Source organism: Globicephala melas, chromosome 15, assembly GCF_963455315.2.
Source record: "Globicephala melas chromosome 15, mGloMel1.2, whole genome shotgun sequence".
Classification (NCBI taxonomy): domain Eukaryota; kingdom Metazoa; phylum Chordata; class Mammalia; order Artiodactyla; family Delphinidae; genus Globicephala; species Globicephala melas.
In genome coordinates, this window is record NC_083328.1 from 50,004,553 (window position 1) to 50,148,731 (window position 144,179).

The window sequence follows — 144,179 nt, forward strand, 5'->3', positions numbered from 1 at the left end:
AGGAAACCTGGGCTGATCTAGCTTAAGATCTGTTATGGCTAAAGGGTGACCTTGAACAACACAAGGAGTTTTCTTTCAAGTCAGTTTTCCTCATCTGTAAAATTATGGGGTTGGCCTAAATCAGGTCCCTGGGAACATGTATCAGGAGTAGTTGAGTGATCTTTTAGCTTTAACATTTATGAATTAATGAAATCCACAGTAGATATTTATTAAAGATTCTACAAGTATCCAATTTCTATTGCATTCCAATAATAATTTTGTTTTTGGACTCATTTCAGTTCCTCTATGTATTAGGCACTTAGAAGCCTAAACATTACACAGAGGTTTCTAGCATGGTCATGACTCAAGCAGCAGAGTATATAAGAAGATGGAACAAAATACATACTCTATACCTCTGTCACAGGCTGCTGGCTGTTGTCAAGCCGCTAGTGATTCATTTAGTATTCTGGTTGCAAAGAAGCAGAGCTAAGTCATTCACATTATTCTTATGGTTTCTTTTAAATGTAATTAATCCTAATTAAGACAATATTCACCAAGGGTCCTGAAAGCAAAACACAATGATAAAACCACCTGTCTATTAATTTAATAGATTTCTTAAAGGTAGCTGAGAAAATTTTGTTATTTATGTCGTGTGTTTTCCCAGTGTTTTGCCAACATGACTCAAATGCCAGTGAACTTCTCCCACTTTGTCTCTTAAAGAAATGGAGCCAGTGAGAACAGAAGAACCATGGTGGTGTTGAAAATGTGGTCTTTGAAGTTCATGTATGTAACTGTAGTAGATTATTGTTTAGCGTGTCTCCACTCCTTCCCCCCCATCACCCCCAACCTCCAAGGAAAGTGTGGACTTTCTTGCATAACTGATATTGGCCTTGACCATGTGTCCTGCTTAGGCCAATGGCATATGGGTGGAAGTGACAGGGTCACTGCTGCTTGATGTCTTTCTGACATCAGACACTGTTGGCTTCTCCCTCTTTGAAATGACATCTTAGACAGAAGGAGACAGTGCATGTTTCTACTAGTGCTTCTGGAAACTTCTTCTCCATCACAAGAAGGGTTTCTCCCTGGTAGCTGCTCCATTTTCAGCCTAAGTCTCAAAATGAGATTTATGAAGCAAAATTGCCCCAGTGGACGTACAGATTCCGAGTGACCCCAGCTGACTTGTGGACCCTGACACACTATCTCCTTCAGATAATGCTTTTTTCTGTACCCAGCCACAGAAAGAGTAGAAGGCAGCTAGCAGCAAAATGATCTGACACTTAAGAAGAAAATCAGTGGCAGATGTCTGCCTTTATGCTTTCTCATCTAATCTTTACAAAAAACATGTGAGATGACTTAGTTCCTATTTTTCAGTTAGGAAAACTGAGGTTTGCAGAGGGTAACTAACTCAAATTCTAATTCCAGTTCATCTGACTTTCAAGATTGTATTATTTTTCAACTACAAAAACCAATGTCAACTCCCTTTTATGGCCTGTTAATATTTAAATAAAAATGATTTTATCATGGAAAAAACCTGGATGGAGGAAGCAGGGAACATATATTCAGCCCCTTTGATGGAAGAGTGACATAGCATATGGTTTCAAATCACTCGGAGAGGCAAGGAAACTTCCCTGAGTTTGCAAATTTGCCTTTGAGGACTCCAGGCATGGGAGGTGTGTCAGAGTCAATATATCTGCCCAGGGGTAGATTAGGACCAGGTGACTGCCGAGCTGTTCACTGTCTCCTTCTGAGCCACCTGCTGCACTCACCAAATCACTGTGCAGCCTGAAGATAGGTGAGGCAAAAGGTAACCTCGTGCCCTCTGACTTTTGCCTCTCTCTCTCGGGGCTTTTGAAACCATGTTGGTGGCAACCAGTGGCCACCAGCTTACAGGCACAAGTCATTTGGAGTAATAAAACAAGAGGTAACTCTGGCCAGAGCCAGCCATTGGATTTTCAAGGGTTTTAGTTTTCCTTCAAGGAAACATGGTTGTATAACTGAATCAATTTGCTGTACATCTGAAACTAACACAGCATTGTTAATCATATATGCTCCAATATAAAATAAAAATTAAAAATGCTTAATAAGAATATAGATTCAAATTTATTTCTGATAATGATAATTGACCTAAAATTGAAAATAAAATCTTAAATTTTGCTCCCCTCACCACCAAAAAAGAAAACACATTTTCTTCAAAGGGTCAAATGGTGTATGTCAGTTACCTGTGTGGACACTAGAGCCAAGTTGCTCGAATCCCAGCTCTTCTAATTACTCGTTGTGTAACCGTTGGGATGTTATTTCCTCTCTTTGATGCCTCAGTCTCTCATCTGTAAAACAGACTCATTTATTAATTGCACGCACATGTCCTGCCATGGGCCGCAACCTTGATTCCATGTGCTGCGGATGGAGCAGTGAGTAAAACCAACCAATGTCCTTCTGTTCTCCTAGAGGAGACAGATGATAAACAGGTCTATTTGTAACACAATTTTAGAGAGTGCTAAATGCTATAAAGACAAATAAAGCAGGGTAAGGGATGGAGAGAGGAGGAAGAAATGGCCATATTACAAAGGGCAGAAGAGAGAAGGCTCTTGGAGGAGATAAAACACTGAGAAGGCCAGAATATTGTGAAGGGAGAGAGCCACACAGTATCTAAGGCAAGAGTATTCTAAGCAGAGGGAGCAGGAATAGTAAACAAAATACAGCAACTGTACCTACTTGACTGGAGTGCTGCAGGAGTGACAGGGGATAATACGTGTAAAATGAGGCCATAGAATCTACCCTGTGAAGGCAAGCCCTGCAGACATCACAGGATCTCAGAGATGAAAGAATCATAAAGTTCGGTTCCACCCTTTCCCTTATAATGCACGTGTCTCCTACAATAGTCACGAAGCTTCAGTTTAAGTGCCTGTCAAGATGGGGAGCTCCTACCTCAGCAGGCAGGGTCTGGCCTCCGTGGTTGGGGGCTTTTCTTTGTGAGGAAGCACCTTGTCCCCTGAGCTTACATCCTACATCCGACGCACAGGAATCACAGAAACCTACCTGCTGCCTCTTTCACATGCCGCCGCCTCCAACGTTTGAAATACTTTCATCTCAGCTCCATCAGTTCCTTCAACCATTCCTTATCTGTGTGGCTTCCGGATTCCTCACTGTTCCATTTGATCATTTCAAACGCACTGCACAGTACGCTCAGTCTCTGATAGATGGGGGAGGGGATGTGTGTGTGCAGCAAATGGGGAGATCAGTGCTGGAGGCTGGAACCTTCCCACTCAAAAGCTCCTTCCTATAAGCAGAGTCCCGAGATAAAGAGGAATATGTCTCCTCTTCTCCGTGGGTGCCTGCTCCTGCCTGGCATAACCCCAGCCTGCACCAATCTGAAATCACACCTAGGGTGATGCTTAAGAGAATTAGTTGACTGACTAGTGCTTCCAGTTTCCTGGGGAAGAGAGAAGAGAGGGCAGGAGGTGTTGGGGGACACGGTGAGTGGTGGTGGGTTCAGGACAGATGTGATTGCCATGTTATTAATTAAACATCAGATTAAGGGGATTAGAGTAGAGCTGATGAGTCAGAAATCCTAACTTCCATTTCCTGTGAGCCAGTCAGCTGGGTCCTTCTCCCCAGCCTCAGCTCAGCTCTCACCTCTGCCAGCTGCCTCCTAAAACAAGCCATGGCTGCAAGGGTGAGAGGGTGTAGATGACTCAGCACGAGCCCATCCCAGTTGCTAGAAGATAATTCCGAGGAGAAATCTGCCTGCTGATAGATGACTGGGGCCATGTTGTCTTTAGAGCTTACCTGCTTTGGAGCGGATTCTCCTTGGCATGACTTCTGAAAGGATGGGCAGGTTTCATCACTGTGGAGCACAGGCCTGAATTTTAAGCAAAGCATTCAATGGTTTTGTGAAGTTCTGTATCATCTTTTTCTGGTTAAATTATTGGACAAACATAGACATTTGGGACGGTAGGCAGAAACAGGAGATAACAGTAAACACAGTCATGTTTTGATCTGTTTTATCCCTTTGTTTCAGTTTTTATACTTAAAACAAAAATCTTAATTCTTAAATTGAATGTAGGAAGGGACAGTGCAAGTAAAATTGAGGCAGCCCCTCAGGCTGGTCCAGTATTAAGCGATAGTCACAGCACAAAGAGCCTCTAATCGCAACTTCACAGTTATTTATCTGCTCTCCCGGGCCGGCTTGATAAAGCAGCCGCACCACGGACGTTCAGATGATGCCACTCCAGGACTCAGTCTGCTGGAAGCTGCCAATTGGCTGAGTAACTGCTGGAAAATAATGAACCAGTTTCTCATTGGTTGATCTGTTTGACTGCCAGGCAGGGTGGGCAGGGCCAGGAATTGGATGGGGGCCGGTCCATTCCAGGGCACCAGGCGATCGGAGCTTGAAGCTGTCCAAACCGGGCAATCTCCCACTTGGGGATCCTGACACCGTCAGCCACAAGAATTTGCAGACTCATCCTACCTGACTCAAAGCTTTTGCTGTTGTGGAAAACGTGATTGCAGAATTTTACTGCCTTCTGCTGTTTGCAGACATGTTTTCGGTTTTTGGTTTTTGTTTTTAACACCGTGGAAGTGGGAAATTACTGTCCCCCGAGCCCTCTGTATCCAACCAAAGCTCAGTGATTCGTCAGAGGCAAACTCCTGCGTGGATGTTTTCTTGACTATTATCATGAAGTGCGCGATAATCTGTCTCCCCTAAACTCCTAGAACTTCAACTGTTAGATCAGTGGGTCTCAAAGATCGTTGTGCTTGGAATTTCCTGGGCATTCACTTAAAATGCAGGTTCTTATTAAGCAGGTCTGGGGTGGGGCCTTGCATCTCTCACAAGCTTTCAGAGGATCCACACTTCTGTAGCAAGGGTCCATTTTCTTGACAACAGAATTGGGCTGTGTGTGACCTTGCACATTTCTCCTGATATAGCCAAAGCTTCCCCAGGGCTTGTATGCTCTCTGCCTTTTTACCCTCCCTAGCACCTCACCCAAAGCTGTGTGAACAGATAGTGCTAACAAATATTTGTGGAATAAAGAAACTCCTATATGGGAGAAACAACGTCTCTGCCTCATCAGCACAATGACTCATGCAGGAAAGGTGCTCAATAGTTATTCATTGAATGAATCAATGAATGAATGAATGATCTGCCGGTATCTAGGAGGCTGGTGAGAGAATAACAAAAAAGAGAAGATTAAATCTAAGAGATTTTTAAGCTCTGCTTGCTTGAATCAAGCAGGTGGGAAAAGCATGGAAGCAAATTCAGGAAACGTGGCATCTGGAATTAACACACTAGCCACGTGGCATCTAACACGTACGTTGCTAGACCATTTCTGTTGTGAAGATTTTTAAACGCATTTCCACTGTCACAGTAGACTTTTGAGTGAATCTGCTGATCTGCCCTGTTTGGGGTACTGTGGAGAGGTACACAACAAGGAGTAGGAAACGGCACCATTTACTCTGGCAAAGCTCGGTAGGAAGTAAGTCTTGGGCTGCCTGAGAAACAGTGAACCCTCAAGCAGTGATTTTGAAGCGATTCTTTTCAGTGACCTTCACCTCCTTCTTTCCTCACTTCTGACCACCCACCAACACTCACTCCAACACACAGACCACTTTTTGACCTTGGCCTGGAAACCTGACCCTCATTCTTGCCTAGTTTTATCAGCTGAGAGGTTGTATCCATGTCCTGGCCATACACCTGGACCCTGACTGCGTAAAGAGGCCACAGCTATTCATAGAGGGGGGTAGCCATCTCCCAACATTGGGGAAGGAGAACCATTGATGGCAGCAAGGTGAAAGCAAACTGGGCAGCCAGGAGAAACAGGGAGGCCACAGGTCAAGGCAGCAGCAGGAGTTCTACTCTTCGGACTTAGGGAGATGACTAAGTATACACTGTGGTTTTATAGCCCGCAAACTTTGTCACCTGCCCTAAGTAGCTCTCTGACCAGCCTGTGGTACCCCTTTCCCTTTGCCTGTTTCAGAACATCTGCCATTAGAGCCAACCTTTTGGGTTTGGAAATAAATCAGACAATAGCTTTGGAAGGCCACTGTTAACTGTACCTTTGACATCTGGCATCTGTAGGGGTGGTGAGGGGGGAGCTGCAGGCTTCCTTGGAGTCTTCCTATGTCAGCACCAGGCAGGCAGAGCCCTGGGTATTTTCCAGCCACCTCCAGCTGGATTTGGGGGGGGCATAGAGACTAGATAAGTGTCACTGATTTGAACCCTGAGCTTTGCTGATCCGGAATCATCCTGGCTGTTGGACTGGCACAGGGCTCAGGGTCAAGGGAGAGTATCCAGATGTCTCCAAGCCACGTGAGCAGGTCTGCAGCCTGGAGCTGCTTTCTGGAGGGGCAGAAAGGGACGGTAAAGCCCTAGGGTCCTCAGCCCCTGCAGGTGTAGCCAGGCATGCCCTGAGCTGTACCTGTCTCACATTACTGCACCCAGCTTTCCAGCCAGCTCTACAGTCTGGCTGGCTTGTTTGCTGCAGTGCCGTGTCCCCTCTGGCACAGGTGGTGCGGATGCTCTGCAGGGCCCAGCAGAGGTGCACCAGGCAGCCTCCAGTGTCCCTGCGTAGCTGAGAGCACCGCAGTGAGGGCTCCGGCCAGCTCTGGGCTTGCTGCCAACAGCCTCTTGCAGACTGCGTCACAGCACAGATCTCTTGCTTGCAGGCAAGGGAGGAGTATGGAAAGCTTGGGACTTGAAATGTCTCTGGTGCTGCTTCATCCCCCTTTCCACATCCCTCTGCTGTTTCACGTGGTTCCTCATTCCTTTTCCTTTCCTCCACCTTGCCCCCTCCCCCGCCCCCGCCCTTATCACGCTGACACATTTGTGTCCTTCTGACGGCTTTTCATGTCAACCTCCAAACAAAATGACTCACACCATAGTACATCCCATCAGGACAGCGCTTTCTAGGGAGAAACAGGCTGGCTGACCTTATTATGCGTTAAGCATGTCAATGGGTTTCAGCGTGAAGTAATGAAAATTAGCAGTTTCCATCTAGAGGCCTTTCCTGCATGGAACCAACAGGGTTCCCTTGCTACTCAAGTTCACCTTTCTGTATCTTGATTTCCCCATCTGTAAAATGAGAACAGTTACTCCTCCCTTCTCTGTTTTATCAGGCCTTTGAGTATCATGGGGAATATTAGAAGGTTTCATAAACTTTAGTGTACAGGAAATTACCTGGGGAGCTTGTTAAGATGCAGATCCTGATTCCATAAGTCTAGGGTGAGGCCTGAGATTCTGCATTTCTAACGGACTCCTGGGCTAATGGATGCTGCCGATCTGTGTATCACTCTGAGTAGTGAGGGGCTAGTAAATAAGAGGACAATTTGAACATCATGTAGCACCAGGAAACTGTAACATTTTAATTATTCTATGTGCTTGTCCTTCTAAAAAGCACATTTGCATCTTTAAAAAAGTCTTCACATCTTTAATTCAGATGAATGTCATTATTTTTGGCATCTTAGAGAGCTACTAGAGAGAAGATGTAAAGCTAAGAGGGACTGACTATCATTTCTGTTGTCACTGAAGCTGCCTCTTCCTTTTTTCTCCCCTTTCCTCCTCTCAGAGCTGGGATTGAATATGGATTCAAATGCAATTTCTTACCTAAGCAACCGATTGTCAGCAGGTGAGCAAGGGTGTTGGGTCATTCCCCAGGCCAGATGAGGGACAAAAGAGGGGTTGATTGAAAGCCATTGTTTTCTCAAGAGAAAGAGTATATATGGGCATCAAAAGGCATGCAGAGTTGGCCCTCCATATCCAAGGGTTCCACATGCTCAGACTCCACCAACTGTGGACTGGTAATACTCAGAAAAAAAAAAATACAGAAAGTTCCAAAAAGCAGAACTTGAATTTGCTGTGCATGGGAAATATTATTTACATAGCATTTACATTGTATTAGATATTATAAGTAATCTAAGGATGATTTAAAGTATATGAGAGGGAGGATGTGTGTTGGTTATATGCAAACGCTGTGTGCCATTTTATATAAGGGACTTGAGCAACTGTGGATTTTGGTATCCAGATTGGGTCCTGGAACCAATCCCCTGAAGATACTGAGGGAGGACTGTATAAGAATGTTTATAGCACCACTATTTATAAAGTCAAAGCCGGAAAGAACCCAAATGTCTAATAGTAATAGAATAGAATAAATAAATTGAGCTGTATTCATACAATGGAATACTACAGAACAATAAAAAATGAATCAACTACTATAACATGTACCCTCATATATAGATCCTATAGGTGAAATTTGTTATCAAACTCAAATTTGGCTGTCCAAGAATCCAATACTGAGAGACAAGAGTTGGGCAAAGGGAAAGGTAGCTTTATTGAGGAAGCTGGCCATCCTGGGGAGAAGGTAGACTCATGTCCCAAAGAACCAACTCCCAACTCCCCAGGTTTTGCTTGGAGATTATATAGGGAAAGGGGGAAGGGGGCTACATGCTGGGGAGGGGGCAATATTCTATTTTCAGAGATAATTGTCTCAACCTTGCAATTCTAAGTAGCCATCAGGTCTTGCTTGCATTTGGAACATTAGCTGAGCCATACGTTTCTGGTCAGCTGGGGGGGCCCCTGCACAGTCCTGCTCAGTTTCAAAATGATGAGCAGGGCTTCCCTGGTGGCTCAGTGGTTGAGAGTCCGCCTGCCGATGCAGGGGACACGGGTTTGTGACCCGGTCTGGGAGGATCCCACATGCCGTGGAGCGGCTGGGCCCGTGAGCCATGGCTGCTGAACCTGCGCGTCCAGAGCCTGTGCTCCACAACAGAAGAGGCCACAGCAGTGAGAGGCCCGTGTAAGGCAAAAAAAAAAAAAAAAAACATAAAAAATGATGAGCAGACATAAGACATGCTGTATGATTCCATTTACATGAAGTTCAAAAACAAGCAAAACTAACTAACAGGGTTACTTCTGTATGAGGTAGCAGTGTTGACAGGGAATGGACATAAGGGAGTTTCTAGGGGCTAGAAAATGCCTTCATATTGGTCTGAGTTGAACTCTTAAGATTTGTACAAATTACTGGATGCTTATTACATCATAAAAAAGAAAATTTAAAGCTACAAAAGAGAAAGGCTAGTTCTAATTTTACCCCCACATTTCACATTTTTGGGTCCTGCTCTCCTTCTCTCCTTTATGACACATATTTTATTAAATGGAAACCCCTATAGGCCATACTAGTCAACTTCCCTGATTTGCTCTCTGCTGGCTTCCCAGGTACCTCTGCTGGACCATGTAACAGAAGTAGAACCTGCCTTCTCATCACTTCCCCTGTGACTGCACAGAAGGCTTTAGGCTGTGTTGTTTGTTGCTCACAGGTTCTCCTCTGAGCTTGAAGCCTGCCCCTGCCTCCGGTGCTGTGTCCTCTGGTCACCAGAGCCCTTGCTCTCTCTAGGGCTCTGAGCTGCAAACCTGCCTGCCCAAGTCCAAAATCAGATATGCAGAGCTCTTTGTACTTGGAAGTTTAATGCTTCCCTCCCACATTTGGGTTTATCCAAGAAGGGTCTGAAAACTGTGGGGCATCTGTTGTGAAAGTATCTGTTGCCACAATAATGCTGCCTAACAAGCCACTCCAAAACCCAGCGTCTTCAAACAACAATCACTATTAGTTCTCAAGGTTATGGTTCAGGTGGGCGGTCCTTCTGCTTGGGGCTCTGCTGACCTCTGCTGTGCTTGCTTGTGAGTCGGTGGTCAGCTGGAGGATGACTGCTCAAGAATGGCCTCACCCGCATGCTTGTTCGTCAGCTGGCTGCTGGCTGGGGGGATGGCACGGCTGTCCCTCATCCTCCAGCAGACTAGTCTGGATATTGTCACATGATGATAGCTAAGGGTCTGAGAGAGAAGGGTGCTCAAGGGCACTGGAGGTGAGGCTTGGAGCTGGAAAAACATTCCTTCTGCTCTATTTTACCCATCAAAACAAATCACAGACCAGCCCAGGTTCCAGGGGTGGGAAACACAATCTGCATCTAGCTTAGAGAAACTGCAAAATCACATTGCAATGAGTGTGCAAGGGGTGGAAAATCAGGGCCATTTTTTTTTTTTTTTTTTGTATTCAATCTACTACATGTGGCTGGGGTATGAAAACAGAGGCATTGGAAATCAGGTCTTTTCCCTTCTGCAAAGCATCTGTGGGGTAGCAGCTGCTCTCCAGGCCTCCTGTAGCCTTGACTCTGACCCCACAAAACCAGTCAAACCTGTTCTCCAGCCTTCTTTTATGCTTTATTCCTTTGGGGCTCAGCAGACTTTTAATCCTGCTGGTCAAATAAATGTGTGGAAACCTGAGTGAGCACATAAAAAGGAAATGTTTTAGGTCAAGTTTCCCAGAAGAGCCCAGAATGGGGATTTTCGTCAAGTGATTTGTTGTGGAAAGAATCTCAGGAAAGGGGAGGGGACTAAGGTGTGGGTGTGTTCTCCCACTCTGAGACAAGGAAGCTGGGCTTGTTTGCCCCATATCTGTCAGTCATTGGCTATGGCTGCCCCTGGGTGAGGGGAGACACACATCTCCATTGCTGTGGCTTCCATCAGCCTTGGGAAATTTTCTAGAAGATGTAGTCATGAGCTCTTAATAGCAACACTCAGAGCAGCTGGGGAATGGGAATGTGATCCAGGAAAGGGGGTTCTGGGCTGGACCCCAAGAGCATTTGCTAACAGAGGCACTATTTAGAAACTGAATTCTGAACTCAAAGAAGATCTAGGGAAAATTTAGCAGAGACCTGATAACTGTTTCCCAATTTTGATGAGTTGTAATGACACATAGAGGAACCCATTCTGTACATTCTGTAGGCAGATCTAAGATCCATAATTGGACTCTCAATAGAGGCAGATTTGGGCTTAACAGAAGGGGAGAACATTGCATAATTTGAGAATTCTGAAAATGAAAAGGAAGGCCCTGGGAGTGGTGAATTTTTGAAAAAGAGATTGGGCAACATTCGGTGGGAAGATAGTATAGGATATTAGTTAGGTTCTCAAAGAAAGAAACCGAGGGATGATGACTAAAATCCCACATCCTTGAGTTCTTGATGTTCTGGTCAGAGATTCAAGAGGGAAGAGTATAAAGGGGACATTCATTCAGGGCAAATACACTTCTTCTATTAATACAGAGCTTTGGCCTCAATCCGTTGTTTATCACCCCCAGCTCTGCCTGGCTGGGCCACATGCCAGCTGAGAGGTAGATTGAAGGGAACTTCATGAAGTCAGAGTGAGCCCTGGTGAACATGCAACATCAGCTAAAAAGGAGAAGAGAAAGGTGGACGTTTAAAGAAATGTCAAAATAGACCCCAAGAAGAACGGTCACCCAAAACAACATTGCCCAGCCCTGCCTTTGAGTCTTATTGGAGGTAGACCCTCACATATTTGGGTGTTTGGCTTAGCACAGAGTCCAGTGGAATTTTCTCATGCCTCTAGTCTGGCTGCACAATAAAATCACTTGGAGACCTTTTAAAAACCTTATTGTTCAGCTTCTCTCCAGAACAATAAAATCAGAACTTCTGGGGATGGGAGACATATCGGTAATTTTTAGTTAGAGCAGTAATCCTCAGACTTTAGCATGCGCCAGAGTTATCTGGTGGGCTTGTTGAAATATAGATTTCTGAGCCCCAACCTCAGAGATTCTGATTCAGCAAATCTGGGAAAGGCCTAAAAATTTGCCTTTTTAACAAGTACCCAGGTGATGCCAACGCTGCTGGTCTGGGAACCACATTTTAAGAACCCACCGATAGAGACAGACAGAAAGAAGGAGGAAATCCTGTCTGTGATGGTTTCAGTGTAAGCCTGCCTCAAGTGAGGGCTTGATGTGGGTGACTCTTCCATGTCCTTTCTTGAATTCCCTAGTTCTGTGGCTGTTCACACTGGCCCCAAAAGCTGGATATTATTTGTATTCAGCTGTGGGGTGCCATATAGTCAGACTCTCAAAATGGTTGGGTAAACATTTTCAAGATATCCTAGGTATTCAACAGTGGGTAGAAACAAACCCATGTTGGGCCAAATAGGTGTTTGAAACCTTATCTTCCCCTGAAGATACCAGGGTATTTCTTGGGAGTCATCTCACATTTGTATTGAGTTTCAGGCCCCAACGACTTCCTTTGGCTGCATCTGCTTGCTAAGAGCTCCCCGCCCCATCCCCACAAAGCTTACTTGAGGGAAAATCTTTTCTCCAATATCAATAAGTTTGGAAGATACTTAGGTGACATTGTCACATATGCCTCTTTTGAAGACTCTCTCTCACTGTCTACTAATAATTGCTAACTTCCCAAAGAAGCCAGGAGAGATTAATTTTCTGTATGAGCTGATTTATGACTGGCCACCTCTGAGAAGATAGCCTGAGTCACTCTCCTTGACCCGTGCTCACTGCAGAATATTCAGGGATAAAAATCTTCTCTTTAAACACAGAAAATGTATGGGCAAACTTCAAGTTCCTCCATCTAAATTCGCAATTAATCTAGAGACTAGATAGGAAAAGCAAATAAAGACCATTTACAGGGCAGCAAAAAGGGATGCCCCAAATATGGGTTTTCTGGCCCTGTTCCCAGGTTGTGACCATGAAGCCTTTGCTTGTCACGTTCCCTTGTTTCCCCAAATAAGGATGAGGCTGACTCTGCTCCAATTATAAGGCCTAAGTAGTTTAAAATTTAAGATGTTTTTGAGAATCCATACAACAGGAGGATAACTATAATATTACTACTACTACTATCATTTATTGAGCATAAGTCACTGTTTTAATGACTGAATCCTGAATTCTTAGAAGTCATTTAGTCCTCCTGATGCCCTTGGGTGATGAATTCAATTACTCCTCCACGTTTTAGGTGGGTGATCTGGGCAAAGAGAGGGAGCTGACTTGAACTCAATCACAGCTGTTAAAGGGGTGAAGCCAGGATTAGAAGCTCAGCAGGCTGACTTTAGGGCTCTTGACCTCATGATGTACTGAACAAAACAAAACAAATCAAAAACAACCTGACACAGGGATGAACTAGTCTCAGGGAAAGTTTTTTTGTTTTGTTTTGTGTTTTGTTTGTTTGTTTGTTTTACTGTCAGGCCTGTGGAGAAAGTCGGGGTGGCATATTTATGAAAGGAGGAAGTTTTGTGGGGGTCAAAAGAATTTAGGTGTCTTCAGCTTTGAAACCAGAGCAGGGGAGGTAAAGGGCTCATTAACAATTACAAGTGACCCTTGAACAACATGGATTTTAACTGTGTGGGTACACTTAAACTTGGATCTTTTTTTCACTGAATAATACTACAGTATTACAAGATTCAAGGTTGGGAATTCTCTGGCGATCCAGTGGTTAGGACTCTGCACTTTCACTGCTGAGGGCTGGGATCAATCCCTGGTCACGGAATTAAGATCCTGCAAGCTGTGTGGCCAAAAAAAAAAAAAAAAAAAAAGAGATCCGAGGTTGGTTGAATTCACAGATACAGAACTGCGAATACAGGAGAAATGTGCACATAGAGGGCTGACTATAAGTTATACTTGGATTTTCAACTGCACAGAGGGTCAGTGTCCCTAACCTTGCTTGTACAAGGGTCAACTTTATAGCTTGCCCAATTATTTGTTATAATATTTTTTTTTACCATCTGAACAAAGGCAATGATTTATTGGTAATGGCAATGAATGAAATATTGAAAGTCTTATACACACTACTATATATAAAGTAAATAATCAATAAGGATCTACTGTATAGCACAGGGAACTCTACTCAATACTTTGTAATGGCCTATATGAGAAAATAATCTAAAAGAGTGTATATATATATATATATATATGTATAACTGATTCACTGTGCTGTATACCTGAAATTAACACAACATTGTAAATCAATTACATATTTTTTTAATTAAATTAAAAAAAAAAAGAAGGTCTCTGGCGAGAATCAAGCAATTATCCAAGAGCTGTAGATCTGATTGCAATATGGTCTTCCAGTGTCTTTTGTACCTTAGTGACTTTCTCCTTTTTTGCAAACTACTCATTTGAAATCATTCATGTTTGCTGCCTGGACTGGAGTTCCAATAAAAGTAAAATATGAAATTCTAGTTGTTTCTTCTTCACTTGATTGGACTAAATAAATATAGTTATGCTGTTAACATTCTGAAACTTAACATATGAAGTGGGACAATACCATCTTCTTTAATACCATCCTCTGAGAGTTCCAGAGCTGGAATTGGTTCACTTCTTTCTGCCTCTTCAAAATCCATAGATAGGGGTAAATTGATAGAAATTTTTACGTATTTCGGACCCTGACCATTATCTGGACCTTGAAATTTCATTGAATAAAGCTTAACAGGCTGATTGAAGACTACAGTAATAAGCAGCTGTCCATCCCAATCAGATTCCAAGAAGGTCATGTCTTTTCATAAACAGTTGTCAAATCCATGCTCCTCACTTTCATTAAGACATTCACAGCCAGATTTGTTAATAAAAAAGCATAAAATCCATATAGCCTTTTGGAATATCTGTGTCCTCATTGCTTCCAGGGCTGTTTTCTAAGTGCTGCTTGGTTTTTTCTTCTAGTCCCACAGCATCTGCTCCTTGATACTGATCAACTCTCACTTTGTTTCAAAAAAACAAAAAGGTAGGTATTGCTGACATATTGTTGGTGGCAGCTGTTCCCTGACACTGATGTACACCTACTTCCAAGGAAACTGCTTGTGGATACTTATTACACATAGAGCTGAATGCTGGGGCAATCCTTAAACACGGTCCACACCCTCGCATGGTGAATTTGACCATGGTGAGTCTGGAAATCCAGGTCACTCCTGACCCGTTTCACACCCACCACTCTCAGAGAGCCTGGCAGGGTGGCCACAACACCACTGGCTTCAAAACTGAAGGAGAAGAAGGCCCTGGAGAGGAAGGGGGGAGGCTCAGGAAGACCTAGGCCTGGACAAAGGAGGTGGTGACCCTGGCGTCTTCTCCAGGGTCCTCCAGTGCCGAGTCAGGCCAGAGAGCGGAGCAGCAGAGGGGGCGGGATGGGAGGGGGAGAGGAAAGATGAGGGAAGAGAAGGCCTATAATTTTATATGATGTAATCATAGATGCATTTATACAATATATAATGTAAGATACAACTAACAACACATTATACGTATGAGATATATAATACACACTATATTGATTATAATGTGTTATACATTTAAAATTATATATAGTTTTTTATATATATTTTATAACATTATAGTGTGTATATATATATGTATATATATAAACATACATATATATTAATTTTTGGAATAGGTTTTGGGATAGTTTTATTAGGCTATTATTCACCTACCACAAAATTCAGTAAAGTCCACAAATCCAAAAAGGGAGTAAATAAAATGGGGCTGATAGAAAACTCTCCTTCTTGGGGTGTCTGCAGATGGCCCATCTGATCAGGAATTTGATTACATGGGTTGATCAACATATGTAACAGAGGACAGGCTATTGAAATGTTTTCTTTCCCAGCTTCTAGCCTATAGGCTAGGTGAGAACGATCATTTTTATTTTTCAAAAGATAAAATTTTAGTTATCAATATTTCTCAATGCCAACTATAATAATTGCATCCAATTTGTTTATTAAATCATTTCAAATTTAGGGCAATATCTCTTTTAATTTTGTGGTTTTAACGTTTTTCTTATAAGCAAAATAAGACAGGATTTAAAAATTCCTGGGCTTGTTTTCTTTGACCACGTCTGACCACATCTGAGTCTGGTTTCTAAGTTCCTAATTGTTTCAGTCAGGTTCTCATTCTCCTTAAATTGTCGTTGAGCTGTTGAAGAGGGTTACAATTTCCTCCATATTTATTTGAAATTGAATGATCAATTAAAATATACACTAACTAACCCCTAAACTGACTGGACTTCTAAGAGATTTTTCAAAATGTATTTAAGGGAAAAGTAAAATAAATGATGCTTGAATGGTTAAAAGCTCTACAATTCTTTAAAAAGCCCATTTTAATTTAGGCTGAAACCCATGCAATGTGAAAAGTGCTACAAAGAACAGAGTGGGGGCAGTGAGGGTGCTTGTGTTCTTCATCCAAGGGAAGGTAGAAATAGTAAAAGCAGAGAGATGAAGATTAGCGGAGACAAAGAAAGGGATGGTGGCTTCCGATCTGGCACCCTAGCATCTCCTTAGAATTAAATGGATGTGAGGCCCATGAGGGAAGCTTGGCCCCAGCCTCTGGGAAACCAGTCTCACAAAGTACCCTGCACCCAAGAGTAACAGACAATGAGGTGTCTGTCAGAGCCACCTTCCCTCCAAGGACTATGCACATCTGAACAAGGAGCATACAGGGTCCAAACACCATGGGGGGGAGCCCCTCAAATTCTATGCTGCACACAACTTCTTGGACCCTTCTGGGAACTGGGGGCGTGGGAGCAAAGACTCTTCATACTCACTGAGACTGAATCTTCCTCAACCCAAGTGAAAAGAGGACTGAGAGTCAGGTACAATTTAATTTTTTTAGATTGAAGAATAAAGTATTGTGCCATACTTTTAAACATGAGAATTTTTGGCAGCAGAAACAAGCTGACAACTTACGTTAAAAGTTTTCTCTTTGATCTCTGCATTTTCTCACCTCTGGGAAATGTGTCAGACCCAAGCTGACATGGGTAAGGCAGGTACTTTGTTGCTGGAATAAGAAGAGATGATGGAGGCAAATCCACAGTGATGGAAACTCTCCCACTTATATTTAACATGGGCCTTCTGGGTTCCATGCTTTAAGAATGGAGGCACTGTGAAAAGACAAAGGACCCAGAACCCAGGGGTTGTTCAAAAATCACTTTACCTTGTCAGAGACAGCACCAGGGTACAGCTAAGAGAATGAGCTGGGTTCAATCTGAGCTTCACCACTACTGCTGTGTGATCTGAGGAATGTTACTTATCTTCTCTGTGTTTCAAGTCCATTATTTGTATATGGGCATAATCATGGAGTATCCTATAATATTATTGAGATGATTAAATGAGCTAATATATCCATAGCATTTAGAACATTGTCTTGCCCAGGATTAGGGCTCAGTGAATGTTAGTATCATCATCATCATCTTTATCATCATTATTATTACATGGGATTATGTCAGGTGACCAGGGTACTAATTTGACTTTATTCCTTTCCTTTTGCAAAACAAAAAGGACTAAATCAAATGGACTAATATCAGCTATTTCTAAACACATTTTCAGCAGCAGAAATAACTTTTCCTAGACATAAACTTCTAAAGAAGCTAAGCATATATGTATTCATTGATATTCTTTTGATTCTAGTTGCTTAAGTCAACAAGCAAAATAAATTTATGGGCTCAAATTACAAAATAACCTAGGAAGGTCCAGCTTCAAGCATAGCTGGATACAGAGGTACAAACAAAGATATCAAGATCAGTTTGTCTGCCTCCTCTCTCCTCTGCTTTCCCTCCTTCTACTCCATTCCCAGGATCCTTGCCTCCTCATCACAGGGTGACCACTGGAAGCTCTCAGAGTAACATCCTTTTAATGTCCAAACTAGTGAAGAAGAGTAAACATCTTTCCCCCAGAATTCCCTGTGAAGGTCCTGATGTTCACTTTGATTGGCTGGCCTAGACCTCATGTCCAAGCCTACAGCAATCATAATGGCCAGAGGAATGTGTTGCACTGATTGGTCACTGGAGTCACATGTCCCACCCCTGAGGCTGGAAAGAAGCCCTGACCCTGAGAACAGAGAAAAGGAAAAGGTTGTTCCCACTAGGCTTGCTCTGCACCCTACCTCCTTGACAGTCCCTTCTCGAAACCCCAAGTGCTCCTAGTTTGAAACTCCTTGTACGTGGGGATCTCTAGCATTCTGCACGTTTGCTAGGATGCAAATCCTATCGAAGCAGTTACTACGGTCAGGGGCCAGAGTAGTGCCCTTGGGGAGGTTCCATTGATTCTTTATCAAATCATAGCCTGCAGACAGCTACCAGCTCCAACGTCCCGTGTGGCATTGCTTTGTCTCTGTGTGCCCACATCAGTGCCGCCTACCACAGCCTTGTATCTAGTGGGGGCAGGAGAATCATCTGGGTTCAGTTCTACATCACATTATGAGTGATGCCTCCTCTTCTAGTTATTTACTGCAATGTAACCAACAACCTCAAAACATAGGGTCTTAAGACAATAATCATTTATTAGTGTCTCTCATGGTTCTGGGGTCAGCCAGGCTCCTCTGGGCACATCTGGCTCCCAGCTCTCGGTGGTTACAGTCAGAAAGCAACTAGAGCTAGAGTCATCTTGAAGTTTTCTATGTTCACATGCATGGCATTCCGTGACCTGGGAAGATGGAATAGCTGGGGCTGGAACAGCTGGGGCTCATTGGCCATCTCTCTTCTCTCTCAGTGGCCTCTCCACCTGGTACCTTCAGCACATGGCAGCCTCAGTGTTACTTCTGTTGCACTCCTTAGGTTGAGGCAATGACAAAGCCCACCCGATTTCAAGGGGTGTGAACACAGACCCTACCCCTTAGTGGGAGAGTGTCAAAGGATGCATAGCCCTCTTAAACCATCATATCTCCTGGGGAGGGCAGGGGGTCAACATAAAATCATGTTTTAGAGTTTATCCTTGGTCATGCTATTCTAATTCAGTCCTGCCCTTGGCAGAAATGAGGTGTGATTATCAGGACATACCAAGAAAAATGGCTTCTTAAACAACTGTGAGCCAAAAAAGAGGCTTAGACACCACATTAAGTGCAGCGGTCTGGACATATTGACCTATTTTGGATAGTTGGGATCCCTTCTAACCCTTGCAGAAATACTGCAATCTTCACCCTAGTGCAGTTTGAGCTTTTGCAATGGAATACAGCTAGAACCAAGAAAAACATTCTCTTTTTCACTTACTGATTAAAAGCAGTGAGCCACTCTTGAGAGACAGTGAATACAATTTGATGTTATTATGCAGAGTTTGACCATTGGGGGGAAAATACAATGTTATCTTTAAGGTAGGCTCTCGTTTTAATTGCAAATTTTAGAATGGGGCTTCACATCCAGGATAAGAAGGAAAATACACAAACTGCTGACTGAATCGATGCTCAACACTCTGCTCTCTGTGTCCTCCTCGTCCTTGGGGTGATTACTAAGCATGTAAGCAAAATCAGAAGTCAGGGAGAAAGTAAGAAAGGAATGCATATACATGAGCCTCCAGAGGAAACCATTTCAGGCTGGATTATGGAATCCTGATTCTCAGTGAATTGCAAGAGTGTTTAAGAAAAGATTGCACAGGTGAAAGTGTGAAGCTATTGTCAAAACATGCAAATGTTTTGTCTTCCTTTTAATTTCTGACCCCAAGTCAGTCCTAACCCCTTTTATTGGATCTTAAATGTCTCAAAATTAGGGGGCTTCCCTGGTGGCACAGTGGTTGAGAGTCCGCCTGCCGATGCAGGGGATACGGGTTTGTGCCCCGCTCCGGGAAGATCCCACATGCTGCGAAGTGGCTGGGCCCGTGAGCCATGGCCGCTGAGCTTGCGCGTTCAGAGCCTGTGCTCCGCAACGGGACAGGCCACAGCAGTGAGAGGCCCGCGTACCGCAAAAAAACAAAACAAAACAAATGTCTCAAAAATAAAGGAAGAACATAACTTCTCATTATAGAATTGACCTCTTACTGGGAGCTAAGTTCTCCTGAATAAAGAGGTCTAGATAAAATTATTAAACCAAAGCAAAGATGATCTCCAGCCTTCTGCTCCTTAATGTGCTAACATTCGGGTCTGCAAAATCCATTCTCTTCCTAGTGACTCTGGCAGTGCTAACTCTGGGATGCTATGGCCAACTCCTTTCTTCTCAAGGGCCAAGACTCTGTCCAGTTAACAGGCAAATGTTTATAAACCTGGCCATTCAATAGGTATTCAATTTGCATTTTCTGAGCACCAACCACATGCCAGGGACTGTTCTACATACTTGTTTTACAGAAATGAATAAGCCAGTCATAATTTTGATGTATGAAACTTACAGTTTGGTACCATGTCTTTCTAGAAGAGCAGCCGTGGGAGGGGGGAATTCTATACATTAATCATAACTACTGTAGAGCCAAGAGGGAGATGAAAAGAGAGTTTTCTAAGCTTTGTAGTTGAATGATGCTCCTCTTCTTTCCCCAGTCCTATACATATTCTCTAGGAAAAGTATGGAGAACCCCAGATGTGGCTGATATAATAGAAGATGTTTTCTGTAAGGCTGAGCTATTAGTTAACTTTCTCCAAGATAGAAAATCACAAATATTGGTTCAAAGTGCATGCATATCATTCCCTATCAACACAAAATTTTGTTTTGGGGAACAGAGCTGGATTTATTAACTTGTGGCTAATGCTGAAGGGAAAAGACCATGATGCTGTTGCTGGTGAAAAAAAATCAATGGGCAGGTGGAGTATGGAACCCATTCAATCAACAAATATTTATTAAGTTCCCAGAGGTCCTAGGGTTATCATGGAAAACAAGACAGAGTGACTCCTCTTGTGAATTTTGTGTTCTGGCTGGGGATACAAATAGTAATGAGTGCAAAAAAAAAAAAAAATCTATAATGATAGTGAAGATGATCCAGGACCTCGGAAAAAGAATGGAGGCAAAAATCGAGAAGATGAAAGAAATGTTTAATAAAGACATAGAAGAATGAAGAAAAAGGAAATAGAGATGAACAATACAATAACTGAAATGAAAAATACACTAAAAGGAATCAATAGCGGAATAACTGAGGCAGAAGAACGGATAAGTGACCTGGAAGACAGAATGGTGGAATTCACTGCTGCAGAACAGAATAAAGAAAAAAGCATGAAAAGAAATGAAGACAGCCTAAGAGACCTCTGGGACAACATTAAATGCAACAACATTCACATTATAGGGGTCCCAGAAGGAGAAGAGAGAGAGAAAGGACCCAAGAAAATACTTGAAGAGATTATAGTCTAAAACTTTCCTAACATGGGAAAGGAAATAACCACCCAAGTCCAGGAAGTACAGAGAGTCCATACAGGATAAACCAAAGGAGAAACATGCCAAGACACATAGTAATCAAATTGGCAAAAATTAAAGACAAAGGAAAATTATTAAAAGAAGCAAGGGGAAAACAACGAATAACATACAAGGGAACTCCCATAAGGTTAACAGCTGATTTCTCAGCAGAAACTCTACAAGCCAGAAGGGAGTGGCATGACATACTTAAAGTGACGAAAGGGAAGAAACTACACCAAGATTACTCTACATGGCAAGGATATCATTCAGATTTGATGGAGGAATCAAAAGCTTTACAGACTAGCAAAAGCTATGAGAATTCAGTACCACCAAACCAGCTCTACAGCAAATGCTAAAGGAACTTCTCTAAGTGGGAAACACAAGAGAAGAAAAGGACCTACAAAAACAAACCCAAAACAATTAAGAAAATGTTCGTGGGAGCATACATATCAATAATTACCTTAAACGTAAATGGATTAAATGCTCCAACCAAAAGACACAGGCTTGCTGAATGGATACAAAAAGAAGACCCATATAAATGCTGTCTACAAGAGCCCCACTTCAGACCTGGGGACACATACAGACTGAAAGTAAGGGGATGGAAAAAGATATTCCATGCAAATGGAAATCAAAAGAAAGCTGGAGTAGCGATATTCATATCAGATAAAATAGACTTTAAAATATAGAACGTTACAAGAGACAAGGAAGAACACTACATAATTATGAAGGTATCAATCCAAAAAGAAGATTTAACAATTATAAATGTATATGCACCCAACATAGGAGCACCCCAATACATAAGGTAACTGCTAACAGTTATAAAAGAGAAAATTGACAGTAACACAATAATAGTGGGGAAATTTAACACCTCACCTACACCAATGGACACATACACCAAACAGAAAATTAATAAGGAAGCACAAGCTTTAAAAGACACAATAGATCAGATAGATTTAATTGATATTTACAGGACATTCCATCCAAAAACAGCAGATTACACTTTCTTCTGAAGTGTGCACAGAACATTCTTCAGGATAGATCACATACTGGATCACAAATCAAGCCTCAGTAAATGTAAGAAAATTGAAATCATATCAAACATCTTTTCTGACCACAATGCTATGAGATTAGAAATGAATACAGGGGAAAAAAACTTAAAAACCACAAACACATGGAAGCTAAACAATACGTTACTAAATAACCAAGAGATCACTGAAGACATCAAAGAGGAAATTAAAAAATACCTAGAGACAAATGACAATGAAAACACGACAATCCAAAACCTATGGGATGCAGCAAAAGCAGTTCTAAGAGGGAAGTTTATAGCTATAAAAGCCTACCTCAAGAAACAAGAAAAATCTCAAATAAACAATTTAACCTTGCACCTAAGAGAACTAGAGAAAGAAGAACAAGCAAAACCCAAAGTTAGCAGAAGGAAAGAAATCATAAAATCAGAGCAGAAATAAATGAAATACAAACAAAGAGAACAATAGCAAAGATCAATAAAACTAAAAGCTGGTTCTTTGAGAAGATCAACAAAATTGATAAACCATTAGTCAGACTCATCAAGAAAAAGAGGGAGAGGACTCAAATCAATAAAATTAGAAATGAAAAGGAGAAGTTACGACAGACACCACAGAAATAGAAAGCATCCTAAGAGACTACTACAAGCAACTCTAGGCCAATAAAATGGACAACCTGGAAGAAATGGACAAATTCTTAGAAAAGTATAACCTTCCAAGACTGAACCAGGAAGAAATAGAAAATATGAACAGACCAATCACAAGTAATGAAATTGAAACTGTGATGAAAAATCTTCCAACAAACAAAAGTCCAGGACCAGATGGCTTCACAGGTGAATTCTATCAAACGTTTAGAGAAGAGCTAACATCCATCCTTCTCAAACTCTTCCAAAAAATTGCAGAGGAAGGAACACTCCCAAACTCATTCTATGAAGCCACCATCACCCTGATAGCCAAACCAGACAAAGATACTACAAAAAAAGAAAATTACAGACCAATATCACTGATGAATACAGATGCAAAAATCCTCAACAAAATACTAGCAAACAGAATCCAACAACACATTAAAAGGATCATACACCATGATCATGATCAAGTGAGATTTATCCCAGGGATGCAAGGAATCTTCAGTATATGCAAATCAATCAATGTGATGCACCATATTAACAAATTGAAACATAAAAACCATATGGTCATCTCAATAGGTGCAGAAAAAGCTTTTGACAAAATTCAACATCATTTATGCTAAAAACTATCCAGAAAGTGGGCATAGAGGGAACCTACCTCAAGATAATAAAGGCCATATACAACAAACCCACAGCAAACATCATTCTCAATGGTGAAAAACTGAAAGCATTTTCTCTAAGATCAGGAACAAGACAAGGATATCCACTCTCACCACTATTATTCAGCATAGTTATGGAAGTCCTAGCCATGACAATCAGAGAAGCAAAAGAAATAAAAGGAATACAAATTGGAAAAGAAGAAGTAAAATTGTCACTGTTTGCAGATGACATGATACTATACATAGAGAATCCTGAAGATGCCACCAGAAAACTACTAGAGCAAATCAATGAATTTGGTAAAGTTGCAGGATACAAAATTAATGCACAGAAATCTCTTGCATTCCTATATACTAATGATGAAAAATCTGAAAGAGAAATTAAGGAAACACTCCCATTTACCACTGTAACAAAAAGAATAAAATACCTCGGAATAAACCTACCTAGGGAGACAGAAGACCTGTATGCAGAAAACTATAAGATACTGATGAAAGAAATTAAAAATAACACCAACAGATGGAGAGATATACCATGTTTTTGGATTGGAAGAATCAATATTGTGAAAATGGCTATACTACCCAAAGCAATCTACAGATTCAATGTGATCCCTATCAAATTACTAATGGCATCTTAAATCTTGTATGGAGACAAAAAAGACCCCCAATAACCAAAGCAGTCTTGAGGGAAAAAAGTGGAGCTGGAGGAAACAGACTCCCTGACTTCAGACTATACTACAAAGCTACAGTATTCAAGATGATATGGTACTGGCACAAAAACAGAAATATAGGTCAATGGAACAAATAGAAAGCCCAGAGATAAAACCACATACCTATGGTCAACTAATCTATGACAAAGGAGGCAAGGATATACAATGGAGAAAAGACAGTCTCTTCAATAAGCAGTGTTGGGAAAACTGGACAGCTACATGTAAAAGATTGAAATTAGAACACTCTCTAACACCATACACAAAAATAAACTCAAAATGGATTAGAGACCTAAATGTAAGACAGGACACTATAAAACTCTTAGAGGAAAACATAGGAAGAGCACTCTTTGACATAAATCACAACAAGATCTTTTTTGACCCACCTCCTAGAGTAATGGAAATAAAAACAAAAATAAACAAATGGGACCTAATGAAACTTAAAGGCTTTTGTACAGCAAAGGAAACCATAAACAAGATGAAAAGACAACCCTCAGAATGGGAGAAAATATTTGCAAACGAATCAACGGACAAGGGATTAATGTCAAAAATATATAAACAGCTCATGCGGCGCAATATTACAAAAACAAACAACCCAATCCAAAAATGGGCAGAAGACCTAAATAGACATTTCTCCAAAGAAGACATACAAATGGTCAAGAAGCACATGAAAAGCTGCTCAACATCTCTAATTATTAGAGAAATGCAAATCAAAACTACAATGAGGTGTCACCTCACACCAGTTAGAATGGGCATCATCAGAAAATCTACAAACAACAAATGCTGGAGTGGGTGTGAAGAAAAGGAACTCTCTTGCACTGTTGGTGGGAATGTAAATTGATACAGCCACTATGGAGGTTCCTTGAAAAACTAAAAATAGAATTACCATATGATCCAGCAATCCCACTACTGGGCATATACCCAGAGAAAACCATAATTCAAAAAGACACATGCACCCCAATGTGCATTGCAGCACTATTTACAATAGGTCATGGAAGCAACCTAAATGCCCACCAACAGATGAATGGATAAAGAAGATGTGGTACATATATACAATGGAATATTACTCAGACATAAAAAGGAATGAAACTGGGTCATTTGTAGAGATGTGGATGGATCTAGAGACTGTCATACAGAGTGAAGTAAGTCAGAAAGAGAAAAACAAATATCGTATATTAACGCATATATGTGGAACGTAGAAAAATGGTATAGATGAACCGGTTTGCAGGGCAGAAATTGAGACACAGAGGTAGAGAATAAACGTTCTCTAATGGACACAAAGGGGGGAAAGCAGCAGGGGGGTGGGGATGGTGGTGTGATGAATTGGGAGATTGGGATTGACGTGTATACACTGATGTGTATAAAATGGATGACTAATAAAAAATATAATTAAAATAAATTAAAAAATTAAAATAAATTATACAATTTCAGAATAAGGTGGAAGAGAATGACAGAGATAGGTCATGTTTTAGATAAATTAATCACAGGAGGGTTTTTAAGGAGTTGATATTTAAGCTGGCCCTGACCAATGAGCAGTAATGAGGCATGCAAGGCTCTATGGGAAGATGGTTCCAGGCAGAGAAGACAGCATGGGACTAAGCAAGAGATCCAGTGGGACAGGCCAAAACAGAGCGGTACAAGGAGCAGGGTGACTGGTCATAGTACTTACCTAGTTTGTGTTGAGCCACCTGATAGGGGAAAGAAATTTGGAAAGAATTTCTATTTGGAAGGAAATGATCTAGATATTTAAACAAGATTATGTACAGCTCAGAGGCAGAGCATTGAGGAAAAATTGATACCATGAAAGCTGGGTAAATTCTTCCTATATAGGTAAAAATCAACCCTTGAGATGTAGGTAAAACTGAGCTGACTGATGAGGTCCAGCAGCTGCTGAGAAGAAATGTGAAGACCTTGAAGCAGGAAGGCTCTGACAAGTTTAACTTTGGAGTCCACCGGCTTTCAGAATTGAGGGTCAGGTGACCTTATTCTATGGGGTGAAGGTAGAAAGTGATTGCTTCCTTCTTTGCTTAAGCTGCCATCCTGGAAATGTACTAGAAGACTGGATTCTTTATAAGCTTTAGCCACAGCACATCAGAATAGAGTTAAATTTTTATAAAGAAGAAAAGGAAAATTACCAATCCAATGCTTTCTGTTCTGCGGTAGCCAGATGAGAATAACCCAAAGTCCTCAAGTGTCCATGGTCCCTCAGGGTCCCATGATAAGGAGAAATCCCAACATCATTTAAGTAATACCCCTACCTGCACCGTGATGCTGACTGTTCTCACTCTTGGCTCGTGAGGTCACTGCAGGGCTTTGTGATTCTGCAGGAGGAAACTGTTGAGTAGACTCGGATGATGGAGACTATGAATCCATAGTAAGTCTTGCTTGCTGCTCTCCGTGTTATGTGGAATGCTTTCAGATTTCTCTTCTCTTTTGGACGCTATGGCCAAAGGGTAGAGTTGACTCTTTTTCCAATGTGTTTTTTGCCATCTTCCCTTTCAGAAATATAATGTCTTATGCTTCCTCTCTGATATTCTAGTCTATTCTCCAAAACTGTGAACTTTTCTTTGAGCACGAATTGCTTTCTGCCTCTCAGGAATGGGGACTACTTCCCACTCTTTGCTCCTATCTCTGGCTGGTACATGGTCTGGCCCAGGGTCTTCTTCCTGTACTTCCACAGACCCCTGTTCTTCTTGGACATCCTGGAAGTGGAGAGGTTCCCTCTTGACCTTCCCATGGAGTAAGGCTTCCAGTAGCATCAGTACAAGGTCAACAAAAGACATACTAACCTTTGAAGCCATAGGCCTGCCTCTTATGATTGATTCCCTTTTATCTCTTGTGTTTCTCATAGTTCTTGTCTACTCAGTCTAGAGACAAAAGTCTGCCTGTTATTGGACTCAAGTAAAATTTACTTCAGCCCCACCTTGTGGTCCTTAGTCAAACTTAAAGGAAAGTTGTTTTGGCAGATATTAAACTGGCTCACCAAATCTGTTTCCCTTTCTTCCTGGTTACACAGCTAGACCACATTTCCCAGATTCCTCTACAGTTACTTGTGGCCATGTGTCTGAATTCTATCTAGTAGAATGTGGCCCATGAAGATTTCCCATGAGCTATCTTCCACTTTATTTTTTTCCCTATCTATCAGCTAGATGGAGAGGATTCTAAGAACTAAGATGGGGACTCATGAGATGAAGGAGTCTGGGTCTCACCAACCAGGAGAATCCAGTGGACTTTATATGAATTAGAAATATATTTTTGTATTTTGGGGCTACTGAAATTATAGGGGCTGTTTTTTATAGCAGCTAACATTACTTATCCTAAGTAATACAGTTGGTCACATCCCTTTCACAAGGTACTGTCCCACCCAGACACAATACATTCTCCTAAACTCCCCCCAGATCACCAGACCGTATTTTTGGGTCTTTGGCTCACTCCCAAGAGGCATGGAGTCTAATTAAGAACACATGTATAAGAAGCTGAGGCCCCTCTTTCCCACACCAGATCCCTGATAGCTAATATTTAGTGAGCACAGACTGTTAAGAAAAGCAGATTTAATATGAAGCTAATAAAGTTTAAGCTTGGGACCTCTCACATACATGGAGCTTTCCCAAGGCCTTGAAAAGGGCCTTAGCATGTTCACATATTTAAGTGTTTTCATAAAATCTGCAAATGCAAAATGTTTTAATTTTTTTTTTATTTGTGGGAGGGTATATTTAAATAAACTTCAGGCCCCACCAAATCTAGACACAGCCTCGAGGCTGAGTGTCTAACATATATTTTCAAATATCATCCTCACAGCCCTGAAATAATAGGTACTATTATTTTATGGAGAAGAAATCCGATGCATGAAGATTTTAAGTCACTTGCCCCAAGTCACGCAGCTCTGATTTTCTGGAGACAGAATTCAGGCACAGGCTCTAAAGCCCAAGCCTGTTGCCACCCTCATGGTGTCTCTAGCCCACCCATGGGTCACATGCATGTGGTCCAGGGAATCAAACCAGGAAGCATGAAGCAATAGCAGCAGTGTTTAGTATATTTCTCTTGGCTCCTCTGAATGACTTCCTTTGGACTCATCCTAATTTCTTCAGTCTCGGATAAGAAGAGCTGGAGAGTTTTTCTTCAGGGCTCCCTTAAAGTGTTCATTTCATACAACAAGAAACACATAGGATTTAGCATCAGAAGATGTGAGTTTTAGACTAAGGAAACAATGGGACGTAATGGCACAGATTTTGCCAAGAGTTTGATGTACGTAGCAGCAAGCAACTGGATCAAACGAACAGCTATGGGCTGTCCAAGGCAGTGGAACAGCTTCAAAGCTCATTACTACCTCAGCTTCCTCATGGTGCAAAATAACTGGAAGACGCGGAGGATAAAGAGGCAGGCTCAGAAAGGGGGTTAAAACGCGTAACTCCAGATGAGCCTTCAGGGCCAGCAATGCCCTGAGGATTGTGGGCGCACACCCAGCTGTTACCTCTGTGGTGGTTTGATCCCCAGCTAATACGCCAGCTGGTGGAGTATTATTTCCTTGTTGACTTTTTTGCTGCCACCTGGGGAGTCTTGGTAACTGTAAACAAAGATTTAGAACACTAATAAAGTGTCGGGCGCCAATGCAGTTTACTCTGTACTAAAATCAAGTAAGCTGTGGATGAGCAGCTGGCATGGGGGATCCCAGACATAAGGGCTGGTGGGAAGCAGGAGTCCAGGAGCAGGGAGGTGGGGTGAGAGAAAGGGATCTGACTGCTGCAGCCTGTCAGTTCAGAGCCCGACTTGGACTCAGGCACATGGAGTAGATGCTGTTGCATGGGCAGGGCCCCCAGCCCCTGGCTGCTTTCAGTGTTGGCTGCTAAGGGCTCACGGAGGCCTCCTTCCCCAAGAATTGCCCTTAACTGATGCCTAAGAGGTTATACCCCTATACCCCCCACCAGGAGAAGCCTATAGCAATGACTGACTGATGCAGGGGTACAAAAGGCCAGCCCCCTTGCCTTAAGGAGGGGATGATTGTGTCTCCAGAGCCTTTCATGGATCAGGCCAAGTTTAGATTTTGCCAGAACACACATCGTTGCTTGCCTTCTTCCCCTGTCCTGTCTTCTGTCCTCCCTTAGAGGCTTCTCCTAAGCATCCTTCCTCAATATACCCTGGGCACCTGATTTTTCCTGTCCTGGGCTCTGCTTCTGGGGAATCCGACCTAAGACACAATGAGGGTTTTAGGCCCCCAGTTGCCACAGCTAAGCCTGGCAGGAAGTGGGCAGGGCTTTGAAACAGGAAGTCCCCAGAGATGTGCATTTAGGGCACATCCTCCTGCTATGTATATACGTAGGGAATGGCAGGTAGAAATTGAAGACACATTTTGAGAAGCAAGTGTCAGCTCCCGGGAGAAACGAGTCAGCAGAGGATGGATGTCAGGGCCCTAACCTGGAAAGTACAACTGGTGCACATAGCAAGAAAATCAAAGACTATCCCAGTGCTAGAGCCTGGGTCAGCAAAGCCAGGGTAGAAAATGCTATGACTTGTAGGTTCCATGGAGGTTCAGGACTCATATGTGGCTCACCAAATCCTTCATCTGTTGGTAGCAAGACCCAGCTACTTAGTAGCCTTGTGAATCTGAGCAAGTTAATTTTCTTTTCTAAACCTCAATTTCTTCATTTGTCAAATGGCATACAGCATGCACTAAAATGGTAAATATTTTATTATATACATATCATTCTAAGCCACAGTGAGTAATGGAATTTTTGCCTGCTACAGGGAAGACCTGGATTTCTACATAGGGCCTACCTGTAGATCCAGACTTGGAAAGCAAAGGAAAACAAAGCTATGGGATAAAATATAGGGGCTGAAATAATGGCCACATCAACTCGAAAGGCCATGATGTTGCTTGTATGGCTACCTGTGGTCCTGCATCTTAAGGTCCAGACCTCTGTGGTGCCATTTTTGCATCTTCAGAGCCAGTCTTAAAAGCAAGAGGGAGAGGGAGAGAAAGAGGGAGAGACAGCTGTAAGCCAAGAATCCTCCAGATTTGAATATCACTTATCTAGAATTGGACCCAAGAGGGACTGTTGGGGACAGAAAGTTGGCCAATCAATTGTTATTGACCTCAAGTCTGAAACTGCAAGAGAATTTTTCTCAAGCTTGGCAGACACTACATTCACAATGCCAGATTCCCAGTGCGTAAATCCAACTGGAAATTCCCAAAGACCAGAGCACCAGGAACTCTGAGCCACTCAAATGTCTTTCCCTAGGATGACTCTCTACTCTCCCTATACTTCTGTACAGAGTTGTATCGTCTTTATTTTAGCAAAGGGTTCCAAGAAGCAGACCTTGAGATGAGAATTCCCATGCAACTTGATTTATTGAGGAAGTTCTCTTGGGAAAAATTGGGTGTGGAAAGCAGGACAGGGAAGGAAAGAAGCCAAGCCAAGTTCTAGCCTCAGCCTTAACCTTCAGGAGAGGTTGGTAATGTAAATTACACCTCAAATTTCGGCCTAACTCCAAGGCAAAAGAGCTGGGCTTTCCTTTTTCCACTCCAGTCAATCATTGGATAGGGACTACTTTTGAGGAACTTCTGTCTCTCAAGCCAACACAATAGCCCCAGGGAGGTTCTCCATAGAGCATCATAGAGATGGACAATTAGAAGTAAAACAGAAGACAAGGAAAAGCATACTGAAAAGGTCAAAGGGATCGAAGGGAATCTGAGTGGAACACCATTGGAGATGCTACACACTTACACTTATTCTTTTCTTTTATTTTATTTTTTTGCGGTATGCAGGCCTCTCACTGTTGTGGCCTCTCCCGTTGCAGAGCACAGGCTCCGGACGCACAGGATCAACGGCCATGGCTTATGGGCCCAGCTGCTCCGCGGTATGTGGGATCCTGTCGGACCGGGACACGAACCCGTGTCCCCTGCATCGGCAGGCGGACTCTCAACCACTGCGCCACCAGGGAAGCCCCACACTTACACTTATTTTAAGGGTATGGAAAAATCTAGTTTCTGCACATATGCAGTTTATTCTATTGGCTTTAGTGTTATAAAATTGGAAGGGCATAGGATTTAGCCTTAAAAGATGTGAGTTATAGTTGTTGTTCTAACTCATATAAACTTTTTGACCTTGGGTGGGTCACTTAACTTCCCAGAAACTTAGTTTCTACATCTATAAATGGGTTTATTACTTTTGAGCTTTTCAATATACATTGATATTTTCTGTTGGCTCCACAGGTTTTTGATATATGTATTTTAAAACCTTAAATAAGATGGTAGGTTTTTCATTTTGGCTTGTGATTTTGATAGTATTCTTTCTTTATAGTTCAAGGCATAGTGTTAGCCATTCAAACTAACACTGTTATGTGTTAGTTCCTTTCATTACTGTTCCTTTTATTACTATGTTATGTCTTTCTTTATGCTTTTTAGCTTGAATTAAATTATATCTGACATTAATATTGTTATATCAGCTTTCTTTTAGTTAGTAATTGTCTTCTGTGTTTTTTCTATTTTCAACATTTCTGGACAATTATGTTTTAGATGTGTCTATTGTAAACGACAGATGGTTGGATTTTTAAAAATCTGGCCTGATAATCTTGTTCCTATAGGCCACTTGAATTCCTTTATATTTATTTTGATTACTGCTATATTCATACTTAGTTATATGATCTTATTTTATGTTTTAGATTTATCATGCTCTTTATTTGCCTCTTTTTCCACTTTTTATTCTTTCTGTTTGATAGTTTCAAAATTTTCACATATTTACTTAAGTATAAAATTTTATAACAAAGTTTAAGTTATTCAGTATCTCTACCCTCCTCCCAAATAACCCAAGAACTTAATATGCTTTAATTACACAATGAACACCTCCCTCTTCTATATTTCCCTTGACATTACTTGAATTGTATCTAGTTATGTGGAAAAATACCATTCTTTTTTAAAGAGTCAATAGTAAATTAAACTTATCAACATATTTCACCAAATTCTACACTAAGTATTGTTTCTATATTTCACTCCAACCTATCTCTCAAGATGTTTTCTCCTTCTGCCTAAAATTCTTTAGTAGTTATTTCAGTGAGGATCTGTGTGTAATAATCTCTCCAATTATTTCCATTTCATCTAGAGTGAATTTATTTCCAGTTGTTGCTGTCTTTCTTAGCATTATTTTCTCATATGTTTTGGAATTTTATTACTGAATGGAGACAGAGAGGTTGCACGCTTTTTCTCTCTCTCTTCCACCCCTTGTTTCACAGTCCTGCATATTTATATTTGATTTCTTCCACCACCTCCCAAGAACAGTAATTCCAAAACCAGGTCTTATATTCGTAGTTCAAGGCTAGCAACCTACACTGATATTGGAGTCATTACATATTCAGCAACCAAGTCAGCAGATTGTTAAGCCTAAGTCCAGGATGAAAGATTTCATTTCTTACAGCTTCCCTGCTTTATATAAATGGTAGCTCAGACAGTGGTTTTAAGAGCTTATTTCAGCACCCTTTAATGTATGAGGAAACCTCAAACTTGCTTCTGATTTCAAACAGTGAGTTTGAAGAGTGAGCCTCTTACTTCCTTTGTGAAATTTTTAGTCTTGTTACCCACAGGAACTCAGATTTCTCCATTGGCTTCTGGATCTGGAGTTCAGTGAGTCTGTAAACTCAATCCCAATTACTCCTCTGTTCAATTCCATTTCTGGCTTTCACAGATGTTTATCTCAGTTTTTAGAATGGCCATATTGTCTAAAAGTCTTCTTTTTAGATGTCATATTCTGTATTAGTCAGCTATTGCTGCATAATACAGTTATCCCTGAAAAGTGAGTGGTTTACTACAATAGTTATTTACTCTCATTCACGTGTCTGGGCTTTGCCTGGGGTTTGGCTAATCTGGGATGGGCTTGGCTGGGCAACTCTGCTTCACTCTGCAGGAAGTGAGATGGGAGAATACAAATTTTGGCTTCTTTATCATCTTGCTATCCAGTCTCCTGTTTGTGTCCCTTCCCCCCACCCCCTGCCATATAGCCAAGTTCAGTAGTAGCCAAAGAACTAGGGTATCATTGATGAGTCCATAAATGTCAGTCCGCTAGGGCACAGAGCTTGTTAGAGAAGGTGAGGGGGGCAACAAAGAATACCTAGTACATATCAGAGGGAAGTCATAGGCAGTTGGTAACTCACTGGGAGACACAGGGCATGTGCAAACAGAAAACCAAGACTCATGAGTCTCAAAAAGGTGTGATTCCCCCAAGACAGATTTTTGGAAAATCACTTTTTTGGCGCTTTTGGAAATTGGCAACTCTTGGCTTAGACTGGGGGATACAGAGGCAGAGGAGTCCCAGTATCTCCAAGTGGGAAAATCCTGTTGCCTTTGAAAACTGTCTTGCACTCAAAGAAATATGATACACTTTGGACTTTTTATCACTTAGGTCTCATTAATCTAGTCTTTTGTACTGAAAAGAATGAAAGGAGGGCAATTTTTTCCATTCAATGGACATTGAAGTGGCAGTCAGGAAAGCTATTGTGTTCCAGCTCTGCCACTGTCAAGTTCTGTGACCTTGGACAATACATGTGGCTTCCTAAGCCTCTGGTTTCCTCCTGCGGAAAATGAGGCGGAAAATGAGGCGGAAAATGAGGTGGTTGAATCAAATGCCTTCACATCTCTGAAAACTCAGTATCTATAGTTTATAGATGGGATGAGTGGCACTTGCAGTTTTGTTTTCTTTTTATTAAAAAGTATTCAACTCTGCCCATGTTCTGGTCTCTTTACTGAATTACTCGAACTAATGGGAATCTTGTGAAAGAACTTTTTATTTTCTATCTTCCTTTCCCTAACTCTTAAATCCATTATTTTCATCTATGCCTCTCAGGCAAAGGAGAGCCAGCCCTGACAGCCACCCAGGGCAAAACATGGTTTGATAATGATAAAATGAAAAAATTAGATGCCTGTAAATTTAGATCTCCAGCACGGGTACTGATTTCCTGGCCTCGTGGACATCCCAGTAATTATCTAGAATTATGCATAATTTACCTACTTCCATTTTCTAAGAAATTGTCAGCTTTCAGGTCAGGGTTTGACAATTTATTGGTTTGTCCTGTGGAAATAAATTGGGGGCATCTGGGACTGGAGTCTTTAATGTGTGCATTTGGGGTGGTAGATGTGAAGCTGCCTCCTATTTATAGCTGAGCAAGCTTAATTGTTGCTTTTCAATCTAAATAGAAAGGCTCTGTTTACTGCTGCTTTTAATTGTAGCAAGTTGGTGAAAAACCATGCAAGGCCTCTTCAGTAAAGGCAATTCAATAAAAGCATTTTGTCAATAAATTATTATTGCCATCATGAAAACCATGCACAGCCTTCAAATATAAAGCAAGCAACAGCTCAGCTTCTCCCTTTGATGGACTCAGCATAGTGCTTTTAAATTTTCTTAATTCATTCTATTTTTCTCCTGTTTCCATAGAATATTAGAGCTGATAAGGGCATTGTGGATCTTCTTATCTCTAGTCTTCATTTTACAAAGGAAAGTCTGAATTCCCTGTGCAGGGTTGGGACATGATTGTGTCTAGAATCATTAAAAAAAAAATCATCTGGGAAATCAGAAAATCAACCTGCATTCTATGTGTGCCTAGTTGGAAGAGGATTGTGCTATACGCCAAACCTGTATTTGAGTTCTCTTTTACAAAGCTCTTAAAAGTTTCCTACCAAGTGTGTCATTTTATCTTCAATTTCCTGGGAATTGAGCAACATTGTATAAGGATCCAACCCAGAAGGAGGTTCTCTGTGTGGGAATGTAGGGATGAGTGGAGGATTATATTTTTCAAAAATGACCATAACAATATTTCCAGGACCACATACTTTTCCAGAACTTTCCATCCTCCATCAGTTCATGTTCCCTTCTCTTGAATGTGGACAGTCTATGAAAGCCTTGATGAGTAGAATGCAACCAAAGCCATTTTGAGTGACTTTTGAGGCTAGGTCTTAAAAGGCACTATGTTTCCACTTCCTTTCAGGGTGCTTGGAACACAGCCACCATGCTGTGAGGAAGCTCAGGCTACGTGAAGGGACCCTATATAGGTGTTCAACTGAGATCCCAGCTGACAGCTGGCATTGACAAGAAAGCGACTTTGAGCTGCTCCAGCTAATGACAAATACAATTGAATGAGCTGTTTCTCTTGGGCACTGTTGAAACTGCAGATTCTTGAAGAAAATAAATATTGTTGGTTTAAGCCACCACATTTTGACACAATATGTTACACAGCCACGGAAACTGGAATTTTTTTTCTTTTCTTTTCTCTTTTTTTTTTTTTACATCTTTATTGGAGTATAATTGCTTTACAATGGTGTGTTAGTTTCTGCTTTATAACAAAGTGAATCAGTTATACATATACATATGTCCCCATATCTCTTCCCTCTTGCGTCTCCCTCACTCCCACCCTCCCTAACCCACCCCTTTAGGTGGTCACAAAGCACCAAGCTGATCTCCCTGTGCTATGCGGCTTCTTCCCACTAGCTATCTATTTTACATTTTGTCCTGTATTTATGTCCATGCCACTCTCTCACTTTGTCACAGCTTACCCTTCCCCCTCCCCATATCCTCAAGTCCATTATCTAGTAGGTCTGTGTCTTTATTCCCGACTTACCCCTAGGTTCTTCATGACATTTTTTTCCTTAGATTCCATATATATGTATTAGCATATGGTATTTGTCTTTCTCTTTCTGAGTTACTACACTCTGTATGACAGACTCTAGGTCCATCCACCTCACTACAAATAACTCAATTTCATTTCTTTTTATGATGAGTAATATTCCTTTGTATATATGTGCCACATCTTCTTTATCCATTCATCTGATGATGGACACTTAGGTTGCTACCATCTCCTGGCTATTGTAAATACAGCTGCAATGAACATTTTGGTACATGATTCTTTTTGAATTATGGTTTTCTCAGGGTATATGCCCAGTAGTGGGATTGCTGGGTCATATGGTAGTTCTATTTGTAGTTTTTTAAGGAACCTCCATACTGTTCTCCATAGTGGCTGTACCAATTTACATTCCCACCAGCAGTGCAAGAGTGTTCCCTTTCCTCCACACCCTCTCCAGCATTTATTGTTTCTAGATTTTTTATGATGGCCATTCTGACTGGTATGAGATGATATCTCATTGTAGTTTTGATTTGCATTTCTCTAATGATTAATGATGTTGAGTATTCTTTCATGTGTTTGTTGGCAATATGTATATATTCTTTGGAGAAATGTCTATTTAGGTCTTCTGCCCATTTTTGGATTCGGTTGTTTGTTTTATTGTTATTGAGCTGCATGAGCTGCTTGTACATTTTGGAGATTAATCTTTTGTCAGTTGTTTCATTTGCAAATATTTTCTCCCATTCTGAGGGTTGTCTTTTGGTCTTGTTTATGGTTTCCTTTGCTGTGCAAAAGCTTTTAAGTTTCATTAGGTCTCATTTGTTTATTTTTGTTTTTATTTCCATTTCTCTAGGAGGTGGGTCAAAAAGGATCTTGCTGTGATTTATGTCATAGAGTGCTCTGCCTATGTTTTCCTCTAAGAGTTTGATAGTTTCTGGCCTTATATTTAGGTCTTTAATCCTTTTTTTTTTTTTTTTTTGCGGTACACGGGCCTCTCACTGTTGTGGCCTCTTCCATTACAGAGCACAGGCTCTGGACACGCAGGCTCAGTGACCATGGCTCACAGGCCTAGTCGCTCTGTGGCATGTGAGATCTTCCCGGACCAGGGCACGAACCCGCATCCCCTGCATTGGCAGGTGGACTCTCAACCACTGTCCCCCTAGGGAAGCCCAGGTCTTTAATCCATTTTGAGCTTATTTTTGTGTATGGTGTTAGGGAGTGTTATATTCTCATACTTTTACATGTACCTGTCTAGTTTTCCCAGAACCACTTATTGAAAAGGCTGTCCTTTCTCCACTGTACATTCCTGCCTCCTTTATCAAAGATAAGGTGACCATATATGTGTGGGTTTATCTCTGGGCTTTATATCCTGTTCCATTGATCTATATTTCTGTTTTTGTGCCAGTACCACACTGTCTTGATTACAGTAGCTTTGTAGTATAGTCTGAAGTCAGGGAGCCTGATTCCTCCAGCTCCGTTTTTCGTTCTCAAGATTGCTTTGGTGATTTGGGGTCTTTTGTGTTTCTGTACAAATTCTGAAATATTTTGGGAAACTGCAATTTTGTGATACAAATACTATCCTCGTGCATCTCACTTCTATTTAAAGTGTATCTTTCAGAGAGCTTCAAGGTGGCAGAAGAGTAAGATGCGGAGATCACTTCCCTACCCACAAATATATCAGAAACACATCTACACGTGGAACAACTCCTACAGAACATCTACTGAATGCTGGCAAAAGAACTCAGACCTCTCAAAAGGCAAGAAACTCCCCACGTACCTGGGTAGGGCAAAAGAAAAAAGAAAAAACAGAGAAAAAAGAATAGGGACGGGACCTGCACATGTGGGAGGGAGCTGTGAAGGAGGAAAGGTTTCCACACACTAGGAAGCACCTACACAGGCGGAGACTGTGGGTGGCGGAGCGGGGAAGCTTTGGAGCCACAGAAGAGAGCACAGCAACAGAGGTGCGGAGGGCAAAGTGGAGAGATTCCCATACAGAGGATCGGTGCCGACCAGCACTCACTAGCCCGAGAGGCTGGTCTGCTCACCTGCTGGAACGGGCGGGGGCTGGGAGCTGAGGCTCGGGCTTCAGTCGGATCCCAGGGAGAGGACTGGGGTTGGTGGCATGAACACAGCACAAAGGGGGCTAGTGTGCCACAGCTAGCCGGGAGGGAGTCCGGGAAAAGTCTGGAGCTGCCAAAGAGACAAGAAACTTTTTCTTGCCTCTTTGTTTCCTGGTGTGTGAGGAGAGGGGATTAAGAGCGCTGCTTAAAGGAGCTCCAGAGACGGGCATGAGACACTAAGGCTGCTGCTGCCACCACCAAGAAGGCTGTGAGCGAGCACAGGTCACTCTCCACACCTCCCTTCCCAGGAGGCTGTGCAGCCCGCCACTGCCAGAGTCCCGTGATCCAGGGACAACTTCCCCGGGAGAACGTATGGCACGCCTCAGGCGGGTGCAACGTCCCAGTGGCCTCTGCTGCCGCAGGCTCACGCCACACACTGTGCCCCTCCCTCTCCCCGCCCTGAGTGAGCCAGAGCCCCTGAATCGGCTGCTCCTTTAACCCCATCCTCTCTGAGCAACGAAGAGATGCCCTCAGGTGACCTACACGCAGAGTAGGGGCCAAATCCAAAGCTAAACCCCAGGAGCTGTGCAAACAAAGAAAAGAAAGGGAACTCTCTCCCAGCAGCCTCAGGAGCAGCGGATTAAATCTCCACCATCAACTTGATGTACCCTGCATCGGTGGAATACCTGATTAGACAAAGAATCATCCCAAATTGAGGAGGTGGACTTTCAGACCAATGATATATATATATATATATATATATATATATATTTCTTTTTCCCCCTTTTTTCTCTTTTTGTGAGTGTGTATGTGTATGCTTCTGTGTGTGATTTGGTCTGTATAGCTTTGCTTTTACCATTTGTCCTAGGGTTCTGTCTGATTTTTGTGTTTTTTTTTAACTTAAAAAATTTTTTTCTTAATAATTATTCTTAGTTTTTATTTTAATAACTTTATTTTATCTTATTCTTTCTTTCTTTCTTTTTTTCCTCCCTTTTATTCTGAGCCGTGTGGATGAAAGACTGTTGGTGCTCCAGCCAGGTGTCAGGGCTGTGTCACTGAGGTAGGAGAGCCAAGTTCAGGACACCAGTCCGCAAGAGAACTTCTAGCTCCACATAATATCAATCAGTGAAAATCTCCCAGAGATCTCCATCTTAACACCAAGATCCAGCTCCTCTCAATGACCAGAAAGCTATAGTGCTGGACACCCTATGCCAAACAACTAGCAAGACAGGAACAAAACCCCATCCATTAGCACAGAGGCTGCCTAAAATCATAATAAGGCCACAGACACACCAAAACACACCACCAGACATGGACCTGCCCACCAGAAAGACAAGATCCAGCCTCATCCACCAGAGCACAGGCACTAGTCCCCTCCACCAGGAAGCCTACACAACCCGCCGAAACAACCTTAGCCACTGGGTACAGACACCAAAAACAATAGCTGCAGAACCTGCAGCCTGTGAAAAGGAGACCCCAAATACAGTAAGTGAAGCAAAATGAGAAGACAGAGAAACACACAGCAGATGAAGGAGCAAGGCAAAAACCCACCAGACCAAACAAATGAAGAGGAAATAGGCAGTCTACCTGAAAAAGAATTCAGAATAATGATAGTAAAGATGATCCAAAATCTTGGAAGTAGGATGGAGAAAATACAAGAAACTTTTAACAAGGGCCTAGAAGAACTAAAGAGCAAACAAACAGTGATGAACAACACAATAAATGAAATTAAAAATTCTCTAGAAGGGATCAATAGCAGAATAACTGAGGCAGAAGAATGGATAAGTGACCTGGAAGATAAAATAGTGGAAATAACTACTGCAGAGCAGAATAAAGAAAAAGGAATGAAAAGAATTGAGGACAGTCTCAGAGACTTCTGGGACAACATTAAATGCACCAACATTCGAATTATAGGGGTCCCAGAAGCAGAAGAGAAAAAGAAAGGGACTGAGAAAATATTTGAAGAGATTATAGTTGAAAACTTCCCTAATATGGGAAAAGAAATAGCTAATCAAGTCCAGGAAGTACAGAGAGTCCCATACAGGATAAATCCAAGGAGAAACACACCAAGACATGTATTAATCAAACTATCAAAAATTAAACGCAAAGAACAAATATTAAAAGCAGCAAGGGAAAAACAACAAATAACACATAAGGGAATCCCCATGAGGTTAACAGCTGATCTTTCAGCAGAAACTCTGCAAGCCAGAAGGGAGTGGCATGACATATTTAAAGTGATGAAGGAGAAAAACCTACGACCAAGATTACTCTACCCAGCAAGGATCTCATTCATATTTGACAGAGAAATTAAAATATTTACAAACAAGCAAAAGCTAAGAGAATTCAGCACCACCAAACCAGCTTTACAACAAATGCTAAAGGAACTTCTCTAGGCAGGAACCACAAGGAAGGAAAAGACCTACAATAATAAACCCAAAACAATTAAGAAAATGGTAATAGGAACATACATATTGATAATTACCTTAAATGTAAATGGATTAAATGCTCCAAACAAAAGACATAGATTGACTGAAGGGATACAAAAACAAGAAGCACATATATGCTGTCTATAAGAGACCCATTTCAGAGCAAGGGGCACATACAGACTGAAAGTGAGGGGATGGAAAAAGATATTCCATGAAAATGAAAATCAAAAGAAAGCTGGAGTAGCAATTCTCATATCAGACAAAATAGACTCTAAAACAAAGACTATTACAAGAGACAAAGAAGGACACTACACAATGATCAAGGGATCAATCCAAGAATAAGATATAACAATTGTAAATATTTATGCACCCAACGTAGGAGCACCTCAATACATTAGGCAAATACTAACAGGCATAAAAGGGGAAATCGACAGTAACACGATCATAGTAGGGGACTTTAACACCCTACTTTCACCAATGGACAGATCATCCAAAATAAAAATAAATAAGGAAACACAAGCTTTAAATGATACATTAAACAAGATGGATTTAATTGATATTTATAGGACATTCCATCCAAAAACAACAGAATACACATTCTTCTCAAGTGCTCATGGAACATTCTCCAGGATAGATCATATCTTGGGTCACAAGTCAAGCCTTGGTAAATTTAAGAAACTTGAAATTGTATCAAGTATCTTTTCAGACCACAACGCTATGAGACTAGATATCAATTGCAGGAAAAAATCTGTAAGAAATACAAACACATGGAGGCTAAACAACACACTACTTAATAATGAAGAAATCACTGAAGAAATCAAAGAGGAAATCAAAAAATACCTGGAAACAAATGACAATGAGAACAGGATGACCCAAAACCTATAGGATGCAGCAAACACAGTTCTAAGAGAGAACTTTATAGCAATACAATCCTACCTTAAGAAACAAGAAACATCTCAAATAAGCAACCTAACCTTACACCTAAAGCAATTAGAGAAAGAAGAACAAAAAACCTCCAAAGTTAGCAGAAGGAAAGATATCATAAAGATCAGATCAGAAATAAATGAAAAAGAAATGAAGGAAATGATAGCAAAGATCAATAAAACTAAAAGCTGGTTCTTTGAGAAGATAAACAAAATTGATAAACCATTAGCCAGACTCATCAAGAAAAAAAGGGAGAAGACTCAAATCGATAGAATTAGAAATGAAAAAGGAGAAGTAACAACTGACACTGCAGAAATACAAAGGATCATGAGAGATTATTACAAGCAACTGTATGCCAATAAAATGGAAAACGTGGAAGAAATGGACAAATTCTTAGAAATGTACAACCTTCTGAGACAGAACCAGGAAGAAATAGAAAATATGAACAGACCAATCACAAGCACTGAAATTGAAACTGTGATTAAAAATCTTCCAACAAACAAAAGCCCAGGACCAGGTGGCTTCACAGGTGAATTCTATCAAACATTTAGAGAAGAGCTAACACCTATCCTTCTCAAACTCTTCCAAAATATAGCAGAGGGAAGAACACTCCCAAACTCATTCTATGAGGCCATCATCACACTGATACCAAAACCAGACAAAGATGTCACAAAGACAGAATATCACTGATGACAGACCAATATCACCAATATCACTGATGAACATAGATGTAAAACTCCTCAACAAAATACTAGCAAACAGAATCCAACAGCACATGAAAGGGATAATACACCATGATCAAGTGGGGTTTATCCCAGGAATGCAAGGATTCTTCAATATATGCAAGTTAATCAAGGTGATACACCATATTAACAAATTGAAGGAGAAAAACCATATGATCATCTCAATAGATGCAGAGAATGCTTCTGACAAAATTCAACACCCATTTATAATAAAAACCCTACAAAAAGTAGGCATAGAGGGAACTTTCCTCAACGTAATAAAGGCCATATATGACAACCCCACAGCCAATATCGTCCTCAATGGTGAAAAACTGAAACCATTTCTACTAAGATGAGGAACAAGACAAGGCTGCCACTCTCACTACTATTATTCAACATAGTTTTGGAAGTTTTAGCCACAGCAATCAGAGAATAAAAAAAATAAAAGGAATCCAAATTGGAAAAGAAGAAGTAAAACTGTCACTGTTTGCAGATGACATGATACTATACATAGAGAATCCTAAAGATGCTACCAGAAAACTACTAGAGCTAATCAATGAATTTGGTAAGGTAGCAGGATACAAAATTAATGCACAGAAATCTCTTGCATTCCTATACAGTAATGATGAAAAATCTGAAAGTGAAATTAAGAAAATACTCCCATTTACCATTGCAACAAAAAGAATAATATATCTAGGTATAAACCTACCTAAGGAGACAAAAGACCTGTAAGCAGAAAATTATAAGACACTGATGAAAGTAATTAAAGATTATACAAATTGATGGAGAGATATACCATGTTCTTGGAGTGGAAGAATCAACATTGTGAAAATGAATCTACTACCCAAAGCAATCTACAGATTCAATGCAATCCCTATCAAACTACCACTGGCATTTTTCACACAAATAGAACAAAACATTTCACAATTTGTATGGAAACACGGAAGACCCTGAATAGCCAAAGCAATCTTGAGAAAGAAAAATGGAGCTGGAGGAATCAGGCTCCCTGACTTCAAACTATACTTCAAAGCTACAGTAATCAAGACAGTATGGTACTGGCACAAAAACAGAAATATAGATCAATGGAACAGGATAGAAAGCCCAGAGATAAACCCACACACATATGGTCAACTTATCTTTGATAAAGGAGGCAAGAATACACAGTGGAGAAAAAACAGCCTCTTCAATAAGAGGTGCTGTGAAAACTGGACTGCTACATGTAAAAGAATGAAATTAGAACACTCCCTAACACCATACACAAAAATAAACTCAAAATGGATTAAAGACCTAAATGTAAGGCCAGAGACCATCAAGCTCTTAGAGGAAAACCTAGGTAGAACACTCTATGACATAAATCACAGCAAGATCCTTTTTGACCCCCCTCCTAGAGAAATGGAAATAAAAACAAAAATAAACAAATGGGACCTAATGAAACTTCAAAGCTTTTGCACAGCAAAGGAAACCAGAAAGAAGATGAAAAGACAGTCCTGAAAATGGGAGAAAATATTTGCAAATGAATCAACTGACAAAGGTTTAATCTCCAAAATTTACAAGCAGCTCATGCAGCTCAACATTAAAAAAACAAACAACCGAATCCAAAAATGGGCAGAAGACCTAAATAGACATTTCTCCAAAGAAGATATACAGATTGCCAACAAACACATGAAAGAATACTCAACATCATTAATCATTAGAGAAATGCAAATCAAAACTGCAATGAGATATCATCTCACACCAGTCAGAATGGCCATCATCAAAAAATTTAGAAAGAATAAATGCTGGAGAGGGTGTGGAGAGAAGGGAACCCTCTTGCACTGTTGGTGGGAATGCAAATTGATACAGCCACTATGGAGAACAGTATGGAGTTTCCTTAAAAAAGGAAAAATAGAACTACCATACAACCCAGCAATCCCTCTACTGGGCATATACCCTGAGGAAACCATAATTCAAAAAGAGTCATGTACCAAAATGTTCATTGCAGCTCTACTTACAATAGCCAGGACATGGAAGCAACTGAAGTGTCCATTAACAGATGAATGGGTAAAGACGCAGAGAACGCTTCTGACAAAATTCTGACAGAATTTTGACAGAAGAAGAATGACAGAAGAAATTCTGACAGAAGAAGAATGCTTCTGACAAAATGCTTCTGGCACATATATACAATGTAATATTACTCAGCCATAAAAAGGAACGAAACTGAGTTATTTGTAGTGAGGTGGTTGGACCTAGAGACTGTCATACAGAGTGAAGTAAGTCAGAAAGAGAAAAACAAATACCGTATGCTAACACATGTATATGGAATGTAAAAAAAAGGTCATGAAGAACGTAGGGGCAAGATGGGAATAAAGATGCAGACCTACTAGAGAATGGACTTGAGGATACAGGGAGGGGGAAGGGTAAGCTGGGACAAAGTGAGAGAGTGTCATGGACATATACAGTACCAAATGTAAAATAGATAGCTAGTGGGAAGTAGCCACATAGCACAGGGAGATCAGCTCGGTGCTTTGTGGCCACCTAGAGGGGTGAGATAGGGAGGGTTGGAGGGAGGGAGATGCAAGAGGGAAGAGATATGTGGACATATGTATATGTATAACTGATTCACTTTGTTATAAAGCAGAAACTAACACACCATTGTAAAGCAATTATACTCCAAAAAGATGTTAAAATAAATAAATAAATAAATAAAGTGTATCTTTCCCTTTCCTTTGTAATGAGCCGTTTTCCCTTTTCTGTATTGCTTCTAGGGATGCTAATACTACTTCAAATACCACTGCTACTACATGTATTGCTACTACTGTAAAAAAATAAGATAATTGTTATAGCTCATGTTAAGTGCATATACCTACTATATAGATTTAAGCCCTAACATGTACTAAATTATTTAAGCCTCATGTCAACTTATGATGGGTTGAATTGTGTCTCCCTCCCCCACATTTACATGTTGAAATCCTATCCTCCAGTTTCAGAATGTCTGTAGTTGGAGATAGGGTCTTTAAAGAGGTAAAATTAGGTCATTAGGATAAGCTCTAATCCAATATGACTGGTATCCTCATAAGAAGAGGCAATCAAGGACACAGACATGCACAGAGTAAAGACCATGTAAAGACACAGAGAGAAGATGGTCATCTTCAAACCAAGGAGGAACAACCCTGCAGACACCTTGATCTCAGATGTCTAGGCTCCATAAATTGAGAAATACATTTGTGTTGCTTAAGCCACCCACTCTGTGATACTTTGTTATGGCAGCCCTAGAAGACTCATATACAACCTTATGAGTAAAGTAGTATTGACTTCAAATGAGGGGTTTACAGATGAGGAAGCTGACACAGAAATAAGGTAACTTGCCCAAGGTTACACAACTTTATTTCCTTTCAGAAATAAGGAAACAAGGGCCCAAGACTTTGACTTACATAAAGCTTCACAGTTAGTTTGAAGAAACATTCAAAATTAGAAAAGTCAAACCCTACCCTATATTTTCACCATTTAGCATCAGAGTTCTCAGAAATATGTCATTTAGTCCCTTTGGCTGAATTAAGACAAAGTGGTCATAGCGCAGGAGTGAATGAAGTCACATTTCTGTCATGGCTGTGGATGCCAAATGAGGAGCAAGAGCATGTCTCTCTCTCCATCTCTTCATTTATTTTTCACATCCGCTCTGATGTCCAGGGCAAAGCTGCATTTAAAAGGAACATGGGTTCCTGAATAACTGTGTGGATTAGAGTCACTCTGTCCACCCACACTGAATGAATGCAAGAAATAAATCTTACTGGGTTAAACCAATGGATTTAGTGCGTGTTTTTTGTTATTGCTGTTGTTGTTGTTGTTTACTGCTGTTGGCCCACCCTTACACACAGAGATTATGATTGGAATTAAACTAGACAAACTATTCCACTGCAGGGCCACAGTAATTGGTTTAGGTTGGGTGCATGCCCCCATCAAAGCCAATGAGATATGAAGAGCTATTTTTTGAGTATTCTGGCAAAAGGAAGAGTCTTCTACTGGAACTATTAGAATTGGTTTCTTTCTTCCACCCCTCCCCCAACCCACCATGTTGAGCAATTCAAGCTTCAAATCTGCAGTAGCTTTTCATGGGCAGGAGACCACTATGTGGAGGAAGGGGCCAGTACTGCAGAGCGCAGAGAGAGGGGGAAGCCAGGTCCTGATGGCATTATTTGATCTGCTGGATCAAGCCTTGCCAGCTGTGGCCTCCTTCAGTTCAGTGAGACAATCAGGTCACTTCATTGTTATAGTCTGTTTGAGTTTTCTCCTCCTAGAAACATACTTAGAGTTACTGAGTGCCAGCTGCCCACACAGCACACATTATCTCCTTTTTCCTTCCTAACAGAAACTCTCTTTTTCAGATGCCCCATCCTCGTGTAGCCCATATGTCTTAGAGGAATCCCATCAGCTTCAGGAGTGAATCTGATTGTATTAAGGGTTATCTCAACCCCCCCTTGTCTGTGATTGGTTGTGAAAAGTCATGTGACCCAGTTCTGGCCAATGACATGTGATGAGAGGGCTGTTGGTGTCATCTGCGGAAGTTTTGCCTTGCTTTTAAGAGCAAGCTATTCTCTCTTTCCATAATTGAATGAAGGCAGATGAATCCACCATTGTCCCTTGGACAACTTAAAAAAATGAAACCAACCATGTGAATAGCAAAGCCAAGGACTGTAGAGAACCTAAGCTCCAGATAACAATATTGAGATTCTGGATCAACCAACTCCTATCAAATTTCCTGTTAAATGAGCTTATACATCCTTTCATTGAAAAAGCTAGTTTAGAAATAATTGAAACTCATCCAGTTATTTGAATAACTGAAAGTTAATTGCTGCATAAAGCCTCCCAGTAGTTCCAAATGCTTCCAATAGATTAAATAATCCCTACCCTCTGTCCCCAAAACAATGATAACCAAAATGTGCTTTATCCTTTCTGTCTCCTTAGGCTATAAATAGTCAAATGGTTTTCCTCTCACATAAACGCCAGGGAATAAACTCTGTGCAATCTCTTCAAACCAAAATAGTAAAAGATATTAAAATATCTTAAAGTGATCTGTGCTCTATGACACAGACTAGGAGAGGTTATTTGACAATATCCTTTGCAGCAGGAGGGGAAACTGTTGGCATATTCCTGGCTCTTGAGTGAGTTATAGGACTGGAAAAGAGATCAGTTTTTTCTCTTCTCTTGTCCAAGATCGTTCTTTGATTATATTACTGGGATTAAAGACTGATGATGAAAATGAAATTAGCTGTTAGTCTTAGTGAGGTAATTATGTTCCTGAACTACCAGGAGAGATGGACTTTGAGGCATCTATTTATATAATGAAAGATTTCAAATGCCTAATATTTATATATAGACTTGGTTCTTATATTTGTAAAGTTTCTTCTTCAGTTAATGTTAATTTACCTCTACTATCAACTCTGGGAGGTAACTGTGGCAGGTTTTGTCAATTTCATTTTACAAATAAATTTGAACAAGGAGAGTGACTTGATTTCTAGATTGATTCCATTGTGTTAGAACACACTGCGTATGATTTCAATTCTTTTAAATTTGTTGAGGTTTGTTTTATGACCCAGGAAATGGTCTCTCTATGTTCTGTGGGCACTTGAAAAGAACGTGTACTCTGCTATTGTTGGGGGGATGCTTCTATAGATGTTGATTAGATCCTGTTGGTTGATGGTGTGGTTGAACTCTCATGTATCTTTGCCAATTTTTGTGTCTAGTTGTTCTATCAAATATTAAAAGAGAGGTGTTGGAGTCTGAAATTATAATTGTGGATTATACTTCTTTCACTTTTATCAGGTTTGCTTCACATATTTTGCATCTCTGTTGCCTTGTGGATACACACTGAGCATTGCTATGTCTTTGTGGATTGACCCTCTCATCAGTATATAATCTCTCTCTCTGACTCTGGTAATTTTCTTTGCTCTGAATTCTACTTTGTCTGTCATTCATTAGCCACTCCTGCTTTCCTTTGATTATTGTTTGCATGATATATCTCTTTCCATCATTTTACTTTCAACTTGTGTGTACTGTTATATTTTAAGTGAGTTTCTTGTAGATGATATACATTTGGATTATGTTTTTTAGTTCACTCTGCCAAGGTCTTTTAACTGGTATATTTAGATCATTTAAATTTAATGTACTTATTGATATATTAGGGACTAAGTTTGCCATTTTATTTTTCTTTTGTTTATTCTCTGTTTTCCATTTATGATTTATTTTTTGCCTTCATATGAGTTACTTAAACTTTTTTTTTAGAATTGCATTTGAATTATCTGTAGTGTTCATCAACAGTGTATCTCTTTGTGTAGTTTTTTTCTACTGGTTGCTCTAGGTATATATATAACTTATCACAGTCTACTGTTGTCATCATTTTACCCATTTGAATGAAGTGTAGACGAACTTACCTCTCTTCATGTCCATTTATCCTCCTGTTCATAATATAGTTTTCTTAAACATTTCCTCTACTTACTTTGATAACCACATCAGACAATGTTATAATTTTTTCTTCAACCATCAAATATAATTTAGAAGTCTCAAGAATAAAAGGCAATTCTATTGTCTTTACTCATAATTTTGGTTACTGTATTTCCTTGTTTTTGATGTTCTAGGGTTTCTTCTTTTAGCATTTTCTTTCTTTTTAGAGAGTGTCTGCCCAACTGAAACCAGAACATCCCAGCTCAACTCAGTCCCAATTGCAAGCCTCAGATTCATGAGCTAAAGAAACAGTTATTGTTTCAAGTCACTAATTTTGGGATGGTTTATTATGCAGCACTGTTGTGGTAATAGGTGACTGATACAGAATGGATGGGAAGCCCTGTACACAACACACACACACACATACACACCCCTCCTGCAGACCCTGAAGTGTAGAGAAGACTGAGATTATTTGTAACCCTTGCACAGAGCAAGCCCAGACCAATGGCTTCTCAGTCTGTGCTTAAGGACAATCTTTTCCAGATTCAGAGAAACCCAGATAAAACAAGATTCCGAGGAATGCTGCATTCCCTTCTAAGACTTCCCTCAGCTTCCCAGGCAAGATGTAGAGAGGCCAGAGAAGCCTTCTCTCCTAGAGGTCAGGCTCTGACTCCTCATTTAATAGATCACATTCCATATCTTCCACTCTTACTGGCCCATTATGTCCCTCTCTCTCTCTTCTCCTCATGGTATTCTGTGTTGTTAAGGCTGGCTATGGGCTTTCTCTAATTTGTATAAAAAAATCAAGAATCCTCATTACACTCAAAGGAGAAATATCTCTTTACAAGTCCTATCAAGGCACCTAGGTCTGTTCTAGAACTAGGTTAGTGCCCCTTCAAGGTAGAAGATTTTAAAGACTTGAGAAAATTTAGAAAATACTTATTGCTAAATTCCAGAATCCCTGTCTCCACAAGCGGGGGTTGTCTCTCTCTAGCCATTCCCGCAAGGGTTTTCTTTTTATTTTTTCTTAGACCAACGCTGTCCCTGGACTCAGAGGAGTCAGGATAAGGCTTTATTTAAGATTTTTCTGTTTCTAGCCTTATCTAGGTAACTAGCCAATTGTCTTGTTTGACTCCATGTGAGGGGATCCTAATCCATGCGGCGCATCAGGGGAGGGATAAAGGGAGCAGTGAGCATTTTCTGAGGGACCATTTCCTTTGGGGTACCACGCTGGGCAGTAGGGTATATCATCTGAGGCTTAGCCCCTGATGTTGCTACTATTATTATCTTCATTTTATGAACAAGGAAATGAAGGTTCAGTAAGGGGAAGTATTTATCAAATGTTACTCAAGAAACAGATCAGTGTTACTTCTATAAGCCTACCAGACCTTGCTAATTACAGGAGAACATCCTCTGCCCCCACCCCGCCTTGCCCCCAACACGCTTTTTTGAAATTTAAGAAAAAGTAAAGGAGATGATGATATGGCAACTACCTAGTATCTATTACAAAGAATTGGTCAATGCTGACATTTTGTCTCATTTGTGGTAAATATTTAAAATAAAATGTTAAATAACTTGAACCCTCACTTTCAACATCATTTACTATCCCCTCTCCACTCCCACCTCCCAAAATAAATCTCTACTATAAGTTTAGTGTTTTTCCTTTCAGCCCATTTTTCATACAGTTCAAAGACCTTTCTGGGGGTAGAAAGTTTCATTCTCCCTACGGCTTCCTTACAGGGATTTTGGGAATCCCATACCTTAGAAAATGTCCGTGACCTCTGCCTGCCCTTTGTGCTTTGGCCCCCCATGGTTTGTGACGTTGCTGCACAGGGCAAGTTCAGACAGAGTGATGTTCTTGGTAGAGCTGAAGTGGTCCAGCACTGCTACAGCAGACACGACTCTTTGTTCTCAACTCATGCTGTGAATTGTTCAGTTCCATTTTGTTTCTGGAGCTGCAGGACAACTTGATATGACGCTATCTAGTGTTCCAACCAAGCCAGAAAAAGAAATGAAGCATCACCTCAAATAAAGCAAATAGACTTTAAAACAGGGAAGAAAAGATGTTATTACCAGAAGAACTTAAAACCAAAGCTTGAGGGGTTTTTTTCTTCTTTTTTTTAATCACCATTGCACTGCAGGAGTTACTGTTGGTGTCCCTATATCTCCCTACACTTACATCTTCGGTGCACAGCTACCAGGACCTGCATACCTCTGGGACCACTCTGCCCAGTCTGGGAGGCTGAAGTAACGGGGAACCCGTGTGCCCTAGGAGCAGTCCTCAACAAATGACTGCTAGGAATTGATGTATAGATATCTTAGCTCCTTCTCTCAGGTAGGATAACAAAAAGGCATGTGTCCAACACTCCCAGAGTTTTCCAGTGGAATTCAGCTCCATCTATGAGAGTGCTGGCTGGCCGGGTTACGCACACTTCACCAGATGCTTTCTTCTGGATCTCAAACCCTACGCCCCTACCAGTATTTCCTTCACTTTCCAAGTAACCATTGAAACCACTGGCTTTGGAATCTTTGTCTCAGGGTCTCCCAAACTCAGAAAACTCTTCTGTGGTAGATTGCAAAATGGCCATAAACTCCACCTTCCTCTACATCTTTACTATGTGATGTTACAGCTTCTCCCATCCAGCAGTGGACTGGTCTTGGGTCTTGCTTTGGCCAATAGAATATGGTGGAAGTGATGGCATGCCAGTTCCAAGCCTAGGCTTCAAGAAAATATACAGTACTACTTTTTCTCAAATATTCATGAGCATTAATAAATGGTTGTTCTAAGTATTGGGTGATTCGTCAGATAACAGAAACTAACTGATCTAAGTCCTTATATGAGACCACCTCTTGCATGTATTTCCTTGAATGAGAGTATTGTTTACCTTAAGGAAAAGCATCTTCTCTGGCACAGAGAGTAAATGACCTTCTCAGGGTTGCCCCGCAGAATGTGAGTGCCAGTAGCCGTCAGTATCCTGGTTTATTACTTTGTTCCAGGGCCTCTGTGCTGAATCACCTTGTCTGGGTTTGCCTGCTAGCTGCTGCGTTTTCTCTCCACCATGGCTGCCAGCCTGGCTGCTGGTTTTTTCCAAAGCCCTCTTTTCACAGAGCCGTGAGGTAGGAGGGCCCTGAGTTTTTATGGATTTTGCCAATGACATATGTGTCTGATAGGGATTCAAGTGCTTACAAAACTGGCCTGAAATGCAGAGCTCACCATAAACACTGTAATTGCTAGACGCTGGAAAATTTATGGAGCTTCAGAGCCAGCAGGATGCAGAGGAACAACATTGAATAGAGTAAGTCTGGCTGCTTCATCCTGGCTTTGCCTTTGGTCTATGAAGTTATTTTCAGCTCTAAGATGCCAGGATGAAAAAAAAAAAAAAGATGCCAGGATGCCAGGATTTGAGGACTAAGTAGGGCCTCATGAAAATGCAAAGCCAAAAGGCATGGGGTTAATTGTCTAACTGAAGGAAGTTCTTATAGGCTAGAATGGTGGTTCTCTATAGGGTCCCTATACCAGCATCACCAGGGAACTTGTTAAAAAAGAAAATTCTTGGACCCCATCCCAGACCCTCTGAATCAGAATTCCTTGGGATGGGGCCCCAGTAATCTGTTTTACCAACCCTCCAGGTGATTTGAATGCAGACTCAAGTTTGAGAATTATTGATCTAGGGGCATGTTATTCCAAATGTAGCTCACGGTGTTGGCATTGCCTGGGAGCTGGTTAGAGAAGCGGAAGCTCAGCACCATCTCCTCAGCCTTCCTGAATCAGAATCTGCATTCAACAAGACCCCCAGGTGATCTGAGTGCACATCAAAGCTGAGAAGAGCTGGGTATACATTTCTAATCTCAAACCTTGAAGTTTGTGATTCACTGGGTCTGGGGTGGGGGTCACTAATTTGCATTTCTAAGAAGCTCCCAGGTATCGCTGATGCTGCAGTTTTGGGGACCACACTTTGAGCAGCAAGACTCTAGTTTTCAGGCCAGGCTTAGAATCTGGTCATGGGAGGGTTTCAAGCCAATCCAAATTTGAGCCACTCTGGACAGACCTGCAGGCTGCACACTGCTCAACTCCAGAAGGCACCATTCACATAGACTCTGAGGCAAGGACCTGAAACCCAAAGCTAAGTAAGATAAGAGGCAAGAGTTGGGTAAAGAGTGGGCCTTAAAGAGAGTCAGAACCGGGTTTGAATCTTAACCTTGCCTCTTACATAGTTATGTGATCTTGGGAAAACCATTTAACTCTGTGTCTCAATGTCCTCGTCTGTAAAATGGAGATGGTCATACCTGCCCCACTAGATGAGATACTTAATGGTCAGTACACAGAACAAGCCCAGCAAATATTCGTCTTTTCCTTTCAGCCAAGGGAATAGAAGTGGCAGCAGATGTGCTGTCTCCTCCTCCAGTCTCATCCTGGTCAGTGGCTTATTTGTCTGCTTCGGGCTGAAGGCCAGGTAAGTGTGATGGGCTTTTCTTTAGCGCTCCTAGGGGTCAGATGAAGGTGATACAAGAATAACGCAGGCTATTTATATTAGGAACACTTCCCATGGGTTTGTAAAAATCGATTCATAAAAATGACCAATGTAGCCAATTTCAAACCACACCTACCTACCAAAGTCAAAAAAGACAGCAGCATCCCTGGTCCTGCCAAGGCTCACTGTGATGCCCCTGGAGCCTGGAATCACGCAGAGGCTTTGCGAGGGCACCTTGGTGTGTCGGGCAGGGAAATCTGCCCTCCTCAACTTAAAGGATACAGTTAAGCCATTCCTGTGTTTCTTTCTTTCTTTTCTTTTCTTTTTTTTTTTTTTGAGAAAAAGACACTCAGTGATGCTCTGAAACAAACATAAAGACGAAATAAAGTATATATTGGGGGCAAGGGGAAAGCCATTTGGGGTACAGAGCAGGCAGCAAGATGCTATCAAAGTTTTAAAACACAAACCAACCAGGGCAATGTTAAGAGGCCAGGTGAACCTTGACGGTGTCAGAAACTAGACATCCCTAAATTTTCTGTTTTGCACTTAGGAGAAGCAGAAGAAAGGATATGTGTTTTTTCTTCCTTTCTTTTTAAATTCAGGGCTGGTCGTATTTTTAGGAGGAGGTGGAACGGCTGCCGACTTTAGGCAGGATTACAGCCTGAGACAGCCACTAGAGGGCGTCAGAGATCCAGAAAAACTCCTGTTTCTGAGAGAAGCCCCAGGGAGGGAGCTGAAAGGTCTGTTCTGGGTGGGGTGTTTGGGCATAAGCTGATTCCTGAGAACCTTCTCAGCAGGTGTTCACCTTCCCACGAGAAGGCAGTAGCCAGCTCTGTAGGGAAGTTAGATAATTAATTGACCAATTTATTCACTGTAAATGATTTCTGCATGCAAGTCTCTGTCTGTCCTTGGTGTGAAAGTACAGATGAGGGTGTAGGACTTTTTATGAGAGTCTGTAACTGAAAAGAAGCCTAGTTGTAGGGCTCAGGGGTGGTATCAGGAACAAGCTTGGAAGCTGTGGACCGTCGTACCCCATTACTTCCATGTGCTGCCCCAGTAAACATAAAATCAAAATACAAACAGCATGTTTGTAGGCAAATAGAGTTTTGAACGAAGTTCCAGATTGCCACCTGTTAATGTGTCCCGTATAGAAAATTCTAGCGCTGTCCTGATTGGGGATTTACAGTGTGCGCTGAAGCAGGGGTAAAGCTGATTCCTCTACTGTTGCTCAAAAGGCCCTTTAAGTGTTCACTAAGACAAAACACCGTAGAACTTAGAAACTCACCTTTCCTGGAGAGATCTAGAACACAGGAGGGGCTATCTCAGTAGGGGGACATGGTAGAAAATGGCCTAAAAAGGTATGATCTAGCCAGAGGAACTGCTGGTCATGGGAAGCAATGGGGCAGAATGGGCACCACTTGGTCCACCAGCCTCTGCTAGGGAAGAGATCCCTCAGCCCCGCCCTTATGCCTCTGCAGCCCCCTCCAGCAATGAAGACCCTTTGTCAGCATGACATATACTTCCTGCCCTCGCTCCCACCCCACCACGGCTGGCAGCAACTTTTTTTTTTTTTTTTTTCCGGTACGCGGGCCTCTCACTGTTGTGGCCTCTCCCGTTGCGGAGCACAGGCTCCGGACGCGCAGGCTCAGCGGCCATGGCTCATGGGCCCAGCCGCTCCGCGGCATGTGGGACCTTCCCGGACCGGGGCACGAACCCGTGTCCCCTGCATCGGCAGGCGGACTCTCAACCACTGCGCCACCAGGGAAGCCCCTGGCAGCAACTTTTGTGAGTTGGGAAGGTTACAGATCAGGAAGAGGTGTTCCTTAGAGCAGGAGTGGGGTCTCCCACTCCATGGGTGTGCTCCAGAAGGGCTGAGTCCCAGATGACTTGCAAATATGGTCTCCTTCCTGTGGAGAGCTTCTGGGAAAGGAAAGAAATTGGCTGGGCTTCAGTATATTTCCTCGGTTGTAAGAGAAAGATGGATAAAATAAATGAGATGAGACCAATTCTATCAAGTAATATAATGATGCTTCCCTTTCTAATAGAAATTTCTTTTTCAGAGGCTAAAAATTCCGTGAACCTCTAAAATCCTAGTTTACCATGGATACAAGGAAGAAGGTCCTCCTTGTCAGACTCTCTCTTGCTGTCTGGATCACTGTGGCCAGCCCCTCTGGCTCCCCTCCTTCCCAGGGGTAAAGTCAGCGGCATCAATCCTCCTGTAGGTAATGCCTGTCTTTTGGCAGTCTTTGCTCCTTAGTTCCCATCACATCAAGTCCAAGAATCTTTACCCGGCTTCCAAGGACAGGCCATCTCTTCCACTTAATACCTATCTGATACTCTCATCTTGCTGGTCATCTCACCATTCAATAGAAGGATCCCTGACATGGAGCTCTCTGAGCATTTGTGTGTGCTGTTCCCCTTCCGTGGGAACCTTTCCTTGTTGCTGGCATAAAACCTGAACCCAAGCTACATTTCCTCCAAAGCGGCTTTCCTGTCTACTTCGCCTTATTGATTGCCTCTTCCTTTGAACTCTCACATGTTCCTATAGACACTGGGGGACTTGATCCAACAATGTTTTGTTTTGGTTTTTTTTCTCTCTGTTATTTTAGGAAACTTGATTGTAGGCTGACAATTAGATGGCTATGTCTTTGAGGACAGAGGTTTGAACGTAGCGTCCCAAGACCCCAACGTGATGACCCCATGCGCACATTAGAAATGCAATTAACATTTGCCCGGTTAACTCCTCTGCACCCTTCAGATCTTAGGTTCAACCTCACTTCCTAAGGGCAGCTTCCCCGTTGGATCTAAATCTCCTACTATAGTTTCCCGGAGAACTGGGACCTCATAGAATTCCCACAAAAAAACACTCCTGCACAGTGCTTCTGAAAGACAGAATCTTTAAATTTTGCTTTATTTTATTACTCAGTTCCTTCCATGAGGGCTGGGACAATGTCTGGTTTTGTTTAGTGCCTAGGGCAGTGCCCGGCACACAGCGGGGCCTCTGTATTTTCTTAAAAGAATGAATGCATACTGGTGGGAGGGAGTGTGACATGGACATCTTGGGGAATGAGGAGGACAGAGCTGAGGATGCTAACCTCCTGGGAGCTGGTACCCTTGAGCTAAACAGAAGTTAACAGCAGAGACTCAGATGGGTCAAGTCAGCAAAATCATTTTGGAATCATTATTGGTAATGAGTGACATGTTTTCTCAAAGATTTTGTGAGGAACTTATAAAAGTGATGCATGTTCATCATGGAAAATACGTAAAGTTTAGACAATTATAAGGAACCCAAAAAAGTAACTCCAAGCCTACCAACCAAAGCCTTTTATAAAAATAATATTTTCTTCCAACACTAGTTTAGTGACTTTTTTTACATAGTGGAACAATTTGGAGGTGGGGTCTACACAGAGCTCCCTGCCAGGACCAAGATCCAGGTACACACAGGTGTAACTTACTCATTAACCCACCCATGTTCGCTTCCTTCCCATCACCGCCATTTCCACAATCTCCCCTGTGTTTCCTGGAATCACTTCCCACATAAGCCATTTGCCCTGCTTCTGGGGAACCTAGTCCGAGACCGTACCACCCCACTTCTTAACTATGAGTTCAGGCACTGCCCAGATTAAAGTTTCCCTCTTCTTTCTAACTAAAGTGGACGCTAAAAAGTCTAAACGATCCAACATATATTTTAAGGCACAGGATAGAAATGCAAAACCATGCCAGGTTGCTGACTCTTTGTCATCAGAACTTCTGATAGGAACATTCCCAAGAGGGAATAAATTATACAGACTCTGGTCTCTTCGGAGGTGACTTTGGATTGTTCTTTATTTCTCCTCTCTTTTGTCCCCTCATTTCTTTCTTAATCTGCTTCCTCTATAGTAGAGGGTATTCTAAACCGAACTGTTTTTGCTGCCAATCCCTAATTAGTTTCCAGATACACACACAAACCTGGATGTGATGCTAGGCTTGCTATAAAGCAAGTTCATATGCATTTTATTTGATTCATAGTTACCACTAGTTCTAAAGGCCTGATGCATGCCGACCAGTGTCTACTAGGTTCTACAAGAGATTCTGCAGGGGCTACTAAGACACTATCCTTGTAGGGAAGATAAGACACATACACAGCAAGACTCATGCAGAGCCAAGTGTGATGTGTCAACTGAGGGGCACACATAGGCTGAAATAAACAAGCAAGCAAACAACTCGAGGAATTCAGAGAACGTAGTGAGTCATTCTGGATGGAATTCGAGAAAGCTTCATGGAACAGGCTAAGAACGATGGGTGGGTTGGATTTTAATGGATCAAATGGGTCAGGACAGAGAGAGAAGTAATCAAAGCTTCCCCTGTCTCAGTTCCTAGGGGACTCCTATCTGATGTCAAAAGCTAAGACTGCTGCTTCCCTTTCCTTCCCCACAATGGTTACGAACCTTTGGAGTTTCCTTCTATCTCAGCTCCTCCAATACCCAGTGAGGAAGCAGCATCATCTTTCTGATGTAAACAGACTGGGCCAGACCCAAGTCCAACCAGAAAATAGGCATATCATCGGGGAATGCATTTCACTTTAGATATCAGAACCCCAACTAACAGGGGTCTAAACAAAAGGGACACTGATTGTATCTCATGTTAAAAGAAAACCAGAGATAGGCATTGGTTGCTGCTGGTTCAGCTATTCAGCAATCTCACCAAGCACCCAGGATTTTTTCCTCTTCTTCCTGCCTTCCTCAAGCTGTTGGTTTTTCAACCTCATGCTGCTCACCTCCTGGTTGCAAGTTGGCTGCTATGGACTCGGGCATCGCGACTGCCTCCGAGGCAGGAAGGAGGGAGGAGGGCGGCACAGGAAGTCTCTCTTGTGTTCAAACAGCAAAAGTTTTCTCAGGAGTCCCCTGCCAATCTCTACTTCTATGTCGTTGACTAGAACTGGCTCAGATGGCCCAGCTGTAAAACATTCTGGAAACTTGGGCATTTCACTTTTTAGATTTTGTAATTACAGAAAGCAAGGAAGGAGGGATAAGGAATGGCTGCAATGATGATGCTACAAATTCTGCCACCCCTGCGGAAAACTTCACCTGCTGTGGCCAAGACTCTCAGAGCCTTCCTTGCTCCCTCTTGGCTGGTAGCTCGTTTACCAGTCAACTATAACTGAGCCATACTATGTAACAAAGCAGCCCAAATCTCAATGGCTAATAATAAACATGCATTGTCATGCTCACAGGTTCGCTGATTTGCCAGGGTGGCTCTGTTCCATACATGTTTCACTCTTCTGGAGCCAGAGGAATGATGTGGCAGAACTCTGCACAAGAGAAGCAAGCAGAAAGTGTGCTGCCTCTTTGTGTGTAGGCTCAGAACTGACTCACTGCCATTTCTGTCCATGTTCCACTGGCCAAAGTAAGCCCACGTGGGACCAAAGCAAGATTTCTAGTGGAAGGAACTGCAAAGCTATTTAGGGAAGGGTATGGGTACAGTGAGGGGTGAGGAATGAGGTGATCTAATAATGTTATCTGTGTGACAGTGGTGGGGGGCCAGGATGTGAATGTGTGTCCTTGCAGGTGGCAAATGTGCTTGGAACAGGCAAGGGTCTACTGAAGGCAGTGCCTAGGCAGTGAAGTGGCCTCAGGGTGGTCATGTTAGACCAGGTGTGAGGGAAGGGATGGATACAGGGGACTAGTCCTTTAGGGAAGGCAAAGCATGTTGTACCTTGAATCACCTTTCGTGGGTGGCTTTTACTGATTGAACGCATCCAGCAAAAAAGGATTTTGAGGCTCACCTCCTCATCAGATATCAACTCGGCATTTTCAGGAGTCTCGGTCTCAGGCAATTCGTAACCTCAATCTCCCTCCATGTCTGGGTGTTTTCATCCCCCAAGTAGGAACTGAGTCCTGCTTTCCCCAGCAGAGGTAACTGGAGATGGTCCCTTGATTTCTCAAGGAGTATTTTCCCAGATAAACCCCATTTACCATAATTCTTATAACTTGATTAAACCAAGTATTGGGACAATAAGAATAGAATAGAGATGGAGACAATTCCTCATGATGATCAAATTACCCAGATTGTTCCTTGGTGCCATTACATTAACCAGAGTCAGAGTGTCTTTGACAGGAGGAATGCACTGGTTTAAATTTAATTAAACTCTGACATATGCTCCTAAGAGAGAAATCACAATACAGGCAAACTGTATTTAAGGACATAGGTATGCCTTTGAAAAAAAAAGTATATACATCCTTAACTCTGACAATAGGATTCATTCATTGATCCAATAAACATTTTCCGTTGTCTCTCCTCTCTCTGAAACCTACTTTGACAGAAAGAGCCATATATGAACTCATTTGAGAAGGCAATGGATCTTCTAAGAGAAGTATATAATATCACATTTTTGCATGTTTATTTAGTGGAATTTTTTAGAACTTGTCATCTGCCAGACTCTATTCATAAATTGTCTATCTTATATTTCACACATATTAGCTTATTTAATTTTTATTATAAATGTGATAGGTAGGTCCTATTATTGTCCCCATTTTACAGATGGAAACTCTGAAGCACACTGAGGTTAAACAACTTCCTCAAGGTTAAGTAACTTGAAAAAGGTGTGGACTCCCAAAAGACTAATGGAAAAAGGAGATGGAACGCCTGACAGATGATACAGTATTTCTAATGAAGCCACATAAAATCTGAATAACCATAACCATTTTGGGGGGAACCAACTAGCCTCCTCATTGCCAAGTGTTTTGATTAGACGTACAAAAGATTTTTCCTGCCCAGCACGCTTCTCTCTCTCCCTAGTGACAGCAACCTGATTTTCCCTGGGAACCACGCTCCCTCATTGAGTCCATGTGGTTTGAGTGGGCAGATCCAACGCTCCATCTCCAAGGTTGGAAAGTCAATCAGGCCTGGGGATTATTTAAGAAATGATCAAGTGACCTAAGCAGAGGACAACGACCATCAGCCCTAGGACTTATGCTGGGTCTTTTAGGAAAGAAGCATCCTCTCTGGTAGGGATGTGAAGAACAGGACATGAGGTTGGGATAGCTGGCAGCCATCTTGCCACTGTTGGAGAAACTCTGAGATTGAAAGTAGTACAGTGGGCACTGATGTTGAGAGACTGAGATAAATCAATTCCTAAGGATATTATTTGAGCCCCTGGGTTCAGCCATGCCTGAGCTTCTCATTACAGAGCCTGCAGACTTTTTAGTTCCTTAAGCCCACAGAGAACCTTCATTGTCAAAGCCAGTTTGAATCAAGTATCTGTCATTTGTGACAAAGAGCCCTGTCTGAAAGTGAACAAGGTCACTTTCCAAGCCCATTCTTCTGCTCTGGGGGCCTCCATTCTTTCTGTCCAGAAGACCCTGGAGAGTTAGGCTGCTTTTCTTTCTTTGATGGCCTACAAACATCCTCTCACTCTTACATGAAGCTTCCCTTCTTCTCTAGCCATTGCTTCCTTATTGACACCAGTAACAAGAACACAGGTACTTTTTACTTAAAGGCTTCAGATTAATCCTTATGAAGAAAAAACAGGTCACCTCTAAAAGTAGCATGAAAAAGTTATAAAGGTGAAAAAAACCTCAGGCTTTGACAAGTCCTTGTCTCTGATGGAGTGTTTTGCTGTTCAGTATAGGAGCTGTGAGCCGCATGTATCTGCGGAGCACAGAAACTGCGGCCGTGAGGAGTGAGAAACTGAATTTTTAATTTTATTTAATTTTAATCTAAAATTAAAAACTTATACTTGATTCAGTTACTGAAGAACTTTTTTTTAATGTATGCTTGGAACCACCAGAGTACATGAATTTTTCTTAGCAACTGTATGTTTTATAAAGTCTGAATACAAATCAAGTATTTCCAATAAAAATTTAGTATCTGAATTGAGACATGGAGAAAGTGTAAAACGCATGTAAGATTTCAAAGATTAGGTTTGAAAAAGAGCAAAATTATTTTATTTTTATATTGATTACATGTTGAAATGATAATATTTTTGATATACTGAGTTTAAAATATTCTTAATATTAATTTCACCAGTTTTTGTTTTTCTTCAAGAGCCACTCTTCTAGCTACTTTCAGATATGCAACACAGCATTATTGACTATAGTCATGCTGTACATTATATCCCCATGACTTATTTCATAATTAGAAATTTGTACCTTTTTTGACCCCCTTCACTTACTTCGCCCACCACCTTTTATTTTTTTGAACATGGCTCATGTTCTATTTCTATTGGATGGTGCTGGTCTATAGTTTGTCTAAATAGTGATTTGAAGACCCAACTTGTACTCTATAGGGTGGAGCTTATCAAACCTCTGAACCTGAGAGCTTTCAGGATGTGAGCTTTTACGCTGAAAAAACATTGAAGAAATGTGTCAACAACCCCTCTGTTGTTAGTTTTCCTTATAAAAGTCTGGAACAATCTAATTAAACAGTTTTGATTATTATTCATGTTATTATTTGATCAGTGAACAATCCTTTGGTTTGTTTTCTTGGTCTATGTGATGCTCTTCTAGTTGAAGGGTAAAAAAACATGAATTCCTGAAAATTTTATTTTGAAAAGAAAAAGGGATTTCCCCGGCAGTCCAGTGGAACTCCGCGCTTCCACTGTAGGGAGCGTGGGTTCTATCCTTAGTCGGGGAACTAAAATCCCACATGCTGTGTGGCAAGGCCAAAAGTAATAATAATCAAAAATAATATGACCACCTAGAGGGGTGGGATAGGGAGGGTGGGAGGGAGGGAGACGCAAGAGGGAAGAGATATGGGAACATATGTATATGTATAACTGATTCACTTTGTTATAAAGCAGAAACACACACCATTGTAAAGCAATTATACTCCAATAAAGATGTAAAAAAAATAATAATCAATCAATCAATAAAATAAAAAGGGAAATATCCTATTTAATGCAAAATAGGAGATATTATAGATTGTTTCCAGAAATCTTTTCATATTGCATATTTTTGTTGCTGTCTTGTCAATGTTTTCATTTATATATGTCTGATATTTTTATTGAAATAATCTGCCCACCCTGGGAAGCTTCATTTTTGCTTCATTTCTCCCACTTTCCAGAAATCATGACTCTAGAGTCCTTCTTCCCGCTCAGAAGCTGGAAGATACAGTTACAGCAGAAGGTAAAGAGGGCTCAAGTCTCAAGGGACCTGCCAACTGGGGGGCTCTGGTCCCACTGGGCCCCCTTCCCCATGGTAGGGACTTCTTCAGAATTTCCTTTTAAGCATTCAAAGGTCCTCTGGCACAAACAGGTAACAAAACAAAAATATATGACCCTCATTCTGGAAAGCTGAAAATTGTAGGGTTTTTAAAGGACTTCATTGTAAGTCTAGCATACACCCTGCAAAGCATTTGCCAGCTTGCTTTCAGCTCCATTCTCCACACTTCCCTGTCCTCTTCTGCACTGCAGAGGGCTCATCCTGCAAACTACATTTCTCGGACTTCCCAGCCAATTGGCTTCTGGCTAGATTTGGCCTGTGAGAAATGTGGCCAGGAGACAGGAGATAGAAAGCAAAGGGAAAACAGGGAGAAGCCAGGGAGTTATCAGCTAGACCTCTCTTTCTTTCTTAAGATGCATCATCTTTGGTAGTGACTTTGTGTCCTGTTTTCCAGCTTTTGTCAAATAGCCCTTAATTCTATGACATTATATGGAAAAAGTTAAAGTGCACACTAATGATTATACATTTATATATAATATTTTTAATAGATTATAAAAATATATGTTAAAATATGATTAGGATTGGTGGAGTGGGTCAGGGAATGCAATTGGCGTTATGGCTAAAGGGGACCTGAGGTTCAACTGTAATGAATATTGTACTTTTTTACAAAACAGAACGAAAGGCCACAAACACAAAGAGTTAATAGCTATTAATCCTGGATGGTGGCAAAGGAAAGAAAAAAGAAAAGTCACACTTCTAGATATTTTGGGGGAGAAGAAATTACTTTACCATAATATATTTTTTTCTTTTCTTACTTAAGTTTTTCCAGGAATTATTTAAGTATAACTGTATTAGTTTTTTATTGCTGCTGCAACAAATTACCACAAACTTAGTGGCTTATAACAAACACACATTTATCATCTTATAGTTTTGGACATCAGAAGTCTGATACAGGGCTGAAATCAAGGTGTCAGCAGGGCAGTGATCATTTCTGGAGGCTCTAAGAGAGAATCTATTTCTTGTCTTTTCCAGCTTCTAGAACCAGCCACATTCCTTGGCTTGTGACCTCTTCCTCCATTTTCAAAGATAGCAAGATTACATGCCTTTGGCCATTCTTCTGTAGTCATATTTCCTTCCGACTACAACAGAGAAAGATTCTGTGATTTTAAGGACGCTTGTAATTAGGTTGAGCCTACCCAGCTAATCCAGAATAACTCTACATCTCAAGATCCTTCACTTCATCACATCTGCAAAGACCATTTTGCCATGTAAGGAAACATATTCACAGGTTCCAAGGATTAAGATGTGGACATTTTGGGGGAAGGGTCCATTATTCTAGCTACCATGATAATGTGCAGAGGGAAAACATCCTTCATTTGTAAACTAAAGGCTTTTAAAAGCCCCTCATCCATCTAGCATGCCATCTTTCTGAGAAGACAAAGTTTTTATTCAGGTTCAAGTCCACAGCAGTGAGGGTGTTCACCTTCTGATTATGCATAGCTGAGCAGGAAACTTGCTGTACATTTTTACAATAGAAGACAATGAGAAATTCACAAGTTCATTAAGATGGCTTTCATCAGGATAGCGGGCAGATCTCAAATTAAAGTTATGACAGAGAGCTGTTCTGTAGATCCCCCTCAATGAAAAGACAAGCATCATTTGGTCTAATTGTTGCTTAGCTATAGCCAAACGTTGGGACTGTAATGACAAAACAGTTCAATGAGATATTACATTTTGCACTGGTTGCAGTGGTTCTGCTGAAAACAGGTTCTGGTTCTGCTGAACCAGGATTTTGCTGAACTGGTTAGTCGTCTAGAAACTGGGGCTTGGAACTAATTATTAGGAAGTGCTAATGTTCTCTGACCTATGATGAATAAGCCTTCCTTCCTGAGTAGATTAACTTCTCTTTAAGGAAAGAGTTAACGAAATTTAGAACCTCCCAAAGAGATCATAAGTAGACATTTGATTAAGCAAACAAGTTAAAGCAAGAACTTGGTAGATAATCATGAAAACGGTCCTTGCCAAGTTCTTTCGCATTTCATTGAGCAATTGCATTCCTCCAGCAAACAAAGGACTAGCATGTTAGATGTTCAAGAACTTGATGGTTATGCAATCGACCATCAGAAATGTTCAAGCTGCCCTTCCAGTTGATCCAGGGTAACTGCTTTTTCCCATCATCCTTGAAGCATTTGTATGGCTTTTGTCCGCTTCATTTCTGGAAAACTATTTTAGCAGGTAGAAATTTTTCCAAAATTTAAGATGCAAGAGAGGGGACATTTTTCTGATTTTATAACTCAAGTCAAATGTAGTCCATCAAGGTTAGCAAAAAGTCTAAGAGTAGTTATTATTTTTCTTCGGTTCATCTCTGTTATGTATTAGTGGAAACCAGGAAAAATGGGGGTCTGGCTTCTGGGCTGCCAAGATATATATCACCCATCCCAAATTGGGCCAGTAAACTGTGGGCAGCTGTGTTGTCAGCACCTGCCTTCTCTAGACCTAGCTGGGTACCATGAACTTCACAGCTGCCCCCAAGGATACAGTGCTTTGTGTTTTAAACTGATTCCCATGAAGCCTCTCCTTTCTGGGTATTTCCACTTTTGAGGTACAGCATGGAAATTGAGACTTCTATCCTCCCTGGGCTTGAGAAATCCAACCCTGCCCCTGGCCTGGCTTCTCGGCCTGTGAGGGGGAAGGCAAAGTCACCTTTTCCTTCAATCATGAGTATTTATTGAATCTTGTCTTAGTGTAGGTCCCCTCTCTTGTAGCAGACCCTTAGACAAGAATTCAAGTGTAAGTAGTTTACGTGGGAGGCGGTCCCAGGAAACACTAGCAGGGAGGTGTGGAGGTGACACAGGAAGGATAGGCAGCCTAATGGAGCAAGTTACCACCGTGAGCGACCAGAGCTCAAGCCCAGTGGGAAACTCTGGGAGCTGATGTACAAGACTCAGAGTTGACTTATGGAGGGAAAGGGATTTGGGTTATATATCCACCTGCCTCTAAGCATCACTGGTGGAAGGCTGCCAGCGGTTAACTGCCCAGACTGTCCAGTCTACTGTGTCTGAATCCAGGGTGGCTTCCTGCTGTTTGGGAGGACACCCTCTGGTGAGAGATGAAGATACAGGCAGTTGGTAGTAGAGCGAGCTCACATTGCAGTGGTACCACCTGAGGGGTGGTAATTCAAAGGCTTGTTATTCCAGCTATGAGGAAGTCACTGAAGTAAGTGCCGTACAAAAGCTTAGTTACTTCAGTCAATACATGAGGCAGAGTATCTGTGTGTTGCTGACTGTATGCTTAGAATGATGCTGTAGGGGAAGCAATAGAAACAGGAAGTATGATGTCCCACTGATTTGAGGGGCTTACGGAATAGGGAAGATAACCTTGCTTCTACCATGCAACACGGGCAAATGGACAAAGTATAAATAGTGCATTGGCATTAGGGGAGGATTGGAATTCTTGGGAAAGGCTTCATGGAGAAAGTAGAAAATAAAGGAAGGATAGTGTTTGTAGAAACAAAGCCAAAGCCTGCATCATCTGAGGACCAATGAGACAGATGGCATGGAGATGGAGTTAGCCTAGCATGTTGATACGTGGTGAACAAGCCCATGGGACCGAGGTTGATGGAACATATTCAAGTGAGTGGGGATCTCTATGCTTGACAGGGTAGGGCAGGGCCAACACTGAGACGTCTGAAGGCAAAACAAAAAAGTCTTGGCTTGTTATTGTCCTAAAGATGTCAGTCATTGCCTTGAGCCTACAATCCCTCTTGAAAAAGCCCACCCGTGTCCACGGTACTGTTGAAGAAGTGGCTGTGTTGGGGCAGGTGACCCTGCTTCTGAGGCAACATCTGATTGTCATGGAGCAGACACCTGCCCCAGGTGGGCTAATCAGATTCTGGTGTTTTGAATTTTTCCCCTGGCATTTGGACCTAGGGCACTAAGAGACTGAATTATTTTGTTCTCTGTAGAGACAGGGCAAGGCTTCTGTTCCCTTAGTAAGCTGCAGCCATGTGCCAACACAGCACATTAGAGTAAAGCATCATAGAAAATATTAACTGCAGCAAAAAAGATGAGTACAAGTGCTAGGAGAATCAGAGAAGAGAGACTATGTGGCCCCAACACATTTAAGGTGACTTTCTAATTCCCCCAAGGCCACAGTGTACCTCTGGAATTTAAGTCTTTTGTAAACTTTCCATCTAAGTTAATGTGAATGGGTTTCTCCTCCTTGGAAATCGAGATCCGTTAACTAAAACAAGATGGTAACCACTAACTTGCATATTTCCAGTGCTTTGATTCTCTTTCCTCTGGGTTGAAGTCATTTGGTGATCCCCAGAAGAAAGCCTTGAGACGAGAATCATGTTCAAATGGTTTATTCAGGAAGGGCTTCAGGGAGACCTTAAAGGAATGGGGGAAACTTGATGGGGAAGGGAAGGAAGCCAAGCTGGTGGTGAATTCACATCCATCGATGGGGTCTGCAGAGGGCGCTGCAGCGGAAGTCCCGCCTCAGGGCTCCTCCTTCTTCCCTACTGAAACGAGCCCGGCTTCCCCTCTCCCTTTACTGCCCTGCACTGTCGCGGGCAGGCAGAGGTAGATTAGGCAAGATCATGGCCCTCCACTCGTGTACAGTCCAGTTGAGGGAGACAAACTTGCAAACACGTATAGGCGACTAGAAAAATAGCTGCTGGTGGTGGAGAATAAGAAAATCTACATCCAAAGGAAGTTCTCTGCAAACAGTGAATGATTTAACATGGATGGGCCGTGCTCCCCCTCAAACATATTAGAATCACTCAGCAACATAAGCATGGTTGATTTCCTCCCAGGTACTATTTTTAAAAATCGCTTCCAGAAAACAGAAGTTCCTGGGAAATGACTGTTGAAGGAAAGTGGTTATAACCTGGCTGGAGCCCAGTTTATACTCCGCAGCCTTGACCCGAGAAAGAGAGTAGTAAATATCAAACCCAACGGCTTGGTAATATTCCATTGTACATATGCGCCACATCTCCTTTATCCATTCACCTGTTGATGGACACTTAGGTTGCTTCTGTGTCCTGCTATTTTAAATAGACCTGCAATGAACATTGTGGTATATGTATCTTTTTGAATTATGGTTTTCTCAGAGTATATGCCCAGTAGTGGGATTGCTGGGTCATATGGTAGTTCTATTTTTAGTTTTTTATATATATACTACCAAGACTAAAATAGATAGCTAGTGGGAAGCAGCTGCATAGCACAGGGAGGTCAGCTCGGTGCTTTGTGACCTCCTAGAGGGGTGGGATAGGGAGGGTGGGAGGGAGACGCAAGAGGGAGTGGATATGGGGATATATATGTACATATAACTGATTCACTTTGTTATACAGCAGAAACAAACACAACATTGTAAAGCAATTATACTCCAATAAAGATGTTAAAAAAAAAAAAAGCAACTTGGTAAGATTGTTGTATGTTTTTCTTTTCCCCCTGAAGGTATGTTTACTCTTTCAGTGACTAGGAACTTAACTGTTTAAAGTATGTTTGGTCCCGGGGTCGAGCTGCCAGGAAAACAGTGGGCATTTGCTTGTGATAATGTGTTTTTTTTTTTCCCCAGTATGGTCTCTATTTAGTGCAGGGTTGGTGAAAGTGTGGACCAGTATCCACAAGGCTTTCAGGAACCTTAAACTGATAAAGCACAAAGCTTTCTCTTTATTATGAGCAAATGATGTACCATATGATATCATTTCATATTTTATACATATAAGCAAGTGCTACATACTAGTAAGTGACTATATGAGGAATTAACTATTACTAAAATTTAGTATTCATACTTTTTTTTTTTCTTTTGGCTGTTCCTCGCGGCATGCAGTATCTTAGTTCCCTGACCAGGGATTGAACCCGTACCCTCTGCATTGGGATTGCAGAGTCTTAACCACTGGACCACCAGGGAAGTCCCTCATATGTTTTAAATAGCACGATATTGGAGTTTAATAAGAACAGTTAAGTCAGGGTTCCAATGGAAGTTGGCTTCCATCGAATTTTTCACAGCACTGGAAAACGTGCACTGCTGCTGTGCACAGGCGGGGAGTACAAACTCCCACAAGGCTTGGTGGAAACACTGATCAGTGCACCATAGTTGGTGAATTTTCTTATGTGGAAAAATGCTGTTTTAGTATGGGTTTCCCCAGTAGACTCTGAGATAAGGATGTGAATGCAAGTAGTTTATCTGGGGGACGATCCCAGGAACCACTGGAAGGCAAGTGGAGAAGGAGACAAGGAAGGAAAGAAAACCAATCAAAGGGTGTGCAAATGAGCAGAATTCCTGATGTGGGCAGCTGGGACTCAGGCCTCTGGGGACTCTCGGGAGACCTTGCATAACATGCCTCAGTGTTGCCCCACCTGAGAGGTGAGGTTTGGGGAATTTATCCGACATTTTCCATTGGATGACTGTAGAGGGCTGCTTCTGGAGGCATTGATTCACAGATACCTCCAGCCTGCATGCTGGATCATGCACCTGCAACCAGAGAAAGCCCTCCAGGAGAGTGGCAAGAGGTTTATAAGAGGCTGTCAGTGAGGAGAAGAGTTGGAAGAGAGGACCAGCAAGAACTGGGCAGGACACAGATGCTCTGACAGCGTCTACCTGGGATGCAAATGTCCATGAACAGTATTGGGGGCCCATCGGTGTCTAACCACTTGACTTTAGAACACACGTGTGTTGCATTCAATGCACTATATAAGCCCCAATTGCTAAGTCGTCAGGGAGAAACTTATGTTAAGAATGCAATCTTAAATTTGAATCCCAGAGGATAGGAAGAAGCCAGCCATATGAAGAGGGGAGAGTGGTCCTGAAGTCTTCTGCATCAGTTTTCCCATTTAAATTCTGAGTCTAAACAAGGAAATTTAAATCCTTGATTGCTTGAAGAGTGATTCTTAGCAATCACATTCTCATTCAGAATAAAATTATTTTTAGCCCTCCTGCAGGATAAACTTTCAGATTTTCTATTTGCTACCATTTCAACATCATGTTTCTCTCCTCTAGTCAATTTCTCTTTGTCCACCCATTAGTCCACTGTCCTAATCCCACTCTTTTTGCCGCATCTACTGCAAGAATGAAGACCATTCTCAGAATCAGACTGTCGACATTCCAGAAAATGTCGACATCACTCTGAAGGGATGCACAATTATTGAGAAGGGCCCAGAGGCACCCTGTGGAGGGACTTCAATCATATTAATGTAGAACTCAGTCTCCTTGGAAAGAAAAAAATGAGGCTCCGGGTTGACAAAGGATAGGGAAATAGAAAGGAACTGGCAATGGTGCACACTATCTGTAGTCGTGTACAGAACATGGTCAAGGGTGTCACACTGGGCTTCCATTTACAAGATGAAGTCTCTGTATGCTCACATCCCCATCAACGTCATTATTTAGGAGAATGGTTCTCTTGTTGAAGTCTGAAATTTGGGGGATGTGAAAAATACATCCACAGGGTTCAAATGAGGCCAGGCATTGCTTGTTTAGTATCTCAAGCCTAGAAAGATGAGTTCATTTTTGAAGGAAATGACATTGAACTTGTATCAAATTCAGCTGCTTTGATTCAGCAAGCCACAATACTTAAAAACAAGGATATCAGAAAACTTTCGGATGCTATCTCTGTTTCTGAAAAAGGAACAGTTCAGCAGGCTGATGAATAAGATCTACATTGTCCAGCTACAGAAGCAGCAAGATGCCAGATGATACTTCGGACTCATCTGTGACATTTTAAAGATGCAATAAAAGCTCTTGATTGGCGGAAAAATCCTAATCCTATTTTCACCAGCTGCTGCTTTGAGAGTTCCCATCTTCCATCCTAGATTTTTCTAATCTAGTTCCTTAGAAAAAAAGACATCTCATTGGAGAAACAGAAATTTTCAGCCCCTTCTAAAGACAGTGGGGATGACAATCCGGATACCTGGGGCTGGACTTCTCAAATTTTTTGAGTTACCAACTTCCCCACTTTGTCCTGCCTCTCAGCTGAAAGGTAATTCCATATCTCTCAGACACTAGTCCTGAAGTTTGTCTTAGTATCTCAATATTCTGTAAGTAATTGTGTGGCATTGAAAAGGACTTAAATGAGTTTATGATTTTTTTTCTTGCTATGGAGTCACTGTCAAAATTGTCTGAGTTACACTTCTCTTCTTTGCAATGTAATACACTCCCAAGGGACACGGGGCTTCATCTTGAGCACGTGCAGTAAGTAGTGCCAGAAAGAAGTCTAAAAACTAAAAAAACAAACAAACAAACAAAAAAAACAAAAAAAAAAAACATGAAGCCATTTCAGATCTTACTCTTAACAGATTTCCTGAAATCTTATCAATGGAAACAGCATCACTCATCAACATGCAATGGCAGGGTTCCCTTAAATCATACTCCTCCATTGATGGCATGGCCCTTTTGGGGTGCCTCTGATACTTCTAACTTTTGAAAGAATCGTTTTCTCCCATATGTATTTGGAGTTGTTGTCTTGTTTGCACATGATTGTATTCTATCTTCCAGAGATTTCTCACAATTTTTGTTCCTCTGATGGAAAACCTTATATTTTTCTGCACTATGATGGATTATTTTCATCAAGTTTTCTTTCATTGCGTGGGCTGTATGATGGAAGTAGACACCTGTACTCAGTTTGTAATTTGATACAATTTTAAATAGCCCTTTATATATGACCTATCTGTTTTTATATCCGGCAACACAAAGTTAGCTCTCAATTAAGGCTGAATGAATTAAATATTTAAATCATTGCCTTGTAAGAAGGTCCAACTTAATCATCCATATGCAAATTTTAAGTATGTGTGTTAAAGGAATTCTAGGTATCTGGTTTTCTGACCTTGTATCTTAAATCTTTTATCAACTTAGTTGAATTTGTTTATGTAGTGCTGAGTAACAAGGAAGAAAAAGTACAGTAAGTCCCCTACATATGAATGAGTTCCATTCTGAGAGTGCTTTCATAAGTCCAATTTGTTCGTAAGTTCAGCAAAGTTAGCCTAGGTACCCAACTAACACAATCGGCTATAAAGTACTGTACTGTAATATGTTTATAATACTTTTCACACAAATAATGCATAAAAAACAAACACAAAATAGGTTTACAATACTTTTAACACAAATAATACATAAAAAACAAACACACACAAAAAAACATTTTTAATCTTACAATACAGTACCTTGAAAAGTACAGTACAACAGCTGGCATACAGGGGCTGGCATCAAGTGAACAGGCAAGAAGAGTTACTGACTGGAGGAGGGAGAGGAGGTGGGAGATGGTAGAGCTGAAGGATCGTCAGCAATAGGAGATGGAGGGCAAGCTACAATGTCACCCATGCCTGACATTAGTGCCACAGATTCTGGTTCCTTGCTGGATTCAATTCTATCTACCCTCTTGAAGAAACGATCCAGTGATGTCTGGGTAGTAGCTCCTTTTTTTCCTTGTCATAGATGACACGGTAGCACTGGATTGCATCTCCTGCATTATGAATCTCTTCAGTTATTCAGTTACTATAAGAATGAGTGACATCTACCATCTTTTCACCTCTCTCCACTCTCAATTATATTCACTTTTGTTTCCATCGTTATCGCTTAGTGCTTCTTAGCAGTACCAGCTACATCACCGCTGGTTTTATGCTTGCTTCCGCACATCCTGGACTTAAAATAAAGATACTGTACTACTGTACTTTATACAGTACTGTACAGTAAAGTACATGAAAGCACAACCACTTGTAGAGGATGCACATATGTGACAATGTACACCAGACACGTGTACTAACTTACGTGTTTGGATATATGAACTCACGTTCACATCTTTGGAAGTTCACAGCTTGAAGGTTCCTATGTAGGGGACTTATTGTAATATATAAACATATCATCCCATGACAACAACAGAAAAATAAAACCGTCTAAAGCTATAAACCAGTATTTTAATCTGCATATAAATCCTCCTTAAAACTTGTCCTCCAGTGTTTTGTTTTTCAGCCTTTTAAAAAAATACTTCTAGTGACAGCAAACTCATTATCCCCTCACGAAGCAATCCAAACCAGTTTCAGAAAGTTCTAATCATTAAAGGAAAAAAAAGTCTTCAGCAGCCAAATGATAGACAGGTGTAAGCACTGTGCTAAAAAATTTGGATAGCTTTCAGTGTCAGTCACCTTGATTGGGAAGACTCTGTAAACCACATTAGTAATCCCAGTCGACAAAAAAATTGATATTGAACTGCTACATACCTTGGCATTTGTAAGTCCTCATCCCCTATCCAACATTTGTTTATTCAGCAAATGTGTACCCATTTGGGTAACTGTCTTGTTAATATACTATGAATGACTATGATTCAGTGAGTACATTGTTCAGAATAGATTTATTCTACTTTCAACTTGCAGCTCAGATAAATCACCATGACCCAAAGTATTTTTCTAGTTTTTCCGCAGTGGTCATGTTGCCCTAAAAGGGTCTTCAAGCCATTCACTCTCCATGAGTGATATAGCCTATGTCCCTATTACCTGACTTCAATTATAGTGTTGAAATCTTACCCAGGTCTTATATGATGATCCCTTTGGAGCAGGATCCAAAATATATCCTTATTTGTCTTGTTCAATCTCATATCAAAGGAGATCATCAAGGTAAGTCTTGAGATATTGTCTTATCAACAATTTGGCTGGCATGATCAATATCCAAGTTTAATCCCCAAGTGGCACATGGAGGGGTAAGGAATATTCTAAGCCTCCTTGACATTCCTGACATTGATTGCTACCACTGCCTTCACTCCAGTCCTCTCCATGTCTAATCTGGATGACTGCCATAGCTTATTGTGCCCTCAGCCTTGCCATATCTCCCATCCCTTCCCACTGCAGCCAGAGTGCTCCTCTTAAATACACACTGATCATGTCAACTCTGTTGCTTAATTGCCTTGTTACCTTCTCCATAAAACTCAGACTCATTATGGAATACAAAGCCTGTGCCAACTTCTCCCACCTCATCTCTTGTCTCGATCTTTCTATCTTCCAACAATGTGGGATTATCATTGATCCTGGATAGTGGATGCTCCCTGCTGACTCTCCTCCTCCCCGTCTTTGGCTGCACCCCTACCTCAGAGTGAAGCCCTACTGCGTAGCCTCCAGGAAGCTTGTTTTCCTGACTCTTTCTCCCACAGCAGGATAGGTTTTTGTTCTGTCCAACCAGTTCTGTTGCAGACTGAGCTTATCTCAAATGCTAGACCTAATCACTCTGTATTGTCATTGTTTTCTAGTCTATATCCTCCCCAAACCTGGAGCTCTTGGTGACAAGAGGCTGGGTCTTTTGTATCTATAACATCAGGATGTAACAGGTAGTTGTCTCCTACTGCAAATTCGTGATGAACGACAGTGATCCAACTCAGAAGTGAATAAAAATTTGGAAAACATAATCGTGCTGCTGAGGACCATTTTAGGGAATATTTCTTTGAGTGAGCTCTGAAGTAGCTGAGTAATGACTGCTTTTAATGGAAGCACTAAAATATGAATAATGGTAATCTGATGGGTTTTCCCTGGTTTATGTTTTTGCCTTAATTTTTATATTTTCAGAATTCTCTATAGGGAGCCATATAGGTTACATTTATAATCAAGAATGAAGGCTAAAAAACAGTATATATTATTATTATTATTTAATTTTATTGAAATATAGTTGATTTACAATGTTGTGTTAATTTCTGCTGTACAGCAAAGTGAATCAGTTATACATATATATTCTTTTTCATATTCTTTTCCATTATGGTTTATCACAGGATATTGAATATAGTCTCCTGTGCTATAGAGTAGGACCTTGTTGTTTATCCAAAAAAACCAGTATATATTACTTTGTATTATATCTTTATGGCAAATGTATGCAGAGCAAAAGAACTGGAATAAAAAGTCCTCAAGAGGGTAACTGGTTTTCTCTAGGGCTGGAATAATGGATGACATTTTTTCTTTTTCTCCTAATTTGTAGGGTTTTTTTCCTGTATGATTATGTATTCCTTTTATAAGAAAAAGATTATTAAAAATAAATATAAAAATTAAATAAATGACATGATGATTGATAATATGAGCAAATAATCAAACTACTGCTTATCAAGAGATCACTGAATTTAACAAATCATACTTATTGTCAAGGCATTTAGCTATTATTTAGAGAACCCATGGAAAATAATATAAATATTGCAATCTTTTAAAATGGAGGAAAATATGACTCTGGAAACCATAACTGGAAAATTTGTTTTAGACCTTTTGGAAGTTAAGCATGTCATTGGTTTGGGAGCAGAACCTCAGTCCAGTTATGAATTATAGAGGTGGTTTTTAATGGAACATAACTATCCATTTCTGTTGCCAAATCTATTATCCTTTAGTGCACAATACACCAGAGATTAAAATCCCACACATTCAGCAAAATACTTACTGTGAAGCAGTGTAAATAGATTTAGTCATAATTTATACAGGTGCATATTTATAGGTAGAACATAAATGTTTGAAAAAATGGCAATGAGAGAAAGGAAGAAGCAACATTATTTTAGAATATTATTTCTTTTGAGTTTCTTCTTTAAATCCTTATGCTTTGCATTTATTATGTGTTAAAACTAAACACTCCTCCAATATTTATAAACCAGTTTAGCTTTCCCTCACTTGATTTGGTAAGAGCTGAGTAAATCAGTTACATGTGGTTATTTATTAAAAAGAAGATTAGATACAGTTTTTGTCATCATTATTTCACTTTTGTGAGCAAAGTAATGTTAAGTTCTTAGAGATTCTTTTATATCATCAATAATCACGAGATGAAAATATGATTTACTAACTTGCTGATTAATAATTTTCATGTATAAGTAAATGTCAGTGTCAATACTTCTAAAGGTAGCTTGTATCATTCAATCCTGGCCTGAAAATTAAATCCTGAAAGCTACACAAATGCAAACATTTAGACAGAGAAGGCCAGTAATACTTAACTGAAAGATGGAAAAATATATGTATTTAGCACTTTATAGTGTGACAGACAGTAAGTAGAGTAATTGCCTACAATATATTATCCCATTGAGTCCTCACCACAAACCTACAGATAAGTCTATTAGGGTAGTCAACAGTCTGTAATCTCAGCTGTTTATAAACCACCATATCCACTGATAGGCAGCTCTGGGCCCTGTTCCATCTCTCCTTGGCTGACAGCGTAGCCAGCAGCAGAGAGAGAGAAAAAGACCTGGGGAGTCTCAAACCTGCAACTCAAAGCTCGAGCCTGGAAATGGCAAACATCACTTCTGCTCCCAACTCATTGTTCACAGCTAATCACCTGGAACCACCCAACCACAAGGGGGCAGGGCAGGGAGTGCAACCCCACAGTGTATCCAGAAGTGGAGGGAACAGGCAATATTTGGTGAATAGTACTAATCACTACTATAGTAACTGCATGCCCTTATTTTACACACAAAGAAACAGGGGGAAGTCAAACAACTTGTCAAGTCACATAGCCAGTAAGTGAAAGAGTTAAGAAGTTATTAAAGAACTAAACATGAAGTGAACAGTATTTTTATGGCAAATTCTGAGCCTACCAATTCTATGTCACATAGAAAGACACAGGAATATTAGAGAGTGAACAGGGATTAGCAGATTTCCCTTGCTTTCACTTTTGTGAACTTGAAATCCTTTGGCTATATTTCCAGCTGCCTACCTCAAAAGCTAGAGATCAAAAATATTGCCTTTCCATTACCAGAGCTGAGTTCCTTATGAAATGTTATGGCCCTTGGAGTTCATCGGATAACTTATTGAAGATAAAGAGAAATGTGACTTGCAATCCCTTGGAAGATGTTAGCAATGTGAAGCCAAATAACCTTCAGGAAGAGGCAGTACTGTCAATCCAACCTGCCTCAGTTGTGTGCATTCTTCATGAAGATGAATTATAGACAGGGTTGGTGCATGCACAGCTGCAGGGGGCACTGCTCATATAGTATTCTATGTTGATGCTGCCTCCTGGACTTATGAAATGCATTGGTCAAAGAAAATCTTTCCTCCTAGGAGACAAATGTCATACTTTTCCTCCATTTCAGCTCCTCTCCTCAGCAGAATTTCACTACTTATGAGTAGCTGTTGGGAGACAATACATTATCAGCGAAGTCTTGAGGAGTCTACAAAGTTTGAGCTTCCACTGAGGGTTCAGCCAATGGAAACTCTTCCTATCATTTTCCTTTTAGCATTTGACATCTTGTGATCTACAGCCCTTGCTTGTAGGTACTAAAGAATCTCTACTTCCCTAGATATTCCAGCACCAAATAAACAGCAAATTTACATTGCTTCTACATAACACCCAGAGATGGTCTCTGCCTTGCTGTACATTAATACCCTGGGGTTCTTTCAAAAAATCCCCTTGGGACTTCCCTGGGAGTCCAGTGGTTAGGACTTCACCTTCTAATGTAGGGGATATGAGTTCAATCCCTGGTCAGGGAGCTAAGATCCCACAAGCCTTGGGGCCAGAAAACCAAAACACAAAACAGAAGCAGTGATCCACCAGAGGGCAGACAGCAGAAGCAAGAAGAAATACAAACCTGCAGCCTGTGGAACAAAAAAAACATTCACAGAAAGATAGACAAGATGAAAAGGCAGAGGGCTACATACCAGATGAAGGAACAAGATAAAACCCCAGAAAAACAACTAAATGAAGCTGGAGATAGGCAACCTTCCAGAAAAAGAATTCAGAATAATGAGAAAGAAGATGATCCAGGACCTCAGAAAAAGAATGGAGGCAAAGATCGAAAAGATGCAAGAAATGTTTAACAAAGACATAGAAGAATTAAGAACAAACAAACGGAGATGAACAATACAATAACTGAAATGAAAACTACACTAGAAGGAATGAATAGCAGAATACCTGAGGCAGAAGAACAGATAAGTGACCTGGAAGACAGAATGGTGGAATTCACTGCTGCAGAACAGAAGAAAGAAGAAAGATTAAAAAGAAATGAAGACAGTCTAAGAGACCTCTGGGACAATGTTAAACACAACAACATTCACATTATAGGGGTGAGAAGAGAGACAGAAAGGACCCGAGAAAATATTTGAAGAGATTAGAGTCAAAAACTTCCCTAACATGGGAAAGGAAATAGCCATACAAGTCCAGGAAGTGCAGAGAGTCCCATACAGGATAAACCCAAGGAGAAACATGCCAAGACATATAGTAATCAAACTGGCAAAAAATAAGACAAAGAAAAATTATTGAAAGCAGCAAGGGAAAAATGACAAATAACATACAGGGGAACTCCCATAAGGTTAACAGCTGATTTCTCAGCAGAAATTCTACAAGCCAGAAGGGGGTGGCAACATATATTTAAAGTGATAAAAGGGAAGACCCTACAACCAAGATTACTGTACCCTGCAAGGATCTCATTCAGATTCAATGGAGAAATCAAAAGCTTTAGAGACAAGCAAAACCTAACAGAATTCAGCACCACCAAATCAGCTCTACAACAAATGCTAAAGGAACTTCTCTAAGTGGGAAAGACAAGGGAAGAAAAGGACCCACATAAACAAACCTAAAACGATTAAGAAAATGTTCATAGGAACATACATATTGATAATTACCTTAAGTGTGAATGGATTAAATGCTCCAAGCAAAAGACACAGGCTTGCTGAATGGATACAAAAACAAGACCCATATATATACTGTCTAAAAGAGACCCACTTAAGACCTAGGGACACATACAGACTGAAAGTAAGGGGTTGGAAAAAGATATTCCATTCAAACGGAAATCAAAAGAAAGCTGGAGTAGTAATACTCGTATCAGATAAAATAGACTTTAAAATAAAGACTGTTACTAGGGATAAGGAGGGACACTACATAATGATCAAAGGATAAATCCAAGAAGAAGATATAACAATTATAAATATATATGCACCCAACATAGGAGCACTTTAATACATAAGGCAACTGCTAACAGCTAAAAAAGAGGAAATCGACAGTAACACAATAATAGTGGGGGACTTTAACACCTCACTTAGACCAATGGACAGATCATCCAAAAGGAAAAGAAATATGGAAACGGAAGCTTTAAATGACACAATAGACCAGATAGATTTAATTGATATTTAAAGGACATTCCATCCAAAAACAGCAGATTACACTTTCTTCTCCAGTGCACACAGAACATTCTCCAGGATACATCACATCTTGGGTCACAAATCAAGCCTCAGTAAATTTAAGAAAATTGAAATAATATCAAGCATATTTTCTGACCACAAAAATATAAGATTAGAAATGAATTACAGGGAAAAAGATGTAAAAAACACAAACACATGGAGGCTAAACAATACGTTACTAAAAAACCAACAGATCACTGAAGAAATCAAAGAGGAAATCAAAATATACCAGAGACAAATGACAATGAAAACACAACGATCTAAAACCTATGGGATGCAGCAAAAGCAGTTCTAAGAGGGAAGTTTATAGCTATACAAGCCTACCTCAAGAAACAAGAAAAATCTCAAATAAGCAATCTAACATTACACCTAAAGGAATTAGAGAAAGAAGAACAAACAAAACCCAAAGTTAGCAGAAGGAAAGAAATCAGAGCAGAAATAAATGAAATACAAACAAAGAAAACAATAGCAAAGATCAATAAAACTAAAAGCTGGTTCTTTGAGAAGATAAACAAAATTGATAAACCATTAGCCAGATTTATCAAGAAAAAGAGGGAGAGGACTAAAATCAATAAAATTAGAAATGAAAAAGGAGAAGTTACAACAGACACTGCAGAAATATAAAGCATCCTAAGAGACTACAGCAAGCAACCCTATGCCAATAAAATGGACAACCTGGAAGAAATAGACAAATTCCTTGAAAGGTATAAGCTTCCAAGACTGAACCAGGAAGAAATAGAAAATATGAACAGACCAATCACAAGTAATGAAATTGAAACTGTGATGAAAAATCTTCCAACAAACAAAAGTCCAGGACCAGATGGCTTCACAGGTGAATTCTATCAAACATTTAGAGAAGAGCTAACACCCATCCTTCTCAAACTCTTCCAAAAAATTGCAGATGAAGGAACACTCCCAAACTCATTCTATGAGGCCACCATCCCCCTGATACCAAAACCAGAAAAAGATACTACAAAAAAAGAAAATTACAGACCAATATCACTGATGAATATAGATGCAAAAATCCTCAACAAAATACTAGCAAACAGAATCCAACAACACATTAAAAGTATCGTACACCATGATCAAGTGGGATTTAGCTCAGGGATGCAAGGATTCTTCAACATACACAAATAAATCAATGTGATTCACTGTATTAACAAATTGAAGAATAAAAACCATATGATCATCTCAATAGGCGCAGAAAAATCTTTTGACAAAATTCAACACCCATTTATGATAAAAACTATCCAGAAAGTGGGCACAGAGGGACTCTACCTCAACACAGTAAAGGCCATATATGACAAACCCACAGCCAACATCATTCTCAGTGGTGAAAAACTGAAAGCATTTCCTCTAAGATCAGGAACAAGACAAGGATGTCCACTCTCACCACTATTATTCAACATAGTTTTGGAAGTCCTAGCCACAGAAACCAGAGAAGAAAAAGAAATAACAGGAATACAAATTGGAAAAGAAGTAAGACTGTCACTGTGTGCAGATGACATGATACGATACATAGAGAATCCTAAAGATGCCACCAGAAAACTTCTAGAGCTAATCAACGAATTTGGTAAAGTAGCAGGATACAAAATTAATGCACAGAAATCTCCTGCATTCCTATACATGAATGATGAAAAATCTGAAAGAGAAATTAAGGATACACTCCCATTTACCACTGCAATAAAAAGAATGAAATACTTAGGAATAAACCTACCTAGGGAGACAAAAGTCCTGTATGCAGAAAACTATAAGACACTGATGAGAGAAATTAAAGATGATAACAACAGATGGAGAGATATACCATGTTCTTGGAATCAAAGAATCAATTTTGTGAAAAGGACTATACTACCCAAAGCAATCTACAGGTTCAATGCAATCCCTATCAAATTACCAATGGCATTTTTTACAGAACTAGAACAAAAAATCTTAAATCTTGTAAGGAGACACAAAAGACCCCAATAGCCAAAACAGTCTTGAGGGAAAAAAGTGGAGCTGGAGGAAACAGACTCCCTGACTTCAGACTATACTACAAAGCTACAGTAATCAAGACAATATGGTACTGGCACAAAAATAGAAACAGATCAATGGAACAAGACAGAAAGCCCAGAGATAAAACCACACACCTATGGTCAACTAATCTATGACAAAGGAGGCAAGGATATACAATGGAGAAAAGACAGTCTCTTCAATAAATGGTGCTGGGAAAACTGGACAGCTGCATGTAAAAGAACGAAATTAGAACACTCCCTAACACCATACACAATAATAAACTCATAATGTATTAGAGACCTAAATGTAAGACTGGACACTATAGAACTCTTAGAGGAAAACATAGGAAGAGCACTCTATGACACAAATCACAGCAAGCTCTGTTTTGATCCACCTCCTAGAGTAATGGAAATAAAAACAAAAATAAACAAATGGAACCTAATGAAACTTAAAAGCTTTTGCACAGCAAAGGGAACCATAAACAAGATGAAAAGACAACCCTCAGAATGGGAGGAAATATTTGCAAATGAATCAACGGACAAAGGATTAATCTCCAAAATATATAAACAGCTCATGCAGCTCAATATTAAAGAAACAAACAACCCAATCCAAAAATGGGCAGAAGACCTAAATAGACATTTATCCAAAGAAGACATACAGTTGGCCAAGAAGCACATGAAAAGCTGCTCAACATCACTAATTATTAGAGAAATGCAAATCAAAACTACAATGAGGTATCACCTCACACCAGTTAGAATGGGCATCATCAGAAAATCTACAAACAACAAATGCTGGAGTGGGTGTGGAGAAAAGGGAACCCTCTTGCACTTTTGGTGGGAATGTAAATTGATATAACCACTATGGAGAACAGTATGGAGGTTCCTTAAAAAAACTAAAAATAGAATTACCATATGATCCAGCAATCCCACTACTGGGCACATACCCAGAGAAAACCATAATTCAAAAAGACACATGCACCCTAATGTTCATTGCAGCACTATTTACAATAGCCAGGTCATGGAAGCAACCTAAATGTCCATTGACAGACGAATAGATAAAGGAGATGTGGTACATATATACAATGGAATATTACTCAGCCATAAAAAGGAACGAAATTGGGTCATTTGTAGAGATGTGGATGGATCTAGAGACTGTCATACAGAGTGAAGTAAGTCAGAAAGAGAAAAACTAATATTGTATATTAATTCATATATGTGGAACCTAGAAAAATGGTACATATGAACTGGTTTGCAGGGTGGAAATTGAGACACAGATGTAGAGAACAAACATATGGACACCAAGGGGGGAAAGCAGCGGGGGAGTGATGGTGGTGGTGTGATGAATTGGGCAATTATGATTAACATGTATACACTGATGTGTATAAAATTGATGATTAATAAGAACCTGGTATATATATATATATATATATATATATATATATATATATATATATACAGAAGCAGTATTCTAAAAAATTCAATGAAGACTTAAAAAAATGGTCCATATCAAAAAAATCTAAAAATAAAGTAACATAAAATTTTAAAAAAAAATCCCCTTGCCCATTTCCCACTGTTAGGATCTGATTTAATTAACCTGGGGTAGGCACTGTCTGAGAATATTTTACAAAGCTCCTCAGATGGTTCTAATAGTAGCCTAGGTTGAGAACCACAGACCTAGGAAATAGTTCAAAAGTGTCCCAAGACAAGGTTATTACTGAAAAGTTCAATTTATTAGATTAGGAAAATGGGAAAACTGTAACACTGCTCTATCAAAAAGAACAAAAAAAGATAAATTGTAATAGAGCATTTGATTCCTCAACCTACCAAATTTAGTTTCTGCCCACAATTTTACCAAGGTCTACAAGTACTGCCACATGGCCAAATCCATCCTATCACTGGTTCTCAATATTGTACACAGGAATACTCTGGAAATCTTTTAAAATCTAGACACCCACCCATACGCCAGCCCAATTAAATCAGAATCTTTTTGGGTGGACACCAGAAAATCCAATAAATAAAAAAATTCGTTTTTTTAGACATTTGCCAGTTGATTCCAAAATGCCGCCAAGGTTAAGAATGATTGTATTACTTTCTTTTCAGTCACTATTGTACTAAACTTCTCAGCAACCTTTGACACCAGCTTCTTCCTCCTCCTTGGGAAACTATTATCTTGGCTTCTGTGACTCCACATTTTCCCATTTTCCTCTTTCTTCCAACTTCTCTAACCATTCCCCCCCACCTCATTCTTATGTGTCAGCTTCTCTTCTAGATTTCTACATTATGAAAATCTTCAGACTTCAGCTCTTGAGGCAGAGTCATCATCCTGGTCTAGTTGATATAATTTATTCCTATGATTCTAAATATCATCATTAAGCCAAAATCTCCCCAGTTTATATCTGTAGCCCAGATTAATTTTTTTCAGCTTATTTATCCTCTTGGATGTTTTACAGGCATCTTTAACTAAACGTTTTCAAAACTGGACTCTTGACCTCAGATGTGTTCCTCTTTAATACCTTCCTTAATTTCACTATAAAATGTGATCTCCCCATTTTTACAGGCCAGAAATCTGGGAGGTGTTCTCAATTCTGCTCTCCTCAAACCCCACCCACAAATCCAGACCTTTATCACATCTCATCAAGTGTACCTCCAAATATACTTCAAATACACCTTCTCCTCTATGTGTACACAACTAAATTAGTCATTTCTTGTTGCATCATACATGGTTCTAAAACTTAGTGTCTTAAAACAATGATGAACTCTTAATATCTCATATAGTTTTTTTTAACAACTTTATTGGAGTATAATTGCTTTACAATGCTGTGTTAGTTTCTGCTGTATAACAAAGTGAATCAGCTATATTATATACATATATCCCCATAGCCCTGCCCTCTTTTGCCTCCCTCCCACCCTCCCTATCCCACCCCTCTAGGTGGACACAAAGACCGAGCTGATCTCCCTGTGCTATGCAGCTGCTTCACACTAGCTATCTATTTTACATTTGGTGGTGTATATATGTCAATACTACTCTCCCACTTTATCCCAGCTTATCTTTCCCCCTGCCTGTGTCCTCAAGTCTATTCCCTATGTCTGCGTCTTTATTACTGTCCTGCCCCTAGGTTAATCAGAACCAATTTCTTTTTTTTTTGGATTCCATATATATGTTAGCATACAGTATTTGTTTTTCTGACTTACTTCACTCAGTATGACAGACTCTAGGTCCATCCACTTCACTACAAATTATTGTTTCGTTTCTTTTTATGGCTGAGTAATATTCCATTGTATATATGTGCCACATCATCTTTATCCTTTCATCTGTTGATGGACACTTAGGTTGCTTCCTTGTCCTGGCTATTGTAAATAGTGTTGCAATGAAAAATGTGGCACATGTCTCATTTTGAATTATGGTTTTCTCAGGGTATATGCCCAGTAGTGGGATTGCTGAGTCATATGGTAGTTCTATTTTTAGTTTTTTAAGGAACCTCCATACTGTTCTCTACAGTGGCTGTATCAATTTACATTCCCACCAACGGTGCAGGAGGGTTCCCTTTTCTCCACACCCTCTCCAGGACTTATCGTTTGTAGATTTTTTTGATGATGACCATTCTGACCGGTGTGAGGTGATATCTCATTGTAGTTTTGATTTGCATTTCTCTAATGGTTAGTGATGTTGAGCATCTTTTCATGTGTTTGTTAGCAATCTGTATATCTTCTTTGGAGAAATATCTATTTAGGTCTTCTGCCCATTTTTGGATTGGGTTGTTTGTGTTTTTTGATAATGAGCTGCATGAGCTGCTTGTATATTTTGGAGATTAATCCTTTGTCAGTTGCTTCATTTGCAAATATTTTCTCCCATTCTGAGGGTTGTCTTTTCATCTTGTTTATGGTTTCCTTTGCTGTGCAAAATCTTTGAAGTTTCATTAGGTCCCATTTGTTTATTTTCATTTCTCTAGGAGGTGGGTCAAAAGGATCTTGCTTTATGTCATAGTGTTCTTCCTATGTTTTCCTCTAAGAGTTTTATAGTGTCTGGCCTTACATTTAGGTCTTTAATCCATTTCAAATTTATTTTATTTTGTCAGCTGTACATCCCATCTTACCCTCTGAAAAGAAAAACTCTTGTAAGGTCATTTGCAAAGAGCTTTTTGAGACTACTTCCTTGTTTATTTACCAGTCATTCAGAAGAAGTGAAGGGATTGTGATTTTTATACATCTTGGGGTCTGGAGTGAAGTTGAGACTCAACTAGGAGAGCAATGGGGTAAGGGAGCCCCTCTGTGGGTGGGCACTGATTAGAAGCTTCACACAACTAGCTATGTTTTGAGTGGCAAACGGAAAGCTAATATAGTTCAGTAAAAAGAAACAAAGAAACACTCTAAAGAACAGATGCAGCAACTCAGGGGTATAAGAGTCAGGGATGAATTAGCACAAGAGCAAACTTCTCTTTACATGTGACTAGGCACTAAAAGAGCACATGCATAATTTTTAATCTGTATAATGACTAATTTTTAAATAATTTAAGTTTAGATGATGTTATATTTTCAACATAGCAGGAAAATCCCTGGAGGGGTTGGTAAAGCAATCATATGGATTTGGGGAAGTGATGGTCTTCTATTTGATTCTGTTGATTCCTCCACCATCCTAGGAATTTCCTTGACTTTGGTAACACGACAGTTCCTGGTACTTCTCAATATCCTTTGCAGGGCTTTCCTTTTAGTATTAGAACTCTTAATGTAATAGGGAAGAATAAATCTGACTCTATATTAGATCTGTTTCTTTTACTTTAACCTTTGTATTCCACTGCTTTTGCTACAAGTTAAGAATGTTGCCTATAGCCTAAAATATAAAGGAGAGCCCATTCTCAAGGCTCTGACCTTTAAGGCTATATCACTTTTCCATCCAAATAGAGATTAAAAAGTTGCAGAACAGAAAGTAACATTTGTCTTGTTGGAGGTTTACAGGGACATCATGACCTGACCTATGTGGACAGCTGCAAGAATAAAGGATTCCTACACCAAGAAGTTTGCAAAAGGCAATCATGCTCGTCTCTCACCTTGCCTTTAAAAATGCCTTGCTGAAACCCTTTGGGAAGTTTGGGGGTTTCTGGGGCATGAGCCACCTGCTCTCCTCTCACAGACCTGCAGTGAACCTTTCTCTGCTCCAAACTCCAATCTTTAATATTGTTTGGCCTCACTGTGTGTCAGGGCACAGGAACATGCATTCAGTAACATTAACACAAACCAATTTAGTAAAAAGAGAATGTGACAGGTCCTAAAACTTAGAATTTCAAGGGGTAGACTGAGCAAGCCTGGATCTGAGACGCGAGAACAGTTCTCTCTCCCTCTGCTGTGCTTGCTGGCACTCTCTTCTGGCTCTTTGCTCTCTCAGCTCTGCTTTCGTTTGTGTGAACTCCAACTGTAACAGGGAAGAGCCAACTCTGACTACATGTTGGATCTGTTTCTTTTACTTTAACCTTTGCTTCCTGGTTGCTTTTGTTCACTAAAAGATACTGCCTGTACATAATGGCCTGCCTCAGGGAGCCCTGCCCCTCAGTCTGAATGTTAAACCAAAGTGCCTTTGTTCAGGGAAACATCTGGACCCTGTCCACCTGTGGATGGCTACAAAAAAGAAGAAATTAACACATCCCCTCCCTGAGGCTGGCCGTTCCAGGGGATATTGGTAAAACTTATGGCCTTTTTACTTTACTTCCTCATCTCCTCCCCCTCTCTGTGCTATAAAAGAAACTGGCATCCAAACCCTGATAAGATGGTTATTTAGAGACATTAGTCTGCCATCTTCTCAGTCTGCCAGCTTTCCAAATAAAGTCATATTCCTTGCCTCAACACCTCGTCTCCAATTCATTGGCCTGTCGTGTGGTGAGCAGAGTGAGCTTGGACTTGGTAACACAACCTCAGCTGGAATGTCCCCACAAGGTAGCGAAACTGTCCACCAGCAGCTCCAGGCTTACATCCTGCTGGAATCCCAAGTAAAAAGTGAATCTCTTTTCCAGTTGGTCCGGTAAAAACCCTACTTGATCTCTCAATGAAACTGGCTTTGGCCTCTTCCCCTGCCAAAATTTCTATCTAAGGTTCTAGTCACACTGCCTTTTTTCAGTCTTTGCTGAATTGGGTCTTTCCTGCAAAATGCTGTTCTTTCTACCAGACTCTTTCCTTCCGTAAGGGCCAACTTAATTTCTTCCTCATCCTTCAGATCTCACATAAAATGCTGTTTCATCAGTGTGATTTTTCTGATTCCAGAGCACATACTGTAAGTTTATATATTGTGTAAGGAAAGTGTTAACCTTGCAGCTATACTGGATAGCACTGTGCTTACCTCCTGGGATGTCTAGAAGTCTGATCAAGGGAAGGTTGAAATATACTAACTCCAACTTCATAATGTTCTGTTTAAAGTTCAAAACTCCCCTAGAGGCAACATGTATTAGTTTGTCTACACTTTTTAGGGATGTGTAGATTGATAGTTTGTACCTGATTTAACAGGTTACACAGCCTGGGTTTTTATATAGCCAGTGGTATAAAAAAGCCCTCAATAAATGTATGCCTGGGCTCACCGTTATCTTGTTAGTGTATAATCTGAAGATGAAGTGTGCCCTGTCCTGAGCAACTAGGAAAGGACATAGAGAGTTATGCCTAGAAGTCTTAGACCAAAATATGATAGCCTGTGCACTCTGTCCTGCCATATCCTTTGCTTATATGAGAAACTTCCTTAAGTATATCCTGTGGAATTATGTGAGTCTTGTGATAATCTCCAATTATCCAAACTTGTGTAATTGTCACTTATGTATTTTGTGATTATTCTAATAAAATATGTCTCTCCTACAAACTGAAAGCTCCAGGAAGGCAGGGGTCATGCCTCATTTTGCATTTCATCTTCTCCTGACATGCCGTAGTGCTTGATACATGGTAAATTAAGATCCAACCAGGGAAGCAGAAACCATTCTGCATTCTCACAGAAGGGAAGTTAATGCAAAGATTTGGTGGCACAGGTGATAGAAGAGGCCGAGGAGTCAACCAGGACACTGTGAGGTGGCCCAGATATTTACAAAAAAAAAGGAAGCTGGTACCATCCCTAGGCTAGAGGGACAGAAGGAGGAGGTGGTTCCACCAGAGCTCAGAGGCCAGGGTCACACAGTGGAAGTTGGAACCAGGGCAGGATATTCAGGTGGGAACTGGAGCTATGGGGGAGACAGACACAGCTACTGCCTGGGATGCAGCCTGAGGCAAAGAGGGCAAAGGAGAACTAGCCTGGCTTCTCTTCTCCTTCCTTTCCACTCCTTTCTCTTACCAGTGTCTGCCATTGTCCCAATACAGCTGGAAGCCAGATGACACCGAAACAATCTGTCTAGGTCATGCTCCGGGGTGGGGGGGGCACCACAGGGTAAGAGAAAGGAACAGCTCCAGGATTATCATTATCAGTGCTCAATAAATATACTGAATGAATGAATAAAACCAAACTGTGTGCAGAACAAGCATTGCTGGTTGATTCAAAATTCTAGTGCTACCAGCCTTGAGGGGTCTAAATTTATAACAAAAATGCATGGGTGACATAGACCAGAGGTCCCTACCCAGGGGAGAATCTGGAGAGACACAGTCAGTCGGCCTGGCTGTTGTCACTTAGTGATGAGTCTGTTGCTGATCAATCCTCCTCCTGGCTGACTCTTTCTTTAGCTGTGCAACTGATCTCGGAGACACAGCAGTGAGCAGTCCTGAAGACAGATCTTAGTTCCCTGCCCAGGAATTGAACCTGGGTAGCCTGGATGAAAACCAGGAATTCTAGCCGCCAGACCACCAGGGGCTAGAGGCTAGGAGCAAAGTGGCCCTGGCTCTTTCTCCCATTTGAAAGGAAGAATGTGTCAAGGAGGCAACAACTGTAAAAACAGGCACAAAGTTTATTATGAGATGCAGCACAACATATGGGAGAGCACACAGAGAAGCATTTTATTTAAGACAGAAGCAAGGCAGAAATACACACCCAGAGATAAAGGGTGTGGGCATCCTCCCTAATGAGGAGGAGTGCAGTAAAGAGGTGATTTAAATCTCTTATATAGGACAGTCCTTCTGGGTCTTTGTTTACGTTTGGTCAATTATCTCATTTCTTTTTTGGCACCTGACTGGTTCTAGAACCCTCCCCAAGATGCATGTGCAACTTTTTGCTAACATGGATCCCACCATAGAGGGCTGTGGGTGCATGTCCACACTGATTATTAGGTGGGGTCCCCTTCCTTTTTGACCCCCAAGTAGCCTTCCTACACCATGTGCAGACAGGGAAGTCTTCCTTTATCTCAGGAGCGGACACCTTATCTCTTTACTTTAGCAGAGCTCAGCTTCTGCCACTAGCTTTGTCCTTGGAGTGTCTGGGTGAGAACAAAGCTTCAATTTCACTCCACTTGACAAACACCAGCTGTCCGGCCCAGGGGCCCATCTGTTTCCTACCTCACAATATATTATAGCTTTAGCTTGGGATGAATTACTGATAAATATTTTTCAGTAATCCTTTGCCTATTGGTCATTTCATTTGTTCTGTGTTGATTTCAGTATTTACTTTTTATGAGGTGAGGGAATACTTACTTTATTTCCAATTCTCTTAGGAGGAGACCACACTGGAGCCTGCGTGTCCCAATAACAAAGAGCATAATAATCTCCCAAATGTAAAGAAATACATGGATATTTCAAATCATCTTGTAAAAAACTAAACCTATGGAAATTAAATCATCTTTTGTGTATTAGTTCTTCTTCAAAGTCTTACTATTTGCTGAAGATAAAAAGGAAAGGCCATTATTCTAAATTCTGAATAAAACACATACACCACACAATACTCAACTATTTATCTAGGATAAAAAAATCTCCAGTGACTCCCAGAATGTTAACAGAATATTCAATTATTCCTTATTGCCCAGATAAAATTCATGATATAGTAACAATTACCTAAGGACCCAAGAATGTTGGCATGAGTTCATTTGATCTGCACAAATGCCCGATCTACCTTCATTTGTAAATTTCCCCCAGGATCCATTGTTAAATAAACACAATTTCAGGAAAAAATATATCCTCTACAAATATTTGGAAAATAATAATGCAGTACAGTTGACTATTTACTTCAAATTTATGCCTGTTTGTAGAAGCCATCTGAATTCTCCCTTCTCTCTTTTCATACTACCTTCCTTAAAAACAGACTATAGGCTGAGTGGTTCTCTTGGGCACCTTCATGCTACAGAGTGAATTTGCTAAGTTGTGAATTTAATAAAAATTGCTAAGCTAACTGCACTGGAGCTGATTCATTTGTACCAATTAGACATGACCTTATCCTGAGCATGAGGTTGAACATGTCTCTCCTGTTTAAAATTTTCAGTGATTGATAATGCTCAATTCACGTTTGAAGAAACAGATGCTGCCAGTGGGATTTGTGAATTGCTTTCTCTTTTTAAGTAGCTGCTGAATTGGTTCTCATTGCTGTTCTTTCTTGTTCTTTGTAATTAAGAATAATTTAGACAAGTTTGGAAGTTTGTAAAAGTTACATTCTTTTTAAGAAGAAAGCATGTTATACAAAATGAACCTCAAGGCATTGCCACCTAAAACTTTGCACACAAAACATGTCATTTGCACCAGATGCTACAGTGCTACACATTTCCATTAACAGCCAGAGTAGCCACTGCTCAGCTGCTGAGGTTGGTGGTTGCTTTGGGCTCAGAGTTACCTTCTCCTCTGGAGGATTGCCCTTGGCTGACTGGAGTCACCTTGTCAGTGAGCAAGGTGAAAAACCTGAAGTTTCTAACAGCCAACCTCCTTCCTTCTGAGCAGGGCAACCTCTGTGCTACAATTCATCTTCCAGAGCCGATTCCCCATGGAATCAGGCTGGGGCTAACTTTCTCTTTCTTAGGTCCTCCTCCTGCTTTATTCTGCTTCCATCATCCCTTACAAGTTTCTCCTGGGAACACTCCTTCAAAAAAATACTTACACAAGAGTCTCCATCTCCCTATTTCTAGGGAGCTCACGCTAAGACACTATTTTCATTACCTAACTATTTAGACTCTATAAGAAATTGGTTAGGCTCTGCAGACCAAAAAAAAAAAAAATTGAACATTTGTTTCACTATCCACCAGAATGACTATGACTAAGGATTAGTAACTATTTCCATAGCAAATGCATACTGTTCATCTTTCTGTGATGATCAAAAGCTACATAAAATGTTTACAGGTTTAAATCACTTCAGCTGACAGTCTGGAAGTGAATCCTTTATACTCTTCTGATTGTCTAGGTCTGGATCCTCATCCCTGTGCCTCCTTTGGGTTTACTTTGCAGCCCGAGACTGAAAGAAGTTTAAAAACAAATCACTTATGGAGCACGGACTATGCAAAGGCACAAACCTAGAAACCTTATAGATGTTATTCCATTTGATTTTCACGACAGTTTATTAAGGGGCATATTATTAGCCCTACTTTATAGATGATGAAATTGAGACTCAGAGACAGTTTGTAACTTGATCCGTAGATGTGCAGCTGGTAAATGGCAGAGTGAGGATTCAAATCTACCGACTACAAAACCACACTTTTAACCCGCTCACCCAAGTGTTCATGTAAAGATCAGTATAGAGGAGGGTATAGAGAAGAGTATTTCCTTCTCAAGTTCAGCTCCTGTATATACATTCTTATAGCACACACCGTTGGTGCCCATCCAGAGCCCTGGGGTTCCTTTTCCCATAAGGCGCACCCACCCATGCAGCAAGCTGCTGAATGCTTCCCAGCCAGTAGTTCCCAACGTGACCCAATTCACTGAATTGCCCTTGAGCACTGGAATAGCCTTACTGGTACCCTCTCTAGCCTGTAGTCTGTAACTGATTGACCTGGGAATCCAGAAGCCCAGAGCCTTTGCCTGGTGCTCCACAGCTCCCCACAGGTTGGATGGAAGCTGGGGTTTCACCAGAAAGCTCCCCTGTGCTTGGCTTCTTTTCCCTTCCCTGGCCTGCTTCCCTCACCTGGTCTCCCTGGGACCATTTCCTTAACACATCACTTGCACCTGACTTCTTGGCTCAGCGTCTCCTTCTGAGAGAATCTTAACTAAGTCAATATATATAAGGGAATAAAAGAGGCAAATACTAATAAAATCACTTTGGTATGCTGGACTTCTGGGTTGACTTGTATTTTTTGTCTTCTGTTGTTTGTTTTTTATTGTAAATTAATATTCAATGTAAAAAATAAAACAGATGAGCAAAATAAGATAACAGTCAATTCATAATTCTAAAATCCAGAAAAATTACTATTTATGTGTGTTGCATATCTACAAGTCTGAAATTACTATTCATACTATTTATAATATTTTTTAACTTAACATTTTTAAGTTTGACAGACTGTCTTTTTATGACAGTAAAATGCCCTCTACAAAATATTTTTTATTCTTATATAGGATTCTGTACAATAATTTTGTGGGAGGGGGCCAAGCTCCCAGGTGATGTTGATGCTGTTGATTGATGGACCACTCTTTGAATAGCACTAATGGCCTTATGGGGCATCAAAGAACTTTGGCTTTGCTCTGTTTGAGTTTAGAGTTAAACCCAAAATAAAGTTAGTCACTTGAATGTCTCCTCACACAATTCTCATTCAAGCATGTTGTTGAGTCATTCAAATGAATATAAACACTTGATATATATGAGAGAGAATAGGATTTGACATTAACACTTTCTCTCAGTTTATGTTTGCAGATGGTTGAGGGTGATCACAGAACAGCACTATCTATGAAACTGGCATTGAGAATGTGTTGTATTCACCGGGTGATAGCAGAGAATTGTAGACTCTGAAAATCTCCCATTGCAGACTAATTTTCCTTGCTCCCGAATGAAACCATGGATAGTCATCTTCCCTCACATTCAAGAAATAAAGAGTCCTCTAGTTACTTAAGGAAACAAAATGTCTTGTCCTCAGGAGCTAGCTTGAAGGAGCTTCCACTGGCCAAATCAGGAACAATTTGAGCACCAAAATAAATAATGGTAGTAAATGATTGTAACCCATTAAGCGAAAAAGAAAACCGTGAGTCCATACTGATTACATAACCAATACACAAATTAATGGTGAAGAAGAGAAAGCTCTGACCAACAATACAAAACCAACTAAGAAATGTAGAAAGAATGATGAGATTAGAACATAATTTTATGGCAACCATCACTGTAATAATTTTTTCAGGCAAAAGTCATCCATGAGTGTTAAAATTAGAGGGTGAAAGTCATGGGAGTAACAGGAAATTTACGTAGTTTCAAAGGATGTATCCATGAGATTTTTATTAAGTACAAAAGGAAAAAGAGTAACTTTACAGAGGAGAAACCAAGTACATACCACTTTTAATCAAGGGATGAAAGGTGACAAAGTTTACATCCCATAGCAACATCATGTGCCTCCTGATATGATGTACTGAAAAGGGCACACCATCATGTCAGTGGTCTTCCTGCCTAAGATGCATCACCTGAATCTATTCTTGAGGAAATGTAAGACAAATCAGACCCAATTAACAACCATTTTACAAAATAACTAGCCTGTCTTCTAATATACCAATGCCATAAAAAAACAAAATCTAATCCATATCACTTATGATGTGTGAGAACAAAACTGCTTTCTTAATGGATTAAAAACGACTTCTCTTCCCTAATATCAAATTGTTTTCATCCATTTCCACTAAAATGATATCTTTAACAAACATAATGGTGTAAATCTTGTAAATTCTTTGACGATGACACTATGCTTATAACAAAAAATGCCATGTATTCTACTACATTCTTGAGGGAAATTGGGAGATTTATGCAGAATAACATGCAATTCATTGCAAAATAAAACACACCTTCTCTAGACAGCTCAGAATATTTATAGCTGTTAAAGCAAAAACAAATATTTGGTTACTTGTGGATTGTTTTGGCTTTAATGGAAATATCTACTTTCTCCAACGTTTGGTCCCTGGGCCTCAAAATGTTTATCCCAAGAAGCAACTGCTGTGATTTAGGTCTTGAAGGCAGCTTTCAATGCTTGCGCTTTCTCTGTGATGTGCTTCTGAAAGGGCATCATGAAGTCATCAAAATCTACCTCGTACGAGAACCGCTCCCGGCGCAGTTCCCTCTTCCTGATCAGCTCTGCTGTGGTGGCTTTGGGACTCCAGATCTTAAATAAACAACCACATCCAGAGCAGGTGTGAATATGATGGCCAATAAACATGCCAATATCCAGACAATCTTCAAGATGGTTAATTTAAAACTATCAAATTTATTTCTAAATCTCTTTTATCTCTTACACAACATTTTTGGTTATGTGGGCATCGCTGTTTCTGATGGTGACTATTTGGACAACTGAAATGCTCTTCAGTTACCTCTCTGATGACCCTTAGGCCAGCTGCTGATCATTTTTAGGATGTCAAAACCAGGAAGCAATGGAGTTAATAGATAGTTTGGGTTTACTGCCTTTATGTCTCATGGGGAAGTCAAAATTATTTTCACAGTAGAGGGCAGAAGGAGCTGGTGGTCTCTTATTCAGCATGGCTTGATGCACATTGTCAAGACCACTCTTATTCTCCAAAGACATCTTCACCTTTGTAATTGTAGATGTTTAAGGAAGCCACTGAATAAATCCAGTCTTGATTAGTATGAAACTCCCAAGTGAGATGGTGATAGTGTGTAAAAAGAGGAAGGGTTGGGCTCTAAGGTGTACCCAGAGAAAGTATCTATAGAACTCGGTGACTACATGGCTATAAGGAATGGCACTAACTGAAGAAGATTTCAATTGTTCAAGGAAAATTAAAATGTTAATACAGAAAAGAGTAATACCAGATATTGGAAGCTATACAAGTTGGACTTACTTAGTCAGAAGTAGTAGGACCTAGAAAAAGGACACCTCCAAATAATAACTAGAAAAGATCAGGACATTTGGGTGCTCTGCATAAAAAGTATTTGAAAAATGACATCATGAGTTTATACCATGTTATGATCTTTCTAAAGTACTTACCCTCTGTGGAATAAATGTGATATCCACTTTCTTGGTATAACCACTGGTAATCAATGAATTGAGGTAAGCCACATTATCCTTATGCACCTTCTTTTTCTCCACTATGGTTGGTACAGTATACATTGATGAAAGTGGCTCCTGGAAACAAGACCAAAAAAAAACCTGTCAATTGCAAAAACCTATATATACTTCCTAACATTATTTGCTGTTCCGCATCTTACTCTGAAGCCAGAAAAAACTAAAAATGCTACTATACAAATTATAATTTGAAATGAAATAGAATATTATTATAATTTTGAGTGAGGAGAGATCATTTGTTTGCCTCGTTTAACTTTATTTAATTAGTATTAGTGACAGATCACAAAAGTTTTTCAGATATCCATCCTTGACCTGTGGACATTATTAATCAGAAGGGTGTATTCCTACCAAAATGATAATGGTGCATGTATCAGGAGCTTTAGCTGATCAATCCTCCTTCACCTCTGGCCATCCTTACTCTCTTCCTCTATGCTTACTACTCTCTATTGTCTGCCTATCATCCCTTCAACTCTATCTACTTCCTACCACCTACATTTCTCTAACCCTTTCTAATTTGATAGCATTAAAGCTTTTCCTTCCTGAATTTCATCCCCTATCCTATGTCAGCCAAGGATCTCTAGGGATCCATCTGCTTCCCTAAAAGAAGCTTTCAGTCTAGAAATGTACTTAAAGCTTCCTGCTAATGAATGACAAATTCTTGGTGTCTCAGAAATCCCCATAAACAACAACCTCGATCTTCTGCTGCTAATTTAGAGGCACCCAAACCATTCCAGATTACCAGGGACAATTTGACACCTTTAAAACCTTCTAGAGTTATTTTGCAGGATATCCAAGTTACATATCCCTGGGTTCATAGTAATCATTAAAATTCTTTGGGAGTGGGGTGGTAAGGTGGGTAGTGAAAGATTATGAAACCAAAATGAAGGAAAATCATGTTTTACTTCATTTCTCATAAGGGTTACTCTTCTTCCCCTTTTGGGGCCATCCCATCAAATCTGTATAATTCAGGTCTGAGTGTATACATATCCAATACCAGTTATTTTTTCCAACATTCTAATGGTATTTAGTTGAACCAACTGGTTTTTGTGTGGGTTCTGTTTGCAATGAGTACTTTTTAGGCTTTTCAGTAACAGGAACTTTCTTGCTAGATATTTCTTTAATACTATTGCATAATGGTGCTGAAAACATGGACTGCGTATTATTTGCCCATGTCCTGTAACAATATGTAAATGGTGCCGCAGCCCCACCAGTTACTAATGGGAGGTCAACTGCTTTTCATACCTCTTCTTTCTTAATCTCAGGGCCTTCAGTCTTCACTTTAAGCAGTGGCTTGCCTTTTGCTTTTTGAGTTTCTGCTGGTTTTTGCAAGTTATCCAGCTTTTCCTTAATCAAACCAATTATTCTATAGTCAGCATAAGCCTTTGCAACATCCATGGCACTATGCCCTGCTCAAAACGTAAATTCAGAGTTTCATTAAACAGATTAATAATAAACCATGTAGCAAAATCTCAGCACATCAGCTCTAAGCATGCAGTACCAAGGGTGATTACTGAAGTGAATGGTATGTATAAAGTCACAGAGCTGGATCAGATACTCTCTAAGGTGGCACCAGCTCTACAATCTCATCATTTAGAGTGCCATTTACCAGCATTTATTCTTGTTAATTATTTTGAGCATGTTTCTTAAAAAGTTGATAGGAAATAGTGGTAGATTACATTTTGAATATCTGAGTGCTGGTTCTCTCCCCACAGTGCACACATTCCTTTGTGTGTGACAATTTTACATTGTCCTCCCCTTCCCATGATGGAAGGAGGTGTATTCAAAAAGGCCTGGGAAACTGGAGGTCTCAAGTGCTCTATGCAGATTGCTGGGTATTATGACACCTGTAACATCCTCAGGCAGGCCTAACAATATTACCTGTGACTCAGAGGCAGCCTGAAGCAGCCAGAGATACTAAAGTTCCTTCAGATCCAAAGGAAGCAATGGGTTCCACTCTAAGAAAATAACACCTCCACGTATTTACATGGGATATTTATGACATAGGTAGGCTTCCCATTTACTTCCTAGAAAGAGCCTCAATTCAGGAATGATTTGTCCAACTGTAGAAGGAATCCAAAGTCTACAGAGGCTTCAAACTATGCCGATTATTAGGAATTGACTGTTAAGACAAAGTGATGACTCATGATGTGATCTGCAGACTGGTGTCAGTCTACAAACTAATGGTTACACAGCCACAGTGAAATAAATACAGGGATTAAGAGTAAATGTTTTTTTACATTTAGAAATTTTTATAGCAATTTTATGTCATTTGAATCCAATGATAAAAAAAAAGTTTGGACTTGTATTTTATGGGCTTTTTCCTCTTCATTTTTCTAAATCATTTTCATTGTATTTTGCAAAAGTCTCCATCCACAATGGATCACCAACATAAAGAACTGGTTCTTTCACACCAATGATTTGAGAAGCACTGTGTATACGATAAAGTTCCATAACATTTACTCAGGTTTGTTTTTGCAGCAGTGACTCAAGGGAAAATGTGGTCCTACAAGAATAGATTTAAACGGGTTTGGAATCTAACATAAATCCTCCTTTTCTAACCCTAATCACCCATAATGAGAACACATGCCTTTTCTATTCTCCAGCTGGAATTTAGCACCAATATCAAGTAGGTATTTTACAGTATCCAGTCTACAGCTCTCAATGGCTCTACTTAAGGGAGTTGAGTTGTTGATTGAAAGGGCATCTACCACGGCTCCAGATTTAACAAGAAGCTCAACAATATCCTGTTGGCCGGCATGGCATGCAAAATGAAGCGGAGTCCACAGAAAATTATCTGTTGCATTGACGTTAGCCCTGTAAAATGAGGTAGATGCATGAGCTAAAAATATGGGTTATTCCAAGCACTAGAGGATAAAAATGCTAAGGAAGATATCATAGTTTTATCAGGTTTTTCAACTGAAAACCAAGGAAGGTTTGGGTCAAGTTAAATTTGTGCCATAATTTTTCTTGACCTGTGTCCTTCATTTTATAACAGTCTTAACTTTGTGTATATATACATTTTGTTTAGTTTAAAAGGTGCTTAGACCCTAAGGGTTACAATTTTAACCCTTAGATCCTTAGGTTACAATTGTAACCTAAGGGCTACAATTTTGCATCATTAAAATCAGGGAAAAACTGGATCCGATGAAAGATCAAAGCTAACAGGAAACAGAAAAGTTATATTATTTCATTTTGTATCTACTTTCTCTGTATGTTATGAATTTTTAAATGCACCTTCATTATTAAAATTTTAAGCATTATAATGTATCAAAATTTTGTATCAAAAAATGATACAAATGAACTTATTTACAAAACAGAAACAGACTCATAGACTTCCAAAACAAACTTGTGGTTGCCAAAGGGGAAAGGTGAGGGGGTGGGATAAATTGGGAGTTTGTGATTAACATATACACACTACTATATTTAAAATAAATAATGAACAAGAACCTACTGTATAGCACAGGGAACTCTACTCAATATTCTGTAATAATCTATATATGAAAAGAATCTGAAAAAGAATGGATATGTATATGTATAACTGAATCACTTTGCTATACACCTGAAACTAGAGCAACATTTTAAATCAACTATACTCCAATATTAAATGAAAAAAGAAAATTAATTCTTTTGATTTTATTGAAAGCAATATATCATCCAGAAACTATGAAAAGATAAAATAAAATTTTAGTCCTATTTAAAAATTCTCTGCCCAACACTTCACATTGTCATTAGTTGCTTTATACTCCCTCTCTATAATAAACACATTTAAATCCTTCTTTGAAGTTAAACATTATAGTAATAATAACAATAATACCTTTTATCAAGTCTGCAATTACTGGGCTACTAAGTGCTTTACATATTTTAACTCATTTAATCTTCAACAAATCCTGTGAGCTGAGTTCCATTAGAACCTCGTTATAAAAATGAGAAAACTGAGGCACAAAAAGGTTAAGAAAGTTACCCCAGGTTATTCAGCAATGGTAAAAAGAAGGACTTAAGCCTGAGAAATTGCTTTAGATTTAAAAGTTAAACTAAATGTCATGCTTTGTTATTTTAAAGATATTTACAAATGAACCAAGGAAAGGGGAATGAAATGGTGCTTAGTCATTATGGCTACCAACAAATTGCTTGAATTTGTTGGGATCCCCTCCAAAAAAAAAAGAAAGAAAGAAAGAAAAAAGAGACAGATTTAAAAATGACTCCATGTAAAGTGAGTACGTTCTAGAGATCTGCTCTACAATATTATAATCACTATAGTGATTATAGTTAGCAATATTGTACCCTACACTTAAAATTTAAGAGGGTAGATCTCATGCTGTCTGTTCTTACCACAATAAAAAGATTGTTTTTAATTTAAAAAAAAAATAAAAAGCAACTCCACATCATGTAGGTAAAGCTCTGAGACCAAATTAAATTGTCTTGGGAGGCCAGGGATACCTAATCAGAAGGCTTTGTTTTCCCTCAGAGAGAAAACTTCTTGGCCTTCACTTTGTGCATAGCTGTTATTGGCAAACGGTCTTTGTGTACACACACTCCTATGTTCCGTTAGCCTGGTTCCCAGTATAGGATCTATTTGTGATCTGGACTTCAGGAATGAAGCCCTTTCTTGCACTACTTAAATTCTGGAGCTGAATGTGTCTTAGCCTTCCTTGAAATGTGAAGGCTCCCAAAAATCTAAATTTCACTCAACCAAAAGTCATACCCTTTTTCAAGAAGAAACTTGACCGCATCTATGTTTCCACTGGCACATGCAGTCATTAGGGGTGTCTTGTAATAATTATCCTTCATATCCACAGGTATTCCTGATTCAAACGCCTTTTTCAGAGATGCCAGGTCTCCCGCCTTGGTGATAAAATTAATGTTTGAAAAGACCTTCCCTGGATCGTCAATGTACCAAGCAGAGTCATCCTGAATGGGATGTTCGGGTGGATGATCTCGGTTAAAGCGATTGCAATCAGTTACATGCTTGTAGGTTTCAATCATGTAACAAGGCAGCCCACCTTCGCTCTGGCGTGGAAACACGTGGTCAGGGATGATGCAGATTGGGAAGGGTAAAACAAACTTGCCTTTTTTGGCTTTTTTGGCCATCCCTTTTTTAATTTTCTTAGGTCCATAGGATCCCAGGACATAAGACTTGCTTAAGTATTTGGTTCCTTTAAAGAAATCGTTAATGTTGACCCCTCCGCCCCGGACTTTTTCGTGAAGTTGAGCTATGGTAGCTATCTGTTCTGAGCTCATAAAATCTTGCCTCTCCTCCAGCGCCAGCACAAAGTCTTCCTTGGTGACTGTCCCATCGCCCCTGTCCACAAACGAAAGGGCTTCCCGAAGGAAAGTCTCATGTTCTATGGACCAATCGTGAAGTTTCAGGTACAATTGTGGATTCGGATTTTGGGCTCCTGGCCGGGCCAGTTTATTAGCGATTTGCTCCGCCCGCCGTATTTCTTTGGTGGCTGCTTTAAAGCCGCCTTCCTTAGCCAAGGCCCTGGGCGTTTTATGCTCCAAATTCTTCCATTTCAGATCACATCCTAAAACAGGAAGCATCATGATTATAATGGTGCCAAGGCATCTGCATGACTCCACAAATGACATGCATCCAACAGTTTTTAAAGTTTCTAGTGATTAATCAAAAGTTGCTCCCCAAATTACTTGTATATAAAGGTAAGCACATTTAGCTCTTATAACTACAAAATTAAGCTATGATTTTTTTTTTTTCCGTGAGCTTTACTTTGGTGAATTCTGAGGGAGATATGTTTCCTATTGATAGTATCTTTTCCCAAAGGATTAGGACATTAATCCCTATAGATATTTGAAACAAATATCATATTGGGATACTTGCTAAGGAGGCTTCCTGACTAGTGGGAAAGAGTAAGGGTGACATTTGAATTTGGAAGGAAGCTGGATTCAAACAGCTTAAATAGGACCTTAGGAACTCAGGATGATAACTGACACCTGCTTCTTTTGAACGATTATGACTAAATCTGTGTAAAATCTTAAACTATGCTTTAACTGTATTCTACATGAAGTTAGTGTAATTTATATTGACCTGCTGTTTTGCAGTAAGGTCATGTGAACAGCCTAACAGAAGAAAAAGTAATTTGTTCATCAAACGTGAAAGAATAAGAACTGTGCAATTAGGCATTAAAATTCGTTTTCCTTTTTGGACCCTTACTTAAAATGATGGGACCAACATTATATGTAAGCATTCTCCAAAGAAATAAACTTTTCTGAATGCATCAAGGAGTCTACTTAATGCTATCAAGAAGGCTGTGTTGTCTGTAATAAATGTCTGGAGACACTAAAAACCCATTATAAGTCAGACTATGAAGATGCTCTTTCTAGTGTTTTGAATCTAGAAGGCTCTTCTGTTGCTTGGCAAGCATCACATAATCAAAAAAGATTCTCTAACCTCAGTATCTCTAGCATCCAAAATGTAAAGGTCGCCGAATGCAAAAATAAAACCCGTCCCTCCAACACTTTATAGTTTTATTCCTTATCAAAAAGAAAATTAATTACCAGTGTTTTTCAACATTAGCACTTCCTATGGCATTGTCAAAAATTAAAATTTTATGTGAAGGCTGATAATTTTACTAGTGATAGAAAAACTCAAAAAGAGCATTGGAGCAATAAAGATTCTAAAATTTTTATATTGGACAGTTTGAAGAATAGTGACTTATTGGGAAAGGGACCTGAGACTGGTCTCAACAGTATAATTCCACAGCATAATAATTACATAGTATAATTCCATAGTCATCTTGAGTATGCTGTTTTTATTTAGCTTTTTCGCTTATTCAGGGTGTCTGGGGGTTTATCTACCATCTCCCAATCCACTCCTATATTCAGCCCAGCACTAAGGATCAAAGGGTTTTAAAGCGGCTTTATCTTGCCTTCTTCTGCTCCCAGTTTCCTCCCTGTTAGAAATTTTGTGTGGATAAAAGACGCCAACATCCCAGCTTAAAGATATGAAGGCATTTTCTTCTCTCTTTGATTTTGTCTCCTCTTTTATCATTAGTAAATAAAGATTCATTCATTCCCTTTGTGATTTATGTGCCTCTGTGGCTGAGATACTCAACTTTCAGCTGACTGCTGGCAAAAGGCCCAAGAGAAGGAGAACCCTGAACAGGGGCTTCAGGAGAACTATTCCAAACTCCCCTCCTCTCCCCTGGATCTGGCCTCACACTGCCTACAGGGAGTTGTAAATTACTCTAGGGACAAGATCAGGGACAAAAGAGGAGCATACTGAGGAAGGTAGTTTAATGTGGGAAAGGAATCCAGCCCTCACATTTAAGAATAAAAGAGGCTACACTCAGGGAGTTTACTCAGAAATGAGCATTTCGTGACCAATGGTTTCTTGCTGCTCTGATTGCCTTAGATAAGCAATTGCCTGGTATGGAAATAGGTCACCCACATAGGATCTGGTGGTTGTACTTCCAAACATGCTACAGAACTCAGAACATTTTCAGACATTTATTTCAGAAACACAGCCTAGTCTTGTGAGCCAGCCAGGAGGATGAAACTTTTCTGCATCACCAGGCAAGGCCTTTGGCAGGCTCTGGCTCTTTACTTCTCAATTTGCTTTCTCTGATTTTATCCCAGGAGTACATAAATGGTAGAGTATATATTGGGCGATGTTTGTCCCAATAAGAAAGGAATCAGCATGTTAAAGTTGAAGAAGCTTGTCTCAATCTGGGCAGATCTTTAGTTTCTAGAAATACACAATGTTAAAAATGAAGTGTCAGAATAATCTGCTGATGGTAACAGCTTTGAAAATAAGACTGATGAGACAGTTGATGACAGCAAAAATTGCAGTTGATATATTTTCCTTTATCTGCTTTGTATTTTAGGGGAATGGGGAAAGAATGTGAGCTTTGTATAACGTGAAAAAAGTCAAAGTGGACCAGTTATTACACCATTAGTTATGCAGGCACGTTAGTCTTATTTATAACGTTAGTGGTTACAGTATAGGCTCTCTCAGATCCCAGTGACTTCAAAATTTCTGTTCCTCTGTAGAAGACAGGAAAATAAAAACACTTTCTCTGCTCTATTATAAAGTTGTTGAACTTTAAGTTTCTGCCCATTTCTCATAAACTGGAAAAAAAAAAAAAACACTACCGTAACATTCAGCAGAATGCAGCTCCCTCTCTAACAAAGAGTTAATAACTTTGAATGTACATTTAATTAGCATGTAATTAACACCAAATAGATCCAAATCTTTAAACTTAATTGGCTAATATTACTATTTTAAGGAATACATTAAGCTATACAAAACATAGTTTATATTCCTAAGTTAATAATTATTTGAAAGCTACAGAAAAATCTAAAATAATAAATATTACTTATATTCCAAATGTTCCATGAAATTTTTCATTTATTTCATGTGTTTCTCCCCAAAATATTTCCTCTATAATTTAAAATTACCCAGAAATGTTATCTATGAACTTGACATGATAGTACCTTTTTAAAAATAAAATAATTAAGAATGCAAACTAAAAGACATGGTGTCTAGTGTTTGTCTTTTTTTAGATTGATATTTACATTTTTAAATAGGAATTTAATAACTATAAGCATCTTAATAATTGGTTGACTCATAAACAATTCTCTTTAGATTTTTAATAATAACCTAAAAATACTTGAGAAATGAATTTTTATCACCTTCAAGGCCAGATTCATGATTTAACAGAAGGTAAATAAGAAAAAAAGTTTAATTTTCTTTCTACATATATGTGTGAGATAAGCAACTGACATTTGACAGGCTGAAATTCTCTGCTCATCTACAGTGAGGGAAAATTATAAATTCTTTAAGCATGAAATTGGTAGACCATTTTACCTCGCTGAGATATATATTTACAGCAATCTGCAAAACCACCCATAGCAGCATAATGAAGTGGTGTGTTGCCATTCATTGCAATCAGCCCCATGTCTCCGTCGTAGGCAAAGAGAAGCTTCAATATCTGCAAAATAAATAGTGGATATTGTAGAGGAATAGGAATGTACATTTACTGAATGAAAACTGGGACCTAGACCTGTGCTATCCAGAGTGTCAATTTGAATTAAATTAAAATGAATTAAATAGAAAACAAATTTTAAAAATTCAGTTCCTTACTTCCACTAGCCACAGTTCAAGTACTCAAAAACCACAAGTGTAGTGTATTGTACCACATTGTACAGCACAGATACAGAACAATTCCATCACTGCCAGAAGTTCTATCAAACAACATTGATCTAGAGTATAGAAAACTCTATACTTAGCTGGGGAACTACTGTTTTGAAGTAAATTTAGGCAATTTTAGAAAGCATCAGACTATGGCAAGCATCATCAGGGGAGCAAATTCTTTACCAAACAGATGTGACTTCTACTGTGATATATACTTTTATTGCAGGGAAGAGATGCTATGACAAAAGTAAAGATAATTATGTTAAAACTCAGAAAAACTCAGTAAAGAAATTTTAGATATAATTCAGAATTTAAAAAAATAGGATAACATCGATTTCTATTTTGTTTCTGCAATATCACTGTACCTATGAGATATCCTTTGCTGATATATCCAGATAATAAGACTACTTAGAGTTAAAAATTTAGATGAGTCATTAGATGCCTCAAACATCAGGGAGATGAGTATATTGGCATTGTTCTCCCCACTGTGAAAATTCTAATGTGTAATGGAGTCATAAAATGGAGTAATCCCAGTTGGCAAAACCTTTAAGCTGTCATAATTAAAAATATAGAAAAACATTATTAGCAATATTAAAAGAATAAGTTAGCAAGCAGATAAAACTGAATAAAGAGCTAAAATATATTTTGAAGGTTAATATTTGGTTTAAAATATAGTTTTAGAATTATTTTGGAAAATCAAGATGATAACTTAGAAAAAATTCTATCAGTGTAACCTACATGATATTTTAAGATGTTGAGAAAAAGAAGAGAATATTTTTAGCAACAAAATTTAAAGCAAAGAGTAGATTATTACATCAAAAAAGCCTCCTTTGGCAGCAAAGTGTGCGGCGTGATGTCTGTCATTGTCAAATGCATTCACGTCACCTCCTCTTTCCAATATCCCTCGAACTAGTTCTACCACTCCTTCTCTTGATGCTTCCATTAAAGCCGTGCGACCTGTGGACTGGACGTGAAACAGATCAGATGCTGTTTATCCCTGTCATACTAAATAACATATTCTGTATAAATATGGTCTAAATCCATTTGGCCTTAGAGTCACACTGACACGTTCAGTTCTGTACAGTTTTATTGGTTTCACGTAACAAATAGGAAAAATGAAGCCAGTAAAATGGGTCAGTGTCCAAAATGTAGAATTCTAAAATCAGAGTCAAGGTCACACCAAAAGTCCCTGTAAGAACATCATGCTGAAAAATGCAGTTTCTTGTAAAGAAAGTAGAGCATTAAGGGAGAAAAGAGGGTAAAACACATGCTAAAATTAGGCTATAGGTGTTTTCCAATGAGAAGAAAATCTATTTTTATTGTTGGGAAATGACAATTAAAAGATAAGAAAACTGAATAAAATTAGCCAAATGAGGAGAGGGAGCAAAATGATTAAGGGGAACAGCAGAACTACATATTTTCTTTTGAAGAAGATAAATTTTTATTAGGCATCAGTAATATCTTTTCTATTTCCTGTAATGATCTTTTAATATTATACATAATAAATACCAATTTTCCAAACATAATTAGGAAATAGATTGTAGAATCATGGCCATGCCATATAAAGATGATGAAAGTATATCATCTTAAAGTATTTTGAACAGAAATGAACAGTCTAAACTAACAGGATAATTTTATCATATTCAAATGAAAAAATACACTAATAGAGATTATTAGTGTATTGAAATTTTTTTCTATAATTGAAAAAAGGAATATTTATAATCACAGGAATAGTCATACTGAGTTGACAGCATTTGGATTGGCTCCTTTTTCCAAAAATGTCAGGCACACATCTTTAACATCATGTGCTTCTTCACAAGCTCTAAGGAATATTGGCTTTCCTTCATAGGTACAATTGTTGACATCTGCACCGTGTTCCAAGGCAATCAGTGCACAGCGATAATGCCTCTTAGTAGGTAAAATGCAGTAAAACAAAATACCTGTAGAAAAATAGAATCCCCAAAGAATACTTAATTAGTAGTCTCTCTATATTTGGATCACATAGGAAGGAACAAACAATAATTTACAAATTCATAATTAGCTAGCTGAAGGTGATAGAGCAAAGATGTTTATGCCTTGGTTTTCCCTCTGAAATCAACTGAAACACCAAGACAGAGATACCAGAAAAGAAACCCAACCTCATATAAGAGTCAGAAAACAATCATAACCAAAATGTGATAAGACTTTGTTTGGGAAGAATTTGAGTGCTGGGATGTGAGCTCCGGTTGACCCTGGGTATTTGGCATCCTGCAGTCTATACCCCAGTGTCCCTTCTTGGAATATACAGGGGTGTGTGTGCCAGAGGACTATTGGTGGATCCCTGGATCCCCTCTGAAACTGCAGAGTGGCAAAGGAGATGGTACATAATGATGAAATGTGCAGACCAGCCATGTTTATAGGAAGCAGGCTGTCTGTACAGTAGTAGTGAGAAGAAAAACTAGATGGCAAGGGGCTCTGACATTTTGGCAAATCATTTTGTTTACTGAAGAGAGAAAAATGCTAAATCTTCATACCCAGCACCTGTGACATACAGACCCTCAACATAACCCATGTCAAAAATGTACTACAGACCTGGGGTATTGTTATATTCCCCTGGTAAGAAAGTCAGGTAAACAGCAGTCAAACTTCAGACTGACTTTGTAATGACTTGACTCTAAAAAGAGGCTTCATTCAAAGAGGAACAATAATCAACAAGAAACCAGCACGTGACCTATGAAAAAATATACTGAAAGAAAGGTAAGGAAAGAAACTTGATGACAAACATAGGCAAAAATTATATACTCAAAAAACTATACGACATGAAAATTATTGACTGACCCATTTCCATGACAACAAAGAAATCAAATACATTTTTTTCTGAAACAAAAGTGCAAAGCTAGACTGAACTTATAATAAATACTTCTAGGACAATAAAAGATAAGTAGAAGGAAAAGTTGAATTTGAGCAAGCAAAGCTTAAAAAAAGAAATGGTAGAGAAAAATATTGTAAAACCACTAAGGAAATGAAAGTGGTTCATGTTGGAAGCAGGAAAAAGGAGAGCAGACATCGCCAAAACCATGGTCAGGGACATGGAAGAAAAACTTGAAAGAACTTGAAAGAAAAATGTAACTGAAATGATGCAAGAGTTTAAATGTTCTAGAGAGGCAAAGAATATTTAACATGTATGTAATTGGTATTCAAAAATAAAAGAACAAATGGAACAGAAAGAAATGGAGAGATATAATAGAAGAAAACTCTCTTGAAGGAAAAACCTAGATCTGACAGAGTATACTGAGTCTCAGGAAAAATTGATTAAGAACAATCCATAAGATGGTGCCTAGGTAAAGCTAGGTAAGAAAGTGTCCTGTGAGCATCCAGTTAAAAATTCAAGTCATTTCTAAAGAGAAAAAGTCAAGCTGGCTGCAAGACTTTGGTACAGCAACATTCAGTGCTAGAAAATAACCAAAATAGCTCTACAATGTCACTTGGAATAGAAAACAGGGAATTTTTAATACTCAGTCAAGGTATTGTTCATATATAAAAGTGATGGACAATAAGTTTAAAGATGCAAGAAATCAAAAGATATAAGCCCAAAGGAGTGAGCTAAACTACTTGATGACAAAAATGAGTCTAACAGGGGATCAACAGAGAATATGTGACTAAAAGACCCTTGATAGATGTTGAATCCCTTCAACCATTGAACCAAAGTTCAATCACCTTAGGAATTCTAGATACAGAAAATAATATTGTAATTCACAGTAATGTAGAAATAATAATGTAATTTAACAAAACTTGGAGGGAAGAGAGGGAAGGAGAGATAGTGTAATCATTTGATTTTCTTTATCTTTTACTGCTGGAGTTTGAGATATTATTTAAAACAGATAAAGAGATAGATGCTTATTATTTAAAGGTATGAAAAGAATCACTGAAAGAACTAAAATGATTTTAATGTACTAAAATTAGGTACTGGAAGGGAGGTAAAGGAGGTGAGAGGAAGGGTTCTTGTACCAATCTCATCTTTCATAGAGAAATATTAATGAATACTGTTTAAAGTGCTAATTCAATAAACAGAGTATTAAGTATATGTAACGCTGTCCAGTTAGCCATTAAAAGAACTAAAAACATACCATTAATTTTAGAAAATGTGAGAAGGAAAATATACACACACAGCAAAACAAAACACAGAACACATGGCCCATAGAGGAAAATATTTTTATACATATTTGTGTATTTATATAAATTAAATATATTATGTTTTCATAATATAAAATAAGTGACAGTTCTGATGCCAAACCTATGGAGCATCTAGATAAATGTAAATTGGATAAACTCTACCATTAAAATAAAAATACAATGTATGTGAAAATAGAAACCAAAATATATCTCTTATAAACATGCATCTAAAATAGAGTTACTCAAACAGTTAAAAATAGAAAGATGGTCAAGGACATGGTTGAAAATATAAAATCAAAGACAGAGAAGTCATAGTAGGTAAGAGTGAACCAAAACAGCAATAAACAATAACAACAGCAAAATCTAGAAAATAGTGCCAGTTGAGGTTGAATTCATTACAAAGACCTTAAGGAACTTATGAAATGGCTACTTTATAATGATGGCATGTGCAACACACAGTGAAAGTCTATCCATGCTGACTATTTAAGCCACAAAGGACACAAATCAACATTCCAAGATCGAAGCAAAAACAAAAGAGAAAAACATGTATGCACAATAGAACTAGCATATTGAATTGAGGACTGGGGATGCATTCCTATAAATGGGAGAACCAATGGAATGGGTGTTACAAGGAACTATTCCAGCTTTACCCTTAAAGAAAATAATTCCAGACACTGTAACTAATTTCCTAAGACAACAAATAATTTTTTTGGCTTAGAGTGTTACCTTCTCCATATTCTGCAAAATTGTTCAAATAGAAAGTACAGGTTAGACCTAGAGTACATCCCTCATCCTTCTAAAGCTCCATTATTTTAACCATTTAAATGTTTGCTCATCCTTTTGAAACAATGTGCAGTGAGTCAAATGTCAATCACCGGAAAATAGGATGTTAAGGGCAGAGAGACTACAGTGGAATAAACCAAGGAGTTTGGCCAGTGGCAGCCCTTGAGCTGAGGGATGTGCAAGGTAAGCTAGGTTCACTGATGGGAAGACAAGGCCCTCTGTGCAGTAGGCATACCATGAACCACAATCAAGGCTGGAGGGAGCAGTACTAACAAGGTCACGTGTGAAACAAGACTTTGTATTTATTTCAAGTTTCATTTTATATTTTTAATTCTTTCTATTTGATTTGTCAGGTTGTTTTTATCATACTTTGGTCTTCCAGAACCTTGGTAGGTTTAATATTAATTTGAATGAGTATAGATAACCTCATGGCTGTTGCATTTGCTACAGATACTCATTTGACCTCGTTTCCAATTTTACCTTGATTGCTTACATTTTATAATTTTAGTTTTTTATGCTATAAAATGTCTCAGACTGCTTTCTTTGTGATTTGTATCTCTGTTTCAAACTCAAGAAGGTAAACTTTTCTTTGTTACCGTTCTTCTGAATGTACTGAAGTTTCCATGAAACTCCAGGTATACAAGATGCCATTTAAAAAACTATCTCATGGTCAAATAAATATGGAAAATGTCACTGGTTTTGGTCGGTATGACAAATGTAAAATAAACATGTCTAAATTTGTTTTATCCAATGTTTCTCTAATAAATTTGGCAGCGGAATGAACCAAGTTTGCATGTAGCACTTATCAATATCCCACTGATTCAGTGGCCCGTGACACACACTTTGGGAAATGATATTCTATAGAGCGTTGAGAGGTTTTTTTTCAGAATAAAACATTTTAAAACACATTTGACTCCTGAGTGCATCTGAAGTGTATTTTGTTACATGGTGCCATTAAGTAATTAAATAACTCTTCCTTTTCTTTGTCCTCTCCTCTTGTTATAAGCAAGTCACTTTTCAAATACCATGTCCACAGAGAGTTAAAAAGCAGACTCTGCTCCTGTCAGAAAACATTAATTAACATTATAAAATGGGACTCATTTCTCTAATGTGGGACTGATGTTAATGGCTTTGTACTTGAAGCAACTCTTTGGAACAACTGATTAAATCTACCAATTTATATTAAGCCTGGAGGTAATTTTCTTAGTGATTTTCATGAGGCTGTGTCACCTCCTGTCAGAACCTTGAGTTATTTGGACAAGAAGCTCCCAGATCGTGGTCTTGAAATGGGATTTGGGAGGGGAGGAGTGAGAAAGTGGGGCTATCTCACCTGAATAATCATGGAAATGCCATATCTCAAATTTTTTTTTTTTTTTTTTTTTTTTTTTGAGGTACGCGGGCCTCTCACTGTTGTGGCCTCTCCCGTTGCGGACACAGGCTCCGGACGTGCAGGCTCAGCGGCCATGGCTCACGGGCCCAGCCGCTCCGCGGCATGTGGGATCTTCCCGGACCGGGGCACGAACCCGTGTCCCCTTCATCGGCAGGCGGACTCTCAACCACTGCGCCACCAGGGAAGCCCGCCATATCTCAAATTTTAAGCCATATTTTCAAATACATTTTTAAATGACACTAGAAAGTTGGAGTTTATGTCAGAATCCACCTTTGTCCCTCAAATTCCTAAATGCAACTACTTTCTACATTAGATTGCTCTTGAGAGCAAAACCTATATCTAGTATTACTCGAGGTTCTAAAATGTAAAAAAGAAGAGATGCTCTCCTTCATCTTTAGCTCTAAATGAGACTTTATATTTTACAATGGGTGATTGTGATTATGGAAATATTAACATGTGTCATGTTGAAAGTTCTCCATGTTAAAAAAAAAAAAACAGATTGACTAATTCTAATATTATTTTTCAATGAGAAAGTTCTCAGAACTGGCTTCCCTAAGAAATACCTGCATCATTTTCAAATCATGGGGAGATAGTGTCCTTTGGTATAAGAGTGAGAATCTAGACTTTCACTACCATGTACCATAAATAACTCATTTCTAAAGCTGGAAAGCAAAAAATGCATTTTATTGATTTCTGGCTACAAAGTGAATTGCTGGATAAAATGCTGGGAGTTCTTACCTTTTCCTTCATTATCGACAATAGTCATATCGGCCTCTGCCTTGGCTAATATTTCCATTGACAATTCGTGGCCCAGTTCTGCAGCCCTCATAGTCGGAGTACAGCCCATTTTATCTTGCACATCAGGGTGAGCACCGAGGCTCAGGAGAAAGCTGACCATATCGATGTCATTGGAAACTGAGGCTAAGTGCAGAGCACTGTTTCCATTGACGGGGTCTGTGAAATTGATGAGTTCAGGGTATCCGAGCCTAGTCAGCTTCTCTATCTGCTTCTTGTCTTTGTTCCGAACACACTGGAGAACTTTGTAGATCTGCAGGTTCTCAAGTCTTTTATCTGCTAAAGCCATATTTGACCAGCTTCTTGAAAATGCCTTTGTGGACCAAAACAAAAATTACAGCAACAAAAATCAAAGCAAAAACATATAACTCAAAGTTAATTTTGTCTTCTTTACTTTGACTAAATAATAATAATAAATGTATATATATATATATATATTTTTTTTTTTTTTTGCAGTACGCGGGCCTCTCACTGTTGTGGCCTCTCCTGTTGCGGAGCACAGGCTCCGGACGCGCAGGCTCAGCGGCCATGGCTCACGGGCTTAGCCGCTCCACGGCATGTGGGATCTTCCCAGACCAGGGCATGAACCCGTGTCCCCTGCATTGGCAGGCAGACTCTCAACCATTGCACCACCAGGGAAGCCCGATAATAATATTTTAAGCCTTCCCTAAGAAGAGATGCTGTTTCTTATGAAACGTTATTACCATAATTTATTGCAACTAATTCATGAAAGCAGAAATTACATATAAATACAAAAATATTCAGCTAGCATAACGTTAAAATATTTCAAAACAAATCTTCCATCATAATTAACACTAGACTTGCTATGCAGTTTTCTTATTATTCCATTTAATCTTCCCTCCTTGACACAGCTTTACCATTTACCCATGAAGAAGGTGAAGCTAATTAAATTGCCAAGCTCCCCACTATAATGATCTGTACCAGCATGTTCCTCACAATGTAGAGACCACACAGATTTCAGTAGCTTAAACATGTTATAAAGAATGTGTAGAATTTTGAGGTGCTTATAAACAGGAATCTATTGAGCCCTGGGAAATACCAAAGATGTGATGGATGATTCCTGTGCCATCTTAATGTGGGAACTATGTAGGTAAATGGTTCAGAGATAACTGTAAATTTTCATAAATAATCCCACTAAGTTGCAATGAGCATTCTAATACGTAATTTTATCTCATTGTTTATTCAGTTCAAAAAAACAATATTTTGAGTCAAGTAGTAGACCATGTTAGGTACGCCCAGCTCGTGTTTCTTCACGTTTTCTGGGAACAGAACTTCATTAACATATTGGGAATCCATTCCAGAGAGTACAGAGGTGCTATCCTAAGCCAAATCATTGCCATTGCCTTGTAATTTGTCTCACTGCTTCCACAAAAACCCTCTACAGCCCATTCTCTATTCAATCCCCAGAAAAATCTTTGTAAAATGTAGGTTAGATAAGATCAGACCAGCTTCCACCCCCAACATTTTAGTATTACTATTTTTAAACATAAAGAAAGTTGAACACCCATATATCCCCACCACTGAGATTCTACCATTCATGCTTTTTTTTTCCATTCATGCTTTATTTGCATTATCACACATCTATCCATCCCTCTATCTATCCATCAATCTATCTTATTTTTTGATCCATTTCAAAGTAAATTGCAGACATATTCCAGCATACATATCCTTAACTGTAGTTCAATATTTGTCTACAGTTCTTTTTCTCTTCCTGGTCTTCTGAACATATAATATAATATACAAGAATTATGTGTACTATTTCTATATATAGCCATTGATAAATGCATACAACTTTGTAAACTAAACCCCTATCAAGATACAGAGCATTACCTTCACACCTGAAAGTTCTTTCCAAACTATCTTTTAAAAGTATTTCAGTAGCTTTCCATTGTAATTAGAAAAAATCCAAACCCCTCAGGGTGATCTCTTAAGGACACTTTCTCTGCCCCTCTGACCTCACTTCACTCCAGTCTCCCTCGATTTAGTGATCTCCAGCCACACACACTGGCCTTCTTTCTGGTTATGGTTCATTCCTGACTCTGGAACTTCTTGTTCCCTCTGCCTGGAGTGCTCTTTGCTCAGAATTTCTGTTGGTTGGCATTCTCACAACTCAAATTGCAGTCACCATGTTACATCATCCCTTTGTTTTATTTTTTTCACGATGAAGTGAAACATTCTATATATAAAATTTCTAGAAATCTGTAAATATAGATATATTCGATTTATGTATTGTGTGTCTCCCTCACTAGTATATGGTCTTCATGGAATAGAAGCTTTATATTTTAATTACTATTATCTCTCCATCACCCAGAACCTGACTCCTATGTGGCATTCAATAAATATTTGCTCAATAAATGATGACTGAAAGTTAAAAGATTGAGGAATGGAAGAAATCAAAGAAAACACCTAAGTTTCTGTCTTGAGCAACCTGTGTCTGAGATGGTGAGCCCAGGATGGGGTCCAGATTTGTCAGGGAGTGAGCTAAGCTTTGAGCATGCAGAGTGAGAATTCACAAGGCAATGGTGTACATTATTCAGGGAAAGATCTGAGCCTGGTGGGTGGGGAGTTACGAGGTTTTTGGCAGTTTCAGTAAGCCCCAGACTGGGTGAGGACTGTTTATTCTTTGTGCCTCCTCCTTTGCTGCGGAGCATCAGCCATCACGTGGCTCGTGGCTTCAATGTTCTGTTTGCTGTAGCCCCTCTCTTCCCTTCTAATCTGTTTACAATGGGTGATGGACTGGGAACTGGATAAGGCAACTTGTTAGAACCATGTGTGTAAAATAAGCTCCCAGTAAGTCCTGAGCTGCCTCAGAACTTATCCAGTTGGCCTTTGCAGCTTGGCTTGGTAACATTCATTTTAGCTGGAGATTATGGTTTGTTGTATTATTATTAGCCTTATTCTGGTTAGATGCTTGGTTGTCTTACCGCATACATACATCATATACAGAATAGGATAAGATGCACCCCAAAAGCTTATTGCTTATACTGAGTTGATGCAAACTCATTTGTGAGGACAGACTTCCTAATCAGAGGCTTCAATGTTGCCTCTGAGAGCACCCACCCCTACAAAGAACCAGCAACATATGGCATTGTCCCATTCAGCTACAAGGATGAATTCAGTAGCCCATAGGTCAGTTTTACAGCTTGCGTTCCTCTTGGCTAACGCTTCGAGTTGCTGAGGAGAGAGCAAGGCCTTGTGCAGTGTCCTTCACGACCAACTGCCAAGACTGACCCCGTTGGAGGAAATGACAGAAGTCCTGCCCTCCAGTCCTGGGTTCCTTGTAAACTGTACGGCCTCTCTGATGCTCAGGAGGGTCACCACATATACACACATCTCAGTATGCATGCGTAGCCCTGGGGCACCTTGGCATACCCCACGTAACCATCCATGAGCACAATCTCAAAAGATAGTGGAACAGAACAGGATTCCTTGAATTGAAGTTCATGTTTGGAGTCTGGATACTCTGCAATTATATGAAAATCTACAGGGTGTGTGTGTCCAGATGCATTTTTCCATTGTAGGGAGAGATCCATAGAGCTCATTAACTTTTCAAAGGAGCCTGTGAGGCAATGGTGGTTGGTCAGAAAGAGGAAAGGTACAGCGGAAAGAGTGCAGGATTGGAAGTGGGGAGATCTGTTGCCACCCATTGTTTTCCCTCCTCTGCATCATTATTTATACAAAGGAGTTAGATAAACCTGGACAGGTCATCTACCTAGTTCATGCCTCAGTCTCTTCATCTGTGAAATGGGGATAAGAAGAGTGCACCCTTCATGGGGCTGTGTGAAGCAGAAATGAGTTCAGCTTTGTAAAGTATTTAGACAAGTTTCTCAACACAGGCTCGCCATGAATAAATCAAACATCTATGGGTTTCAGCTCATCCATAAGCCAAGCTTTAGATGTCGGGGATTCTTTACTGTTCCGTTCAATTTTAAGGCTCAGAAAAATCGGGAAGGGAAGGTGGGTAAAATGTCACTTCAAGGGAAAGTCCAGGTGGCCGGGACCATGGTGCCAAGCTCACCTCTTAGTCGCCAGGACGATCAGAGCCGAGGACGTCCGGGCACAGACGCGCCTGAGGAGGCCGGTTCTGGTTCTCTGCCGCCTGGCGCGGGTCCCAGCCACGACCTCGGGCTCCCAGAGCCCGGCTTGGGCGCCCGGACGTGAATGGTGTCCCCTTGGGCAGAGCAGGCGAGCAGGCGCGCGGGGCAGCAGGAAAGGTGGTGTGTGTGTCCATGGGCCGCGGATCCGCCGAGGGCGATCGAGCGGCCAGGTGAGCGCAGGGGGCGGGGAGGGAGCCGGCGACGCCCGCCGATTGTGAGTTTTGGCCACGCCAGCAAGGCCCCGCTGCCAGGGCAACGGCCCAGGTGCTCAGCTGGTGGGGCGGGGCGAGGCCCGTCTCCGCCCACCGTCCGCCACCCACCGCCCCTCCCGCCAGGTGGCCTGGTCTCGGCCTGGTCGCCGGCCGGGCTAGGATGCTGGAGGAGGGCTCAGCACTCTCAGAACGGATGGCAGGGCCGCTGCGCCCATTGCTGGGGTCTCCAGGAGTCCTCCCTTCCTTCATCCTCTTCTCCTACCTCCTGCCCTCATTCAAAAAATAACTTGATCAAAAAGGTAAACCTCATATAGTGTTAATTAATTAAGTAAGCAGTAAGGTTAAATGAAAATACAATAAAATGCAAAGTAAATCTACTTGTCAGAGACAACTGCAGTAGATTCTTGTAAACTTTATTTCTCATAGATCCCAGAAATTTTCTTTGCATACTCTAGGATGTATATATACTTGAAAAGATTTATACACAAATGGGACCAAATATATCATGGAGATAGCTTTATTTCAGGGCCTACAAAGATGCCCTAACATCCCTATCCCCAAACACATGCACACTTTTTTGGAGGCAAATTCTGAAAGCTTTTATCTGTTTATGTGAGTATAAAATATGTATGCTTTTAAAAATAATATGTAAGAGCTTCTAATTAAAAGCAGTAGTTCCTTACCCCATCTGTCCTATATTTTACACTTCATTTAAAAATATGTTTAAGGACTATTCCATGAACACAAAAGAGTAAACTATATAACACTTGGAAAGTATGAAGAAACAAAGCGTACCATGGCTAAGGAAAAAGAAGTCTGCCTCTACAGCCTGGGTTTTCTTCCCTATACTGCATCTTTCCTTTCCTGCGCTCAGAGATAACTACTATTGTGAATTTTGTACTTATCATCCCCCTGCCTTTTAAAAATGTGTTGCTTTATATGAAATCTTCCCCAAATAATATGTATTTAGTATTGCATGTTTTCAGAGTTTATAAAAATGGTATAGAACTGTGTGTTATTGTTTTGATGACTTTTTTATTTCAACATCTTATTTTCGAAATGTGTATTTGTTGATATACTTAATTATAGCTCCTTTATCTTAACAGCTGTAAACTATTCCATTGTACCACCATTCTATTTCCCTTTTAAATCAATTCTACTATTGATGGGCATTTAGGCTGTCTCCAATATTTGTTATTAAAAACTATGTTGTTTGGACTTCCTTGGTGGCACAGTGATTAAGAATCTGCCTGTCAAATGCAGGGCTCACGGTTTTGATCCCTGGTCCAGGAAGATCCCACATGCCACAGAGCAACTAAGCTCGCGAACCACAAGTACTGAAGCCCGTGTGCGGAGGGTCTGTGCTCCACAACAAGAGAAGCCACCACAATGAGAAGTACACACACTGCTACGAAGAGTAGCCCCCACTCGCCGCAACGGGCAGCAACAAAGACCCAACACAGCCAAAAATAAATAAAATTAAAAAACAATGCTGTTATTATCATATTTGTACATGTCTTTAGATTCACAAGTTCAAGAGCTTCTCTAAGGTATAAACCTAGGAGTGAAATTTCTGGGTCATAGGTTATTTATGATGTCAGGGTAAAGTCAACTTGTTTTCCAAGTATGTATAGCAATTTAGACTCCCGTTAGCAGTATGTGTCTTAGCCAAAACTTGGTTTTGTCACACTTTAAAAATTTTGCCAATCTATTTCCTGATTTTATTTTGTATGCTCTGATTACTAATTGTTAGTCTAAAAGCTTGATTGCATGTAGATATTTGAATGTAACATTATCGGAAAGCTACACTGTTCACCCTCAAGTACTCACCACACAACTCAGATTATGTTAATAGATTCAGGGCAACACTTCTTGAACTACTGCTTTTCAGTGTAGGGAAAGCCTCACATTTGGGTTTAGCTTGTTGACTTGGTGGGGTTTGGCAAAGAAGAGGAAGTCTCTCAGGTTACTTGGGTCTCAGTTTGTAATACTAGAATAAAATAAACTACCCTTACAAGCCATAAAGGAACTAGGTGTAACAATGAATAATCTTGGGAATTTCCTGGCAGTTCAGTAGTTAGGACTCTTTCACAGCCAAGGGCGTGGGTTCAATCCCTGGCCAGGGAACTAAGATCCCGCAACCTGTGAGGCATGGCCAAACATTTAAAAAAAAAAAAAAAAAAAGATCTCATCTTTGCTCTGGTGGACAAATGTGATTGATTCTTGGGGAATGCTTCTATAGATGAATAGTTCAAACTCTGTATTAGAGGTCATCAATGGATTTTTACAGTGATAGTCTTCCTCATTCTGGAGACAAAGTTGATGTTGATGGCAGCATTGTTTAACTCTGGAGAAGGTTCCTAAAGTTATTTGAGGATCTGGTAGATTTGGGAAGAAACACACCTAGAAGACCAAGGGAATAGATTGATTATGTATAAACTATGCTTGAATTTATCAGAACTATTGGTACAAATACTTTGAGTAGAAGTTGGTAAACATTTGTTAGTTGATTGAGACCTTGGAGATAGACAAAGCAGTCTGACTCACACTCCTAACATGTTTTAGGGAAAATTTTCCCCTGAAAGGGTAATATCTGAGTTTCATAAAAATTCTCTTTGATTTTATGAGTAGGTAGCTGAAAAGTAGTTGGCAATAGAAAATCATGCGTGATTTTAACCATTTTGTAGCTTTGGGAGGCTAGTTACACTGAGCAACAACATAAATACCATCTTCCTCTAATGAGGGGACAGCCGTAACAAGGGTAAAATTTTATAAATCCCACAGATTAGTAAATAGACACAACCTTTCCCCTGTTTCACGAGAGGTCTTAAAAACAGAAAAGTTCTTAACTTGAACTTTATTTCTTGCCTTTAGCATTTGGCAGTAGAGTTGTCAGAACTTGGGCAACATAAAGAAAAAAATGGGAGGAAAGGGCATTAATAGTCCTACTGCTTAAAATAAAGCTAATGGAGACATGACAGAAAAGTTTATAGAGTTTTTACTGTTGGGGAGGAAGAGATTTTCCTCCACCCTTCTGGGTTCTCCTGGTTGGCCTAAGAATTAAATTGACTGAGACTAATCATCAGGAGAAAATCAAACAAAATTTAATAACATGTATACAGGAGAGAGACCCAGGAGAACTTAATAACTTGTCAACAAGGCAGGAGCCCTCACCTTAAATGTCATCTTCAGCCGAAGACAAAAGAGGTGTTGGGGGTAGTGGCTTGGAACTTCACAGGGGAGGAAGGCAGTTCACATGGAGATGAAAAAGCAAATATTTGGTAAACAAATGTTTACCAAAACACTGGGCCATGCAAAGAGAGTGGACACATAGTGGACTCTGATCTCTAGGCCTTGTTGAGTTTCCCTCGCTACACCCAGCCCATATTCCCTGGTGATAGCTCTATTCCAAGAACAGGCCCTTCATTGAAATTCTTCAGGTAGCGAAGCGGGAAGTCAAAAGAAAGATGTCCTGACTCTTTTGGGCCTTGATTGTTTTCAGCTCAAAATAATCTGCATGACAGAAAGACATTTTGGGGTGGCAAAATTTGCTCCCCCATGCCCCACAGAGTTAACAGAAGCTGGTAACTAATAGACATTCCTTAGCTTGTCTTACAAAACAACAGATAAGGGAACAACTTGTTAAAAACTCTTTGCTTAATTAAGCTCTCTGTGGTTACTTTCTTTCTTTTTTTCTCTTTAATTGCATACTTTCCCAGTTTCACACCACCCAGGTGTTTTACTGGAGCTTGGATCTTGCCCAGTGCGAGCCAGGGCTAGTCAGGATCACCAGCCCTAAAACTGGCCCTGGGCAGGTGTCTGATGATGGCTTATTGATATCAGACGGTGGGAAATCTCCACCCTCTGACCATGCTAAATGCCTTCATTTTGAATATACAGAAACAGGTAACCCAGACCAATTACCTCACCTTTTTCTCTACTTCCAAGCACCTTTCCCTATGCCTAAGACCACCCTACTTATCCCATAAATATCCCAAACCCCTGGGCTTTGAGGAGACGGATCTGAGACTAGCTCTCCGGTCTCCTTGTTTGGCTGCCTTGTGAATAAACTCCTTCTCGGTCACAAACCTCCATGTCTCAGCCTTTGGCTTGCTGTGCATCTAGCAAAGAGACCTGGTTTGGTAACACACCTACATTCCCAGTACAAACTAGGAGACAGACTGATGCATGGGCTAAATACTCTACCAAAAATCTAACTTGTGCTTCCATCTATAGCTCATATTAAATAAAATTTTATCTCTAAATTACAACTATGCAAAGGGATTATATATTTAGCACTTCTTACACAGTCTCAGGCTTTCTGCAAAATGCTTGGTAAATAAAAGTGATTCTACTGAATTACATCACACATCTTTATTAAAACTGTCATTAAAATCCAATCATATTGCATTAGCTACCAGAGTGCTTAAATTCTTATTTACTGGCCTGAAAAGCAGACCATAGAGTAGTTGTTCTATAGCAGCAACTATATTAATTAAATTAAGTGTGAAATTAATTGAAATATGAATGAATTAGTAACCTGTATGGCATGCTAGAGGGTGATGGTACATTTAATTGGAAATAAAATTCATTGAATCATTGTGGATTTTTTCATAATGAAAAGACCACCCCCCCACCCAGATGGAGAATGGTGACCTCATGCTGACCACAAGCACATAGATCCCAGACTGGTTGGAACCAGAAGGTTGATGATTAAGGTTCCTGAACATCACACTGTTACCTCACCACCAACCAATCAGAAGAAAGTCCATGAACTGCCACCTTTACCCCAAATGTTGCCTTTAAAAACCTTTCCCTGAAAGCTACTGGGGAGTTTGGATCTTTTGATCATGAACTGCCCATTCTCCTTTCTTGGTACCCTGCAAATAAACACTGTACTTTCCTTCACCACAATCTGGTGTCAGTAGATTGGCCTTGCTGTGAGGCAGACAAATGGACTCAACTTTGGCCTGGTAATGCTTCCATTAAGGACTTAGATTGACTCATTTATATCATAGCAGTTAGAAAACAATCCCTGAATTGAAGGAATGTTGAGCAAGTCTTCCTTTAGAATACAAGCAGTTTGTGGATAAATGTGTTTAAATATATCAGAGTCTGCACTTTTCTCTGGGTTAAAGTCTAAGATCATGTAAGGAAATGATAGTGAATCTGAAATAAACACCTCAGAAATTCTCTTGATACAGGGTGAAAAAAGAAGAACAAAGGGTATTACTTACCCCTCAGTTCTATAAGGGTTAAGTGGTAACCCACTAACAGTTGCCCACCAACAGTGCACTCTGGGAGGAATTCAGGATGAAAAACAGGACGAGTCACTCTGTGCTTTGGACAAGCAGTCCTCTTAGATAGTTCAATGTATATCTCAGGAAGAATTATGATGAACTCAGATTCTTGCATCTTCCCATACATAGAAAAGCACTAAAATCATTAACTCAAGATATCTTTTCTTTGTGATTAGCAGTAATCTTTCACCAAGATGTATGCTTGACTGCACGTATTCCCTAGTCACAAGTCATATATAAACTGGCTTTTCCCCTGCCTCTTCTGAGCAGTTTCTTCAGGACTGAGTGTCTGTCTCCTAGGCTATAGTCCTCAGTAAGACCCTGAGTAAAACTTAAACTCACAACTCTTATGTTGTGCATTTTACTTTGACATCAGCATATTTTCATTATTTGTAGGCTACTGTTATATTATTTAGATCCTATTGTTGGAGGGAAAGAAAACTTTCCTCTAACTTTCTAAGTTCTTCTAGCTGGTCTAAGAATTAAATTGACATGATATAGATTAACAGGAGAATATCAAATTTAATTTAATACATACAGGAATCGCACATACATGAGAGGGTCAGAGACCCCACATATATCAGAGGGTCAGAAACAGAAGCATAAAATGGTCTATATACCATCCAGAGGTAAGGAATGGGATAGGGGTCTGGGGCTTCTAAGGACAGAAGGTTGTTTCACAGGATGATAAGAAGAAGAGCAGATGTTTGGTAATTAGACGTTTGCCCTGCCATATAGATGGGGCCACTTAGGTAAAATGTATCTGTAATAAATCTTTCCTAGGAAAAATACCCTGCTTAAATTCTTCTAGGTGGTTAAAAGAGGGGTAGTAGTTTCTCTTAAACCCTCAGGATCTTGATTCCTTTTAGCTCAAAATAATCCTCATGCAAAAGTGACACATTTTAGGGGAGGTTCATTCTGAACCCCTACATCATGAATTTGGTTATTTTTAAATTTACTGTATCAGTCTAATTTTTATAATATATTAAATTTCTTGTATAATTGTATTTTTATCGTTTGTCTTATATTTCTAGTAATTTTTGCTTTATGTATTTAGCTGCCATACTGTTTGTGCATATAAATTTATGACATAACTGATTCCTAACTTTTGTCTTTTATTGTTAAATAGTGTCTCTCCTTTTCTTAGGTAGTGTTCATAACCTTTCTTTCCTCCTGGTCCAATAATCATTTCTTTTTGTTTGCTATACCTCAATCTCTTATTTTTAAACTTTCATTATAAATTTATTTTGTTTATTCTGCTATGACCTCTTTTTTCTTTATTTTTCTGGTTTGCTCAAATTCCTCCTTGCTAACTTGGGAAATCTGATGAACTTTTCTATCCCATTAATAATCACCTTCCATTTTCAGGCACTAATAATCTATTTTTTTTTATTTTATAAAAATAACTTTTCTCCACCTATCTCCAGATGCTCTGTTCTCCCAATGTTTTCCCCAATCTAAAAAGAACACTTTCACATCCCCATTCTACTTTTCCACCCCTAGATGACATCTTAGGCATGATCTTATATCCCTCCAACCTTCTTGGAGGGATCTTACATCCCTCCAAGCCCAAAGGCAACTCTTGTGTTTGGCCAAGATAATTTAGAATTTCTAATTCCAGACAATTATTATACTATACTGGAAGTATGAATATTCTATGTCAATGCATATAACACAATCCTAAGAAATCAATCTTTTTTTTTCATGGAAAGGCCAGTTTCATGTTGTGGTTATGAGTTTGGGCACTGGAGTCAGATTATCTGAGCTTGTGTCTCAGCTCCCCTGGCTGCTAACTATGTGTGATATTGTGATTTATAGTATGAAATATCTTTGGTCTTCATCCCCATTTCTGGCACAGAGCTCCTGAAACTCTTGGAATTCCTAAGAGATGAGAGCAACAAAGACGTCTTTTGTTATATTTATGAGGTGACTTTTGGACCCCACCTAAGGATGGGTGCTGGTTTCCAGGAGAACCAACCTTGTGATTAGCAGGTTGGAAATTCTAGTCCCAACCTCCTACCTCCAGGGAGGGAAGAGGGGTTGGAGGGTGAATCAATCACCAATGGCCAATTAGTTAATCAATTATGACTATGTAATAAAGCCTCCATAAAACCCCCAAAAGATGGGATTTAGAGAGCTTCCAAGTTGAACCAGAAAATTTCCATGTGCCATTGTGCAGGGCCCCAAACTCCACAAAAACAAAAACTCCTTTGTCAGGACCTTGAGACTTAACCCTATGTATTTCTTCATCTGGCTATTGATAAATGTCCTTTAATATCATTTGTAATAAACCAGTAGTCTAGTGAGCAGACAGTTTTCCTGAGTCTTTTGAGCCATTCTAGCAAATTAATCAAACCCAAGGAAGGGATTATGGGAACCTCCAATGTATAGCAGGTTGGTTAGAAGGCCAGATGACAAACTGGACTTGCTATTGGCATTTGAAGTGGAGAGCAATCTTTTGGGAATGAGCCCTCTACCCTGATGCTAACTTGAGTAGATAGTGTCAGAATTGAGTTGAATTGTAGGACACCCAGCTGGATTCTGAGAACTGCTTGGTGGTGTGGGAAAATCAACGCCCCACCACACACACACAATGGAGTCAGAACCTTTACCGTGTAAGCTTGGTCAAGTTAAATTTCTTTTTTGTGCCTCAGTGAAAAGAATAATAGCATTGTGGTGGTTTAAAGTGTCCACACGTTCTTTGACCCTCCCTTCAAAATAGTAGAGCTTACTTCCCTTCCCCTTTCACGGATCCAGGATTTGGTCTTACTTCTAATGACTAGAATAAAGTGACTGTGACAGCGTGTGACATCAGATAAGATCATAAAAGACATTGTGGTTTCTGAATCTCTCCTCTTCAGAATGTTCACTCTAGAGCAAGTCAGCTGCTATGTTACAAGGATACTCGGGCAGTCCCGGGGCAAGGCCCATGTGGCAAAGACTTGAGGCCTCCAGCCAACAGCCTTGTGAGTAAGTCATCTAGAAAGTGGATCCTTCAGTTCCAGTCAAAACTTCAGATGTCTGAAGCCCTGGCAGCAGATATCAGGCTTTTTCCTGTGTCAAGATCATCCCCCAGCCTAGGTGACCAATGGCCAGGCTTAATGGAGACTTTGCCATAACATGCTTGATGTGTTCCTCTCCCACCCGCCAAAATGCCACAGGAAGTATAAACAAGAGATAGTGGAGAGAAAAATGTACTAAAGTTGGCAGAGTTTGGGCAAATCAGAGTTTGGTGCCTGAATATTTCCTACATTCAAGCAGGTCAGACAGGGTGGACAGAGGCCTGAACATAAAACTTTTGAAGTTGTATGCCGAACCATATGAATGATACCTGCTTCTTATTTGGGCATTTCTAAAGGCAAGAGGATCCTTGACGGATCTGAGCCAACAGGACATGGTGGGATAAAAATGTAAGCAAAATCATCCACCCTCCCTTCATTCCCTAAGCTCTCAGAGGACAGCAAGTAAGACCCCACAAGTTTCTCTATTTCCAAAGGAGAGATCTCTGAGGTTAGCTGAGGAGCAGTTGTGAGCCAGTCTGGCGGTAGAGCAATGGAACAGTGGGACACACCTCCTAAAGGGAGTGTGCATAAATTGTGGGCTCTGAAGAGAAACACAACTGAGATATGGCAAAAAGGTAGGGGTGTGTCTAGAAAAATATGTCCACCAGCTATGTTGAAACCATCACATCAATAATTATTAAAAAGTCAAATTCTCCCGACCTGCCCAGCAGCTGATAATCCCAATGGAAGACAGCTTTTTCCACCAGGGAACCATCAGTCACCATCACTTATCCAAGCAGCTTTTCTTTCCTCCCTTTCCTCTCTTCTTCCCACCAGCACACCCCAGTGATGGACAATGTGCTAATACTGATAATACTTGGATTTCTGACTACTTATGACTGCTATCATAACAGGATTAGGTAGAAAATTCCAGATTAGACTAGATTATTGAATAAGAAAACATTTAATTTATCCATCACTGAGCAAGAATGAGGGCTTTGCCAAGAATATGATTGGTTATGGAAAGGGTTACCATGTGTAGTGGTTTGGTTTACACCTTGTGTTCAGGCTTCATTGTTAGGAGATGCTGCAACTATATTCTGGCCATGAGGGAGCAAGCTTTAGGACAAAAGCCAACTAGCTAAGTCTAGCAGAGCAAATTCCAAAAACTTGGAGCTTTAATAAACTTGAACTAACTTGGACCTGCCCTACTTCTGACTTCAAACTAAGTGAGAAAATAATTTTCTGTATTTTTAAGCTATTTTGAGATGACAAAAACATGCTGACATAGCATCCTGACAGCAACCTTTTGATACTCAAATTTCATCAATATTTGACACATTTATCAAATAAATCTTGATGTCTATCCTTCTATGCAATGTAAATATAGTCTGAATATCCATCCAGAAATTATAGCTGGTCTCAACATATAAATATTGTATGACCTATATTTATTAATAGTTATTCTTTCTCAACTTTCTTCTACAGTTCCATGTATAGGCAGAGTAAATCTACATTGTTATGTTGATTAGACAAAACATCAGGAAGTTACTGTTAATTGTACCTTTATTTCAATTATGGAAAAAAACCAAACCTTTCTCTCCTATTTAACATTCCCTAGATAAGCAGTTGAAGTAAACTAGTATGATTCTAAAGTAATTTGTGCACTAGATAGACCAGAGTATAGGTATGTATCTCCAAAATATATAGGCACAATTGTTCTAGAAATTAGATCTTCATTAAATAAAAAAGTTAAATGATTAACTTCAAGCTGATTAGATATTTTTATTAATTGCATCCTTAGCCAATGCTTCTTTTCACAGCTGCAACAATTAAAATATAATACATATTCAAATCAGTAATTGAATTAGTTACACCCTTAGCTCAGTGAAGACTTTTGAATAAATAGAATTCACGTACCATATTTTCATGCTTCATAACACTTGCTGTATCTTAGTTTAATGACTGCCATGTCTTGTACTATAAGAAGATTTTATTTTGAGTTTATTTTACACTATTCACAGGCTCATATACATGGGTTACAGGCTGTATCTAGATATGACCATGAACTGGGAGTTTGTTAACTACACTTGAGATGAGAAATTCTCCAGAGACACAGTCTGATTGGTTTTGCATACTTTCATATTTTCTACCTGCCCAGGTTTGCAAGGAAGATCCATGATGTTGTTTTCCTTTCATATGACCAAGCAGTAAAATGATTACTGCATTGAGAATTTTTGTTTTCCTGTGCTAAGTTCTTAAAATAACTCATGTTCAAAACAGTGAAGGAAGACTTTTTATAAAACAGTTTGGAAAGAAAACTTACTGCTTTTTATCTTGCTATTCTCAATAGTTTAATGATTTTAGAGTGCCCTTGAGACAATTTAGGAAGATTATTTAGGAAATAAAGCACAAATAATAAATTCATATTGTGTTAAACTGTGAACATTTTTTTTCTCGAATTCCCTTTGAAATGTCCTTGTGCATCTACGATACAGAAAGAATCCAATAGAGTAATATAATGGGGCCATATGAATTTGTGTTCTAGTTCCTGTCAATTGCATCTTTGTTTGAATCACATTTAGAAGAGATCCAGCCATGATACAAAACCAAAACAGCAGATAAGGGTGATGATAGACAATAATAAGATTTAGATCTTGGTCTTCATTTTGCCCTGGGCAATTAGAAGAATGAATATGGGTAACGGAGGTGGATATTGAACCCAAATTCATTTAACTTTCACTGGCATCACAGCAATTCATTCTTCATTCACTTTTTTCCAGGGAGTTTTGAATAATTGAACAATTTTAAACATAATTTCTACTGAAAGGGATATTTCTACTGAAAGGGATATTTTACTGACTCATTTAACAAGTCATTAGCAAGCACATACTTGTTATATGCCACTGTTCTAGATGTTGTGATTGCTCTTGCTAATAGTTCACAGCTGCCCCTTCTCCTGAGACTGCCCTGAGCCAGTGGATCCCATATACCAAGAGATTCCTGGGAGGTTATAATCCACCACTCACCCATCAAATGGGCGTAGACGTGAACAACTCTGTGGTGCTCTTCACACTCCAGAGCTGCTCCTGTGATCAGGCTGAGACTAGATTTCAGCTGCATTCTCATGCTTTGCGAGCTTCCCTGGCACTCTTCTCCTTTCCTCAGTCTCTTACAAGTGTCCTCTGAGAGCACTCCCTCAATAAATTACTTGAACGAGAATCCCTGGCTAATGCTCTGTTTCTAGGAAACCTGAAGTAAGACATAAGGCATCAGTCAAATTGCTAAGTACTCCTAGGTCAATGATACCATAGGAAGACAAGTATTATTATTATTATTATTATTTATGTATTCAGTTAACTAACTTCATTTATCATATAACTAATGTGTCATGGGTATATCATCAATCCTATAGGTACATTGAGAAAAGCAAGCAATAGAATCTCTTCCATGATAGAATGATATCAGAGAAAGAAATCATCTTTACAGTTTTCTGAAAATAGATTTTATTTTTCAAAGGCAAGAATTGTTAGCAAAAATCTTGAAATGTTTGCTGTATGGTTAATTGTTAGTAACTTGGACTGAGAGAGAAAGCTAACCTGAATTGATAGGAAGGAAAGATAAGTATTATTAAATGCCTCCAGTTTGAAGGCTTTTTACCAGAATATTCACTTCATCTTTGAAAAGCATCATGTTAGTAGTTTTACATGCTAATACAGTAATTTACACATTGATTTTTATAAAATTATTAGTGTGAAATTGGGGGAAAAGAAAATGACTACTAAATATACAGAAAAGTGTTAATTTGGGGAAGACATATGTAAATAAATACCCTTTTAACTAACTTCAAAGGACTCTCAGTATTATTTTTTAAATTGCATTTTGTTTAATTTGTTTCATTAACTATTGTTTGCTAAAAGGACATTGCAAGCAGAGAGAATATATTATGACTATAAGTGCTGTGTTGAATTTGATCTGTAACTGTATTTATGTATAAAAATGTCAGACCTCAGCACCTTCATTCTGAATCATGCTTTATACTATTCATAAGTGACTAATTCTGTAATACATTGTTCATAAAATTAAATGGTATATTTGGACATGAGAGAAATTCAGAATTATCTAATGTAGAGCTAAAAGAGTGAGATGCTAGAGAAATCTGGTCCATTTTCTACATTACTCAGTTGAGGAAATTGCAAGTTAGAAAGATAAAGTGAGTTATTGAAAGTCATGGAGGTAATTGGTGTTCATATCTAAAACCAGAAGGCAGAACAGGGTGTAGTAAACATATTCACTATAAGGTATAACTGTTGTAATTGTTGCTATTATTGGAAAAAAAGAATGAAAAATACAATAGAAATGAAATGAAGAATTAATAATTATCAATATAATTCTTTCACATAATTATATTATAATCACATATAATGATTCACGTAATTCAGGGAAAAGTCAACACTGTAGTTTCCTCCTAAATTAAATGGATATTTAATATGAGTTTTTCATTGCATAAAAATTAAAACAAAACTCTATTTATATTAACTAGTTGCTTCCTCTTATTTAAAAGATTTAATTCACTCAGTTAAGTAGTATCTATGGACCTGCCTCTGTTTCCTGTAAACTATGCTCTTGAAGTCACTTCTTATTGGAGAGCTGGCAGCTTTGGGGGACAGAATTTGGCAGTGTTGTATGGAATATTATTTGGGTTGAGTTTATTGAATAGAGTAGCACTTCTCAAACTGTCAGAGTACGTAAGAATCATCTGGAGACCTTGTGAAAAAGGCAGATTTTATAATGCAAGGCCACAAAATGAAATTAACAATTCAATCTATAATAGCATCAGAAAGAATAATACATTTGGGAAAAATTTAACAAAAAAAGTGCAAGGTTTGTAACTGAAAAGTACAAAGCATTGTCAACAGAAATTAAAAACCTAAATAAATGATAAGAAAGCCCATGTTCATGGATTGGAAGATTTAACATCATTAAGACAGCAGCACTCCCCAAACTAATTTAGAGGTTCAACACGATCCTTATCAAAATCCCAGCCACGTTTTTCCCAGAAATTGACTACTCATCCGTAAATGCATATGGAAATGCAAGGGACATGGATCAGCCAAAATAATACTGAAAAAGAACAGAGTTGGAGAACTGTTTCAAAACTTACTGCAAAGCTACAGTAAATGAAAGAGTATGGTACTGGCATAAGGATAGACAAATAGATAAATAGAATAAAACTGAAAGTCCAGAAATAAAGCAATACATTTATGGTCAAATGATTTTTAACAAGGTTGCCACGACAATTCAAGGGGAGACAGAATAGTCTTTTCAATAAATGATACTGGGACAGCTGGATATCTATATACAAAAGAATGTCTTCTACCTCACATCTTACACATAAAGTTAATTCAAAATGGATCAAAGAACTAAATATAAGAGGTAAAACTACAAAACTTTTAGCAAAAGTTTTACCTGTCACAGGAGCCCAGGAAAGAGTCTATGAGTATCAGCCCTCTGAAATGCGCAGCTTAGAACAGGGGAAGGAGAGAAACGGAGTTGTGGGAAAATAGACCCAAGACTGACATGAGACCATAAGGGAAGTGTAAATTTGTAATTTATCTTCATACGTGCCAAGGAATAACAAAAATAACAAAACCAGGAAAGCCTGGTTGAAAAGCTATTACCCTTTTTGCTTCCCAACATGCCTGAACATTAGAATCACCACGAAGGTTTCTAAAATCCTCTGCCAGGCTGCACCTCAGACTAATTACATCAGAAACTCTAAGGGTGAGACTGAAGCATCAGTGATTTTTTTTTTAATTAGGAGATTTCAATATACAGCCAAGGTTAAGAACTATTACTTTACGAAAAGGGATTGGACAGGTAATGTTTTATGTAGATTACTATTAGAAATTATAATAGAGAGCTTCACTTTTCTACTTTTTTAAAATATTTATTTATTTTATTATTTTAATTTTGTCTGTGCTGGGTCTTTTATTTTGAATTTTATTTAATTTATTTTTTTTACGCATGTTCTTATTAGTTATCTATTTTATACATATTAGTGTATACATGTCAATCCCAAACTCCCAATTCATCTCACAACCACCAGCACCCCACCACTTTTCCCCCTTGGTGTCCTTATGTTTGTTCTCTACATCTGTGTCTCTATTTCTGCCCTGCAAACAGGTACCTCTGTAGAATTTTTCTAGGTCCCTTGCATTGGCAGGTGGACTCTCAACCACTGCACCACCAGGGAAGGCCCTGTTGGAAGATTTTTAATCACAGTTTCAATTTCAATACTTTTGATTGGTCTGCTCATATTTTCTATTTCTTCCTGGTTCAGTCTTGGAAGGTTATACCTTTCTAAGAATTTGTCCATATATTCCAGGTTGTCCATTTTATTGGCATAGAGTTGCTTGTAGTAGTCTCTTAGGATGCTTTGTATTTCTGCAGTATCTGTTTTAACTTCTCCTTTTTCATTTCTAATTTTATTGATTTGAGTCCTCTCCCCCTTTTCTTGATGAGTCTGGCTAATGGTTTATCAATTGTGTTTATCTTCTCAAAGAAGCAGCTTTTAATTTTATTGATCTTTGCTATTGTTTTCTTTGTTTGTATTTCATTTATTTTTGCCCTGATCTTTATGATTTCTTTCCTTCTACTAACTTTGGCTTTTGTTTGTTCTTCTTCTTCTAGTTCTTTAGGTGTAAGTTTAGATTGTTTATTTGAGAGTTTTCTTGTTTCTTGAGGTAGGCTTGTATTGCTATAAACATCCCTTTTAGAACTTCTTTTGCTGCATCACTTCAGTTTTGGATCGTCATGTTTTCATTGTAATTTGTCCCTAGGAATTTTTTGATTTCATCTTTGCTATCTTCAGTGATCTCTTGGTGATTTAGTAGCACATTGTTTAGCCTGCATGTGTTTGTGTTTCTTACATATTTTCCCCTGTAACTGATTTCTAATCTCATAGCACTGTGGTCAGGAAAGATGCTTGATGTGATTTCAATTTTCTTAAATTTACTGAGGCTTGATTTTTGACTGAAGATATGCTCTCTCCTGGAGAATGTTCCGTGTGCACTTCAGAAGAAAGTGTAATCTGCTGTTTTTGGATGCAATGTCCTGTAAATATAAATTAAATCTCTCTGGTCTATTGTGTCATCTAAAGCTTGTGTTTCCTTAGTAATTTTCTGTTTGGATGTTCTGTCCATTTGTGTAAGTGAGGTGTTAAACTCCCCCACTATTATTGTGTTACTGTTGATTTCCTCTTTTATAGCTGTTAGCAGTTGCCTTATGTATGGAGGTGCTCCTAAGTTGGGTGCATATATATTTATAATTGTTATATCTCCTTCTTGGATTGATCCCTTGATCATTATGTAGTGTCTTTCATTGTCTCTTGTAACATTCTTTATCTTTTATTTATTTATTTTCTGAACACCTATATTAGAGTATAATTGCTTTACGATGGTGTGTCAGTTTCTACTTTATAACCAAGTGAATCAGTTATACATATACATAAGTCCCCATATCTCTTCCCTCTTGCATCTCCCTGCCTCCCACCCTCCATATCCCACCCCTCTAGGTGGTCACAAAGAACAGAGCTGATCTCTCTATACTATGCGGCTGCTTCCCACTAGCTATCTATTTTGCCTTTGGTAGTGTATATATGTCCATGCCACTCCCTCACCCTGTCCCAGACAACCTGTACCTCTCCGCGTATCCTGAAGTCCATTCCTAGTAGGTCTGCATCTTTAGTCTTGTCTTGCCCCTAGGTTCTTCTGACCATTTGTTTTTCTTTTTACAGATTCCATACATATGTGTTAGCATACAGTATTTGTTTTTCTCCTTCTGACTTACTTCAATCTGTATGACAGTCTGTCAGTCCATTCACCTCACTACAAATAACTCAGTTTCATTCCATTTTATGGCTGATTAATATTCCATTATATATATGTGCCACATCTTCTTTATCCATTCATCTGTTGATGGACACTTCGGTTGCTTCCATGTCCTAGCTATTGTAAATAGAGGTACAATTAACATTTTGGTACATGACTCTTTTTTTTTTAATTAATTAATTAATTAATTTTTTACATCTTTATTGGAATATAATTGTTTTACAATGGTGTGCTAGTTTCTGCTTTATAACAAAGTGAATCAGTTATACATATACATAGGTTCCCATATCTCTTCCCTCTTGCATCTCCCTGCCTCCCACTCTCCCTATCCCACCCTTCTAGGTGGTCACAAAGCACCGAGCTGATCTCCCTGTGCTATGCGGCTGCTTCCCACTAGCTATCTATTTTACGTTTGGCAGTGTATATATGTCCATGCCACTCTCTCGCTTTGTCACAGCTTACCCTACCCCCTACCCATATCCTCAAGTCCATTATCTAGTAGGTCTGTGTCTTTATTCCCGACTTACCCCTAGGTTCTTCATGACATATTTTTTTCTTAAATTCCATATGTATGTATTAGCATACGGTATTTGTCTTTCTATTTCTGACTTATTTCACTCTGTAGGACAGTCTCTAGGTCCATCCACCTCATTACAAATAGCTCAATTTCATTTCATTTTATGGTTGAGTAATATTCCATTGTATATATGTGCCACATCTTCTTTATCCATTCATCCGATGATGGACACTTAGGTTGTTTCCAACTCTTGGCTATTGTAAATAGAGCTGCAATGAACATTTTGGTACATGACTCTTTTTGAATTATGGTTTTCTCAGGGTATATGCCCAGTAGTGGGATTGCTGGGTAATATGGTAGTTCTACTTGTAGTTTTTTAAGGAACCTCCATACTGTTCTCTATAGTGGCTGAACCAATTCACATTCCCACCAGCACTGCAGGAGTGTTCCCTTTTCTCCATACCCTGTCCAGCATTTATTGTTTATAGATTTTTTAATAATGGCCATTCTGACTGGTGTGAGATGATATCTCATTGTAGTTTTGATTTGCATTTCTCTGATGATTAATGATGTTGAACATTCTTTCATGTGTTTGTTGGCAGTCTGTATATCTTCTTTGGAGAAATGTCTATTTAGGTCATCTTCTCATTTTTGGATTGGTTTGTTTGTTGTTTTGTTATTGAGCTGCATGAGTTGCTTGTACATTTTGGAGATTAATCCTTTGTCAGTTGCTTCATTTACAAATATTTTCTCCCATTCTAAGGGTTGCCTTTTGGTCTTGTTTATGGTTTCCTTTGCTGTGCAAAAGCTTTGAAGTTTCATTAGGTCCCATTTGTTTATTTTTGTTTTTATTTCCATTTCTCTGGGAGGTGGGTCAAAAAGGATCTTGCTGTGATTTATGTCACAGAGTATTCTGCCTATGTTTTCCTCTAAGAATTTGATGGTTTCTGGCCTTACATTTAGGTCTTTAATCCATTTTGAGCTTATTTTTGTGTATGGTGTTAGGGAGTGATTTAATATCATAATTTTACATGTACCTGTCCAGTTTTCCCAGCACCACTTATTGAAGAGGCTGTCCTTTCTCCACTGTACATTTCTGCCTCCTTTATCAAAGATAAGGTGACTATATGTGCGTGGGTTTATCTCTGGGATTTCTATCCTGTTCCATTGATCTATATTTCTGTTTTTGTGCCAGTACCATACTGTCTAGATTACTATAGCTTTGTAGTATAGTCTGCAGTCCGGAAGCCTGATTCCTCCAGCTCCATTTTCTGTTCTCAAGTTTTCTTTGGCTATTCGGGGTCTTTTGTGTTTTCATAAAAATTGTGAAATTGTTTGTTCTAGCTCTGTGAAAAATGCCAGTCGTAGTTTGATAGGGATTGCATTGAATCTGTAGATTGCTTTGGGTACTAGAGTCATTTTCACAATGTTGATTCTTCCAATCCAAGAACATGGTATATCTCTCCATCTATTTGTATTATCTTTAATTTCTTTCATCAGTGTCTTATAGTTTTCTGCATATAGGTCTTTTGTCTCCTTAGGTAGGTTTATTCCTAGATACTTTATTCTTTTCTGTTGCAATGGTCAATGGGAGTGTTTTCTTGATTTCACTTTCAGATATTCATCATTAGTGTATAAGAATGCCAGAGATTTCTGTGCATTAATTTTGTATCCTGCAACTTTACCAAATTCATTGATTAGCTCTAGTAGTTTTCTGGTAGCATCTTAGGACTCTCTATGTATAGTATCGTGTCATCTGCAAACAGTGACAGCTTTAGTTCTTCTTTTCCAATTAGGATTCCTTTTATTTCTTTTTCTTCTCTGATTACTGTGGCTAAAACTTCCAAAACTATGTTGAATAATAGTGGTGAGAGTGGGCAACCTTGCCTTGTTCCTGATCTTACTGGAAATTGTTTCAGTTTTTCACCATTCAGGACGATGTTGGCTGTGGGTTTGTCATATATGGCCTTTATTATGTTGAGGAAAGTTCCCTCTATGCCTACTTTCTTTAGGGTTTTTATCATAAATGGGTGTTGAATTTTGTCAAAAGCTTTCTCTGCATCTATTGATATGATCATATTTTTGTTTGTTTGTTTGTTTGTTTGTTTTGTGGTACATGGGCCTTTCACTGTTGTGGCCTCTCCAGTTGTGGAACACAGGCTCCGGACATGCAGGCTCAGTGGCCTTGTCTCACGGGCCCAGCTGCTTGCGGCTGTGGGATCTTCCCGGACCGGGGCACAAACTGTGTCCCTTGCATCGGGAGGTGGACTCTCAACCACTGCGCTACCAGGGAAGCCCTGTCATATGGTTTTTCTCCTTCAATTTGTTAATATGGTGTATCACCTTGATTAACTTGCATATATTGAAGAATCCTTGCATTCCTGGGATAAACCCCACTTGATCATAATGTTTGATCCTTTTAATGTGCTGTGGATTCTGTTTACTAGTATTTTGTTGAGGATTTTTGCATCTATGTTCACCAGTGATATTGGCCTGTAGTTTTCTTTCTTTGTGACACCTTTTTCTGGTTTTGATATCAGAGTAACGGTGGCCTCATAGAATGAGTTTGGGACTGTTCCTCTGTCTGCTATATTTTGGAAGAGTTTGAGAAGGATAGGTGTTAGCTCTTCTCTAAAAGTTTGGTAGAATTCGTCTGTGAAGCCATCTGGTCCTGGGGTTTTGTTTGTTGTAAGATTTTTAATCACAGTTTCAATATCAATGCTTGTGATTGGTGTGTTCATATTTTCTATTTCTTCCTGGTTCAGTCTTGAAAAGTTTTGCATTTCTAAGAATTTGTCCATTTCTTCCAGGTTGTCCATTTTATTGGCATAGAGTTACTTGTAATAATCTCTCATGATCCTTTGTATTTTTGCAGTGTCAGTTGTTCCTGCTCCTTTTTAGTTTCTAATTCTATAGATTTGAGTCCTCTCCCTATTTTTCTTGATAAGTCTGGGTAATTGTTTATCAATTTTGTTTATTTTCTCAAAGAACCAGCTTTTCGTTTTATTGATCTTTGCTATCGTTTCCTTCATTTCTTTTTCATTTATTTCTGATATGATCTTTATTATTTCTTTCCTTCTGCTAACTTTGGGATTTTTTTTGTTCTTCTTTCTCTAATTGCTTTAGGTGTAAGGTTAGTTTGTTTATTTGGTAGGCTTGTTTCTTATGGTAGGCTTGTATAGCTATAATCTTCCCTCTTAGAACTGCTTTTGCTGCATTCCATAGGTTTTGGGTCGTCATGTTTTAATTGTCATTTGTTTGTAGATATTTTTTGATTTCCTCTTTGTTTTCTTCAGTGATCTCTTGGTTATTAGTAGTGTGTTGTTTAGCCTCCATGTGTTTGTATTTCTTACAGATTTTTTTCTGTAGTTGATATCTAATCTCATAGCGTTGTGGTCTGAAAAGATACTTGATACAATTTCAATTTTCTTAAATTTACCAAGGCTTGACTTGTGACCCAAGATATGATCCATCACAGAGAATGTTCCATGAGCACTTGAGAAGAATGTGTATTCTGATGTTTTTGGATGGAATATCCTATAAATATCAATTAAGCCCATCTTGTTTAATGTATCATTTAAAGCTTGTTTCCTTATTTATTATTTATTTTCATTTTGGATGATCTGTCCATTGGTGAACGTGGGGTGTTAAAGTCCCTGAGTATGATAGTGTTACTGTCGATTTCCCCTTTTATGGCTGTTGGTATTTGCCTTATGTATTGAGGTGCTCCTATGTTGGGTGCATAAATATATACAATTGTTATATCTTCTTCTTGGATTGATCACTTGATCATTACATAGTGTCCTTCTTTGTCTCTTTAATAGTCTTTGTTTTAAAGTTTATTTTGTCTGATATGAGAATTGCTCCTCCAGCTTTGTTTTGATTTCCATTTGCATGGAATATCTTTTTCCATTCCCTCACTTTCAGTCTGTTTGTGTCCCTAGATATGAAGTGGGTCTCTTGTAGACAGCATATATACGTGTCTTAGTTTTTTGTCCATTCACCCAGTCTATGTCTTTTGGTTGGCATATTTAATCCATTTACATTTAAGGTAATTATCGATATGTATGTTCCTATTACGATTTTCCTAATCGTTTGGGTTTTATTATTGTAGGTCTTTTCCCTCTCTTGTGTTTCCTGCCTAGAGAAGTTCCTTTAGCATTTGTTGTAAAGCTGGTTTGGTGGTGCTGAATTCTCTTAGCTTTTGCTTGTCTGTAAAGCTTTTAATTTCTCCATCAAATCTGAATGAGATCCTTGCTGGGTAGAGTAATCTTGGTTGTAGGTCTTTCTCTTTCATCACTTTAAATATGTCTTGCCACTCCCTTCTGGCTTGCAGAGTTTCTGCTGAAAAATCAGCTGTTAACCTCATGGGGATTCCCTTATGTGTAACTTGGTGTTTTTCCCTTGCTGCTTTTAATATCTGTTCTTTGTATTTAATTTTTCATAGTTTGATTAATATGTGTCTTGGCATGTTTCTCCTTGGATTTTTCCTGTATGGGACTCTCTGTGCTTCCTGGACTTGATTAGCTATTTCCTTTCCCATATTAGGGAAGTTTTCAACTGTAATCTCTTCAAATATTTTCTCAGTCCCTTTCTTTTTCTCTTCTTCTTCTGGGACCCCTATAATTCGAATGTTGCTGCATTAAATGTTGTCCCAGAGGTCTCTGAGACTGTCCTCAATTCTTTTCATTCTTTATTCTGCTCTGCAGTAGTTATTTCCACTATTTTATCTTCCAGGTCACTTATCTGTTCTTCTGCCTCAGTTATTCTGCTATTGATCCCTTTAGAGAATTTTTAATTTCGTTTATTGTGTTCATCTCTCTTTGTTTGCTCTTTAATTCTTCTAGGTCTTGTTAAACGTTTCTTGAATTTTCTCCGTTCTATTTCCAAGATTTTGGATCATCTTTACTATCATTATACTGAATTCTTTTTCAGGTAGACTGCCTATTTCCTCTTCATTTGTTATATCTGGTGCGTTTTTGCCTTGCTCCTTCATCTGCTGTGTGTTTCTCTGTCTTCTCATTTTGCTTAATTTACTGTGTTTGGGGTCTCCTTATAGCAGGTTGCAGGTTCGCAGTTTCCGTTGTTTTTGTTGTCTGTCTCCAGTGTCTAAGGTTGGTTCAGTGGGCTGTGTATGCTTCCTGGTGGAGGGGACTAGTGCCTTTGTTCTTGTGGATGAGGCTGGATCTTGTCTTTCTGGTGGGCAGGCCCACGTCTGGTGGTGTGTTTTGGTGTTTCTGTGGCTTTATTATGATTTTAGGCAGGCTCTCTGCTAATGGGTGGGGTTCTGTTTCTGTCTTGCTAGTTGTTTGGCATAGGGTGTCCATCACTGTAGCTTGCTGCTTGCTGAGTGGAGATGGGTCTTGGTGTTGAGATGGAGATCTCTGGGAGATTTTTGCTGTTTGATATTACATGGTGCTGGGAGGTCTCTTGTGGACCAGTGTCCTGAACTTTGCTCTCCCACTTCATTGGCAGAGCCCTGATGGCTGGCTGGAGCACCAAGAGCCTGTACTCCACACGGCTCAGAATAAAAAGGAGAAAATAAAAAGAGAGAGAAAGAAGATAAAATAAAGTAAAATAAAATAATATAAAATTATTAAAATAAAACTTTAAAAATTATTAAGAAAAAATAATTTTTAAAGTAATAATAAAAAAACGGACAGTCAGAACCCTAGGGCAAATGGTAAAAGCAAAGCTATACAGACAAAATCACACACAGAAGCATACACATACATGCTTACAAAAAGAGGAAAAGGGGAAAAAATAATATATCTTGCTCTCAAAATCCACCTCCTCAGTTTGGGATGATTCATTGTCCATTCAGGTATTCCACAGATGCCGGTTACATCAAGTTGATTGTGAAGATTTAATCCACTGCTCCTGAGACTCCTGGGAGAAATTTCCCTTTCTCTTTTTGTTCACACAACTCCCGGGGTTCTGCTTTGGATTTCGACCCACCTCTTCGTGTAGGTCACCAGAGGGCATCTGTTCTTTGGTCAGACAGGAAGGGGTTAAAGGAGCAGCTGATTTGGGGGTCTCTGGCTCACTCAGGCCGGGGGGAGGGAGGGGTACAGATGCGGGGCGAGCCTGTGGCAGCAGAGGCCAACGTGACGTTGCACCAGCCTGAGGCATGCTGTGTGTTCTCTCCGGGAAGTTGTCCCTAGATCACAGAACCCTGGCAGTGGCAGGCTGCACAGGCTCCTGGGAGGGGAAGTGTGGATAGTGACCTGCGCTTGCACACAGGTTTCTTGGTGGCTACAGCAGCAGCCTTAGTGGCTCATGCCTGTCTCTGGGGTCCGCGCTGATAGCTGCGCCTCATGCCCATCTCTGGAGCTCCTTTAAGCAGCACTCTTAATCCCCTCTCCTCACGCACCAGGAAACAAAGAGGCAAGATAAAGTCTCTTGCCTCTTCTGCAGCTCCAGACATTTTCCCGGACTCCCTCCCGGCTAGCTGTGGCACACTAGCCCCTTCAGGCTGTGTTCACACAGCCAACCCCAGTCCTTTCCCTGGGATCCGGCCGAAGCCTGAGCCTCAGCTCTCAGCACCCGCCTGCACCAGTGGGTGAGCAGACAAGCCTCTCAGGCTGGTGAGGGCTGTTCAAAATCGATCCTCTGTGTAGAAATCTCTCTGCTTTGCCCTCCGCACCCCTGTTGCGGCACTCTCCTCCAAAGCTCCCCCCTTCTGCCACCTGCAATTTCCCCCCACAAAGAAGCTTCCTAGTGTGTGGAAACCTTTCCTCCTTCACAGCTTCCTCCCCGTGGTGCAGGTCCGATCCCTATTCTTTTGTCGGTGTTTGTTCTTTTGTCCTACCCAGGTACGTAGGGAGTTTCTTGCCTTTTGGGAGGTCTGAGGTCTTCTGCCAGTGTTTAGTAGATGTTCTGTAGGAGTTGTTCCATGTGTAGATGTATTTCTGATGTATTTGTGGAGAGGAAGGTGGTCTCCGCGCCTTACTCTTCCGCCATCTTGAAGCTCCCTCTCCATTCTTTATTTTAAAGTCTATTTTATCTGATATGAGTATTGCTACTCCAGCTTTCCTTTTATTTCCATTTGCATGGAATATCTTTTTCCACCCCCTCAATTTCAGTCTGTATGTATCCCTAGGTATGAAGTGGGTCTCTTGTAGACAGCATATATAGGGGCCTTGTTTTTGTATCCATTCAGAAATCCTATGTCTTTTGGTTGGAGCATTTAATCCATTCACGTTTAAGGTAATTATCAATATGTATGTTCCTATGACCATTTTCTTAATGGTTTCGGGTTTGTTTTTGTAGGTCCTTTTCTTCTCCTGTGTTTCCCACTTAGAGAATTTCCTTTAGCATTTGTTGTAGAGCTGGTTTGGTGGTACTGAATTCTCTTAGCTTTTGCTTCTCTGTAAAGCTTTTGATTTCTCTGTCGAATCTGAATTAGATCCTTGCCAGGTAGAGTCATCTTGGTTGTAGGTTCTTCCCTTTCATCACTTTAAGTATATCATGCCAATCCCTCTGGTTTGTAGAGTTTCTGCTGAGAAATCAGCTGTTAACCTTATGGGAGTTCCCTTGTATGTTGTTTGTCATTTTTCCCTTGTTGCTTTCAATAATTTTTCTTTGTTTTTAGTTTTCATCAATTTGATTACTGTGTGTATCAGCATGTTTCTCCTTGGGTTTATCCTGCCTGGGATTCTCAGCACTTCCTGGACTTGGGTGGCTATTTCCTTTCCCATGTTAGGGAAGTTTTCAAATATAATCTCTTCAAATATTTTCTCAGGTCCTTTCTCTCTCTCTTCTCCTTCTGGGACCCCTATAATGTGAACGTTGTTGTGTTTAATGTTGTCCCAGAGGTCTCTTAGGCTGTTTTCATTTCTTTTCATTTTTTTTTCTTTATTCTGTTCCACAGTAGTGAATTTCACCACTCTCTTCCAGGTAACTTATCCATTCTTCTGCCTCAGTTATTCTGCTATTGATTCCTTCTAGTGTGTTTTTCATTTCAGTTGTTGTATTGTTCATCTCTGTTTGTTTGTTCTTTAATTTTTCTAGGTCTTTGTTAAACATTTCTTGCGTCTTCTCAATCTTTGCCTGTATTCTTTTTCTGAGGTCCTGGATCATCTTCACTATCATTATTCTGAATATTTTTTATGGAAGTTTGCCTATCTCCACTTCATTTAGTTGTTTTTCTGGGATTTTATCTTGTTCCTTCATCTCGTACATAGCTCTCCGCATTTTGATCTTATCTATCTTTCTGTGAATGTGGTTTTTGTTCCACAGGCTGCAGGATTGTAGTACTTCTTGCTTCTGCTGTTTGCTCTCTGGTAGATGAGGCTATCTAAGAGGCTTCTCAGAGGGCATTATTTTTCTATTAGCCTTGTATTATTACAGTAGCAAATAACTGGAGCAAGTGAAGAAAGGAAGGAAGTAGGACAGACAAGGAAATTTCATAAATAGGGTCATTTTAATGGTGCATATAATATTTTAGACAGACATCTAAAAGGAGAAAAAATATTGAGCTGGCTGTCTTGACCCGAGTGGGCAATTCAAAGGGAGAATCTGATTAAGGGGAAAGAAAGCATGAGCAGCATTAGCAGCATTAGCTACTGGAAATAAGAGAAGTTAAAGTAATAAATCCAAGAGAAATTCGACAAATTAGCTGGACACTACAGAGAGAACCACAATACAAGAAAAGAGGTAGAACCGCAGAAAGGATTGCATTCTTTTGATCATAAAAGTGAGAGTATTCAAGAGTGTAAAAGAAAAAACAGAAGTAGGATCCAGTCACCAGGCACAGTGCACAGTGCTGCTTCTGGTTGCCCAGGCAACAGAAGCCTGCTCCTCATGCTAATGATAGTATAATGAGGAAAAACACAGGCAAATGCAGCCAGAATAATTAGAGGTGGAGTCATACCTGGTCCAGGGAGCTTCCTTTAGGGAAGGCTAGGTAGGAATTTGGGTGGGATTAATGTGAGAGGTTGTGAAGGGGATGGATTTATGTGTGAAAGCAGGAAGTCGAGGCTTCTGTAGTGCCTGATAATGAGGAACTAAGTTGGTGGCTACGTCTCCATGTTGTCTCTTGACGCACCTTGCAGTTCACCTGGGAATGGAGAATCCAGACAGCTGGGGCTCGGCAGCTGGCTCTCCTCTCAGGAAGTACAAACACTGATTTTTGATGGAGGAAAAATCGTAATTTACAAAGTTCAACCTGCTCTGCTTGAAATATGCTAATATTGTTTTTTGTTTTGTTTTTACTTAGTGGTCTTGCCTCCCTAGTTACTGAAAAATTTGTTTTGTGTTTAACACTTTAACATTAAAAATATTTTTAATATTGTGAAAGAACTATCTTTACAAATTGTCTCTGATATTTGAAGATACTTTCAAATATCTTTCATATATTAGGAAAAATATTAAAATATTTTACTTTTAAACAGTTGCTTTTTCAGTGGTTAAAGCAGAAATCAAAATGCTAAGTTCTTTAAAGCAAGGTTACTCAAACTTTCCTGTGCACAACAATCACCTGGGGATTTGATACAGATTCTGCTGGTCTGAGGTGAGGCTTAAGATTCTGCATTTCTAACCAGCTCCCAGGTAATGCCATTGCTACTTGTCAAGGACCTCTTGCTACTTTGAGTAGCAAGAATTTAATTCATTATGGTAGATACCAGTAAACAGAAATGGTAATTTGCTAGTTAAATGCTGACCCCCCCCCCCAAAAAAAATGGTTCTGATGAATCTAGAGCAGGACAGGAATAAAGACATGGACGTAGAGAATGGACTTGAGGACACTGGGAGGGGGAAGGGTAAGATGGGATGAAGTGAGAGAGTAGCATTGACATATATACACTACCAAATGTAAAATAGATAGCTAGTGGGAAGCAGCCGCATAGCACAGGGAGATCGGCTCGGTGCTTTGTGACCACCTAGAGGGGTGGGATAGGAAGGGTGGGAGGGAGACGCAAGAGGGCAGGGATATGGGGATATATGTATACATATAGCTGATTCACTTTGTTATACAGCAGAAACTAACACAACATTGTAAAGCAATTATACTCCAATAAAGATGTTAAAAAAATTCTCCAAAAAACAATATGCTGACCAAATATAATATTTTTGCTCTGTGCATTTTTTTTCATTTTTGGAAACAATTTTTGTCATATTTATTGTCTTCTTATAAATTACATAAGTAATGTGTGGTTATAAAACATTCAATAATTACAGAAATAGATGGAGTAAAAGTGAAAAATCCATATTCATTCTCCACCCTTCTCCTCCATCAACCTCTCTCCTCTGTGGATAATACTTTGGTATAATAAACACTTGTATATATAAATAAAAATAAACAAGAGTAGTATAATGCATACTTTGGTATTTATTGAGCTTTTAAATGCATTTAGATACACAAACATATGTGCAAATTCCACACATATAAAATATGAGAGAATCATATTGTATGGAATTTTCTCCTGCTTGCTTTTTAAAAAAATTATCAACTCCAAATTGACATCTTTCCATATCAGTATTCATTTAATTTTGTGGCTATTCCATTCTGACAATAATTCTTTATTATTTTTTTATTTATTATTCTTTATTATTTCCATTGGTCACTTTTAGAAATAGCAAGCATTTTTACATATATTTTTGTACATATGTGAGTATTTAATTTAGCTAATAGCTAAGTTAAAGTACATTTTAATCTTGGCAAATAATGACAAACTAACTTCCATGAATGTTGGGTGGTAGGCTATTTCTCCACTTCCTTATTAAACACTGGAGATCAGAACTCTTAAAATATTCACGAACCTTATGGACTTTAGTAGTTTTTTTGTTTTGTTTTTTGTTTTGTTTTTTTTGGTTTGTTTTTTGCAGTACACGGGCCTCTCACTGTTGTGGCCTCTCCCATTGCAGATCACAGGCTCCGGACGCGCAGGCTCAGCGGCCATGGCTCACGGCTCCAGCCGCTCTGCAGCATGTGGGATTTTCCTGGACTGGGCCATGAACCTGTGTCCCCTGCACTGGCAGGCGGACTCCCAACCACTGTGCAACCAGGGAAGCCCTTTAGCAGTTATTTTTAATTGCATTTCCCCACTTGGGGCTTGAACATTTTTTTCCCATATATTTATTTACCTTTTGTTATTTATTCTTTTGAAAATTGCTTCTATATACTTTTCTCATATCTATCTCTATTAAGTTACTTATGTTTTTCGTATTGATTGATGGGAACTCTTTGTATATGTTGGATATTGACTCTATGTCTAATATATGTACACACACACATTTTTGCCAGGGACAGTACAGCATACTGGTGAGGAGCACTGGCTCTGGATTGGCATCCTGGGTTTCACCACATGGCAGCTACATGGCATTATTCAACTTCTTTATATCTCAGTTTCCTCAACAGTATAAGTGGAATAAACTTAATAAATTAAATAAACCTTTAAAAACTTGAGGCTCCCCACTACAATCCATATTACTTACTTTTATGCATTTAGGTCTATTTCTCTGCCCTTAAATATTATGTCTTAATATGTTTTAAAGTTTGGGGGGAGGACAATATAATTTTGTTGCTGTTTTGAATGATATCTTTATATTGGTTATTGCTGGCACATTAAAATGTCTGTACTTTGTGTGTGTTTATCTTACTTTTAGACACCTTGAAAATCTGTCATATTTCTGTCATATTTCTGTCAATTTTTATTTCATTATGTTGAATTTTAATGTAAAATTGTTAAATATTCCCCAGTATTTACTAATATTTTGGTCTTCTTTTCTAGGGCTCTTAAGACTATTTTGAATAATGGGGATTTGTGGTATTCTTGCCTTATTTTATGGGAATACTCCTAACATTTTTATCATTGATGTTTGCCATAGTTTTCCTGAAAACACCATGTCAAATTTAGGAAGTCTCATTGCCCAACTTCCTAATTTTTAAATTTTAAAATCAGGGGTGACTAAGACATTCTGTCAAATACTTTTCCAACAACGATTAAGATGTTTTGCTCATTTATTCTACAGTGATTTAGCATAAAAACACTTCCTATTCTTTTGTTGCTGGTGGTTTTTTAAAATTTGTTTTTGATGATAGCCATCCTAATTGGTGTGAGAAAGGGCTGTCATTTTAAGGAGGTGATCAGAGTAGGCTTTGGTGAGAAGGTGGCATTTGAGACTTGACAAAGGTGAAGCAGATACTTTGGAGAAGAGCTTTCCAGGCAGAGAGAGCAGTGGGTCCCGAGGTAGGAGCCTACCTATTGTGTTTGAGGAAGAGCAAGGAGACCAGAATGACTGCAAGCAGCCTGAGGGGGTGGGAGAGAGGAAGTGAGGAGGTGAGATGGGAGCCCTGGGAGAGTTTTGAACAGGGGAGGGATGATACACTTCCTATTCTTACACTGTTCTTGTATTCCTAAAATAAACCTTCCTCCATCACTACACATTGTTAATATTGCAAGATGTTGACACAGTGAATTTGAAAATATTTTATTCATTATATTTGCACTGAGCTTAATGTCTACCCTTGTATGGCTGCTTGTTAGACATAATATCAGTGGTTTTTATTTTCATGTTTTCTTTTTAATGTGCTTGGATAGATTGTAAATACCAAAGAGATTACTTACTAATTAAAATTTTGATAAAAATCTCCCTCCCAAACAAGCAAATCTTGCTGTCAAATTAGAGTATATGGGGGTACAACAGGTTAGATCTTTGACTATCTTCAACTTTTTCTGTAAATTTGGTTTTTTACTCATGTCAGGGAACCGAGTGGTGTGGGGACACATGAGAAGTGTACTTTTCACCTTCCCTGAGCACCTGGTGGTCTGTGGGGCCGGGACCATGGCCAAGGCAGGTGCATGCAGGTGTCCGTGACCCCTGGCGGCTGCCTAAGGAAAGACCTCTGCACGCAGGAGTTCAAGGTCCTGCGGAGCTGCTTCATCTCCGTGGCCAAGAAGACCCTGAAGGGCAGCCGTTAGAAAGGACGGAGTGCTGCACTTATCCATCTGCTGCCGAGGGACACAAAGCCCTGGGCCCGGTACTGATGGCTCCAAGGGTGCAACATCTAAAACCTCTAAAGCTCTTCTGGCTAACAGGACCGGAGACGTGTTAGGGCGAGAAC

At 39.6% G+C, this 144,179-nt stretch overlaps 1 protein-coding gene and 2 pseudogenes across 1 annotated transcript; 1 reads left to right on the forward strand and 2 right to left on the reverse strand.

The window, feature by feature from the left end:
* Window positions 1-13,926: 13,926 nt before the first annotated feature.
* On the reverse strand, window positions 13,927-57,288 carry LOC115861517 (thioredoxin-like protein 1 pseudogene; annotated as a pseudogene).
* A 10,329-nt stretch (window positions 57,289-67,617) lies between these two features.
* LOC115861520 (large ribosomal subunit protein uL6 pseudogene) lies at window positions 67,618-69,290 on the forward strand (annotated as a pseudogene).
* A 23,434-nt stretch (window positions 69,291-92,724) lies between these two features.
* On the reverse strand, window positions 92,725-110,358 carry ANKEF1 (ankyrin repeat and EF-hand domain containing 1). Its single transcript, XM_030872662.2, has 9 exons — window positions 110,013-110,358; window positions 104,690-104,889; window positions 103,764-103,913; window positions 102,623-102,746; window positions 98,501-99,323; window positions 96,386-96,612; window positions 95,041-95,204; window positions 93,721-93,858; window positions 92,725-92,883 (listed from the first exon to the last, which is right to left on the reverse strand). The coding sequence occupies exons 1-9, from the start codon at window positions 110,356-110,358 to the stop codon at window positions 92,725-92,727; spliced, it is 2,331 nt and encodes a 776-aa protein (XP_030728522.1).
* Window positions 110,359-144,179: the final 33,821 nt, after the last annotated feature.

Bases quoted from the DNA above. Each gene is read 5' to 3' on its own strand.
- ANKEF1 (XM_030872662.2), bottom strand. From the start codon at position 110,358: ATGGCTTTAGCAGATAAAAGACTTGAGAACCTGCAGATCTACAAAGTT. The intron at 104,890-110,012 runs GTAAGAACTCCC...ATTTTTCTACAG, and splicing joins TGTCGATAATGAAGGAAAAG to GTATTTTGTTTTACTGCATT. The intron at 102,747-103,763 runs GTAATAATCTAC...TTTATTTTGCAG, and splicing joins CCAAAGGAGGCTTTTTTGAT to ATATTGAAGCTTCTCTTTGC.